This window comes from Taudactylus pleione, unplaced genomic scaffold (genome assembly GCF_031769625.1).
Source record: "Taudactylus pleione unplaced genomic scaffold, aTauple2 ptg000969l, whole genome shotgun sequence".
Taxonomy (NCBI): domain Eukaryota; kingdom Metazoa; phylum Chordata; class Amphibia; order Anura; family Myobatrachidae; genus Taudactylus; species Taudactylus pleione.
Window position 1 is genome coordinate 3,327,804 of NW_028285370.1, and position 144,179 is coordinate 3,471,982.

The 144,179-nt window shown below is 46.2% G+C and overlaps 3 protein-coding genes and 4 pseudogenes across 3 annotated transcripts; 3 read left to right on the forward strand and 4 right to left on the reverse strand.

The window, feature by feature from the left end:
* Positions 1–1,199: 1,199 nt before the first annotated feature.
* LOC148454885 (E3 ubiquitin-protein ligase PHF7-like) lies at positions 1,200–31,475 on the forward strand. The gene is made up of 11 exons (XM_088460640.1): positions 1,200–1,384; positions 19,325–19,386; positions 19,610–19,707; positions 20,881–20,982; positions 21,861–21,985; positions 22,220–22,379; positions 22,649–22,755; positions 23,838–23,954; positions 25,135–25,275; positions 25,541–25,719; positions 31,405–31,475. Exons 1-11 carry the CDS (start codon positions 1,200–1,202, stop codon positions 31,473–31,475), a joined length of 1,347 nt encoding a protein of 448 aa, XP_088316766.1.
* Positions 7,940–8,012, reverse strand: LOC148454886 (U2 spliceosomal RNA; annotated as a pseudogene).
* Positions 31,476–31,481: 6 nt separating the features above from the next.
* LOC148454887 (EF-hand calcium-binding domain-containing protein 12-like) lies at positions 31,482–40,047 on the reverse strand (annotated as a pseudogene).
* Positions 40,048–50,442: 10,395 nt separating this feature from the next.
* LOC148454888 (E3 ubiquitin-protein ligase PHF7-like) lies at positions 50,443–90,285 on the forward strand. Its single transcript, XM_088460641.1, has 11 exons — positions 50,443–50,639; positions 72,661–72,722; positions 72,946–73,043; positions 75,148–75,249; positions 76,129–76,253; positions 76,488–76,647; positions 76,917–77,023; positions 78,106–78,222; positions 79,285–79,421; positions 79,691–79,824; positions 90,106–90,285. Exons 1-11 carry the CDS (start codon positions 50,443–50,445, stop codon positions 90,283–90,285), a joined length of 1,419 nt encoding a protein of 472 aa, XP_088316767.1.
* Positions 90,286–100,643: 10,358 nt separating this feature from the next.
* Positions 100,644–111,415, reverse strand: LOC148454889 (EF-hand calcium-binding domain-containing protein 12-like; annotated as a pseudogene).
* A 6,691-nt stretch (positions 111,416–118,106) lies between these two features.
* On the forward strand, positions 118,107–142,678 carry LOC148454890 (E3 ubiquitin-protein ligase PHF7-like). The gene is made up of 11 exons (XM_088460642.1): positions 118,107–118,291; positions 136,228–136,289; positions 136,513–136,610; positions 137,785–137,886; positions 138,766–138,890; positions 139,125–139,284; positions 139,554–139,660; positions 140,743–140,859; positions 142,040–142,176; positions 142,446–142,520; positions 142,608–142,678. The coding sequence occupies exons 1-11, from the start codon at positions 118,107–118,109 to the stop codon at positions 142,676–142,678; spliced, it is 1,239 nt and encodes a 412-aa protein (XP_088316768.1).
* LOC148454891 (U2 spliceosomal RNA) lies at positions 124,847–124,919 on the reverse strand (annotated as a pseudogene).
* Positions 142,679–144,179: the final 1,501 nt, after the last annotated feature.

Here is a 144,179-nt window from a genome sequence, read left to right on the forward strand (position 1 = left end):
TCCCCCCACTGGCATAATGGTGGCATAATGTCCCCCTCCACAGGCGCTTCCCCCCCGCAGAACCTATCTGGGTTAACACTTTGTCCACTACGGTTCAGAACCTGACGGGTGGGTTACAGGAACCTCCGTTTAGGCCTGCTAAGAGACCGTTGTTACCCCCCCATCACTCAAGTATAATGATGACATGTAGTCTGATGAGGGTGAACTCCTGGATTTATCTGATTCTGAGCCCCCTCCCAAGGGAGTTGAGTCTGAATGGTAATGCTCATCATGGACAATGGCCTTCCCATGGCTATGCCTACGTACGCTTATTTTAAGGAAATGATTTAACCGCTAAGGTACCTGGCTTATGCATACCCCTTTGCAGACAACTATTTCACTAAATGGGAGTCTCCCTCTTAGGTGGATTCTCATGTGACACGCTTGAATTCAGCTGTGTACATTAATGAGGCAACTTTGGATTCTTACTTCAAGGATTTCTGCAGCGGCGGTGTCCGCTCGCCGCTCCTTGTGGTATGTTCTTGGAGAGCAAATGCGGAATCCAAGAAGGGATTTAAATGCTTACCTTATAATGCTCAGGTTCTGTTTGGCCCTGATTTAGTCAAAATTGTGGATACACTGGCAACAGCTAATTTTGCATGCCTGCCTTGAGCTCCTACTCCATCCAGATCTGGGAGCTCGTCTTTTTGATTCTATCGTCCCCAGGGCAAGCCTAAGGTGCAGTGCTTTCCGAGACCCTCTGGGGCCAAGAAACAGACTTGGAGCGGTAGATGTCCGGCCGCCATACCGGACAACAAACCCTCAGCCTGGCGGGTCAGGCCTCCCCTTGGGGAGCCCCAAGGTGGGGACTGACTTCTACTATTTGCCCAGGGCTGGTGTCAAACCACCGCAGACGGACTGGGTCCTTCTCACTTAGGTAAAGGAAGTGGTCTCCCACGGATATGCCCTATCCTCCCGAGAAGACCTCCCCATCAATTTTTCACCGCAGGCCTTCCTTCAGTTTAAGAAAGTGCCCTGGAAATCCAGTAGGTGGTGCGTTCTATGCTCCTGGCAGGGGTCATAGTGCCTGTCCCGTCACCCCACAGAGGGATGGGTTATTATTCCCACCTCTTTCTGGTACAGAAAAACGTGCGGTGCATACCATCCTAGCCTCAACCTCAAGCTCCTAAACAGATTACAAAAGGGTACCTCTGTTCAGGATGGAACCTCTGCATTCCATTGTATTAGCTATGGAACTTGGAGACATTGCGGTGTCTCTGGGCAACCAGGTTGCCTACCTGCATGTCCCTATTGCAACATCTCATCAATGTTTCCTCAGATTTGCTGCACTGGATCACCATTATCAGTTTCAGGTCTACCCTTTGGTCTCTCTACGGCACCACGGGTATTTACTAAGGAAAGGGTGGTCATGGCGGCCCTCCTGAAGTTTCAGGGGGTTCGCCTGCTTCCCTATCTGGATGACCTCCTACTGTTAGCTGGATCTCCAGAATTACTATGCAGCCATCTGCAACTGACTATATCGGTGTTGTAGACCCTCGGCTGGCGGATGGATTGGAAGGAGTCTTCACTTATTTCATCCCAGAGGAAGTTCCATCTGGGTGCACTGTTGGACTCAGCAGAGAATCTTCTTAACAGAGGTGAAGCTCTCGGCATTGCACACAAGGGTACGCATTTGTCTTCAAGGTCGCCGAGTATCCATTACTGGGGTCCATGGTGTCAACATTTGACATGGTGATTTATGCCCAGTTTCACTCCAGACCTCTGCAGAGGTTGACTCTCTCCAGGTGGGATGGATTGTCCCGTCGGATAAAGTCACAAACGATGGTGCTTTCTCTGGTGGGGCGCCTGTCTCTAACTTGGTGATTACAGACGTCTCATCTCATCAAGGTATCCTGGGCTGGGTCCTTCTCACGACGGGTGCCAGTCTTCGGGGCTGGGGGACTGTGACGGGTCCACATGTTTTTTTAGGGACGGTGGGCGTCAGCGGAATTGGCCCTTCTGATGAATATCTTGGAACTTCGGGCAGTGTTCAAAGCACTACAAGATGTAAGACTTATTCTGCACAGACAACCAGTGCAAATTCAGTCATATAACGCCACTATAGTGGCTTACTTAAACTGTCAAGGGAGGAACAGGAAGTCAGACGGCCCTTAAAGAGGTATCCTACATTCTAACTTGGATGGACGGCAATCTCCCGGCCATCTCGGCTGTGTTCAGGAGTCCTCAACTGGGAATGGTCTCCTCACCGGGAGGTATTTCAGCTCCTAGGGGACAAATGGGGCCTTTCAGATATAGACCACATGGCCTCCAGACACAGCCGCCAGCTGCTTGTGTATGGGTCCAGAAAAAGAGACGCAGAGTTTCTCCTGGTAGACACACTGTCGGTTCTGTGGATCTTCCAGTTTGTTTCCAGTTTGTGTACCAGTTTCCTCCATTATCCCTTCTTCCTTGTGTGCTTCGAAAGTTCAAGCAAGAAGGGGGTACGATCCTGCTGGTGGCTCCAGCATGGCCCAGCCATCACTGGTACTCTGCAGAGTCTCTCCATCGACACTTCGTGGCTGTTGCCTCAACGTTCGGACCTGTTGTCTAAGGGTACTTGCTTTTACTCGGATCTGGGTCGTCTGTCTTCGATGGCGTGGCTTTTGAGACATCCCTCCTATGGGCTAAGGGATTCTCCAACTATGTGGTTAACACCATGCGCAGAACTCGGATACTCGCTTCTGCCAGGATTTACAACAGGGTGTAGTTTACCTAGTTGATGGGTGTCGCCCAGGGTGTACAATCCCCAGGTATTTCGGATATCCAGGGCTCTGGCTTTCCTACAGGCGGGTTTACAAGTCGCCTTGCATCCTTGAAGGTGCATGTTTCCGCACTGTCAGTGTGGTTTCAGCATAGGATTGCTCCACTTCCTGATATCTGCACTTTTATGCAGGGTGTCCTTCGCATTCAGGGCCTGATTCAGAGCCGCTCGTAAGCGGCCGCTCGTTCGCTCTGAGCAATGTTCACAGAACTGTGCATGCGTATGGGTCGTAATGCGCATGCGCCAACCAGTCAGTGCGATCGGAAATCAAGTGCTCGCCAAATAGCGAGTGCCTGCTAATTTGAGTGACAGGATGAGGCGTTTGTGGGTGGTAACAGGGGAAGGTGCTTGAAAACGGGGAGTGGAGATCCGAACGCAGGCGTGCCAAACGGTCAAAACGGGCATTTTAAGGGTGTGCATAATTAACAAAGCAATGTCATCGGCCATGTCACTTGGTTGTCTCTTAACCTGAACTGTTCGCATGATTGCGGTAGGATAAACCTACCACAAGCACTGCGAGCAGTTCAGATGCCTTTCGATGTACTTGATTAATCTAATAAATAGCGGAGATGACGTAGGATGTGAGCAGCCAGGGGGCGTCTTTACAAAATAGCGAGCGCATGTTTCGTTTGCTTGCTCAGACATTGAGGCGCCAACAGACCGCAAAGAGCGAGCGCTCAATTTAAATAGCCGGCCCCTTTTTCTGACCGAGCGAGCGCAAATAGCGTCCGACTCTGAATCAGGCCCTCAGCCTCCCTTTGTCCCTCCAGTGGCTTCTTGGGATTTGGCTGTGGTCCTTAGGGCTCTCCAAGGACCTCCATTGTACTCCTGGGCTCAGTAGACTTCAAATGGCTTACAGCTAAGACTGTATTTCTTCTAGCTATTACTTCAGCTAGAAGGGTGTCAGATTTGAAGGCTCTTTCTTGTTGCCCTGCCTTTATAATTGTTCACAGGAACAGGGCTGTTCTTAGGACTCGCCCTGGTTTTCTTCCTAAGGTGGTGTCTGGTTTCCACATTAATGAGGAAATTATAGTATCGGCCTTTAACTCACCAGACCTTTCAGCAGGTGAGGCCTCATTGGATGTGGTACGTGCTCTCCGTATTTACGTGGCTCATACCAGTTCCATTCAGAAGTTGGATTCCTTGTTTGTCCTCTACGGTTTCCATAAGAAGGGATGGCCTGCCAACAAACAGTCATTGGCAGGGTGGATTCACGTGGCGATCTTTGAGGCTTACACTTATGAGGGCATTCCAATGCCACCCTCTTACTGCTCATTCTACTCAGTCTGTGGGTCTCTCATGGGCAGTTCGCCTTGGCACCTTGGCTGTTCAGCTTTGTAAGGTGGCCAGGTGGTTTTCTGTCCATACCTTTGTATGGTATTATGCTTTTGATACCTTTTGCCTCTCAGGATGCTTCCATTGGGCGACAGATTCTCCTTTCTGCAAGAGCGTCCCCACCCTTGAAGGTACTGCTTTGGGACATCCCAAAGGTATCCTGTGGATACCCTATGGACCCTGCAGTAGAAAATTAGAGCTATGGTAAGAACATTCCTTTGTTATCTCTATTTCTACGAAGTCCATAGGGTTCCACAGGACTACCACCCTTTCGCATCTGTGCTTCAGATGGACTTGGATCTGGTCACTAGTTTTCTGTCTCCTTCTCTGTGAGAGTGTGAATCTTGCATGTTCCAGTCTTCCTTCTCTCTGTTTTCTCCTCCTCCGGCCTATGGCTTGGTACGTAACTGAAGGTGCCTTGGCCTGGGGGCGGGGTATAGGAGAGGAGGCCCCAGTGCATCCTGGGACCAGTGGCGTAACTAGGGCAGTGCGAGCGGGGTGCATGCCCTAGGTGCCGTTGGACCGGCGGCGCGGGGGGGTGCCACCGGCCACGGAACCGGCCCGCCCTAGTTAGCCAGTGTAGCGCCAAACGCAATGAGTGCGGTCAGCGCTACACATTTACACAGGACCGGCACTAGGCTTCCAGCGCTGGTCCCGTGCTTCACACCTGAGCCCGTTCCCTCCCCCTGAGCACTTGCCCAATAGCGCTAGGAGGTGGGCTCAGGCTGTGCATAACACACGCATCGCCGTCAGCGCTGGCAGCGATGCGTGTGTTAAACAGCAGCCAATGAGAGTCAGATAGACTCTCGTTGACTGCTGCAGCACCCACTGCAAGAGCTGAACTTCCGTCCCGCTCCTGCAGTGAGTAATGGGACTGACGTCATGACATCATGACGTCTGTCCCAAAATGCTGAGCGCGCCAGCCCGGGTGGGAGCGGCATCGCGAGCAGGACCAGCAGCAGGAGCAGAGATTCAGGTAAGTATATTTTTATATATATATATATTTATTTTTAACCTATCTGCACAACGGGGAAGGGGGGTGGCTACTACTGGGGGGACCTCTACTGGGGGAGGGGTGGCTACTACTGGGGGCGCCATTGGAAGGACCTCTACTGGGGGGGCTACTCTACTGGGAACTACTACTTGGGGGGGAACTACCACTGGGGACATTATAAAAGGGGCCTACTACTAGAGGCACTGCACTCGGGGGACCACTACTGGGGGCAATAATAGGAAGGGCCACTACAAGGGGCACTGGATAGGGGGGATCACTACAGGGTGCCAACATAAGGGGACCACTACTGGGAAAACTGCATGGGGGGACTACTGCTGGGGGCACTATATAAAGGGCACTGCATAGGGGGGGACTACTACTGGGGGCACCTTATAAAGGGCACTGCATAAGGGAATACCGCTACTGGGCGCACTGCATTGTGGGGACTGCTACTGGGGGCACTGCATAAGGGGGAACACTACGTGGGGCACTACATTTGGGGGGCCACTACTGGGGGTACTGAGTAAAGGGAACTAATTGGGGGCTGTATAAGGGGGACCACTACTGGGGATACTATATAAGGGGCACTACTATGGGCCTGCATAAGAGGGACCACAACTGCATACTGGGGATACTGTATAAGGGGTACTACTGGGGTTAAGGTGCATATGGATAGGAATGTTCAGTTTGAAAATAAAGGGGTGTGTCATGTTGACACGCCCCATTTTTAAGTGGCCACGCCCATTTTTTTTGCCATGCGCGCATTTGGCGTGCGCACATCAGGGGGGGGCTTCCTTTTCAAATTTGCCCTGGGCTCCAAATACCCTAGTTACACCACTGCCTGGGACTAAAAGATTAACTGTGTGGTGCCCGACAGAAGAGCCATCGCCTATACCTAGTGGCGTATCTACAATGGGTGCAGTGTGTGCGGGGCACACGGACCCCCGGGGGGCCCCACACCGCACTCCCTGCACCCATTTTTTTATTAAACTTACCTGTGTGTGTCCCGCATCGGGTGTCAGCGCTGCTCAGAACACCTTGAAAATGGCCACTGCGACCATTTTCCAGCGCTCTGCACATGCGCAGTAAACTCCGGGCACACTCTAGTGCCCGGAGTGTATTAAGGCTCTGGTGGCTGACCAGCCATGTCAGTCGGCTGCCAGCCACCAGAAAGAGAAGAGGGGGCCCCGCATGGTGAGTGCACACGGGCCCCTCCTCTCTTAAGAAGCCCCTGCCTATACCCCAAGGTATCCTGTGGAACCCTATGGACTTGGTAGAAATAGAGATAACAAAGGTAAGTTCTTACCATAACTCTTATTTTCCAGTTGCACCAGACACCATGTATGCCCTAATATTTAGTTAGAATAAACCCCACAGATATAATTCTCTCTCAACTCGGGAAAATGGGGGTGCTACCACGGACATATTGTTAAATCAAGTAGGGGAATAAGAAAAGGGGGGAAATATCCATAGTGGTGCACTAAACAATACATAAAACATAAGTTTGAATAATTTGTATACATAATAGCAAGGCACTAAAAAGTGAAAATACAGTATATTTAAAAAGAATTTGGTGTGTGTAATGTAAATGAGTGTATTTAAAAAGGGGGCGTACACTCCTGATCCACTAAATGTTCTACTATAGATGTTGAGTATAGATCAGCATATGTGTGTGTCTATCAGTATAGACAATTCTATTTCCATATTGATCTCACATACAGGTGATGCACTAAGTGCTTCGGTTAATATATGTATAGTATGTTATATACCATAGCATATCAGGGATGTTATTCAATAGAGAAGAGGAAATAACAATTCTCCAAAATATGGTCCTATAATTATTGGTTATCGCCTCACATTTTTTTTTTTTCCAAACACCCAGTGGAAAACAGTGCAAAACTGTGCTGGGGGCATAGGACCTTGGACCCTCTCCAAAAGGAGAAGGGCCCCGCTACTCCCCAACTCCTCAGAGCCAAAAGGTCAACTGAGGAGAAAAGGGTCTTCGGATCTCACCTCGCCGAAGCTTGAGGAGACCCCTTGAGTCCCCGACCCCCGGAGCCAAAAGGCCCCTTAGGGGGCAAGGGTCTTCAGACTTCCCTCCGCCTCACGGCTCGGGGTCGTCCCTTTCTCCCCAGGGTTGGCCGAAGCTTCCCCCTGGGGAACGAACAAAAACCTTCAGCCCTCCCCAGAAGGAGAGGGCCATGGCTACAAGGGGAGAGGGTGGCCCATAAGGGTCTCACCTAAACCCCATCAAAACACGTGACACAACACACAAATAATATAAAAATGTGTGGTGAAGGTGCAAAAAAAGTGCAAACACTCGTGTAAAATAAATAAATAAATAAGACCCCAGCCTTACAGGCTGCGGGAAAAATAAAAATTATCCTTGCCCTAGCCAGAAGGCCGGGGCAAAGGAAAGGTGCAGACAGAAGTAGGTGAAGTACAAGTGCAAAGTGCCGTACTAGTGCAGTGGGTGTGACCAATACCCGTGCATTTTCAGGCACCCCTGGCTCTGCCATAACAGGGGCACAGGGACCTCGGGCTTCAGGCTGCTCCCGGCCCTGGCAAGACCAAGTGTTTCTCCATTCCCTGCCAGGGTACTGGACCAACCCCCTTAAGAGAGCAGGTACTACGCCCCGGCCGTTCTCCACTCCAACGCAGGGGCCTCCTTCACCCCCATTTAGGACAGCAGATACTAGCGCCGAGTGTTTCCCCACTCTCTACCAGGAGTCAGTCCTCCCCCAGCACAGTACTCCACAGGGTTTTTCCCCATTCTCCCCCAGAAGCGACATCCAAACCTCTGGAGGCAGAACAGGTACTCCACCCCATGTTTCCCAAGAACAGATACTACACTTGATCTTAGCCAAAAGGCCGAGAAGCGATGTAAATGTAAATAAAAATAAAATCTGTTGCTATGAGTGTAGCAGCAATAGAGAAGAATTACACTGCACATATGCTGTAACATTTTTTGGTCAAAAATAGAAGTAATAAATCTATTTATACCAAGAGGTACAAGATGTGAGGTAATAACAAATAATTATAGGACCATATTTTGGAGAATTGTTATCCCCTCTTTTCTATTGAATAATATCCCTGATATGCTGTGGTATATGACATACTATACATATATTAACCGAAGCACTTAGTGCATCACCTGTATGTGAGATCAATATGGAAATAGAATTGTCTATACTGATAGACACACACATATGCTGACCTATACTCAACATCTATAATAGGGCATTTAGTGGATCAGGAGCGTACGCCCCCTTTTTAAATACACTCATTTACATTACACACACCAAATTCTTTTTAAACATACTGTATTTTCACTTTTTAGTGCCGCGCTATTATGTATACAAATTATTCAAACTTATGTTTTATGTATTGTTTAGTGCACCACTATGGATATTTCCCCCCTTTTTTTCTTCCCCTACTTGATGTGATAGACATGCTAGCGGGCAGCGGCTGGCATGTGAGAACCTCTGGTTTGCAGGTAGGGGTGAGCGGGTTCGGATTTCTGAAATCCGAACCCCCCCCGAGCCCCCCCGATCCGAGTCCGATCCGAGTCAGGCTCGACTTTTCCCGCCTGACTCGGATCTGAAATCGAGGCAAAACGTCATCATCCCGCCTTCCGAGTCTCGCGGGTTGTGGATCCTATATAAGGTACCCGCGTCGGCGCCATTTTCTCACTCGGCTGTGGACAGTGAAGAGGGAGGGTGGGAGTTAGGGCTGTGTAGTGTAGTGTAGTGTAGTGCTGCTGTTGTCCACTACTTCAAAGTCCATAGGGGCTGGCTGTGTTGTGCTGTGCTGCTGTTGTTAATAGGGGCTGTGTCCACTACTTCAAAGTCCATAGGGGCTGGCTGGACTGTGTTGTGCAGTCAGTTCTCCATAGGGGCTGTGTCCACTCCAAAGTCCTGTGCAGTGTCCCAGTCCTAAAGGAGTGCTGTAGTGTTGTCCAGGGGGTGCTCTGTCCATCAGGGGTGCTCCCCCCAAGTGCTAAAAAAATAATATATTTTCTGTGTTTGTGAATTGTGTGCGCAGTAGCCGCACGTGCATCAACAAAGTAGTGCCAAGCGTGCGCCTGTGTCATAAGTAAAGGGCCGGCTGGCTTGACCGTTAAAGGGTGCTGTAACCCCCGAAAGTACACTCCAGTCCAAACCAAAAAAAAATTATTTTCTGTGTTTGTGAATTGTGTGCGCAGTAGCCGCACGTGCATCAACAAAGTAGTGCCAAGCGTGCGCCTGTGTCATAAGTAAAGGGCCGGCTGGCTTGACCGTTAAGGGTGCTGTAACCCCCGAAAGTACACTCCAGTCCAAACCAAAAAAAAAATTATTTTCTGTGTTTGTGAATTGTGTGCGCAGTAGCCGCACGTGCATCAACAAAGTAGTGCCAAGCGTGCGCCTGTGTCATAAGTAAAGGGCCGACTGGCTTGACCGTTAAGGGTGCTGTAACCCCCGAAAGTACACTCCAGTCCAAACCAAAAAAAAAATTATTTTCTGTGTTTGTGAATTGTGTGCGCAGTAGCCGCACGTGCATCAACAAAGTAGTGCCAAGCGTGCACCTGTGTCATAAGTAAAGGGCCGGCTGGCTTGACCGTTAAGGGTGCTGTAACCCCCGAAAGTACACTCCAGTCCAAACCAAAAAAAAAATTATTTTCTGTGTTTGTGAATTGTGTGCGCAGTAGCCGCACGTGCATCAACAAAGTAGTGCCAAGCGTGCGCCTGTGTCATAAGTAAAGGGCCGGCTGGCTTGACCGTTAAGGGTGCTGTAACCCCCGAAAGTACACTCCAGTCCAAACCAAAAAAAAATTATTTTCTGTGTTTGTGAATTGTGTGCGCAGTAGCCGCACGTGCATCAACAAAGTAGTGCCAAGCGTGCGCCTGTGTCATAAGTAAAGGGCCGGCTGGCTTGACCGTTAAGGGTGCTGTAACCCCCGAAAGTACACTCCAGTCCAAACCAAAAAAAAAAATATTTTCTGTGTTTGTGAATTGTGTGCGCAGTAGCCGCACGTGCATCAACAAAGTAGTGCCAAGCGTGCACCTGTGTCATAAGTAAAGGGCCGGCTGGCTTGACCGTTAAGGGTGCTGTAACCCCCGAAAGTACACTCCAGTCCAAACCAAAAAAAAAATTATTTTCTGTGTTTGTGAATTGTGTGCGCAGTAGCCGCACGTGCATCAACAAAGTAGTGCCAAGCGTGCGCCTGTGTCATAAGTAAAGGGCCGGCTGGCTTGACCGTTAAAGGGTGCTGTAACCCCCAAAGTACACTCCAGTCCAAACCAAAAAAAAAATTATTTTCTGTGTTTGTGAATTGTGTGCGCAGTAGCCGCACGTGCATCAACAAAGTAGTGCCAAGCGTGCGCCTGTGTCATAAGTAAAGGGCCGGCTGGCTTGACCGTTAAAGGGTGCTGTAACCCCCGAAAGTACACTCCAGTCCAAACCAAAAAAAAATTATTTTCTGTGTTTGTGAATTGTGTGCGCAGTAGCCGCACGTGCATCAACAAAGTAGTGCCAAGCGTGCGCCTGTGTCATAAGTAAAGGGCCGGCTGGCTTGACCGTTAAGGGTGCTATAACCCCCGAAAGTACACTCCAGTCCAAACCAAAAAAAAAATTATTTTCTGTGTTTGTGAATTGTGTGCGCAGTAGCCGCACGTGCATCAACAAAGTAGTGCCAAGCGTGCGCCTGTGTCATAAGTAAAGGGCCGGCTGGCTTGACCGTTAAAGGGTGCTGTAACCCCCGAAAGTACACTCCAGTCCAAACCAAAAAAAAATTATTTTCTGTGTTTGTGAATTGTGTGCGCAGTAGCCGCACGTGCATCAACAAAGTAGTGCCAAGCGTGCGCCTGTGTCATAAGTAAAGGGCCGGCTGGCTTGACCGTTAAAGGGTGCTGTAACCCCCAAAGTACACTCCAGTCCAAACCAAAAAAAAAAGTATTTTCTGTGTTTGTGAATTGTGTGCGCAGTAGCCGCACGTGCATCAACAAAGTAGTGCCAAGCGTGCGCCTGTGTCATAAGTAAAGGGCCGGCTGGCTTGACCGTTAAAGGGTGCTGTAACCCCCGAAAGTACACTCCAGTCCAAACCAAAAAAAAATTATTTTCTGTGTTTGTGAATTGTGTGCGCAGTAGCCGCACGTGCATCAACAAAGTAGTGCCAAGCGTGCGCCTGTGTCATAAGTAAAGGGCCGGCTGGCTTGACCGTTAAGGGTGCTGTAACCCCCGAAAGTACACTCCAGTCCAAACCAAAAAAAAAATTATTTTCTGTGTTTGTGAATTGTGTGCGCAGTAGCCGCACGTGCATCAACAAAGTAGTGCCAAGCGTGCGCCTGTGTCATAAGTAAAGGGCCGGCTGGCTTGACCGTTAAAGGGTGCTGTAACCCCCGAAAGTACACTCCAGTCCAAACCAAAAAAAAATTATTTTCTGTGTTTGTGAATTGTGTGCGCAGTAGCCGCACGTGCATCAACAAAGTAGTGCCAAGCGTGCGCCTGTGTCATAAGTAAAGGGCCGGCTGGCTTGACCGTTAAAGGGTGCTGTAACCCACAAAGTACACTCCAGTCCAAACCCAAAAAAAAATTATTTTCTGTGTTTAGCCGCACGTATATATCAAATCGATATAACATAAATGGAGGACCAAACTTTCTCCGATAAAAATAAAATAGAGAAAGATCAAGAACCACTTCCTCCTAGTGCTGAAGCTGCTGCCACTAGTCATGACATAGACGATAACATGCCATCAACGTCGTCTGCCAAGGCCGATGCCCAATGTCATAGTAGAGGGCACATACAATCCCAAATGGCAAAGTTCAGGAAAATGACCTTGAAAAAGACATTTAAATCAGCTGAAGAGAAATGTAAACTTGCCAATATGCCATTTACGACACGGAGTGGCAAGGAACGGCTAAGGTCGATCCCTAGTATGTTCATGACTAGTGGTTCAGCTTCACATGACGATGGAAGCCCTCCTCCCACTAAAAAAATCAAAAGAGTTAAGCTGGCAAAAGCACAGCGAAGAACTGTGCTTTCTAAGAAGATATCACAAATCCCCAAGGAGAGTCCAAGTGTGGTGGTGGTTGCGATGCCTGACCTTCCCAGCACTGGACGGGAAGAGGTGGCTCTTTCCACCATTTGCACGCCCCCTGCAAGTGCTGAAAGGAGCACCCACAGTCCACTTGCTGATATGCAAATTGAAGATGTCACTGTTGAAGTACAACAGGATGAGGATACTGGTGTAGCTGGCGCTGAGGAGGAAGTTGGCGAGGAGGATTCTGATGGTGATGTGGTTTGTTTAAATCAGGCTCCGGGGGAGACAGTTGTTGTCCGTGGGATGAAAAAGCCCATCACGGTCATGCCTGGGCAGAAGACCAAACATTCCACCTCTTTGGTCTGGCAATATTTCTATCCAAATCCGGACAACAACTGTCTTGCCATATGTACCATATGTAAAGGTGAAATAAGTAGGGGTAGGGACGTCAACCACCTAGGAACATCCTCCCTTATACGGCACCTGCAGCGCGTTCATAAAAAGTTACTGTCAAGTTCAGAAACTTTGGCTAAGACCGTAAGCAGTCCAGGGACACCTAAATCCCGTTGTCCTGTTGTATCCAAGCGCCTGCAAACCACACCGTCAACTCCCTCCTCGTCAATTTCCTCCTTAGTTAGGATCGGAAGTAGTCCTGCAGGCCATGTCACTGGCATGACTGACTCTCCTATCCGGGATTCCTCCGGAGGATCCTGCATTGCTACGCCTACTGCTGCCGCTGCTGCTGTTGCTGCTGCTGGGAGTCGTTCATCATCCCAGAGAGGAAGTAGGAACACCACTACTTTTACTAAACAATTGACCCTCCAACAGTCCTTAGCGAGGAGGATGAAGTACGACAGCAGTCATCCTGAAGCAAAACGTATAACTGAGGCCTTGACTGCTATGTTGGTGTTAGACGTGCGTCCGGTATCCGCCATAAGTGCAGTGGGATTTAGACAATTGATGGAGGTAGTGTGTCCCCGGTTCCAAATCCCGTCTAGATTCCACTTCACTAGGCAGGCGATACCGAGACTGTACAGAAACGTCAGAAAAAGTGTCCTCAGTGTCCTGAAAAATGCCGTTGTACACAATGTCCACTTAACCACGGACATGTGGACAAGTGGAACAGGGCAGACTAAGGACTATATGACTGTGACAGCCCACTGGGTAGATGTATCACCTTACGCAGCAACAGCAGCAGCGTCACCAGTAGCAGCATCTCAGAAATGCCAGCTCGTTACAAGGCAGGCTACGCTGTGTATCACCGGTTTCAGTAAGAGGCACACCGCCGACAACCTCTTAGAGAAACTGAGGGAAATCATCGCCCAGTGGCTTACCCCACTTAGACTCTCCTGGGGATTTGTGATATCTGACAACGCCACCAATATTGTGCGGGCATTACATCTGGGCAAATTCCAGCACGTCCCATGTTTTGCTCACACAATAAACTTGGTGGTGCAGAATTTTCTGAAAAGCGACAGGGGCGTGCAGGAGACGCTTTGGGTGGCCCGAAAAATTTCTGGCCACTTTCGCCATTCAGCGACTGCGTGCCGAAGACTGGAGCGCCAGCAAACACTCTTGAACCTGCCCCGCCATCACCTGAAGCAAGAGGTTGTGACGCGGTGGAACTCAACCCTCTATATGCTTCAGAGGATGGAGGAGCAGCAAAAGGCCATACAAGCCTATACATCCACCTATGACATAGGCAAAGGAGGGGGTATGCACCTGACTCAAGCGCAGTGGAGAATGATTTCCGTGTTGTGCAAGGTTCTCCAGCCCTTCGAACTTGCCACACGTGAAGTCAGTTCAGACACTGCCAGCTTGAGTCAGGTCATTCCCCTCATCAGGCTTTTGCAGAAGCAGCTGGAGAAAGTGAAGGAGGAGCTAAGACGGAGCGATTCCGCTCAGCATGTGGGACTTGTGGATGAAGCCCTTCATTCGCTTTGCCAGGATTCCAGGGTGGTCAATCTGTTGAAATCAGACCACTACGTTTTGGCCACCGTGCTCGATCCTAGGTTTAAAGCCTATGTGGTGTCTCTCTTTCCGGCCGACACAAGCCTGCAGAGGTGCAAAGACCTGCTGGTGAACACACTGTCAGCTGAAGCGGAACGTGACACGTCAACGGCTCCTTCTTCATTTTCTCCTGCAACTGGGGCTGCCAGGAAAAAACTTAGGTATCCTAAGCAACCCGCTGGCGGTGATGCAGGGCAGGCAGGACCAAGTTTGGACATCTGGTCCGGACTGAAGGACCTGGCAACAATTTCTGACATGTCTACTGTCACTGCATATGATACTGTCACCATTGACAGAATGGTGGAGGATTACATCGGTGACAGCATCCAAGTAGGCATGGCAGACAGTCCATACCTGTACTGGCAGGAAAAAGAGGCAATTTGGAGGCCCCTGTACAAACTGGCTCTATTTTACCTGAGTTGCCCCCCCTCCAGTGTGTACTCCGAAAGAGTGTTTAGTGCAGCCGGGAACCTTGTCAGCGAAAGGCGTAGGAGGTTGCTTCCACAGAATGTGGAGAAGATGATGTTCATCAAAATGAATTATCAGCTCTTCCAGGGAGACCAGCCTCCAGAAGGTACAGAGGGACCTGTGGTGGTGGATTCAAGTGGGGACGAGTTAATACTTTGTGAGGATGAGGATGTACACACTGAAGAGGGTGAGGAATCGGTGGATGAGGAGGATGAGGATGACATCTTGCCTCCATAGAGCCAGTTTGTGCAGGGACACATTAATTGCCAGCTTGTTTTGTGGGGGCCCAAACGAACCAATCATTTCAGCCACAGTTGTGTGGCAGACCCTGGCGCTGAAATGATTGGTTTGTTAAAGTGTGCATGTCCTGTTTATACAACATAAGGGTGGGTGGGAGGGCCCAAGGACAATTCCATCTTGCACCTCTTTTTTTTCTTTGCATTATGTACAGTTTGGGGCCTAGTTTTTCAAACTGCCATCCTGTCTGCCACTGCAGTTTCACGCCTAGATGGGTCACGTGTTTGTGCCGCCCACTCGTGTCGCTTAGCATAGTCATCCAGCTACCTCGGTGCAACGTTTTGGACATAAAAACACTATTGTGAGGTGTGAGGTGTTCAGAATAGACCTGGAAATGAGTGGAAATTAAGGTTATTGAGGTTAATAATAGCATAGGAGCAGAAAAACCTACAAATTCTGTGATTTTAGCTGTTTTTATGCTTTTTTAAAAAAAAATACAGATCCAAAACACAAAACCCAGAACCCAAAACACGGAAGGGTGGTTTTGGCAAAACCAATCCAGATCCAAAACACGAAGAAAGATCCAGATCCAAAACCAAAACACAAAACATGAAAAGTGGCCGGTGCACACCCCTATTTGCAGGTGGTGACATGTGAAGGCCATGTGTAGGGCATGGGGCTCGCTGGAAGGGCAATGGCTACATTGGAGTGTTGTGTGTAGGGCACAGGGCACACTGGAAAGCTGTGGGTGTGGTGTGGGGCACTCTGAAGACCATGGGGCACACTGGCGTTCTGTTCATGGAGCAGATAGAAACAAACTTCAGCTTCCCATCAGAAGCACATTTCCCTTCTAGCCCTAATGGAGCAGCAGCAGCAGCACTGAGGAGAGGTCAGGGGGCGCGGCGTATATCAGCATAGCTAACCTGTGTCACCTAACTCTACGGTGCGGATTCTGTACTACTACAGAGCAAACAAGCATCTGCTCCAGGCCCAGGGTGCAGCCTTTTAGGGCGTACAAGAGATGCAGCCACGTCATTGCTGCACCTTGCCAATTTAATAAAAAAAAGATTGGACCACTGATCTGGCTCCAGTTTTCCCGTGGGACCCTCCCCCCTCTTACTAATTTCCTGCGACACCCCTCTCCCTGCTGAGCCAACCTGTCTGCCACCTCGGAAGTCAGCAAATTTGGTACACAGGCTTATTGCAGAGTATGATGTGAATGTGCATTAATAGAGTACATGGGGCTACACTAACAGGGGTATTCAATATGGGTGCGATAACATCGTTTTTGCATTAATATCGCAATTATGACATCATTATCGCAGATTTTACTTTTACACTGTATTCAATATCAAAGCCTTATCGCAGTTTTGAGAAGTCTTTGATAAAAAACGGTGATAACGTTTCACCATTGAATAGGTGTCGAAAAAAAGTGCAAAATTGGGGTTTAGGGGTGCAGGCTTAAAAAAAATAGCCTGCACCCCTGAGATTGACATTTAAATAAGAACTGTGTCAAAAAAAGTAAAAAAAAAAAAAAAAAAAATAGGGACACCCCAAAAATTTAATTTCAAAATTGGGGTGCAAAAAAAAAAAAAAGAGAAAAAATAGTTAAACAATAGGGAAATAGGTTCAGGGCTATTCTGCAAGTATGCGGCAGGTGTTTTGAAGAATAGATTTATAGCGGCAGGTGCACAAATGCAGAATTTTAAAAAACTTACTTTAGGGACATCAAAATATGCTAGTACCCATTTTCATGTACCCCAAATTTGAAATAACCTAAGTGCTCTTCTGCATCACTTCTTCAATGTCGGGAAAAAAACACCTGCTGCGGCTATTTAAATCCCTGACTTTCAATTAAAGGCTAAAACGGGGGTACCCATAGTGTTCCCCCATGTTTTTACAACTTTAGGGAGGTCTTACAATTATTTTAAGGAAAAATTTGTAACTTTACGCAAATTCAACTTCGGAGTTTCCCGTTTTCGTTAATTTTATATTGAATACGGGGATAAGCGGGAGCGCGCACCAGACTTAACGCAGAAAAAAACTCCGATATGAAACGTTAACTGCGGCAGTGAAGTTAACATTTCATATTGAATACCCCTCTAGGTGGTAATAACTTCAGAAAACTAAGTTCATGGACTTGCCCTGATTTATCTTTGCTTATTATTACAAGGAGCTCACTATTGCCCCAGAATGACTCTCTTTGGTGTGAGAGAACTAGTGATCCGGGCAGCAGGTACAGTACATGTGCGCAGAGAAATATGGGGCCCAGTACAGAGGAATTAGGCTGTGTTTCTGGCCACAGCAGGCTCCCAGGCAGTCTGGCCCCCTTAGTGTTGTACCCCCCATAACTCTCTGATGGAGCCCCTGCATGTGCATGATGGAGACCCTGTGTCAGATATCTGACCTGCCATGGTTATGCAAATCAGTGATGTCACAGTGGCCAGTGATGTCATAACACAGGACAGCCAGTGAGGCTCACCCTCAGCAGAGACTTGCATTATAGTTACAGAATCCTAGCAAGGTGTATTGTTTTTATTATAAAGCACATTTTCTCTAATTCTACTACTGGAGAAGCATCTGAGAGGCTGTAACTCTAAATGTGAGGCTTCATGGCCTCGTCTAGGTAAGTGACTGTCTGTGTTGTGTTTTTAAAAATAGGGATTTCCTTGTTACAAATGTAATATTTATGATCAGATTTACAATTATGTGGAACACCAATTATAGCTAATTTATATCACTAAGTACATCAATACTGTCACTAATTACACAAACATTGATAGCATCCAAAATTGATTAACTTATAATCGTGCTTCAAATTCTTTGAAACAGAAGCTGAGATACTTTAATGTTTCACTGTTTGTTTTTGTGGGGATTGTTATTATTATTATTATTATTATTATTATTATTATTATTATTTTAATATCACATCAATCCATTACATAATAGCATATAATAGTATTGTTTTTATTTTCATATGAAACCACTTGAATTCTTTTAATAGTACTAAACAAGCGTTCTCATCCTCTACACCAGGCCTGGACAACCTGTGGCTCCCCAGCTGTTGTGAAACTACAAGTCCCAGCATGCCCTGCCACAGTTTCGCTATTAGGGAATGCTAAAACTGTAGCAGGGCATGCTGGGACTTGTAGTTTCACAACAGCTGGAGAGCTGCAGGTTGGCTCTACACAAACTTCTTTAATGTAGTTGTCTCTAAGATAAGTCTGGAAACACAACCAGCCCTCATCCTCCTCATTACAAACCGTCCAATCCGCTTATAAAGCTAAATTCAAAATGATCCAAGGAAACAATTGTTATGTTTTGTTATTGTCATGTTGGAATATTAGGAACAGTTTTATGCTGTATCAAAATTCTGTTCTCAGGGGCCAATGTAATAGTCTTCATTCTAGCACCCTGCACCTGTCACAGCCCGTGCCATTCCTCTTTTCTGCCTGGGGTGTCGCTCTCTGCTCTGATGCTTCTAGCACACTCAGCTGATGTAACACACTGCGGAGATACAGACCAGAGTGTGCTAGAATGAAGACTAATGTAATCTGAGCTGCAGAACTATATATGCCTTATTACTACAAACCCATTACCAATATCACTGTAATAATGTAAATAGATAATAACAGTAACATTACTGTATATATTAGCATAAACATGCTCAAGACGCATTCAGCTGATCGGACTCTGCTGCCGCCCATTATGGGGCATATTTTTAAAGTGAAGGCGCTCATGCTGTACTTTGGTCGCATGACACCGCCCCCCTTACCATAAGGGGAAGTAATCCTAAAATGTGTCTCTGACGACATGGCTGTGCGCTGACTGCAGACGGAATGGGGTGACGCTGTGCGCTGACTGCAGGCGGCATGGGGTGACGCTGTGCGCTGGCTGCAGGCGGCATGGGGTGATGCTGTGCACTGACTGCAGGCAGCATGGGGTGACGCTGTGCGCTGACTGCAGGTGGCATGGGGTGATGCCGTGCCCTTACTGCAGGCGGCATGGGGTGATGCTGTGCGCTGACTGCAGGTGGCATGGGGTGATGTTGTGCCCTGACTGCAAGTGACATGGGGTGACACTGTGCGCTGACTGCAGGCGGCATGGGGTGATGCTGTGCACTGACTGCAGGTGGCATGGGGTGATGCTTGTCACTTAGTGACTCCTCTCAGAGGCAGAGTCACTCGGTTGGCATTGGGCTCAGCTGCAGGGCTGCGGGCAGGGGAGGGACTTGTTTCCCCTTCATATATAACTGACTGAACTCAGTACCGCCGCATTCCAGCTCACTTTAACCCCTGCTTATCTGGTCCCATAAAAATAGCTACACTATCCACAAAGGTAAGTTTATACAGCAGCAGCACCTTGAGATCCACAGAACTTATTATATATGACATATACATAAAGGAGGATTATTATTTGCACTTATAATTTACAATTTTGTTTTTGCATCTCTATCTTTAGTAAGAGAAAGCGGAAGACTAATAGAGATTTGGCATCAAGCTCATCGCTAGAAGCCGATCCAGGTAAGTCAGGAGCCAGAAGTCTTTATTAACCTTCAGTAATATACCTGTAATTATGACATAGAGTAAAGCTGGGTACACACCTGGTTGAGCATCGCTCTCTCTACCCTCTGTCTCACAACTACATTCCCTCACCTATCTTGCATGTACTTGTTCTGGTTTAATGTGTGATTTGTGTTTTGTATGAAGAACACACCATACATAACGTCTTGCCTTGCTTCCACAGCATGCATTTTCTGTGGTCGTGCAGAAAATGACGTGCCCAAGTATGGAGAGCTGCTGCATAACGCCAAGGAGAAGCTGACTGTCCACCACTACTGCCTGGTAAGTATGGAAAGTAATGATGGATGAGCATCAGTTATAGCAGCTGAAAGCAGCCTGTTACACAGTAAGGTGCACATTTATCACAATCTGCTATATTTATGCAAATGTGATAATCATTTTGTCCTATGGGCCTGATTCAGCTTGGAACGCAAGTCTGCGGATGCACACGCACCCTGCCGATGTTTGCGTTCTGCGCATGCGTATGCATCACAGTGTGCGAAGCGGCCGCTGCGATTGCGAGGGGCAGTGGTCAAAGGAACGCAGATATGCCAGTGCGTTTGAATGCCATTACAGCGGCGTGCATAATTAAGCCCCTGCGACGGCACACGCAGCCTGAGCTCTAGGTACTGACAGGAAGTTTAGCAATTTCTGAGTCAGGTCAGCTCTACCACAACTGTGCGTCTGGGTCCGATGTTACTCTGTGTTACCGGTGCTTTCGCAGACTACCAAGGTATTGCGGAAGTGGGCAGCTTACTGAAGTGGTGGGTGTGTGAGTATACTGCTGCGATCGCAATGCATTCATAGCATATTTTCGCAGCGGCCGGGTGCGTGCGATTACAGACTTGCAATCCGTCCTGAATCAGGCCCTATATTCACAAGGTGATAATGTAAATGTTTACTCAAATGTCTCAATCTCCTCTACCCGGGAGGCCAATGCTGATAAGAGCCAAGTCACGGTAAGCCTTTGAAGCAGAGAGATGGCTTGTGGGTGTTTTGGGCAGGGATGTAAAGAGATGGGCCCCGGAGAGGGGTGTGTCCTAATTGTGGGAGGCATGGCTAAGCACCCTTAGGTTAAAAATACCCCTTTTTGTGAGCCCCTCAGCCTAGCATAAAGCCATGGGGTTGGGGGGGCGCGATAAGTGTGATAGCTCCCCCCACATAAAGGCAACAAATTATTCTACCAAATGAAACCATACATTTTCTGTTAATTAAAATGGTGGAAAAATTTAAAAAAACATATTTTGTTTCATTTTTAACTTTAGGCATTAAATATTATTGGAGCCCTCCCCTAAGGATATGTAGTTATCTGCACAGTTTCATTAACATGCTAAGTGCATAAAACATGATAAAACTATATTGGAGCATATGTTAGAGATATAAGTCTTCCTAATTGTTATAGATAATGCAGCAGTGGTGACAGCCATAAGTACATCTCCCCTCTCTCCTATCCAGTTACTATCCAGCGGTGTGCTGCAGAGGGGCAGTGACAGGCAAGGCTTCTATGGCTTCCTGTACCCAGATGTGCGGAAGGCAGCCAGCCGGGCAGCAGAGCAGGTGAGGAGCCGATCGTGCTGATACTTTCTCATGTCATGTGAAGTCACCGGAGAACTGAATGACACATATTGGGCCTAATTGGGAGTTTATTCTATTCCCTGATAATCCACAAAGAATAAAATAAATAGCTTTGTGATGCCGCAGTGAGAACGGCTCCGCCTGGAGCTGCGGTGCAGAATGACTGTGGTACTGACGTGACCAGAAAGGTCAAAAGCCACTCAGCCAATCAGAAGTGTTTTCCCAAGGTGGCCGACAGATTCTGGGGAGTCGTATTTATATAAAATGTTTTGGTGTATGGACCTAATTCAGAGGTGAATGCATTGCAGGTGTTGGCGCAGTTGGCCACTGTGCTTTTTTTACTGTTCATGTGTCCTGATGGTTTACCGACTGTGGTTGTAGTGAGTATTTGGATGCAGAGCAGACAATGGGTGCTTGTGGAAAGAAACAGAGTGATGCCGCCTGTCAGCGGTAATGCAGATCTCTTTGCTTCCTCGAGCCAGTGTGCTGCTAAATGCACATGTGTGATCCAGCTTGCCAGTTCCTGCATGCACAGAGGACTGGAAGCTCAGACATATGCACTTGCACTTCACCAAAATAAAAAAAAGAAAGAAAAAAGATTAACGTGCCATAGGTCTCTCTATAGGACGGCCGATCAGCCGCAGCAGCTATGATTGGAAGCCTTAGAGGAGCTATTTTCTATCTCTCCCACTAAGGTGGTTAGCAGAGGACCTGGCTATACTTGAGTGTTATATACAGTGACTGTTCTATTATTAGGAAGTAAAGGAGTCTAGAACAAAGGTTATTTATAGTGGGGGACCTATTTACACTCATTGTTCGTGTTTTTCTCAGTATTGTCATTTGTTAATCATGTTTTGCAGCCCTGCACAGTGTGCAAGAGGACGGGCGCCTCCATACGCTGCAGCAGGAAGGGCTGCACTGAGACAGTGCACTTCCCCTGTGGCCAGGAAAAGGAATTTATATTCCAGTACTTCAAGGAGTTTCCGTGAGTAATCCATTTGCTTCTAGGTATATAGAACCCGATTCAGACCCGCTTGCTAGATGCGTTCGCACGCAGCTGGCATATGCAAATCCGGGAAGGCAGGCGATCGTACGGCAAGGCATTAGCACACCCACTATGTCTTGGCGTGCGATCGCGCTGTGTATGTATGTTCCGTTACAGTGGGGGTTTTTGTTTGAACTTCTCACTATTTATTCTGTAATATTTGTTTCCCTGTAGATCATTTTGCCCAAGGCATCGGCCAGTTCAGAAGGCTGCGGCACAGGACGGAGTAAGTGCATGTACCATCTGCCTGGAGGAGCTGACCCCTGCCCCTGCATATGATGTGATTAAGAGCCCCTGCTGCAAAAACACTTGGTTCCACAGGACTTGTCTGCAGGTGAGCTATGGCTTTACTATTTACTCCTCACTATCGGAGTCACCGGGAGGAGGCCAACCAGGAGAGAGCCGAGGAATGACGGCCAATGGAGTGGAGGGTTTGAAGCTGATTCCGGTGTCCGCTCTCTGTATATGAAGGATTATGGCGAATGCGGCCTGACGTTAGGCTGGTCGGCTTGTCCTTGCTCGTCAGCTCTTGTGCAGGATGTTTGCTTCATGACTGTACATATATATATATTTGGTATTTCATCTGAACTTCTTACATTACAGATGCAGGCATTAAATGCAGGGAAGTATTTCTTGAAGTGCCCCATATGCCAGAACATGGCGAGTTTCCAGCAGGAGATGCTGCAAATGGGAATTTACATTCCCCACAGGTATATGTAACAATTGTCTTTATCTAGAACATAGAATCCAGCTCCATCACAGAGGCATTTTAAGACTGGAGGGGGCCCATGTGAGGATTTCTGTGAGCCCCCTCCCCCTAAAAAAAAAATGGCACTGGCGCATGCACAGAACATCACCAACAATCTGGAATTTACCCAGAATCCCCTGTGCATACGCAGTAATCTGGCGTTATATCGTACATATGATGCAGCTGCCATGTTTCTGGGGATCACTTCTGGAACATGGTGCTGGCTGCATTTTTTGAAAGCTATCAACGGAATAATGATGTGAATGGCATCAGTGGCGGTGTGCACCCCCCCACACCAATTACAGAGACGAAACTGGAGCCGACATTAACTGTGCATTTGTGTAGCTTAAACAAGGAAACAAAAGCTTGCATCCCGTTATTTTACCTTGTGTTTCGTACTTATGAAATGCTATAAGCAAAATGTGTCCTATTATAATTTACAGAGATTTATCAGTTCTTTAGTAAGCAAATTGCCAAATCCAGCCATAAGACTATGGGCACTTGACTATGGGTCTATGGCCCTGATTCAGAGCCGGACGCTCTGACAAAGCGCTCGCTCTGAATCAGGGCCATCCTTCTGAATTTTTAGAGAGGCCTCCCGGACGCTCGTATAGCTGTGGTTGACCACCCACAGCTATAGCGAGCGGCCAGGAAGATGGTCACGATGGTCAAGACCATCACGACCATCGGCCTTGCGACGAGACCCTTCTGGTAGGGTCTCATTGCCGCAAGCCCTGGTGTGCTTTTGGCTCTATCAGAGCCGAAAGCTCTCCCACTGACATCACTTGTGATGTCAGTGGGGCCGGCCCCAGATGGTAGGCGTTCCGATGGGAATGCCTCGGTCTGGCCAGTCACGCCCCCGGCACACCCACCAAAGGGGGCGTGCTGTCACTCACCATCGACAGCACGCCCCCTTTGTAGCGAGACCCATAGCGACGGCTTGCCAGACTGGACTACTGGACTAGATGAAACAGACAGAAGAAAGCGTTGTAATGTCACATTGATTAATTACATCAGCGATATTACCTCAAATTAACCTTTCAGAGATGCATCCTGGGAACTGGAGAACAACGCCTTCGGAGAACTACTGCAGGTCTACCAACAGTGCGACGCGGATCCCTGCTGCTGCGACCATGGAAGAACTCACAGCGAGAGCGGCAGGTAAAACTTTTCGCATTTTATTTATTAAAGGCTGCCAGTGTGCTATGGCCCAGCAGCAGCTCCTGGGAAGGTTCTCCTGCTCATTCCACATGATTAATGCGGCCTAGACTCTTGATAAATAGGACCCTACGTTTATTAGCTAAGGATCTACTGGGTGTATGCGTAATATATGTGACGGTGTATTTACTAAGAGGTTGATATCTTTCACATTTACTGTGTGCTTACTAAGAGGCCGACACCAAGAACCTGGCTACTATAATCGTTTTCTGTTATTATATATGTTATGGGATGGGTACAGGATGCGCCGGGATACTGAATGTATCCCATATTTTATATGTGTTGTGAATCTAATATGTATTCAATAAATTGTATTATTGGAATCTTTATCAGAGTTCCAGTACCTTAGGTTTTCTTGACAGCGCTGCCCACTTTGTTATTGGTTTCACCTGCTCCTCCGTCTCTATCTTCTTCCTCTGCCCTATAATTCAGTTCTTCTCTTTATCGTGCTTCACTGTGCTGGTTGGGCGGCTCAGAGGCTTCTCTTCCCGGCTGCTCTTCTATTCGGCACCAGAGATACATTATGATATTCCATGCCCACAAAATAAAAGAATGAGGGGAGCAGGGTGGCGTTTTATCCATTGTGCCAGGTGGCATATGAACCATTGTGCCGGGTGGCGTATCAACCATTGTGTGGGTGGCGTATCAGCTGTTACAGTGTAGTAGCCACTGGCACTGTAACGTAGCATTTTGCATACAGATACACCCGCTGTCACACACAGAATATAGGCATGCCACATATGATTTTAATCAGCAGAATTTGCTTGTGCGTCCTACTTTCATCACTGTTTGATTAAATTGCATTTGAAGGTAAAAAAATTTATAAAAATACTCTCAGCACTACAGAGTCATGCCATGGCATGGCGCGACTAGAGGGGCACGCAAAGAGGCTAGATGTATTTGGACACAACTGTATAATATAACTCCCCTACAAATTGGGAAATGTTTGCTGTAGAATTGCTAAAATGTATACATTCTTATAAGCTGCCAAATTGTTTAATCCTCTCTAGAATACAATAAAACATTTAGTATCTTAGGGGCTATTTCTTCCTGTAGCGAAATGCTCCATCACTGAGATTTATAGCTCCAGCTGTAGATTTATCCTCTGTGTCTCCTCTTTCAGTGAATGGTGTATAATTCGGTGTCACTGCTGTGGGTCAGTGGGAACCCACCTCGCCTGCTCAGCCCTGAGATCTGCTGAGAGCACATGGACCTGTGCAGAGTGTACCTCCATTCTGGAGAAGCCGGAGGATGTTGCTGGCAAGTACTTTCCCCTGTCATTTGTCACCTATTACTAGGTAGTACAGTATCTAACATCATAACTTATATTTCACTTACGTGGTAGAATGAGACATTAGTGAAAACTATCATTAAGTTACCAGTCTTGGGTTAATGCCACTGTAGTATAATCGATGTGTGGCCCTTTTCATGTTACAGTAGCCTTAGCCAACTTGCGACTTGTAGGACACAGAGTACGTCCATCCACATAAACATATCGATAACAATGTTGGATCTCTTTCTGATTGCAGAGCCATTGGCAGAGGCATCTGTGGTAATACCATCAATGAGCAGAGAAAATCCTTCGCCTGCAGTAACACCAGGAGAGACCTGCACCCGGACAAGGGGGCATCCTTCATTAACACCAGGAGAGACCTGCGCCCGGACGAGGGGGCATCTTTCAGTAACACCAAGAGAGACTTGCGCCCGGGTGAGGGGTTATAAAATAATAACATCCAGGAGGACCAGAAAATCACCATTGTAGGGTGCTAAACCCAGAACCTGGGGGCCCAGGTGGAGACAAGATGCCTCATGATCTGCTCCCTACCTGTCGTACACATTCTGCAGGAACAGAGAACTGTGTGGATCCATGCAGTGTCTCTAACTCTTGTCCCCATATTCACATCAGTGGAATTAGAGCAATTAAATATCTTTTGCTTTCCAAACCAAGTAAAGAGAAAATTCTTCTTTTATATCATATTATAGCAGGGGATTACAAATCAGTAATATTGATATTAGGCATGCCTAAGGCTTCAATCCAAAGGCTCCATTCTCATGGCTTCAGTGCATAACGGCGTGTTTCGTTCTGATCGAAGAGAATGGTTATACCACATAACCAACTGAGTGAGTATAAATTAACACACTATTTATAAGTAACAAACATACAAAGTATACAGTATACTTTTGTCTATGTGTTCAGATAACACCGGTGATTCATTATCTTCAACATAAGATGTAGTTCATGTTAATCTGGGGAGCCCTTGTTTCACAATGCCCAGGTCTTTCAATTTACATTGCAGACACTCTACTGCAGTCTCAGGTCCATGCACGAGCCAAAGAGCCTTTGTCTAGGTCTTGATTTATATACCATAGTCTGGGTGTTTGGCTTTCCAGATATTAAGCCCATATTAGTTACATACTGGCTATCAAGCACTGATTGGTACAACATAGCATGGACCATTCTTATCTCTTGCACATGCTCAGTAAGCACTAAGATATATTTAGGACAAAGAAATACAGTTATGGCGTGTCCTAGAATGTCTGGAGTTACACTATCTCAAAGCCCCTCTTTGTCTAAAGAATATGGACATCACTTTCAGTAACCCATAATGCTTAGCATCTCTGCACATCTTACAATGGTTATTCTATTGCAATGTGGCTAACTTTCTACAACTAACACCATATAAGGTCTTAAGGGCTTATTATACATTTCTGATAATGACAGGTACAAGTATAGGCCCCCCAATATATGTCTTGTCTGACCCCAAAGGTGAATCTGACCAGTCTAGGCATAGACTAGAACTACATGAATACAAACTCTTTTCAAACCTCAATGGGGCCTAGCACAGTTGTGTATTACAACTTATATACCTATGTAGAAATGAATTATTTAACCCACTGGTTACACTTCAGTGCTGCTATTTATCCTGTACTTTTGTGCCTATCAATTACATATTCAAATGAGTTCTAATTAAAGACTGTTGCTTTTAATCAGACATTATAAATATAAGTGGTTGGCACGGTTCCTGGCATCCTCCCATCAGTTATGGGTTGGTTGATGGATCCCTGCAGTGTTCTGGAAATCAATTCATCAGTGAACGTTATTAAAGGGGGATGGTGTTAATCTGTGCTGCTGCCACCTTTATGTGGACTTTCTCCAAGTTATCTGAGAGCGCAATCACTGGTGACAGATGAACCTTAATATCTCTAGCCCGCGATCTTCATATAGCAAGGTGGACAGTATATTTTAGCATAGTCCTCTATGATCCGCCATCTCAGGAAGCATCTGTGAGCCTATAGATTACACTCGGCACAAAATAAGAAACAACATGTTATATAATGCAACCTCTTGGCATTCTGACATCTTCGATAAGTTAGACACATATATATTCCTATAATCGTGCATTTTCTATATGCAAGCTTTTATTTATTTTACACTTGTTACTTATTATTTCTAGTTCAGATATATTTATAATATATATAATTATTGCTGATCAATATGTTATCACTTATAAACATTGCAAGGTTAATAGCTCAATTAACTTCACACTAATATCTTTATTCTTAATATAAGGGAAGATTATAGTCCTTCTGTAACAGTGGAAAACTCTGCTATTTTCATTGGAGTATGACAGGGAGAGACATGCGGTGAGGTATTGATAGGTTATCCTCCCCTCTGACAATCAGAAACTGCCTGAAGCATGGGGGGGGCTGTGCCGCAGACAATAATACTGCACTGAAAAAAAACAGGGTCACGCCCTTCTCAGTGAGAGATGTGATAGCTCTGATGACAACTCTGATGATCAGGCGACCTATCCAGATGGTTCTGACAGCGCACTACCACTGCCATAATGCTCCTGTGTCATTTATACCCAGCATCTTCTTCACCTACCACTTGCTAATGAGAGTTGAGCTGCTATTTTCATTGGAGTATGACAGGGAGAGGTGAGAGGTGAGGCAGCAACAAGGTCAGCCTCCCCTCTGACTATCAGAAACTGCCTGGAGCACAGGGCAGGCCGTACCACAGGCAAAAATACTGCACTGAAAAAGGTGGGTGGCAGCTCAGTTCTGCAGTAAACCGTTGGTGAGTCAGCAGAATTTGTAGAATCAAATGGAGACAGAACAAGTGCCTGATAGTGTAGCAGAAAAGCTAATTTCATATCAGAATGGGCATAATTCCAAATTAATTTGTATTGGTAATAACATGTATATTTCCCTCTTGTACAGTTGTATGTAACAATCCTTTGTATAGTGTTATTCTAGAGTCTGTGTACTCTAATCAGCATGAGGTCTGGTGTGTGGAAAGGTGACAAAACCCCTCTTGACTAGTCCCCTTTGAAGCTGGACAAGCGAGGATGTAAGAAGGTCTGTCTTCCTAAAACAGTCATTAAGAGCCCTGTGTTCTGTTTGGGGACAGTGATCAAAAGAATGGATGGACCAGGGAGACATTCGGTCTCCAGGGGTGTGAATCTCCTCACCTAGTCACTGGGCATGTTTATTGACTGAGGCCTGTTCCTCAAACTTCAAATATAGCTGAGTGTGTAATTAAGGAACCCCTGCTCAGGTGGCCAGGAAACCCTGAGCTTCAGCCAGCTAAACAATCCACTCTGAGCTGAAAAGGGTAAAATCATCCCCACGGAGGGGGTGAGGGGGGTGCCTGGAAAAAGCAGGCCTAAATATGACAGTCAACCCTGACCCATTGGTTCATCCTGCATGAGGCTATCGAAGGATACAGATGATCCCGAGTTCGTCACTGGGAAGGCCTCGTCCCAGAACCATTTAATCCGCCGTGTCCCGAATGGTTTGTTTCCCCATTTATTATTTTATTTTCTGGAGAGTGTGAGTAACTGTGATTTTTTTTAACATTATTATATTCTTTGTAAACTTTTGTACATAAGCTTTGAAGACATTCTTCAATTAAACATTAATTCTAGTTCTGGATCTTTGTTTTTATGACCCAAGTCTTCATATGACTCATGTTACCTACTTTTCTAAGTATTGATAAATGTGTGTGCAGGTAAGAGCATAAGCTTACTTTATGCTTTAACATTATATTCTTCTGCTGGTGGCATTTACCAGGTTTAGTTAACCACACATGCTGAGGGTAACCTGTAAAAGTCATGGGCGGCGATTCTCAGATTGGTGTATCTGGAGGGTCGGCCTTCAGGATCGTGACAGATAGTGTAATATTATGGTTGAAAATAATTTGATAATATGCATACCAAATGTACACTTGTTCAAAAGCGTAACTGCAGGAGTTTAAATTTGCAGGTTTGGTACTCCTCCCAGAAGAGAATACTTCACTTATGAGATGCCTCATATATCAATAAAAGATGTCTCCATAGCATATATGTACATTTCAAAAGTGAGAGCAATACATACAGCACACAAGCTATATCATACAGAATAAAATAGCTTATCTGTGAATGAAGATGTGAGGGCATGGATGCCATCCAATAGGATATCTCTTTTTGAGAAGCAAAAGTTCATAAGATGAGGCAAACAAGGGGGTAGATCCTAAAAACAAAGATATATTCAGCTTGTCATCCCACTACTTATCACAATCTGAAGTATCAATACTCAGTAAAGGATTGATGTTTGCCCTCACACAGAAACACAATACATTTAAAATGTTTATCGATTTGAACACACTTGCCGGGAAATGAACACTTACAAGGCATTTTGCAAAGACGGAAATGGCCATAATAACTAATTATAACAACTTCTCTAAATTAGGATACTCAGGCACTGGCCTCGTCACTCCGAGAAAACGGGGCTGATGCCCTAACGTGCGAACCATGGCAATCGTGCAGCAGCTTAGGGGGCACTTGCTCTGCACATGCATAGTTTGTAGCATGGACGTGTGAAGATCTCGCTCTATAGGAGTTGTACATAAACCCAATTAATTGGGTCCATATTACAAGTCTGACAGAAATCTTTAATTTTTCTAGCAGTTTCTTTTGTTTACATAAAAAAAGACATTTATAGGATGTTTGTCTCCAGCTGTTCAGTTCTACATCACATTGTTCAGTATGGTAACAAATATAAATCATTAAAGTAAGATAATCTTGCTCTATTCAGTTCTTCCAAAAAAAAACCATACATCCTTGCTCTACTTATTTCTTAAAAAAGAGCACTGTAATATGTTCTGTCCTGGCCTTGCTATCGATCTCCCAGATAACAAGGTCAGTGACAGATGTATTAGCATGCTTCCTGTTGGATATTTGCACAGTGGTCTGTGTTTACCTACTAAAGCATGGCAGTAATATAAAAATGTATAGAATACATGGTATGATTAGTATGATTCCATGCTCACCTCCAGTGAGATCTGATTAGTATGGTTTCACACTCACCTCCAGTGAGGTTTGATTAGAATGGTTCCACACTCACCTCCAGTGAGGTCTGATTAGTATGGTTCCACGCTCACCTCCTGTGAGGTCTGATTAGTATGGTTCCACGCTCACCTCCAGTGAGGTCTGATTAGTATGGTTTCACGCTCACCTCCAGTGAGGTCTGATTAGTATGGATCCTCGCTCACCTCCAGTGAGGTCTGATTAGTATGATTCCACGCTCAACTCCAGTGAGGTCTGATTAGAATGGTTCCACGCTCACCACCAGTGAGGTCTGATTAGTAGATACAGAACAGTTTCTACTTCTGAACTTTGAAATCTGATCTAGAAACATTCCTATGTCCACTAAGTGGTTCGTACTTGTGTTCCAGTGACTGCAATGAGGGGGTAATTAAATAACCAGCCCAGAGCCTGCGCAGCATACAGGGGTTTCTAGAGCTGCTGGGATTGCAGTTTGTAAAAGTAATTTATTTGCTCATGATAACACACACTGTTATATAATGGGTGGTGACTGGATTACCGTGTTACCCTATAACACAGGGGTTCCCAACCACGGTCCTCAAGGCACACTAACCATCCAGGTTTTAAGGATAGCCATACTTGAGCACAAGCTACTTAATTAGTACCTTATTTTGATTAAACCATCTGTGCTTTAGCATGGATATCACCAAAATGAGGACTGTTAGTGTTCCTTGAGGACCGAGGTTGGGAATCACTGCTATATCATACAGATGACCATGTATACTGGTGCACTTTCAAATTAATTTGCAAATATGAAAAGTCTGTCTTTAATTCATAGTTAAATGGACTGTTAAAGTTATTTTTGTCTCAATTTAATTATTTCTGTACATTGAGTGCTAGATATGTTTGCATGGATACTATAATATTTTAGTATTTGATTGACAAAAATAAAAAAAGTGATTCCCCTATTTACGTAGTACATTATATAGCTTTCCCAGTTATGTTACAGAATATAGTGTCCCTACTATATACATTACATCCTCCCCTCAGCTACAATCAGATGCTGCATCCCATCCCCTATTTAGGCACCTCTCAGCCTTCCATGTCTAAAGCTGAATTGGACCCTGGCACCAGGAATATCCCCAATTCAAGATGAATGTCTCTAGAGCACAGATAATAAAATTGGTTTCTCACCTCGTTCCAGCAGCTTCTCAGTGAGAGGAACCTCATAGGCCTGGCACAGTCTCAGGATCTTGTAATACTGCTGCAGCCCCTGTCTCTGGAACTGTTCCACCAGCTCTGCTGTCTCCCCTCCCATTGTAGAAGGCAGGGAATGGGCATCCACGGCAGCATTGCCAGTGCACACCAAACGGCACTGCTCTAACCAGTCCAGAAGCCGAGTGTTACTCTGGGGGGGATGGAAGCCAGTGTGAATACCGAATGCTTATACCGTGCTGTCACCAGGTTCCCTAAGCCTGACGCTAAGGGCCTGATCCTGAATCACGCACAGGTTCGTAGGCGGCCGCATCTAGTGATTTTTTGCAGACCGCACATGCGTTGTGGGTTGCACATGCATCTATGTGAATATACGCACTATTCATAGTGGTATGCCATTTTGAGTATGGATACTAAATGGACGGCAACAATATGGATGCACATTTTGTGGGCGTGTCATGGGTTTGCTGCGTTGCATTCTATTATGAGTTGTGTGAATGCACAGTAGATGCCAATTTCAGACGCATCTCCTGCACCCAGTAGAGGGTAAGGGCAAGTGCCGCTGACAGTGATGACTGCTACTCCTGTACGAAGTATAACTCTCTGGCAAAGGATACTGAGACTTCTAGTTCAGTAACAGCGGGAGTGGTGGCCATGCCTTCGTCTCTCCATCTTTGGTGTCCTCACCTTTACTCTGCGCTTCCTCTCTCTGTAGTTCTTCCCAATGTCCTCATAGCTGAGGGGTCTTCTTTCCTCCAAACTGACCGGGGGCACCTGCAGAATCTGTGACCCGCTCTCCCCGCTTTGCACACTGTGAACTGGCCAAGATTCTGTTCTTATGCTTCCTAGGCCATCCAGCATCCCAGAGAGGGTCACCACAGGCTGAGAATCGCCTCCCTCAGTGTTGTGGTCGCTGGGAGGCTGGAAATACCTCACTGCGGCTGCAAGGACAGAGGAAACTTATGTTTAACATGATCATGGCCAACGGAGACACAAAACACGCAGCATCGCAACTCACGTTATACCCAAACAAAAACAGTACTTATGCTTTTCTGTAGTGAAGGAGCAATCTGTTCTCTGTACCCACAAAGGATGATGTTACCACCAGGCATAATGGTCCATGCCATGGACAGTGTAAGTATGGTCACCCCGTGTCTTCTGCCATGTTATCACTATCCACTCATTTCATTGAAAATTTCCCATTAACACCACCTAAAAACTAACAGCCGTGATGTATAGATGTATGACGTAGCTACCACACTTATCATGCTCTCAGCTTTGTCTCTCATTCATTAGATAGAAAACCAATATTTGGTCAGTAATAAGACCATGGGCAACTATTCTGCAAAGGAAGGATCCCCGAGGTGAGGGTGTGTAGGAGATGACCATGTTAGTCTACCTGGGCTGACGGTTACACCATTCTTACAGTCTTCCATGTTCTTCCTCCAGGAATAACGTCCCACTGACAGCTCCTAGTAGTTGATTTGATTTGGCTGCTTATTGCTGAGTGAGATCACCAGGTCATCAAACTGCAAGTCACTGATGGGACTATTAGCCTAGGAAAGAGCAGGACTTGCGTTACAGTCCAGCAGTTAGTTCAATAAACATCTCAACTATCCAAGGTTGAATGCAGGAACTGAGGAGCCTATTACATGAGGGCCAGCACCACTGGATACACTTTTTCTATAAGATAGCTATATTAGAAAGATTTTTTAAGTATAGTATGTATTTATCTACAAGTAATAAATAAGAGAAAATAAGAACTTAGGAGAGAGTTATCCTTTGACCAAACAACCCAACCACCATTCTTAAATCTTCACCTCTTTTCTCACAGTCTTCTGGTCATGGCTGGAGATTTGCTTCCTCTTGCTCTTGTCTGTCTGGTTATAGAGGTCCACCAGGCACAGCCGGCGCTGATTCAGGTAACCTTCCAGGATAGCCAGGGCTTCTGGTTTAGACTGCTGGATGGTGGGTGTGATCACATGGGACTGCGAGCTCCTCATCATGCGGAAACCACCTGCCTGTTTTATATGGCTGGAAGCACAATACTATAGTTATCTGGTAACAGGGATCATCTGGTTGAGGTATATCAGATATCACAAGTATCTGGGAAAAGTGAAAAGATGTTTCAAACCAGAGCAGATGCATTCTTAGTCCAGCCAATGCAAGTTCCCTGAAAACCCTTCATTATTTAAGCAGAGATTTAATCAGTAAACTGAAATGCTGCCTCTACTAGGGGTGTGTATCAGTATGAGGGGGGTGCCAAATATAATTTCTGGAGGGAATGCTGATCCTTGTATTGTCATACTGGAGGATCCTGGGGTGCCACCAGGTGAGTTAGCATTTAATATATGACCCAAAGTCAATGGCGGAACTACTGGTGGTGCAGCCGGTGCCTTGCACCGGGGCCCGCAGTGGTGCAGGGTCCCATAGCCACCATTACCCGCCTCCAGTGTCTCCCGGCAGGGTCGCCATCAGACACTAGTCCCGGGCCCTGATAGAGGGGAGCCCAGCAGCAGATCAAGGACCGGCAACCAGACAGAGACAGCAGGCTGATTTTCAGATTTAATGCCGGCCGTGGGCCAAACACAGCTCGAGGACCGGCGGCCACTCCTGATTGGCTGCCGGTCTGCAAACTATGATTGGCTCACGGTGCAAGCTGTCAGAGGGAGGCGAAGCCTAGTGACTGGGAGGCCTGGATCAAAAAAGTTTACTTTGATGCTGGTGCGCAACGTCACGCTGCTGGTTGCAGGGAGGACTGGAGCCAGGACCAAGCTGCCGAGGAAGAGGAACAGCACAGGAGACAGCAGATAAGTGTTGGCTGGGGGGGAGCCACGGTATGGGAGGGGGCAAAGCTGGAGACGAAGATGATGGGGGAGGGACTGGAAATTAAGACGCTGTTGCTGTGAGGCCCAAGGGCTGGGAGATATGAGCTGTAAGGCCCAGGGGCTGAGAGCTGGGAGGCCCAGGAGTTGGGGCCTGTGAGGCACAGAGGCTGGGGTTTGTGAGACACAGGGGCTGAGGGATGTGAAAAACCGGGGCAGGGTTTGGAGATGAGAGTCGCAGGGGCTGGGTCTGGAGCTGAGAGATGCAGTAGATGGGTTTGGGGCTGAGAGACCCAGGGACTGAGGTTGTAGCTGAGAGATGCAGGGGCTGGGTTTGGGATTGAGAGATACAGGGGCTGGGTTTGGGGCTGAGAGATGCAGGGGCTGGGTTTGGGGCTGAGAGATGCAGGGGTTGGGTTTGGGATTTAGAGACGCAGTGGGTGGGTTTGGGGCTGAGAGACGCAGGTGAAGTCTTACCCATCTGAACTACACAATGGGTAATGGTGGAACTTTGGGCCTGATTCAGAGCTGAACACTCTGACCAGAGCGCTCGCTCTGAATCAGGGCCGTCCTATTTAAATGTGGAGCGGCCTTTTGGACGCTCGCATAGCTGTGGGTTACCACCCACAGCTTATGCGAGCGTCCATGATGATGGTCGCGATGGTCTTTGACCATCGCGACCATCGGGTTTGCGACGAGACCCTGTGGTAGGGTCTCGCTGCCGCAAGCCCAGGAGTGATTTTGGCTCTATCAGAGCCAAAGTCACTCTCACTGACATCATTACTGATGTCAGTGGGGCCGGACTCAGACGGTAGGCGTTCCCATGGGAACGCCTCCGTCTGGCAGCCATGCCCCCGACACACCCACCAAATGGGCGTGCTGTCAGTCACCATCGACAGCAGGCCCCCTTTGGTGCAAGACCCCAAATGACGTATATCTCTTCGCTCGCCGGGTCTCGCACATGCGCATGACGGAGCTCCCTCCGTAGTGCACATGCGCATTCGCACAACATCGACCCGCTTGCGAGCGACCTTTGCTCGTGAGCGGGTCTGAATGACCCCCTTTATGCGGAAGTGGCTATATCAATGTATTTTATGTAAATGATACTTTTTTTAATGTATTTAATTTACATCCGGTTTTTCCAACGTATTTAATGTGGACATAAAATAATTATGTACATATAGGTGTCATTCCAGAGATGTCTCACTCTGCTGGGCTGTCTATGCTCGGCGAGTGTACGCTTCCAAATCAATCAGACTAGTTTGCGCACATTGCGAACCATCACCAGCAACGAGCGAATGCTTCTTAGCGAGCGGGTCTGAATCAGCTCCTTAGACCCCAATTTAACTGCAATGATGCCAGGAGAAGATGAAGCAGTGTAGGTAGAACTCCAATGCACAGAAATGGATATAGTGCTAAAGCGTGTGTGGTTGAATTGTAGCGTATGCTATTCAGAAGTTGCTTACTGCCCTTTACCATATTGAAAGTATGCCCCACATTTTTAATGACTGATTTGGGTCAATAAATAAATTAACATATGTTTTACCATCCTCTACCTGTTTACACCTCCTATTAATAAATAAGAATATTGTCCTTCTGTAACAATAACATGGTCTTAGCTCTCAGTATGTAAAACGCACTTAGCAAAACCAACATGGCAGCTCCCACTGAGTGGTGGAGAAGATTCATATAAGTCAGTATAAAATACCCATGTAACACTATAAAGATTTGAATGGGCAGTTGCTGAGAGTTTAAGGATAAGTGTTTCACATTTCTGGTAAAGTCCCACCTTAAGCTGCACCGGTGCTGAAGGATAAGTTTGCCCTTTGGCTGTCGATAGGACTAAAGTTGCTGAAAATTGTGATTTCTAAGTGCTGAACCCACCGTTTCTTCAGTGGTTTCTAGGGACATTCGGCTTTTGAGACTTCTCTCATCCATCCTGTCCTGTACCCGGGTTTCTAGGTCTGTCAGGTCCAGTTTTCCACGCAGCCATTTGTCTATGTCCCCCATACTGTCCAATTGGGTCCTGAACTTCTGTCTTTCCAGTAACCAGTCAGAAATGCTCTTACCGATGTTACTAGTCTCTCTGATCTCAGCCATCCTTTCAGATTCTGACTTAATGATGCTGCCAGAAGCCACAAGCGACAAGTAACCTCTACTGACCCAGATTGCAGTTTTTCCATGGGGGGAGCAATGATGCGTCGTGTCCTTGACTTTGGAGGTCCAAACGTCCTGCAGGCCACCTTGAAGAAACGAGTCTGAGACAGATCTCTCTGCTTGTACCCCGTCAAGCAGGGCCGGACTGGGACTAAAAATAGGCCCTGGCATTTTAAAGCACACAGGCCCACCTCAGTGTCAGCAATCTGGCTCCTGGCATAGACTCCTCCCCTTACTAATCCTGACTCCTCCCACATCTTAGTCTATGCGCTTACGCATATAATTAATATTAGAACATAAAAGTGTACATCATTCTCTGTAAAAAAAAATACACACAAAAGAGCACATCCTGCAGGGGATTCATACATGTGCAGTGGCGTAACTAGGGTATTTGGAGCCCAGGGCAAATTTGAAAAAGGAGCCCCCCCTCCCATGTGCGCCGCCAAAGGCGCATGCGTCAAAAAAATGGGCGTGGTCACTTAAAAATGGGGCGTGGCAACATGACACACCCCTTTATTTTCAAACTGAACATTCCTATCCATATGCACCTTAACCCCAGTAGTACCCCCAGTATGCAGTTGTGGTCCCTCTCATGCAGGCCCATAGTAGTGCCCCTTATACAGTATCCCCAGTAGTGGTCCCTCTTATACAGCCCCCAATTAGTTCCCCTTACTCAGTACCCCCAGTAGTGGCCCCCCCAAATGCAGTGCCCCACGTAGTGTTCCCCCTTTTGCAGTGCCCCCAGTAGCAGTCCCCACAATGCAGTGCGCCCAGTAGCAGTATCCCCTTATGCAGTGCCCTTTTATATAGTGCCCCCAGCAGTAGTCCCCCCCATGCAGTTTTCCCAGTAGTGGTCCCCTTATGCAGGCACCCTGTAGTGATCCCCCTATCTAGTGCCCCCTGTAGTGGTCCCCGCAGTGCTCCTAGCAGTAAGCCCCTTATATAGTGCCCCCCCTCCCATGCAGTGCCCCCAGTAGTGGTCCCCCTGATGCAGGCTCCCAGTAGTGACCCCCCCCCCCTATCCAGTGGTCCCTGTAGTGGCCCTTCCTATTATTGCCCCCATGAGTGGTCCCCCGAGTGCAGTGCCTCTAGTAATACTAGGCCCCTTTTAGAATGCCCCCAGTGGTAGTCATCCCCCCAAGTAGTAGTCCCCAGTAGAGTAGCCCCCCCCAGTTGAGGTCCTCCCAATGGCACCCCCAGTAGATGTCCCCCCCAGAAGATGTCCCCCCCTGTAGTAGCCAACCCCTCCCCCGTTGTGCATATAGGTTTAAAAATAAATAAATATATATAAAAATATACTTACCTGATTCCACGCTGCTCCTGTCCGCGATGCTGCTCCCGCCCTCCAGTCCGCCCGGGCTGGCGCGCTCAGCACTATGGGACTGACGTCATGACGTCATGACGTCAGTCCCATTACCCACTGCAGGAGCCGGACGGAAGTCCGGCTCTTGCAGTGGGTGCTGCAGCAGTCAATGAGAGTCTATCTGACTCTCATTGGCTGCTGTTTAACACACGCATCGCCGCCAGTGCTGGCGGCGATGCGTGTGTTATGCACAGCCTGAGCCCGCCTCCTGGTGCTATTGGGCAAGCGCTCAGGGGGAGGGAACGGGCTCAGGCGTGCAGCACAGGACCGGCGCTGGAAGCCTAGCGCCGGTCCTGTGCAAATGTGTAGCGCTGACCGCACTCATTGCGGTCGGCGCTACACTGGCTAACTAGGGCGGGCGGGCCGGTACCGTGGCCGGCGGTGCCCCCCCGCGCCGCCGGACCCAACGGCGCCCAGGGCACGAACCCCGTTCGCCCTGCCCTAGTTACGCCACTGTACATGTGCCATATTTAAACATTTGGTATTTGGTTTGTTCTGTTAGGTAAAGCTGGTGCTACATTGGTATATGTCACACACAAAGTAAAGGGAAGGCATTTTCCCAACTGACCAAGGCCTAGCCTAGTAGTTGTAGAGGATTAGATAGTGTTCACTGTAGGAATTTTTTAGGGCAGGGGTACTGAGCAGAGGAGGACACATCTGTGTTCACCAAGCAGAGCTGTTACTACACATTTTGATGCCCTGTAGACATAAAGAGCATTGGTGTCCCCCATCACAAAAGAATCTGGTAGTATGCGCGCCGTAGGCGCTCGTCAAAAAAAACAGTGTGTTCGCTGGGAAGGGGCGTGAGCACACAATAGTACCCCCAATTCAAATTATTCCATACCATAGTACCCCTTTGTCACATTACACTGCAGAGTAGTGCCCCTCATTCAAGTTACACACAGTAATGCCACTTACACCCAGTGATCGCGCTAAATGAAAAAAGTGTGGGTCCCAGGGACACCTCACTTTAAAAAAATTGTGGGCCTACTCCATAGTGTCTGGGTCCTATGACAATTTATGCCTCACTACGTGTAGCGTATAAAAAAGCACAGAACAGCAGAAGGGGTACAGACATGAGGAGAACAGGGAGCACAGGTGGGAGGGGAAGTACACAGGAGAGCAGAATGGGTACAGACATGAGGAGAGAGGACTAGGGGGCACATGTGGAAGGGCAGAGTACACAGGAGAGCAGAAGGGGTACAGACATGAGGAGAGAGGACTAGGGGGCACAGGTGGAAGGGCAGAGTACACGGGAGAGCAGAAGGGGTACAGACATGGGGAGAGGGGAACAGGAGACACAGAGGTGGGAGGGCAAAGTACACAGGAGAGCAGAACATGCACAGACATGGGGAGAGGGGAACAGGGGGCACAGGTGGGGGGGAAGTACACAGGAGAGCAGAAGGGGTCCAGACATGGGGAGAGAGGACTAGGGGGCACAGGTGGAAGGGCAGAGTACACGGGAGAGCAGAAGGGGTGCAGACATGGGGATAGGGGGACAGGAGACACAGAGGTGGGAGGGCAAAGTACATGGAGAGCAGAACATGCACAGACATGGGGAGAGGGGAACAGGGGGCACAGGTGGGAGGGGAGAGGGGAACAGGGGGCATAATGGAGCTGGAGAGCAAGCATATTATTGCGCATGCCCAAACAAATTAAGGGGCCATGGTCTCATGGAAAAAGCCATAATCATTACGCATACCCCTTTCTTGTCACTCTGGGAACAGTTCTTTCCATTCCATATGCACCTTAATGCAGTCCCCCCAGTAGTGCCCATTATACAGTACCCCCAGTATGCAATGCCCCCAGTAGTTGTCACTCTTATGCAGGCCCCCAGTAGTGATCCCCCTTATACTGTGCCCCCAGTAGATGCCCCCCCCTGTGCAGTGCAGTGCCCCAGGAGTGGTCCCCATTATACAGTCTCCCAGTAGTGCCCCTTATATAGTGCCCCCAGTATAGTGTTCACTCTAGCTCCGGCGGCAGGCAGGGCGCCGCAGCTAGAAAGGACACTGCCGTGCACGCGCCCGATAAGAGGGTGTGGCTATTGAAAAGGGGGCATGTCTATAAGACACATCCCATTTTCGTCACTCTTGGGGGCGTGCCCGGCACTTACGGACATGTCCAGCAGCTCGAAAGCGCTGCCGACGGGGAGAATAGATGCCGGGCATATTTTCCCACCCGCAGGACACTGTGACCCGTGGGTGAAGACGGCACCCACAGGCTGAGAGGGCAGGGCACTCTTTGCCCTCCTTCTGGAGGGCAGGGCACCGCGTCCCGCTAAAACAGCCTAGCGGGAAAGCTACAGTAGTAGTCCCTCCCTATGCAGTGCCCCCCAGTAGTTGTCCCCCTGTCGAAACCGGATAATTGGGTAAGACAGAATCTGTTTGGAATCTGGAAAACCTGCACGACGCCATCTTGTGAATGGCAGCAAGACTACACAAGCGCCATTTTGTCAAAAATACATAGTACACAAACCACAGTGCAAAGTTGCTAAAAGTAGCACGAACAACTTTTTAACAATCTTCCCCAAACACATACCGACAGTGTTCAGAATACATAAAATAACTTTCCAACACATTAAAATCACCACAGACTTATATTTGAGCAACAGCAAAGCAGTGGTGTTTTCCCCGCATACATACATTTAAAAGCAATGGTCCCGTAACGCAAAAAGGATAATTATTACTTGGTTTAAATGCAATGTCAGTATATAAAGAAATGAATGTTTTCTGTAACTATGGCTTAGTAAATGACAATTGGACTGTGTTTGGAAAAGTACTGATCTACTCTGTTTCCACAGCGTTCCGGTGACATCAATATGAAGATCAGAACATGCGGCTATGAAAGATGAATGTTAGAGAGAATAACTATTTGAAATGTTGTAAGCCATAAGTAGCTTAGATTTGCATGTGGGGGATGCAAAGGGAGGTTGGAGACCTTTTGTATCCATTTGAAATTGTCCAATAAATGCCCTGTAACAGATTTCTAACCCTTACCAAAAGACAATGACATTGTGTAGGCTTGTTTACATTTTTGTCCAAAGGACTGGTTATTCCAGTCTAATCAATAGAGATAGCTAACTGGGACTAGAACCTAATTAGCAGTAGTTTCCGGAAACCAAAAGGATACTCCCTTTCTGATGACCTCACAGGTGAAAGGGGGCGGGAACATAGCATGCACATTCTGAGAACACACAAGCCAGCACACACACTTGCAGATTTTGGAAGAGAGAGAGGTTCCCTCTCTCACAAGACAACGGAAAATGGGTCTCAGTTCCCCTGGGTTATAGCTAAGTATAAATTGTGCAATATTTAGCCTATTTGGGTGTCTGTAGCTATTTTTGGTGTTAACCTGTTATTAGCTTAGCATGGTTTGTGGTTTATAGTTTTCTAAGGATATTCATGAGTCTGTGTTAGCATACAGTGGATGATATGTTATCTAATCTGTACTTTTCATCTACACTGTAGGGTACAATAGTCTGTTATCAGCATGCAGGAAAGGGATTGATTATGGAGTTTTTGTAATATTTGTAAATGATTGATGCTGGTTGATTGAGATCCTCTGGTGAGCTGTGTTAGGGCCTTCCCATGTGCTCTGTGTTAGGGCCTTCCCATGTGCTCTGTGTTAGGACCTTCCCATGTGCTTGAACAATATCTCTGCTTGGGAGAGATAGGCTTGGTATGTGTTGCATACTCATGAATGTAATCATAGGGTGGTATCAGTGATATATATTATGGAAGTTGAATTAATAACAGCTTTGAATGGTCATAAGTAATTGCCGTATGGGTCAGATAGGTATATTGTCTGCAGTTTATTAGAGATGGCTACTTCCATGTGGGATGATCAAATGAAATTATAATTCTACCCAGTTATGGTGTTGTATGGGTCAGATAGGTATATTGTCTTTAATATAATTATGATCATTAATGGATATATGATTTACAGAAGTTACAACATTATGCAAGTTTTCTTACTTTCAAAATGGAGTGTATTATGGGAGTTTTCAATGTGAGTTTTCAAATTGGAGTTTGCCTATAGATCATGAGGCTTGCAAACAAAGGAAGAGCATGTGCTTCAGCCCTTCCCCCTCCCCACAGTCTAGTGGGTACTGGATGATGTCTGTTGTAGGATGGTATTGTTGTATATTGGAATCAGCTTGTGTTGTAGATGTTGGAATATTAAATGGTGCAGTGTTTGCCTGATGTGTTGGCATATGATATTCAACTTGCATATTTAATTAACTATGGCATTATGGGAGATTTCAATGAGGTAGCTTCATAATGGAGTTTGTTTGTAGACCATGCGGTTTGGACAATAGGGCAGGTAGCTTCATAATGGAGTTTGTCTGTAGACCATGCGGTTTGGACAATAGGGCAGGAAGCATTCCCAACCCCCCCCCCCACACACACACACACACACCATCACCAGCCATCTTGAACATGTGCTCTCAGCAGACATTGATATCTCTCTCATTATATTTTAATGTGTCTCTCTTTCTCTCTCTCTCTCTGTTCTCTGTTCTCTGTCTCCCTGTCTCATATTGCTCCTTGTATTTTGATCTTTATTAACCATTTCATGTATATTAACTGTACCTTATGACCTATTGTTTGTACAATTTATTTGCGCTCATTATTAGATCATAGCGTTGTAACATCTGTACTTTTACCTGAATAATAATCTTTAGCCCGTTGGACCACTATTCAACTGTCTCAGTATTTCATTAATGGTATAACCAAACACAGCGCTAATTAGCGACATCTTGTGGTCTTAGAGGTTCTAGGCAGGTGAATCTTAGAGGTTTATAGGCAGGAATGTATTAAAAGGTTTATTTACAAATTCAACACCCCCTATGCAGTACCCCTTATACAGCACCCCCTGTAGTGGTCCTCCCAATTCAGTGCCCCCAGTAGTGGTCCCCCCTATGCAGTGCCCCTTGTGCCCCAGGAGAGGTCCCCCTTATGCAGCCCTCCAGTAGTGATCCCCCCTATGCAGTGCCCCTTATACAGTGCCCCCAGTAGTGGTCTCCCCTGTGCAGTGCCCCTTGTGCCCCCAGTTGCAAGCCCCTTATATAGTACCCCCCATGCAGTGGCCCCAGTAGTGGTACCCCTTATGCAGTGCCCTTTAAATAGTGGCCCCAGTTGTAGTCCCCCCCTACACAGTACCCCCAGTATTGCCCTTTATATAGAGCCCCCAGTAGTGGTCCCCCAATGCAGTCCCCCCCAGTATTGCCCTTTATATAGAGCCCCCAGTAGTGGTGCAGTGATCCCAATGGTAGTGACCCCAGTGGTAGTCTCCCCCCTATGCAGTGCCCCTAGTAGTAGTCTCCTTCCCTTAAAGTGCCCCAAGTAGTAGTCCCCCCCCTTGTAGTGCCCCTAGTAGTTTCCCCCCCCTTTGTAATAGTAGTAGTAGTCCCCCTAGTAGTAATCCCCCCACAGTAGTGCCTCCCTCAGTAGACACACACGTAATGAAAAAATAACAAAACACTTACCTGAATGGTAGGGGAGGCAGCATGCAGGTCTTCCCCAGGCTTTTGCCGAACTAGCTGCTCCCTGTTACTAGAGGTACAGCCGGTCCTCTAGCGTCCGGCAGCAGAACATGGCAAATGAAGACATCTTAAATTTCAATGTGCTACGATTGTCTCCTATGAGGCGGCGGCCATTTTGGGAGAGACAATTTCAATAGTACTGTATCCAAGTAGACGGACAGACCGGCCCACGCAGCCATCGGCCCTTCTGGCATTTGCCAGAAGTGCCCAATGGTCAGTCCGGCCCTGCCGTCAAGTGATTATCCATTGGTGGATGAAAGTCCTGGAACGAGACTTCTGTAGCCAATGTCACATTCAGCATAGTTTCATCCCGGATAATGTAATTGGAGCAGATTCCATGCGTTACATGCACTGCAGCTGTGCCACAAGTTTTCCTACTTATTCTGCTATTTCCATGGGCGACAGATCTCTGGAGCTTACACTAGGGCTGGTCCTGGAATGGAAAAATATGAACATGTCCAGGATCATTGTTTTAGCGGTTCTGCTTCACAAAACAACATTAGACTATAATTTGATTGCAAACGCAAATTAGGTTCACTAAAAAAAATCACAAATTGCAACACACATACAAAGCAACGCCGATGACTATTTTAAGTGTGGGTCTTGGACAGGAGCCTATGCGCCTGATTTACGCCAGGCACACATCACAGACACTTACGGCTCACTTGTACCCATGTTGTAAACCAATTTTTTAAAATGTAACAACCAAATTAGCTATTACGCATCAATTAAATTTTAAATCCTGTCGGTGACGGTCGCTACGGCATAGCCGCACATGCAAAATCGCCTACTGCGTCCAACATCGACATTGCGTGTAATTTTGGATTAAGCCCAAGGAACAGAGAAATTGTGTAGCTGGAAGGTTATGCTGGAACTTGCAGTGCCACTATTGGCTGAGCGTGGACTAGATGGCAGACATAGACCACTCCTGAAAATGACCAAATAATAATAGATAATGAGAATAGCCAGGGCCGGCCCGAGCCTAATTTTTTTGGTAAGCGGATATAGATTTCGGCGCCCCCTGTTGAAATAATCCCAATTTTCTGATACGAGAAAAAGGATATGTAATTGAACAGCCTTTCCCCGCGCATCGGGGATTTTTGACGATAATATGTCACGGGGGAAATCCTGTGGCTAATTGAATACCCATAAAGAAAAAAAAAAAAACACATTAGCCCCCACGTGAAAATAATTATGCTTTTATGCTCGCAAAAAAAAACAGGCCCCACATGAAAATAATTAAACACACACATAGGCTCCCACATGAATATGTATGAAGTCCTTATACAGCAGGACCACCCTGGGTGCTAAGATACATTTATACCCAAAGATACATATTCAGGGAGAAGGTAACAGCACTGGGTGACGGGGAGAGGATGACAGCACTGGGTGACGACAGGGAAGGGTGACAGCAATAGATGACAGGGAGAGGGTGACAGCAGGGAGAGAGTGACATCAGTGGGTGACGGGGAGGGAGTGACATCAGTGGGTGACAGGGAGAGGGTAACAGCAGTGGATGACGGCAGTCGGCGTCAGGGAGAGGGTGACGGCAGTCGGCGTCAGGGAGACGGCAGTCGGCGTCAGGGAGAGGGTGACGGCAGTCGGCATCAGGGAGAGGGTGACGGCAGTCGGCGTCAGGGAGAGGGTGGGCACAGCGCTCACATGACACATGTATGTCATTACACATGCAACACAGTACCAGGCAGCAGCACAAGGCGGGCTCTCAGCGTGGCTCTGGCTCTGACACTGGCATCTAATGCCCGACATACAAAAAATAGGTTCCCTGTTCTTCCACAGACAGCCCTGCACTTAGTCAGGTGGTGCATGGGCTGTCTGTGGGGGGCGGGGCTGGGACAACATGATAAAAATTTTTTTAAAAGAGTTACCGGCCAACAGACGTGACGGTCCCAAGAGCATATCGGCCCACAGGGAATCTTCCCGATAGCTTAAACAGTCAATCACCCCCTGCCTGGGGGTAATGATGGGAGGGGACTGCCTCCTCCTCCCCCTTTGTTATTGCCTGTGACTCCACAGGGCCCCATGAAAATACCGCAAAGGGGCTCCATAAATAATATATATTTAAATACATACAGCATAAAAATTCTCACATAGCGCTCCCCCCTCACACACACAATGCTCCCCTCTCACTCGGTACTCCCTCCCCCCAGCTTTCCCCCTCAGCTAGGCCCGGCGACAGGGGGGGACAAAGGGGACACATGTACCAGGCTCCGAGATTGCGAAGGGCCCCGGCTCCACAGGATTCTCAGGAGCCCAGTTCATGTGTCCCCCTAGCTCTGCTGTATTCAGCAGGGCACAGAGACAAAGGAGAGGGAGGCCATCTGCCGGCTGACTGGAAAAATAAAGTTTTGTTTTGACCCGGAGCAGCGCGCATGACGTTACGCTGCTGGGTCACTCAGAGAAGAACCGGGTCCAAGCCGACAGGTAACAGGAGCAGGTTGCAGGTGAGTGGTGCTCGGACGGTGGTTGTAGGGGCTAGGGAGACACGGTTCAGGTGGTGGTTGGGGAAGCGGGAGATGAATTGGCAAACGGGATGGAGATGAAAGCATAGGGCTGGAGAGGCGCTGGGGCTGTGAGACACGGACTGGACTTGTGAGACACTGACACTGGGGCTGTGAGACAGGTGCTGGGGATGGATCTGTGAGACACAGGGCCAGGGTGGCCAACCTGCATGTACTGTACGTACTGGAAGGTGATGAGGGGGGCCTAAAAACATGAGTGTGCCGGGCCCTGAGATTTCTGTTGCTGGCCCTGCCCTCAGCTCATCTGCCCTTAAAACTGCTCTCCCCTCTTACACATACACAGATCTCACTCTGACCCACCCACAGCTCTCCCCTTCCCCACTCAGCCACCCACTCACACCTGACCCTGCCTCTGCCAAACATTTAATTTGACAGGTCAGGTGGTGCAACACAGTGGGGAGGGGGGAGGAAGCGGGGACCCGGCCAGGGGGAACGGAACGGTCGGCAAGACACAGTAGCACTGTGTGATGAAGAGCTTCCCTGCAGTATGCGGCTGCCTGTCATACAGCCGACAGCAGCAACAATTGTCTCAGCAGTAACAGCGGGGAGAGCGCCTCTCCAGCCTGCGCCTCCCTGCAGTGCTGACGGCGCCCTTACAGCTTGGCGCCGTACGCAGCTGCGTACTTCGCGTAATGGGCCGGCCGGCCCTGAGAATAGCCTCCGGCTGGACAGCATGGTACCTTGCAGTAAAAAAACGGACAAATCCATAAAATTGTACCCACTGTAAAAAATCTGATATCAGGGCTGTCACACCCCATGCATTAGTGATGATATCAATCAGGCTTCCAGGCTATAATAAGTTAACACAGGGCTAGGCAATGTCACGCACTCAAACTCATGTGGTACTACAAGTTCCAGCGTGGCTGTGTCAGTAAGCAGTGTGTATTGCAGTGTCCGTGTCAGTAAGCAGTATGAGTCATTGTCCATGTCAGTAAGTGGTGTGTGGCTGTGTCCATGTCAATAAGAAGTGACAGCATCAGTAAGGAGGGACGCAGGAGGGGTGTGGGCATTTAATAGGTTAGACAAGAATATATATGAAGTCACTGCTTTTGCTTTAGATAACTTGTTTTGTTTTCTTACATTACAGCCTCCAGCCTCAGAGAGTCCGTCTGGACCACAGCCGTATAGCGGTGAGGTTACACAGCAGATGTAGCAGCAGCATCCTGACCACCTGAAATCCATCTTCTTTGGACGAGTAAGTCAGAACCAGAAACTGCTCTGGTCACACAGGTGGCATGTGATAGAAATGCAATAGAATTTCAAAGCAAGTTTCTACTGCAGGGTCCATAGGGTATCCACAGGATACCTTGGGGTATAGGCGATGGCTCTGCCGTCGGGCACCACACAGTTAATCTTTTAGTCCCAGGATGCACTGGGGCCTCCTCTCCTATACCTCACCCTCAGGCACCACACAGTCGGGTACCACACAGTTAATCTTTTAGTCCCAGGATGCACTGGGGCCTCCTCTCCTATACCCCACCTTCAGTTTCGTAGGTGCCCGGCCGGAGTCGGGTCACTGCACAGAGGAGCTGCTGATACAGCCCCTGAAGATCTTCAAGAGTGGTCAGCACGGACAGTCCAGTGGACGTCCATGCTGCCACTCCGACACCCCGCCGGCGCTGACCGCCCCAGCTAGCGGGAACCCCTGGGGGTCTTGGACTGTGGCCGAATCTTCACGGGGGACATTGAGGTAAGCAGCGGGCATCTGTGGTAGGCGCCCCCTGAAGCACAGTCCACCTTTTGTCCCCAGGGCTGGGGGCTCCCTGGGGACAGCTGCTTGTGGAGCCAGGCAAGAGCCTGCGCTACCACTGAACCACCGGGATATGGGGCTGGAGCACCGCAGAGTTGCGCTCCAGCATCCTGGGGGTTAAAGGCATGCCAGGGGAGCGCTCTTCCCTGTATAGCGCAGGCGGCGCCTCCTCCACTGCACACAGCGCCACTTTTTCTTCAGTGATTCAGCAGGCTGTTCCAGCGTTCCTCACCCGGGCCCGCCCACTCTGTGCTCTCCGGTAGCCATCTTTTTTGAGCTACAACGCTGGTCTCACACTGCGGTGCCTGGTTCCCCCCTGCATATCTCTCCTCCAGTAGTAAGGTCAGAGTATGCAGCACTATTCCTACTAGACATTAGGTCTTGTAGTCGATTATAGTGCTATTGTGCAGGTTGTTTTTTCTGCTAGCGCTGTGTCTGATTTCTTCTGTCAGCCTTTTTTTGCTATCACTTTATCTTTCCTCCCCTCAGCCCTCTCGTTACTGTACTGTCAGGGTGGGAATTGCCTCACAATCAGAAGTTCTCACTGTGTGGTGGGTCACATTATTTATCCTGTCTGGGAGCAAAGATTCAATGCTAAATAGTGCTCCTCGCCAACTTGCCTGCTCCAGATGTAAAATAGGTAGAGGAGAAGGGGATGTATGTCAGGAGGGCTTATGTACAGCTGTTATGCCTTTTCCTATACCCCTACTGTGCCTGAAATGTCACAGGAGCCTCCATGGGCTTGCCAACACATGCTCTAAATGCCTTAGTGGATCAGTTGTCTGCCCCTGCTGCGTTCCCCCCACTGGGGTTCCCGCAGCAGGCAGTAGTCCTGTCCCCTGTACTAGGGGTCCAGGGAAAGATGATGGTGGCATACTGTCCCCCTCCACAGGCGCTTCCCCCCCGTGGAACCTGTCTGGGTTAACACTTTGTCCACTACGGTTCAAAACCTGACGGATGGGTTACAGGAACCTCCGTTTAGGCCGGCTAAGAGACTGTTGTTACCCCCCATCACTCAAGTATAATGATGACATGTAGTCTGATGAGGGTGATCTCCTAGATTTATTTGATTCTGAGCCCCCTCCCAAAGGAGTTGAGTGTAAAATATTTATGCCTCATACGGGCCGTCTGAATGGGCATGCTCATCACTGACAATGGCCTTCCCACGGCTATGCCCACATTCGCTTATTTTAAGGAAATGATTTAACCACTAAGGCGCCTTGCTTATGCATACCCCTTTGCAGACAGCTATTTCACTAAATGGGAGTCTCCCTCTTAGGTGGATTCTCATGTGACACGCTTGAATTCAGCTGTGTACATTAAAGAGGCAGCTTTGGATTCTTACTTCAAGGATTTCTGCGCCGGCGGTGTCCGCTCGCGCTCCTTGTGGTACGCTCTTGGCAGTGGCAAACGCAGGATTTCTAGAGGGGGGTTTCCAAATGCTTGATTTTAGAGTGAGTGTGGCCAGTCCATGAAGAGGGCATAATTAGCACTTATCCAGCTTTATTATGTTACATAAAAAGTATATTGTGTGTCATAATTCCAGCATATACAGGACCAGCAATCACAGTGAGCCATTAGATGCGGCAGTAGGTCCATCCTGTCTGAGCTGAATGTTTTATTTCAGATGTGAGCACCATTCCAGAGTATTGGAGCAAATCTGGGACTCTGGGGGGCAGCAGAAGAACCTAGCACTGTCCTGGACATATATATGTACATATTGGTCTCCTTATGTACTGGATAGTGTATTATTATACAGTATGAATAATTAACCCTATTGATGGTCTATACAGCAGTGCACCCCTAACAGTGCATGTTTTCCACATCTCCTAGTTGGTGCACAGGTGTATTTATTACTAGCTGACGCATTTTAAAAGATCCACAGGTGGTGCTAATCATTTCATTTGTGATACTGAGCAGAATATGCAGCGCTAGTAACATTCTATTATATTACTATTTCTATTGTGGTCATGGTGTGTGCTGGGGAGGGGGGTTTCCAGGCAGATGGAAACCCCCCCTGCGTTTGCCTATGCTTGGAGAGCAGATGTGGAATCCAAGAAGGGATTGGAATGCTTACCTTATAATGCTCAGGTTCTGTTTGGCCCTGATTTAAAAAAATTGTGGATACGCTGGCGACAGCTAATTTTGCATGCCTGTCTTCAGCTCCGATTCCATCCTGATCTGGGACCTCGTATTTTTGATTCTATCATCCCCAGGGTAAGCCTAAGGTGCAGTCATTTCCGAGACCCTCCGGGGCCAAGAATGCTGCGTAGTCCAAGAAACAGACTTGGAGCGGTAGATATCCGGTCACCATACCAGACGACAAACCCTCAGCCTGGCGGGTCAGGACTCCCCTTGGGGAGGCCCACGGTGGGGGCCGACTTCTACTATTTGCCCAGGGCTACTGTCAATTCACCGCAGACGGACTGGGTCCTTCTCACTTGTGTAAAGGAAGTGGTCTCCCACGGATATGCCCTGTCCTACCGAGAAGGCCTCCCCATCAATTTTTCACCGCAGGCCTTCCTTCAGTTTAAGAAAAGGCCATGGAAATCCAGTAGGTGGTGCGTTCTATGCTCCTGGCAGGGGTCATAGTGCCTGTCCAATCACCCCAAAGAGGGATGGGTTATTATTCCCACTTCTTTCTGGTACAGAAAAACGTGCGGTGCATACCGTCCTAGCCTCAACCTCAAGTCCCTAATCAGATTACAAAAGGGTACCTCGGTTCAGGATGGAAACTCTGTGTTCCATTGTATTAGCTATGGAACTTGGAGACATTGTGGTGACTCTGGGCATCCAGGATGCCTACCTGCATGTCCCTATTGCAACATCTCATCAATGTTTCCTCAGATTTGCTGAACTGGATCAACATTACCGGTTTCAGGTCTACCCTTTGGTCTCTCTATGGCACCACGGGTATTTACTAAGGTAAGGGTGGTCATGGCGGCCCTCCTAAAGTTTCAGGGGGTTCGCCTGCTTCCCTATATGGATGACCTCTTACTGTTAGCAGGATCTCCAGAATTACTTTGCAGCCATCTGCAACTGACAATATCGGTGTTGCAGACCCTCGGCTAGTGGATAGATTGGAAGGAGTCTTCACTTATTCCATCCCAGAGGAAGTTCCATCTGGGTGCACTGTTGGACTCTCAACAGCAGAGCATCTTCTTAATAGAGGCAAAGCTCTCAGTGTTGCAGACAAGGGTACACATTTGTCTTCAAGGTCGCCGAGTGTCCATTCACTCAGCGATGCGATTACTGGGATCCATTGTGTCAACATTTGACATGGTGGATTATGCCCAGTTTCACTCCGGACCTCTGCAGAGGTTGACTCTCTCCAGGTGGGATGGATTGCCCCGTCGGATAAAGTCAGAAACGATGGTGCTTTCTCTGGAGGGGTGCCTGTCTCTAACAACATTAAGGGATCCCGGACTGGGTCCTTCTCACGACGGGTGCCAGTCTTCGGGGCTGGGGTGCTGTGACGGGTCCACCCATTTTTTTAGGGACGGTGGGCGTCAGCGGAATCGGCCCTTCCGATCAATATCTTGGAACTTCGGGCAGTGTTCAAAGCACTACAACATGCAAGACTTACTCTGCACAGACAACCAGTGCAAATTCAGTCAGATAACTCCACTATAGTGGCTTACTTAAACTGTCAAAGGAGGAACAGGAAGTCAGACAGCCCTTAAAGAGGTATCCTACATTCTGATTAGGACGGATGGCAATCTCCCGGCCATCTCGGCTGTGTTCATCCCAGAAGTCCTCAACTGGGAAGCGGACTTCCTCAGCCGGTATGATGTGCATCCAGGGGAATGGTCTCTTCACCGGGAAGTATTTCAGCTCCTAGGGGACAAATGGGGCCTTTCAGATATAAACCTCAAGGCCTCCAGACACAGCCGCCAGCTGCTTGTGAACGGGTCCAGAACAAGAGAAGCAGAGTTTCTCCTGGTAGACACATTATCGGTTCTGTGGACCTTCCAGTTTGTGTACCAGTTTCCTCCGTTATCCCTTCTTCATTGTGTGCTTCGAAAGTTCAAGCAAGAAGGGGGTACGATCCTGCTGGTGGCTCCAGCATGGCCCAGCCATCACTGGTACTCTGCGGAGTCTCTCCATCGACACTTTGTTGCTGTTACCTCAACATTCGGACCTGTTGTCTCAGGGTCCTTGCTTTTACCCGGATCTGGGTCATCTGTCTTCGATGGCGTGGCTTTTGAGACATTCCTCCTATGGGCTAAGGGGTTCTCCAACTATGTGGTTAACACCATGCGCAGAGCTCGGATACTCGCTTCTGCCAGGATTTACCACAGGTTGTGGTTTACCTAGTTGATGGGTGTCACCCAAGGGGTACAATCCCCAGGTATTTCAGATATCCAGGGCTCTGGCTTTCCTACAGGTGGGCTTACAAGTTGCCTTGCATCCTTGAAGGTGCATGTTTCTGCACTGTCAGTGTGGTTTCAGCATAGGATTGCTCCGCTTCCTGATATCCGCACTTTTATGCAGGGTGTCCTTCGCATTCAGCCTCCCTTTGTCCCTCAAGTGGCTTCTTGGGATTTGGCTGTGGTCCTTAGGGCTCTCCAAGGACCTCCATTTGTACTCCTGGGCTCAGTAGACTTCAAATGGCTTACAGCTAAGACTGTATTTCTTCTAGGTATTACTTCAGCTAGAAGGGTGTCAGATTTGGGGGCTCTTTCTTGTCGCCCTCCCTTTATGATTTTTCACAGGAACAGGGCAGTTCTTAGGACTCGCCCTGGTTTTCTTCCTAAGGCGGTGTCTGGTTTCCACATTAGTGAGGAAATTATAGTACCGGCCTTTAACTCACCAGACCTTTCAGCAGGTGAGGTCTCATTGGATGTGGTATGTGCTCTACGTATTTACGTGGCTCATACCAGTTCCCTTCGGAAGTCGGATTCCTTGGTTGTCCTCTACGGTTTCCAAAAGAAGGGATGGCCTGCCAACAAACAGTCGTTGGCAGGGTGGATTCGTGTGGCTATCTTTGAGGCTTACACTTATGAGGGCATTCCAATGCCGCCCTCTTACTGCTCATTCTACTCGGTCTGTGGGTCCCTCATGGGCAGCTTGCCTTGGCGCCTTGGCTGTTCAGCTTTGTAAGGCGGCCAGGTGGTTTTCTGTCCATACCTTTGTATGATAGTATGCTTTTGATACCTTTTGCCTCTCAGGATGCTTCCTTCGGGTGGCGGATTCTCCTTTCTGCACAGGAGCATCCCCACCCTTGAAGGTACTGCTTTGGGACATCCCCAAGGTATCCTGTGGTTACCCTATGGACCCTGCCGTAGAAAATAAGAGATATGGTAAGAACTTACCTTTGTTATCTATATTTCTACGAAGTCCATAAGGTTCCACAGGACTCCCACCCTGTTGCACCTGTGCTTCAGATGGGCTTGGTTATGGTCACTAGTTTTCCGTCTCCTTCTCTGTGAGAGTGTGAATCTTAAGGAAATGAAAAAAGAAATACTGCGCTGGTGTGTCTCTGTCAGAAACACCAATCAATTGTGTCAGTTTGAAAATCACACTTAAATTTATTAAAAATGGATACAAATACATACATGAAACACTAGACAATAACAATAAATGGACTTCAAAGTGCCTAACCTGTATATGGCTGATGCATTAACATTGATAAAATGTATACCATAAGGATATCCAATTAAGGTATTGAAATAGCAATGTCACATGTGTATACAATTGCTAAACACGGATTAATAACCGTGATATTGAAGGAAATCCAGCACTTGATGAAATAGGTAAATCATAAATTGAAATAGTCCTGGCCCGCAAATGTATGGGGAAAAAAAAAGGAGAATCGGAATAACACCTGTTCAGATGGTGGTGTCCCACTTAGAATTTAATGAATGGAGCCCCAGACAGGGGATTTACTCACGGAGCATCTCTGGCTCAATACTCCACATGTAGCAGGTGAAGTGGCAGGCTAAGCCTCCTTCGAGTGCCTGCAGCGGTCTCACTCTCTCACTCTCTCCGCCGGCGGAGGGGAAACAAGCGGCCTCCATTCTATGCCAGACTATGCAAGTCGGAAGTCTCCACGTGATCCGCCACGCCAGCAGCTGTGATGGTAATCAAGTTAATGTGGAAGACAGCGTCCGGTCTCAGTAGTAGCTGGGAGGAATTATATTGTAAAAAATCCAAATGATCTCCAATAATTTTGCAATAGCAGGTATCAAGGTGCTGGATACAGTAGATCAATGAGGTAAGCAGCAACGCGTTTCGGCAATGGCCTTTATCAAGCTGGATAATTCCTCATCATATGGATCCGATTTAAATAGAAGAGTCATCTCTTTCATTGGTTAATCAGAATTAACTCTTTCAGCCTATAACCATTTAATGCATCCCACTAATTTCATTTGTTCTTTTATAACCACATTAGTTTATTGCAACCTATAATTGATTCTAATCACAATTGGTATATTTATAAATGAAATAAACATTCTAAATCACAAAATTAATTAATATAAAAATACAAATAGTTGATATTCTGACAAAAAATATGACGGAGAATAAAAATGTTAATAATAATGATAAAAATAAAAATAATCTAAAAGCTAAAAAATATTAATTCATAAGTATAAATTTATATCAATAAAACATTACTCCATGAATATTCATTGAACAATCATCCCTATGTCCCAAAAACATATATATATATGCACACATCTGCATACATATATATACATTTACTACCAATATGTATAGCTATGGAGGAAATTGAATTAGCATATAATTTTGTTGAAATCAATTAACATTAAATCATTATAATCAATATCATAAATATATATCCATCGACACCATAAATGACAACCGACAAGATCAAAATAGATTAGCACTAATTAATGTACCTTGATATAAGAAAGTACATGAGCTACAAATTGGGGCAAAATCCCACAAAAACCAAAAGTATCAGAGGAGAATCAATAGAGTGGGGACTACAGAGTGCAAGGTATAGTATGTACCCCATTGACCACTCAGTACATAGGGGCACAAATGACCTGCACCCATGTCATCACTCTATGAATTCCAAAGCTTCATTAAGTCCATCTGGTGCTAGTGTCTGTAGCCTAAAGATCCACCTCGATTCAGCGTGGCATAAATTTCTAAATCTATCGCCCCCCCTAGGGGTTTTACATATAATTTCCACTCCCAAAAGTTTAAGACCACTAGGGTCTTTTGAGTGAACCTCAAAACAATGTTGAGAACCTCTATGTGTATATAATCCTTTCAAAATATTTAGTCTATATTCCCTAAATCTTTCTTTAAGGGATCTCGTGGTCCATCCTACATATTGTTTTTGACATGGACAACACAAAACATAGACCACATATGTTGATTCACAATTAATAAATTGTTTGATTTCATATTGGGTCCCCAAGTTTGTGGATATAATAGTTTTCTTTCTGTTCTCAATAAACCCACATGTCAAGCATCTTGTATGGTTACATCTAAAACAACCAACTAGGCATTCTGGCAACCAAGTACTTCTAGTTGTATCTATTTGTTTGGTACTTCTTAACATGCTGGGTGCAAGGAAACTTTTTAGGTTCCTATCCTTTTTAAAAAACCACCTGGGGTTTTTGATCAGTTATTTGAGAGAGGATGGGATCATTATGTAATAACTTATAATTCCTATTAATAATAGACTTAACTTTATTAGCACCATTATTGAACTGAGTTACAAATAATAAAGCATGATCTTTTTTGTGAATTCCAACCCTCTCTCTCTTTATTTCTAAATCCGATATTGCCAAGTTCCTATGACTGATGGCAACATCTGATTTAGTATCCTCTGCATGCTTCTTGGCCTTCTCTACCAATTCCTCAGGATACCCCCTTTCTAAAAAGCTGGCCTTTAACCTATCTGCATGAAAACAAAAATCTTTATCTTCAGTGCAGTTTCGACGGACCCTGCCCATCTGACTCTTGGGTATATTATTCACCCATGGGCGATAATGTCCGCTTCTATAATCCAGATATGTATTTCAGTCTACTGTTTTTGAAAAAAGTGTTGATTTAATCTTATTGTCTGACACAAATAAAGTGACATCCAAATAATCAACTGAAACTAAACTATATTGTGATGTAAAGTGTAAATTTATAGTGTTCTGATTAAGAAATTTTGTGAAATCTGCGGCTGAACTCTGATCCCCATCCCAAATCATAATCAAATCATCAATATAGCGGCCATAGAACACCAGATGCGCTCCAGCCGGACCATTCCATATATATTGATCTTCAAATTGGCCCATATAGATATTCGCATAGCTCGGAGCGAATCTGGTGCCCATGGCTGTGCCGTGAATTTATAAATAATGGGTGGAGTCAAATATAAAAGTATTATGTGTCAAAATAAATCAAATAGACTCAGTGATAAAAGCACGCTGTTTCTCAGAAGTATACAGAAAATCCTTCACAAGAGTATTTTGTATGGCTAAAATGCCAGTTTCATGAGGAATATTCGTATATAATGCCTGCACATCCAGGGTAAAAAAACTATACCCCGGACGCCAGGTGATATGTTTTAAGTTCTCCAATAAATGTATGGTGTCCCGGATGTGGACGTGCTTCTGCAAAAAGTGATCTACATAAAATGATAAATTACAAGTGAGTGACCCTATTCCCGAAATAATAGGTATCCCTGGTGGAGAAATCAAAGATTTGTGAATCTTTGGTAAATAATAAAAAGCCGGAATAACTGGGTGATTCGTGAATAAAAAACCAAATTCTTCTTCAGTAATAACCCCATCACCAAGTGCTTTCTCCAACAGTAGCCTCAATTCATTCTGAAAATTTTAAGTGGGGTCCTGATTGATCACACAATAAAAGGCCTGATCCTGAAGCTGTCTTAGGGATTCACTGATATAATCCGCCCTATCCAGAATGACCACCCCACCACCCTTGTCTGCTGATTTAATTATGATGGAGTCATCATCCTGGAGCAACCTCAACGCAGCTCTTTCACCATGGGATAGGTTCAATTTACCCAGATCTGCATTGGGATGTTTACAACCTAAATTTTGAAATTCTCTCAAGGTATTTTTATAGAATAATTGTATAGATGCACTTTTTTTAGATAAAGGGTAAAAATTGGATTTCTTTTTAAACTTAGTCCTATCTAATGATGACAGCTGTGGCCTAATGTCAAAAATCAAATCTTTCTGCACATTTCCTCCACTTTCTTCTTGTAATAATTCTAAAGTGGCCAAACAAGCTTGATCATCAACGTCCAGTATGATGGGACTTATATCTTCACCTATTTTAGCTAGTTGTTTATTAAAGAAATATCTCTGTCTACACAATGATCGAACATACCTATTGAGTTCTGAAAAAAGATTATACATATTTTTCTCTTCTACTAGTCCTATCATGGACCCAATTAAACTCCGTCATATTCAATTTTCCAGAAACACACTATTCCAGAAGCGGCAATAGAAAAACACAATAAAATTATACAAAATACTGGACCTTTGAAGTCCATTTATTGTTATTGTCTAGTGTTTCATGTATGTATTTGTATCAATTTTTAATAAATTTATGTGTGATTTTCAAACTGACACAATTGATTGGTGTTTCTGACAGAGACACACCAGCGCAGTATTTCTTTTTTCATTTCCTTGTGTTCAGAGGTTTGGCATACCTCTTTTACTGCTGCAGGGTGTCTCCAATTTAACAGATCCACACAGGTCCAGTATTTTGTATAATTTTAGAATGTGAATCTTGCATGTTCCAGTCTTCCTTCTCTCTGTTTTCTCCTTCTCCGGCCTATGGCTTGGCACGTAACTGAAGGTGCCTTGGCATGGGGGCGGGGTATAGGGGAGGAGGCCCCAGTGCCTTCTGGGACTAAAAGATTAACTGTGTGGTGCCCAACGTCAGAGCCATCGCCTATACCCAGTGGCGTATCTACAATGGGTGCAGTGTGTGCGGGGCACACGGGCCCCCGAGGGGCCCTGCACCGCATACCCTGCACCCATTTTCTTTTAAAACTTACCTGTCTGTGGTCCCGCATCGGGAGTCAGCGCTGCTCAGAACACCGGAAAATAGCTGCCGCTGCCATTTTCCCGGTGTTCTGCACATGCGCATTAGACTCCGGGCACTAGAGTGTGCCCGGAGTCTACTGCGCATGCACAGAACACCAGAAAATGGACGACGCGGCCATTTTCCGTCATTCTGCGCATGCACAGTAGACTCCGTGCACACTCTAGTGCCTGGAGTCTACGAAGGCTCTGGTGGCTGGCCAGCCATGTCAGTCGGCTGCCAGCCACCAGAAAGAGAGGAGGGGGCCCCACACGGTGAGTGCACACGGGCCCCCTCCTCTCTTAAGATGCCCCTGCCTATACCCCAAGGTATCCTGTGGAACCCTATGGACTTGGTAGAAATAGAGATAACAAAGGTAAGTTCTTACCATAACTCTTATTTTCCAGTTGCACCAGACCCCATGTATGCCCTAATATTTAGTTAGAATAAACCCCACAGATATCATTCTCTCTCAACTCTGGAAAATGGGGGTGCTACCACGGACATATTGTTACATCAAGTAGGGGAAGAAAAAAAGGGGGGAAATATCCATAGTGGTGCACTAAACAATACTTAAAACATAGGTTTGAATAATTTGTATACATAATAGCAAGGCACTAAAAAGCGAAAATATGTTTAAAAAGAATTAGGGGACGTACGCTCCTGATTCACTGCATGTCCTATTATAGATGTTGAGTATAGGTCGGCGTATGTGTGTGTTTATCAGTATAGACAATTCCATTTCCATATTGATTTCACATACAGGTGATGCACTAAATGCTTCAGTTAATATATGTATAGTATGTAATATACCATGGCGTATCAGAGGTATTAGTCAATGGAAAAACAATTCTCCAAAAGATGGTCCTATAATTATTGGTTATTACATCACATATTGTACCTGTTGGTATAAATATTGAGGTTTATTACTACTATTTTTGACTAAGCAATGTTACAGCATATGTGCAGTGTAATTCTTCTCTATTGCTACTGCACTCACAGCAACAGATTTTATTTTTATTTACATTTATTTATATTCTTTTCCCCTATTCCATTGAGGTGATTTTATACAATTTCCAATCTCTTTATAAGGCTGTAACCTATATGTGTGTGTTATAGTTCATGTGACTTCTCATAGTTGTCACTACAGGTATTGCTGGGAAATGAATTATGCAAATGACACATATCTCTATTCCCACTTGTTTGGCTTCATTCACAGGTTTTTATATGCTCAAGTGCATGTCTGAGGGAATTTCCTTCATAAAACAGCACTGCACCTCGTGATTTCATTAGCAACAGTCAGTGTGATTAGTAATGTCACCACACATTGTATATAATCATTAGGGATGTGCGCCGGACCATTTTTGCCGGATTTAGATTTGGATTTGGTTCTAATTCGTCGTCCGGCTTTGGAGTTGGATTTGGATTTGCCAAACTGCGGTGACTGGCTTTGGATTTGGATTTGGATTTGGATTTTTTGTCAAAATTGGCAAAAAAAGCTAAAATTACATAAATTGGGATTTTTTTTCTTCCTAGAGTGTTATTTACCTCAATAACATTAATTTCCAGTCATTTACAGTCAATTTAGACCACCTCACAGCTTAAATTATTGTTTTCACCATTATTGGCCAAAGGTTGCAGTGAGCTGACTGGTGACCAAGCGTCAGAGCAGCGGCGCAGTGGCACAGACACCACAGTTTAAAGCACATCTATGAAACTATGCCACACAGCAGTGGCAGAAATGAAAAGTAGTGCTAGATGGAATTGTCCTTGGGCCCTCCCACCCACCCTTTATGTTGGATCTTAAAAAGGACATGCACACTTTAACAAACGAAGCATTTCAGCAACAGGTACTGCCACTTTGTGGCTGAAGTGCTTGGTTTGTTTGGGCCCCCACAAAAAAATCTTCCAATCTACTAAAGGCAACAGGTCTACAGTGGCATGATGTCACCATCATTGCCATCCTCACCCTCATCAGTGTGTACATCATCCGACTCCTCACACAATATCAGTTCATCCCCGCTGGAATCTACCATTACAGAAGTATCTGTACTGTGACGTGATTGGTGGGAAAGGTTTTCCTCGTGAAATTTCCAGTTCATTTTAATGAACATCATTTTTTCTACATTTTGTGGAAGTAGCCTCCTTCGTCGTTCACTCACAAGGTTCCCGGCTGTACTGAAAACTCTCTCCGAGTACACACTGGAGGGTGGGCAGCTTAAATAATGCAAAGCCAGTTTATACAAGGGTCTCCAAATTGCCTTTTTTTTCTTCCAATATTCGAAGGGACTCTGTGACATGTCTATGTGTATGGTGTCCTGAAAATAATCCTCCACCATTCTTTGGATGGTAATCGTATTAGATGGAGTTGCGGTAGAGGTGTCACTGGTGTTGGGCAAATCTTTTAGACCCGACCAGATGTCAAAATGTTGACTTGACTTATCTGCATCACCACTGGGTCTTTTGGAAAAGGTGCATTTTTTTCTGGCTGCTGCTGGAGAAACAGAAGGAGGAGACGTCATCGTAGTGCCATGTGTCACTTCAGCTGCCAACTTGCTCACCAGGAGCGCTTTGGTTCTTTTAAGATCTGGGTTAGTTGTAAAGAAAGACACAGCATATGACTTGAACCTAGGATCAAGAATGGTTGCTAAAATATAATGATCAGATTTCAAGATCTTGGCCACCCGTGGATCCTGGCGAAGCGAACAAAGGACTTGATCTATCAGTCCAGCATACTTTGCGGAATCACTTTGTTTAATATCATCCTTCAATTTCTCCAGCTGCTTTTCCAAAAGCGAAATCAGGGGAATCACCTTACTCAAGCTAGCAGTGTCAGCACTCACTTCACAAGTGGCAACTTCAAATGGTTTGAGCACCTTGCACAAGACAGAAAGTACTCTCCACTGTGCTGGGGTAAGGTACATTCCCCCTCCTCTCCCAATGTCATGGCTTGTCGTATAGCTATGGATGGCTTTTTGCTGCTCCTCCATCCGCTGAAGCATATACAGGGTTGAGTTCCACCTCGTTACCACTTCTTGCTTCAGTTGATGGCAGGGCAAATTAAACTGCTCTTGCAGGTGCTGCAATCTCCTGCACGCTGTTGCTGAATGCCGAAAATGTCCCGAAATTTTTCGGGCCACAGACAGCATCTCCTGCACGCCCCTGTCGTTTTTAAAAAACCCTGCACCACTAAGTTTATTGTGTGAGCAAAACAGGGAATGTGTTGGAATTCACCCAGCTGTAATGCTTTCACTATATTTGTAGCATTGTCAGAAATCACAAATCCTGAGGAGAGTCCAAGTGGGGTAAGCCATGTTTCTATGACATCTCTTAGTTTTTCTAAGAGGTTGTCAGCGGTATGCCTCTTATTGAATCTGGTGATGCACAGAGTTGCCTGCCTCTGAATGAGCTGGTGTTGTTTGTTAGATACTGCTGCTGCTGAAGGCGATTCACCCACCCAGTGGGCCGTCACAGTCATGTAATCTTTAGTTTGTCCACTACCGCTTGTCCACATATCTGTGGTTAAGTGGACAGTGGGTACAATAGCATTTTGCAGACCAATAATTAGGTTCTGTTTAACGTCCTGGTACAGCCGAGGAATGGCTTTTCGGGTAAAATGAAACCGAGATGGAATTTGGTACCGGGGACACATGACCTCAATTAGCTGTGTAAATCCCACTGCATTAATTGAGGATATTGGACGCAGATCTAATATTAGCATAGCTGTCATGGCGTCAGTGATCCGCTGTGCGACAGGGTGAGAGCTGTCATACTTGCTTCCCCTTGCAAGAGATTCTTTAACAGTCAATTGTTTTTTTGGTATACTACTAGTAGTCTTCTTGGTACACTTCTGGGATGAAGATCCACCAGCAGCAGCAGCAGCAGCAGGCCTAGCGCTCAAAAATTCAGTGTCTTCTGAGGTGTCCTGGAAATTGGAGGAGTCACCGTGACTTAGCACTAACAAATTGGATGTTGTACTGCCACTGATCATTCCTGAGGATATTGAGGAGGAAGGTGTTGTTGGCGGAGATTGCAGGTGCTGGGATTTAGTAGAGAGAAGGCATCTAGCTAATGCTGGACTGCTTGTTGTTATTTTTTTTGCAGTAGATTCTGTTATCAAACACCTGTCATGAGCTCGCTGCAGATGACGTAATAGCGTAGAGGTTCCTAGATGTTTAACGTCCCTACTTCTACTAACTGTGGTCTCACAGAGGCTACAAATGGCTTGACAAACGTTGTCAGGGTTTGGGTAAAAGTAATTCCACAAAAAAGATGTGGATTTGTTGGTTCTATGCCCAGGCATGGCAATGGCCTTCTTATCTTGGCCAAGAGCTGCTTCCACTGGTGCCTGACTTATACAAATAATATCCTCATCCTCAACATCCTCATTAGTGCCAGCGTCAGCTGCACATATATTCCTCTCATCCTCTTGCAATTCCACGGTGGCATCCTCAATTTCTATGTCCTCGGCAATACTGCTCATCCCCACAACTACAGATGGAAAAGAAACTGTGGAGGGCGGCTTCTCTGAAAGGTCAGGCTTACACATAGAAATGCCACTCGTGGACCCACTTAGACTCTCCTCAGGGATTTCTGACATTTGTGTTTCAAAAAACACAGTTTGTTCGATTGCCTTATTGGTTTTAAATTTTTTCACACTTCTATAGTATGATTGAAAAGGTCTTTTATCATCACGAGAGGCACAAGATGCCTGACTGACAGCTGCAGAACCACCACTCAGAAATAAAGGGCAAAGCCTGAGTCTTTCCTTGCCACTACGTGTGGTGAATGGTATGTTGCCAATTTTCTGTTTCTCTGCAATAGTAGTAGTCTTTAGAGGTTTTTTTTTTGTCTTTACCCCTGTAAAATCTACATTTTTTGATTTCAGGTTCCTTAAGGTTTTAAAGCCTCTACGCCCTTGAGCATCAGCTTTAGATAAAAGTGATGGACTTCCAGCCGCTGCAATGCTAGCATTTACATGTTGTTTCTGCTCTCCTCTCAGTTCATTCTCGTGATCCATATTACTTTATCACTATGAACTGGAGTCACAGAGCTTGTATACACACAGTGGGCTATGCCCTTTCACGGAGCTTGTATAATAGACACAGTGGGCTATGCCCTGTCACGGAGCTTGAATAATACACTCAGTGGGCTATTCCCTGTCACGGAGCTTGTATAATAGACACAGTGGGCTATGCCCTGTCACGGAGCTTGTATAATACTCAGTGGGCTTATGCCCTGTCACGGAGCTTGTATAATAGACACAGTGGGCTATGCCCTGTCATGGAGCTTGTATAATACACTCAGTGGGCTATGCCCTGTCACGGAGCTTGTATAATAGACACAGTGGGCTTATGCCCTGTCACGGAGCTTGTATAATACTCAGTGGGCTTATGCCCTGTCACGGAGCTTGTATAATACACTCAGTGGGCTATGCCCTGTCACGGAGCTTGAATAATAGACACAGTAGGCTATGCCCTGTCACGGAGCTTGTATAATACTCAGTGGGCTTATGCCCTGTCACAGAGCTTGTATAATACTCAGTGGGCTTATGCCCTGTCACGGAGCTTGTATAATACTCAGTGGGCTTATGCCCTGTCACGGAGCTTGTATAATAGACACAGTGGGCTATGCCCTGTCACGGAGCTTGTATAATACACTCAGTGGGCTATGCCCTGTCACGGAGCTTGTATAATAGACACAGTGGGCTATGCCCTGTCACGGAGCTTGTATAATACACTCAGTGGGCTATGCCCTGTCACGGAGCTTGTATAATAGACACAGTGGGCTATGCCCTGTCACGGAGCTTGTATAATACTCGGTGGGCTTCTGCCCTGTCACGGAGCTTGTATAATAGACACAGTGGGCTATGCCCTGTCACGGAGCTTGTATAATAGACACAGTGGGCTATGCCCTGTCACGGAGCTTGTATAATACACTCAGTGGGCTATGCCCTGTCACGAAGCTTGTATAATACTCAGTGGGCTTATGCCCTGTCACGGAGCTTGTATAATAGACACAGTGGGCTATGCCCTGTCACGGAGCTTGTATAATACACTCAGTGGGCTATGCCCTGTCACGGAGCTTGTATAATAGACACAGTGGGCTATGCCCTGTCACGGAGCTTGTATAATACACTCAGTGGGCTATGCCCTGTCACGGAGCTTGTATAATAGACACAGTGGGCTATGCCCTGTCACAGAGCTTGTATAATACTCAGTGGGCTTATGCCCTGTCACGGAGCTTGTATAATAGACACAGTGGGCTATGCCCTGTCACGGAGCTTGTATAATACTCAGTGGGCTTATGCCCTGTCACGGAGCTTGTATAATAGACACAGTGGGCTATGCCCTGTCACGGAGCTTGTATAATACACTCAGTGGGCTATGCCCTGTCACGGAGCTTGTATAATAGACACAGTGGGCTTATGCCCTGTCACGGAGCTTGTATAATACTCAGTGGGCTTATGCCCTGTCACGGAGCTTGTATAATACACTCAGTGGGCTATGCCCTGTCATGGAGCTTGTATAATAGACACAGTAGGCTATGCCCTGTCACGGAGCTTGTATAATACTCAGTGGGCTTATGCCCTGTCACAGAGCTTGAATTATACACTCAGTGGGCTATGCCCTGTCACGGAGCTTGTATAATAGACACAGTAGGCTATGCCCTGTCACGGAGCTTGTATAATACTCAGTGGGCTTATGCCCTGTCACGGAGTTTGTATAATAGACACAGTGGGCTATGCCCTGTCACGGAGCTTGTATAATACACTCAGTGGGCTATGCCCTGTCACGGAGCTTGTATAATAGACACAGTGGGCTATGCCCTGTCACGGAGCTTGTATAATACACTCAGTGGGCTATGCCCTGTCACGGAGCTTGTATAATAGACACAGTGGGCTATGCCCTGTCACGGAGCTTGTATAATACTCAGTGGGCTTATGCCATGTCACGGAGCTTGTATTATAGACACAGTGGGCTATGCCCTGTCACGGAGCTTGTATAATACACTCAGTGGGCTATGCCCTGTCACGGAGCTTGTATAATAGACACAGTGGGCTATGCCCTGTCACGGAGCTTGTATAATACTCAGTGGGCTTATGCCCTGTCACAGAGCTTGTGTAATAGACACAGTGGGCTATTACCTGTCACGGAGCTTGTATAATACTCAGTGGGCTTATGCCCTGTCACGGAGCTTGTATAATAGACTCAGTGGGCTATGCCCTGTCACGGAGCTTGTATAATAGACTCAGTGGGCTATGCCCTGTCACGGAGCTTGTATAATACACTCAGTGGGCTATGCCCTGTCACGGAGCTTGTATAATAGACACAGTGGGCTATGCCCTGTCACGGAGCTTGTATAATACTCGGTGGGCTTCTGCCCTGTCACGGAGCTTGTATAATAGACACAGTGGGCTATGCCCTGTCACGGAGCTTGTATAATAGACACAGTGGGCTATGCCCTGTCACGGAGCTTGTATAATACACTCAGTGGGCTATGCCCTGTCACGAAGCTTGTATAATACTCAGTGGGCTTATGCCCTGTCACGGAGCTTGTATAATAGACACAGTGGGCTATGCCCTGTCACGGAGCTTGTATAATACACTCAGTGGGCTATGCCCTGTCACGGAGCTTGTATAATAGACACAGTGGGCTATGCCCTGTCACGGAGCTTGTATAATACACTCAGTGGGCTATGCCCTGTCACGGAGCTTGTATAATAGACACAGTGGGCTATGCCCTGTCACAGAGCTTGTATAATACTCAGTGGGCTTATGCCCTGTCACGGAGCTTGTATAATAGACACAGTGGGCTATGCCCTGTCACGGAGCTTGTATAATACTCAGTGGGCTTATGCCCTGTCACGGAGCTTGTATAATAGACACAGTGGGCTATGCCCTGTCACGGAGCTTGTATAATACACTCAGTGGGCTATGCCCTGTCACGGAGCTTGTATAATAGACACAGTGGTCTTATGCCCTGTCACGGAGCTTGTATAATACTCAGTGGGCTTATGCCCTGTCATGGAGCCTGTATAATACACTCAGTGGGCTATGCCCTGTCATGGAGCTTGTATAATAGACACAGTAGGCTATGCCCTGTCACGGAGCATGTATAATACTCAGTGGGCTTATGCCCTGTCACGGAGCTTGAATTATACACTCAGTGGGCTATGCCCTGTCACGGAGCTTGTATAATAGACACAGTAGGCTATGCCCTGTCACGGAGCTTGTATAATACTCAGTGGGCTTATGCCCTGTCACGGAGCTTGTATAATAGACACAGTGGGCTATGCCCTGTCACGGAGCTTGTATAATACACTCAGTGGGCTATGCCCTGTCACGGAGCTTGTATAATAGACACAGTGGGCTATGCCCTGTCACGGAGCTTGTATAATACACTCAGTGGGCTATGCCCTGTCACGGAGCTTGTATAATAGACACAGTGGGCTATGCCCTGTCACGGAGCTTGTATAATACTCAGTGGGCTTATGCCATGTCACGGAGCTTGTATTATAGACACAGTGGGCTATGCCCTGTCACGGAGCTTGTATAATAGACACAGTGGGCTATGCCCTGTCACGGAGCTTGTATAATACTCAGTGGGCTTATGCCCTGTCACGGAGCTTGTGTAATAGACACAGTGGGCTATTCCCTGTCACGGAGCTTGTATAATACTCAGTGGGCTTATGCCCTGTCACGGAGCTTGTATAATAGACTCAGTGGGCTATGCCCTGTCACGGAGCTTGTATAATAGACTCAGTGGGCTATGCCCTGTCACGGAGCTTGTATAATAGACACAGTGGGCTTATGCCCTGTCACAGAGCTTGTATAATAGACACAGTGGGCTTATGCCCTGTCAAGGAGCTTGTATAATACTCAGTGGGCTTATGCCCTGTCACGGAGCTTGTATAATACACTCAGTGGGCTATGCCCTGTCACGGAGCTTGTATAATAGACACAGTAGGCTATGCCCTGTCACGGAGCTTGTATAATACTCAGTGGGCTTATGCCCTGTCACGGAGCTTGTATAATACTCAGTGGGCTTATGCCCTGTCACGGAGCTTGTATAATAGACACAGTGGGCTATGCCCTGTCACGGAGCTTGTATAATACACTCAGTGGGCTATGCCCTGTCACGGAGGTTGTATAATAGACACAGTTGGCTATGCCCTGTCACGGAGCTTGTATAATACTCAGTGGGCTTATGCCCTGTCACGGAGCTTGTATAATACACTCAGTGGGCTTATGCCCTGTCACGGAGCTTGTATAATAGACACAGTGGGCTATGCCCTGTCACGGAGCTTGTATAATAGACACAGTGGGCTATGCCCTGTCACGGAGCTTGTATAATACTCAGTGGGCTTATGCCCTGTCACGGAGCTTGTACAAAACACTCAGTGGGCTATGCCCTGTCACGGAGCTTGTATACACTCAGTGGGCTAAGCCCAGTCACGGAGCTTGTATAATACACTCAGTGGGCTATGCCCTGTCAGTTGTCACGGAGCTTGTATAATACAGTGAGTAGTAGAGTACACATACACACAGTGGGCTTATTATGCCCAGTCACGGAGCACACACAAAGGGCTTATGCCCAGTAAAGTCACAGAGCAGCAAGAACACTGCCTACTCTAATCTATCTAACACTAGAACAGACAGCGCACTAGCTAACTACCTAACTACGCGTCACGCGAGAAATGGCGCCAACTGCCGGGCGCCGCGCCTTTTTATAGAGGGCGAACTTCACTCGGCTCTCGCGAGAATCCGGCGCCGGACGGGTGACGTTCGGCCTCGAGGTGGAATCCGAGTCAGGCGGGAACACCCGAACTTGCGTTCGGGTGGACTCGGATTCCACCTGTTCGGAGCGGTTCGGATTCCTCAGAATCCGTCACAGAGTCACAGAGCAGCAAGAACACTGCCTACTCTAATCTATCTAACACTAGAACAGACAGCGCACTAGCGCTGTCTGAACCGCTCATCACTAATAATCATCTCAATGGAATAGGGGAAAAGAATATAAATAAATGTAAATAAAAATAAAATCTGTTGCAGTGAGTGTAGCAGCAATAGAGAAGAAGTACACTGCACATATGCTGTAACATTTATTGGGACAAAAATAGAAGTAATAAACCTCCTATTTATACCAACAGGTACAATATGTGAGGCGATAACTAATAATTATAGAACCATATTCTGGAGAATTGTTATTCCCTCTTTTCTTGAATAATATCCCTGATACGCCATGGTATATGACATTCTATACATATATTAACCGAAGTACTTAGTGCATCACCTGTATGTGAGATCAATATGGAAATGGAATTGTCTATACTGATAGACAGACACACACATATGCTGACCTATACTCAACATCTATAATAGGGCATTTAGTGGATCAGGAGCGTACGCCGCCTTTTTAAATACACTCATTTACATTACACACACCGAATTCTTTTTAAACATACTGTATTTTCACTTTTTAGTGCCCCTACTTGATGTGATAGAAATGCTAGCGGGCAGCGGCTGGCATGTGAGAACCTCTGGTTTGCAGGTGGTAACATGTGAAGGCCATGTGTAGGGCATGGGGCTCGCTGGAAGGGCGAGGGTTACATTGGAGTGTTGTGTGTAGGGCACAGGGCACACTGGAAAGCTGTGGGTGTGGTGTGGGGCACTCTGAAGACCATGGGGCACACTGGCGTTCTGTTCATGGAGCAGATAGAAACAAACTTCAGCTTCCCATCAGAAGCACATTTCCCTTCTAGCCCTAATGGAGCAGCAGCAGCAGCACTGAGGAGAGGTCAGGGGGCGCGGCGTATATCAGCATAGCTAACCTGCGTCACCTAACTCTACAGTGCGGATTCTGTACTACTACAGAGCAAACAAGCGTCTGCTCCAGGCCCAGGGTGCAGCCTTTTAAGGCGCACAAGAGATGCAGCCACGTCATTGCTGCACCTTGCCAATTTAATAAAAAAAGATTGGACCACTGATCTGGCTCCAGTTTTCCCGTGGGACCCTCCCTCCTCTTACTAATTTCCTGCGACACCCCTCTCCCTGCTGAGCCAACCTGTCTGCCACCTCGGAAGTCAGCAAATTTGGTACACAGGCTTATTGCAGAGTATGATGTGAATGTGTATTAATAGAGTACATGGGGCTACACTAACAGGGGTATTCAATATGGGTGCGATAACATTGTTTTTGCGTTAATATCGCAATTATGACGTCATTATCGCAGGTTTTACTTTTACACTGTATTCAATATCAAAGCCTTATCGCAGTTTTGAGAAGTCTTTGATAAAAAACGGTGATAACGTTTCACCATTGAACAGGTGTCGAAAAAAAGTGCAGAATTGGGGTTTAGGGGTGCAGGCTTAAAAAAAATAGCCTGCACCCCTGAGATTGACATTTAAATAAGAACTGTGTCAAAAAAAGTAAAAAAAAAAAAAAATAGGGACACCCCAAAAAATTAATTTCCAAATTGGGGTGCAAAAAAAAAAAAAGGGAAAAAATAGTTAAACAATAGGGAAATAGGTTCAGGGCTTTTCTGCAAGTATGCGGCAGGTGTTTTGAAGAATAGATTTATAGCGGCAGGTGCACAAATGCAGAATTTTTAAAAACTTATTTTAGGGACATCAAAATATGCTAGTACCCATTTTCATGTACCCCAAATTTGATGGGACCACATAAAAAAATGAAAAAAATAACCTAAGTGCTCTTCTGCATCACTTCTTCAATGTCGGGAAAAAAACACCTGCTGCGGCTATTTAAATCCCTGACTTTCAATTAAAGGCTAAAACGGGGGTACCCATAGTGTTCCCCCATGTTTTTACAACTTTAGGGGGGGTCTTACAATTATTTTAAGGAAAAATTTGTAACTTTACGCAAATTCAACTTCGGAGTTTCCCGTTTTCGTTAATTTTATATTGAATACGGGGATAAGCGGGAGCGCGCACCAGACTTAACGCAGAAAAAAACTCATATATGAAACGTTAACTGCGGCAGTGAAGTTAACATTTCATATTGAATACCCCTCTAAGTGGTAATAACTTCAGAAAGAAAACTAAGTTCATGAACTTGCCCTGATTTATCTTTGCTTATTATTACAAGGAGCTCACTATTGCCCCAGAATGACTCTCTTTGGTGTGAGAGAACTAGTGATCCGGGCAGCAGGTACAGTACATGTGCGCAGAGAAATATGGGGCCCAGTACAGAGGAATTAGGCTGTGTTTCTGGCCACAGTGGGCCCCCAGGCAGTCTGGCCCCCTTAGTGTTGTACCCCCCATAACTCTCTGATGGAGCCCCTGCATGTGCATGATGGAGACCCTGTGTCAGATATCTGACCTGCCATGGTTATGCAAATCAGTGATGTCACAGTGGCCAGTGATGTCATAACACAGGACAGCCAGTGAGGCTCACCCTCAGCAGAGACTTGCATTATAGTTACAGAATCCTAGCAAGGTGTATTGTTTTTATTATAAAGCACATTTTCTCTAATTCTACTACTGGAGAAGCATCTGAGAGGCTGTAACTCTAAATGTGAGGCTTCATGGCCTCGTCTAGGTAAGTGACTGTCTGTGTTGTGTTTTTAAAAATAGGGATTTCCTTGTTACAAATGTAATATTTATGATCAGATTTACAATTATGTGGAACACCAATTATAGCTAATTTATATCACTAAGTACATCAATACTGTCACTAATTACACAAACATTGATAGCATCCAAAATTGATTAACGTATAATTGTGCTTCAAATTCTTTGAAACAGAAGCTGAGATACTTTAATGTTTCACTGTTTGTTTTTGTGGGGATTGTTATTATTATTATTATTATTATTATTATTATTTTTATTTTATTTTTTATTTTATTTTTTTATTGAACCACCATAGAAAATGACAATTACAAAATTTGTTTAAAAAAAATAGAATATCACATCAATCCATTACATAATAGCATATAATAGTATTGTTTTTATTTTTATTTTCATATGAAACCACTTGAATTCTTTTAATAGTATTAAACAAGCGTTCTCATCCTCTACACCCGGTCTAGACAACCTGTGGCTCCCCAGCTGTTGTGAAACTACAAGTCCCAGCATGCCCTGCCACAGTTTTGCTATTAGGGAATTCTAAAACTGTAGCAGGGCATGCTGGGACTTGTAGTTTCACAACAGCTGGAGAGCCGCAGGTTGGCTCTACACAAACTTCTTTAATGTAGTTGTCTCTAAGATAAGTCTGGAAACACAACCAGCCCTCATCCTCCTCATTATAAACCGTCCAATCCGCTTATAAAGCTAAATTTAAAATGATCCAAGGAAACAATTGTTATGTTTTGTTATTGTCATGTTGGAATATTAGGAACAATTTTATGCTGTATCAAAATTCTGTTCTCAGGGGCCAATGTAATAGTCTTCATTCTAGCACCCTGCAACTGTCACAGCCCGTGCCGTTCCTCTTTTCTGCCTGGGGTGTCATTCTCTGCTCTGATGCTTCTAGCACACTCAGCTGATGTAACACACTGCCGAGATACAGACCAGAATGTGCTAGAATGAAGACTAATGTAATCTGAGCTGCAGAAGTATATATGCCTTATTACTGCAAACCCATTACCAATATCACTGTAATAATGTAAATAGATAATAACAGTAACATTACTGTATATATTAGCATAAACATGCTCAAGGCACATTCAGCTGATTGGACTCTGCTGCCGCCCGTTATGGGGTGTATTTTTAAAGTGAAGGCGCTCATACTGTGCTTTGGTCACATTACACCGCCCCCTTACCATAAGGGGAAGTAATCCTAAAATGTGTCTCTGCCAACACGGCTGTAGATACATAAGATATTTGGTGTGCATGCACAGCTTACAATAGTGCCTGGATTGGGGGGAAAAGGCGAGACCATCTCTACATGAGCAGACTGCAGACGGCATGGGGTGACGGTGTGCACTGACTGCAAGCAGCATTGGGGTGACGCTGTGCACTGACTGCAGATGGCATGGGGTGACGCTGTGCACTGACTGCAGGCGGCATTGGGGTGACTATGTGCACTGACTGCAGACGGCATGGGGTGACGCTGTGCACTGACTGCAGATGGCATGGGGTGATGCTGTGCGCTGACTGCAGACAGCATGGGGTGATGCTGTGCGCTGACTGCAGATGGCATGGGGTGATGCTGTGCACTGACTGCTAATGGCATGGGGTGATGCTGTGCCCTGTCTGCAGATGGCATCGGGTGATGCTGTGCGCTGACTGCAGATGGCATGGGGTGATGCTGTGTGCTGACTGCAGGTGGCTTGGGGTGACGCTGTGCTCCAACTGCAGGCAGCATGGGGTGATGCTGTGCGCTGACTGCAGGCGGCATGGGGTGATGCTGTGCACCATCTGCAGGCGGCATGGGGTGATGCTGTGCGCTGACTGCAGATGGCATGGGGTGACGCTGTGCACTGACTGCAGGCGGCATGGGGTGATGCTGTGCACTGACTGCTAATGGCATGCGGTGACGCTGTGCACTGACTGCAGACGGCATGGGGTAATGCTGTGCGCTGACTGCAGACGGCATGGGGTGACACTGTGCGCTGACTGCTAACGGCATGGTGTGATGCTTGTCACTTAGTGACTCCTCTCAGAGGCAGAGTCACTCAGTTGGCATTGGGCTCAGCTGCAGGGCCACGGGCAGGGGAGGGACTTGTTTCCCCTTCATATATAACTGACTGAACTCAATACCACCGCGTTCCAGCTCACTTTAACCCCTGCTTATCTGGTCCCATAAAACTTGCTACACTGTCCACAAAGGTAAGTTTATACAGCAGCAGCACCTTGAGATCCACAGAACATATTATATATGACATATACATAAAGGAGGATTATTATTTGCACTTATAATTTACAATTTTGTTTTTGCATCTCTATCTTTAGTAAGAGAAAGCGGAAGACTAATAGAGATTCGGCATCAAGCTCATCGCTAGAAGCCGATCCAGGTAAGACAGGAGCCAGAAGTCTTTATTGACCCTCAGTAATATATCTGTAATTTTGACATAGAGTAAAGCTGGGTACACACCTGGTCGAGCATCGCTCTCTCTACCCTCTGTCTCACAACTACATTCCCTCACCTATCTTGCATGTACTTGTTCTGGTTTAATGTGTGATTTGTTTTTTGTATGAAGAACACACCATACATAACGTCTTGCCTTGCTTCCACAGCATGCATTTTCTGTGGTCGTGCAGAAAATGACGTGCCCAAGTATGGAGAGCTGCTGCATAACGCCAAGGAGAAGCTGACTGTCCACCACTACTGCCTGGTAAGTATGGAAAGTAATGATGGATGAGCATCAGTTATAGCAGCTGAAAGCAGCCTGTTACACAGTAAGGTGCACATTTATCACAATCTGCTATATTTATGCAAATGTGATAATCATTTTGTCCTATGGGCCTGATTCAGCTTGGAACGCAAGTCTACGGATGCACACGCACCCTGCCGATGTTTGTGTTCTGCGCATGCGTATGCATCACAGTGTGCCAACCGGCCGCTGCGATCGCGAGTGGCAGTGGTCGAAGGAACGCAGGTATGCCAGTGCGTTTGAATGCCATTACAGCGGCGTGCATAATTAAGCCCCTGTGACGGCACACGCAGCCTGAGCTCTAGGTACTGACAGGAAGTTTAGCAATTTCTGAGTCAGGTCATCTCTACCACAACTGTGCATCTGGGTCCGATGTTACTCTATGTTACCGATGCTTTCACTGACTACCAAAGGCAGGGCTGCCATCAGAAATGGTGGGGCCCGGTACTGACAAATTAAGCAGGGCCCCCCTCACCCCGAGGTATGGGGCAGAAGTGGGTGGAGCTGTGGATGTGGGTGGAGCTACTTTGGGGGGTGAGAGACAGGGAGGGCTGGACCTATTGGGGGCACAGATTAATCGTTCGTATGTGATGTTATATTACTTGCTGTGCTGACATTTTCATTTGCATGTTTTTAATTTAATATATCTAAGCATAAGATGTTTTGTGTGTATATAATTATATATATATATATATATATATATAAAACATACATACACAAACAAAAGCCTCTGGTGCTTAACTATATTAAATTAAAAGCATGCAAATGTAAGTGTCAGCTCAGCAAGTAATATAACATCACTTACCCACATGTATGTGTATGATTATCTATATATATCTATATCTATATCTATATATATATACACTGTATATATTCTATGTATATATATATATATCCACACACTGTATATATACTGTATATATACTAAATATATATATATATATATTCACACTGTATATATACTAAATACTATATATATATATATATATATATATATATATATATATGCACACTGTATATATATATATACTGTATATAATACATAAATTAGGCACTCCCACCCTACAACAGAGCCCAAACTTACCTGGACACTCTGCCATCTCCGTGACTCTGGGAGCTCCTACAGCGCAGAGTGATGCGAGGTACCGCGTGTCACTGGTGGAATGCACTGGCAGCTGCCAGAGAAGAGTCTCGGTGGCATTTAATACATGGAGCCGGTTGCAAGCCAATCGCAGCTCATGGAACGGCAGCCAGCCAATCAGCAGCGGCCGTTACCCGGGCCCCCTCTCTCTCTGGGCCCGGGATTGGAGTCCCCGCAGTCCCCCCCTGATGGCAGCCCTGACCACTTGTGGAAGTGGGCAGCTTATTGAAGTGGTGGGTGTGTGAGTATACTGCTGCGATCGCAATGCATTCATAGCATATTTTCCCAGCAGCCGGGTGCGTGCGATTACAGACTTGCGATCCGTCCTGAATCAGGCCCTATATTCACAAGGTGATAATGTAAATGTTTACTCAAATGTCTCAATCTCCTCTACACGGAAGGCCAATGCCGATAAGAGCCCAGTCACGGTAAGCCTTTGAAGCAGAGAGATGGCTTGTGAGTGTTTTGGGCAGGGATGTAAAGAGATGGGCCCCGGGAGAGGGGTGTGTCCTAATTGTGGGAGGCATGGCTATGCCCCCTTAGGTTAAAAATACCCCTTTTTGTGAGCCCCTCAGCCTAGCATAAAGCCACGGGGTTGGGGGGCGCGATAAGTGTGATAGCTCCCCCCACATAAAGGCAACAAATTATTCTACCAAATGAAACCATACATTTTCTGTTAATTAAAATGGTGGAAAAATTTAAAAAAACATATTTTGTTTCATTTTTAACTTTAGGCATTAAATATTATTGGAGCCCTCCCCTAAGGATATGTAGTTATCAGCACAGTTTCATTAACATGCTAAGTGCATAAAACATGATAAAACTATATTGGAGCATATGTTAGAGATATAAGTCTTCCTAATTGTTATAGATAATGCAGCAGTGGTGACAGCCATAAGTACATCTCCCCTCTCTCCTATCCAGTTACTATCCAGCGGTGTGCTGCAGAGGGGCAGTGACAGGCAAGGCTTCTATGGCTTCCTGTACCCAGATGTGCGGAAGGCAGCCAGCCGGGCAGCAGAGCAGGTGAGGAGCCGATCGTGCTGATACTTTCTCATGTCATGTGAAGTCACCGGAGAACTGAATGACACATATTGGGCCTAATTGGGAGTTTATTCTATTCCCTGATAATCCACAAATAATAAAATAAACAGCTTTGTGATGCCGCAGTGAGAACGGCTCCACCTGGAGCCGCGGTGCAGAATGACTGTGGAACTGACATGACCAGAAAGGTCAAAAGCCACTCAGCCAATCAGAAGTGTTTTCCCAAGGTGGCCGACAGATTCTGGGGAGTCGAATTTATATAAAATGTTTTGGTGTATGGACCTAACTCAGAGGTGAATGCATTGCAGGTGTTGGCGCAGTTGGCCACTGTGCTTTTTTTACTGTTCATGTGTCCTGATGGTTTACCGACTGTGGTTGTAGTGAGTATTTGGATGCAGAGCATGCAATGGGTGCTTGTGGAAAGAAACAGAGTGATGCCGCCTGTCAGCGGTAATGCAGATCTTTTTGCTTCCTCGAGCCAGTGTGCTGCTAAATGCACATGTGTGATCCAGCTTGCCGGTTCCTGCATGCACAGAGGACTGGAAGCTCAGACATATGCACTTGCACTTCACTAAAATAAAAAAAAGAAAGAAAAAAAGATTAACGTGCCATAGGTCTCTCTGTTGGACGGCCGATCAGCCGCAGCAGCTATGATTGGAAGCCTTAGAGGAGCTATTTTCTATCTCTCCCAGAAAAGTGGTTAGCAGAGGACCTGGCTATACTTGTGTGTTATATACAGTGACTGTTCTATTATTAGGAAGTAAAGGAGTCTAGAACAAAGGTTATTTATAGTGGGGGACCTATTTACACTCATTGTTCGTGTTTTTCTCAGTATTGTCATTTGTTAATCATGTTTTGCAGCCCTGCACAGTGTGCAAGAGGACGGGCGCCTCCATACGCTGCAGCGGGAAGGGCTGCACTGAGACAGTGCACTTCCCCTGTGGCCAGGAAAAGGAATTTATATTCCAGTACTTCAAGGAGTTTCCGTGAGTAATCCATTTGGTTCTAGGTATATAGAACCCGATTCAGACCCGCTTGCTAGATGCGTTTGCACGCAGCTGGCATATGCAAATCCGGGAAGGCAGGCGATCGTACGGCAAGGCATTAGCACACCCACTATGTCTTGGCGTGCGATCGCGCTGTGTATGTATGTTCCGTTACAGTGGGGGTTTTTGTTTGAACTTCTCACTATTTATTCTGTAATATTTATTTCCCTGCAGATCATTTTGCCCAAGGCATCGGCCAGTTCAGAAGGCTGCGGCACAGGACGGAGTAAGTGCATGTACCATCTGCCTGGAGGAGCTGACCCCTGCCCCTGCATATGATGTGATTAAGAGCCCCTGCTGCAAAAACACCTGGTTCCACAGGACTTGTCTACAGGTGAGCTATGGCTTTACTATTTACTCCTCACTATCGGAGTCACCGGGAGGAGGCCAACCAGGAGAGAGCCGAGGAATGACGGCCAATGGAGTGGAGGGTTTGAAGCTGATTCCGGTGTCCGCTCTCTGTATATGAAGGATTATGGTGAATGCGGCCTGACAGTAGGCTGGTCGGCTTGTCCTCGCTCGTCAGCTCTTGTGCAGGACGTTTGCTTTATGACTGTACATATATATATATTTGGTATTTCATCTGAACTTCTTACATTACAGATGCAGGCATTAAATGCAGGGAAGTATTTCTTGAAGTGCCCCATATGCCAGAACATGGAGAGTTTCCAGCAGGAGATGCTGCAAATGGGAATTTACATTCCCCACAGGTATATGTAACAATTGTCTTTATCTAGAACATAGAATCCAGCTCCATCACAGAGGCATTTTAAGACTGGAGGGGGCCCATGTGAGGATTTCTGTGAGCCCCCTCCCCCTGAAAAAAAAATGACACTGGCGCATGCACAGAACATCACCAACAATCTGGAATTTACCCATAATCCCCTGTGCCTACGCAGTAATCTGGTGTTATATCGTACATATGATGCAGCTGCCATGTTTCTGGGGATCACTTCTGGAACATGGTGCTGGCTGCATTTTTTGAAAGCTATCAACGGAATAATGACGTGAACGGCATCAGTGGCGGTGTGCATTCCCCCACACCAATTACAGAGACGAAACTGGTGCCGACATTAACTGTGCATTTGTGTAGCTTAAACAAGGAAACGAAAGCTCGCATCCCGCTATTTTACCTTGTGTTTCGTACTTATGAAAAGCTATAAGCAAAATGTGTCCTATGATAATTTACAGAGATTTATCAGTTCTTTAGTAAGCAAATTGCCAAATCCAGCCATAAGACTATGGGCACTTGGCTATGGGTCTATGGCCCTGATTCAGAGCCGGACACTCTGACAAAGCGCTCGCTCTGAATCAGGGCCGTCCTTCTGAATTTTTAGAGCGGCCTCCCGGCCGCTCGTATAGCTGTGGGTGACCACCCACAGCTATAGCGAGCGGCCAGGAAGATGGTCGCGATGCTCAAGACCATCGCGACCATCGGCCTTGCGACGAGACCCTTGTGGTAGGGTCTCGTTGCCGCAAGCCCTGGAGTGCTTTTAGCTCTATCAGAGCTGAAAGCACTCCCACTGACATCACTTGTGATGTCAGTGGGGCTGGCCCCAGATGGTAGGCGTTCCGATGGGAATGCCTCCGTCTGGCCAGTCACGCCCCCGGCACGCCCACCAAACGGGGCGTGCTGTCACTCACCATCAACAGCATGCCCCCTTTGTAGCGAGACCCATAGTGACGGCTTGCCGGACTGGACTGCTGGACTAGATGAAACAGACAGAAGAAAGCGTTGTAATGTCACATTGATTAATTACATCAGCGATATTACCTCACATTAACCTTTCAGAGATGCATCCTGGGAACTGGAGAACAACGCCTTTGGAGAACTACTGCAGGTCCACCAACAGTGCGACGTGGATCCCTGCTGCTGCGACCATGGAAGAACTCACAGTGAGAGCGGCAGGTAAAACTTTTCGCATTTTATTTCTTAAAGGCTGCCAGTGTGCTATGGCCCAGCAGCAGCACCTGGAAAGGTTCCCCTGCTCATTCCGCATGATTAATGCGGCCTAGACTCTGATAAATAGGACCCTACGTTTATTAGCTAAGGATCTACTGGGTGTATGCGTAATATATGTGACGATGTATTTAATAAGAGGTTGATATCTTTCACATTTACTGTGTGCTTACTAAGAGGCCGACACCAAGAACCTGGCTACTATAATCGTTTTCTGTTATTATATATGTTATGGGATGGGTACAGGATGCGCCGGGATACTGAACGTATCCCATATCTTATATGTGTTGTGAATCTAATATGTATTCAATAAATTGTAATATTGGAATCTTTATCAGAGAGTTCCCAGTACCTTAGGTTTTCTTGACAGCGCTGCCCACTTTGTTATTGGTTTCACCCCACACTTACCTGCTCCTCCGTCTCTTTCTTCTTTCTCTGCCCTATAATTCTGTTCTTCTCTTTATCGTGCTTCACTGTGCTGGTTGGGCGGCTCGGAGGCTTCTCTTCCTGGCTGCTCTTCTATTCGGCACCAAAGACACATTATGATATCCAATGCCCATAATATAAAAGAATGAGGGCATTGGATATCAGGGGGGCGTTATATCCATTGTGCCGGGTGGCGTATGAACCATTGTGCTGGGTGGCATATCAACCATTGTGTGGGTGACGTATCAGCTGTTACAGTGTCGTAGCCACTGGCACTGTAACATAGCATTTCGCATACAGATACACCCGCTGTCACACACAGAATATAGGCATGCCGCATATCATTTTAATCAGCAGAAGTTGCTTGTGCGTCCTACTCCCATCACCGTTTGATTAAGATGCATTTGAAGGTAAAAAAATTGCTGAAATGTATACATTCTTATAAGCTGCCAAATTGTTTAATCCTCTCTAGAATACAATAAAACATTTAGTATCTTAGGGCCTATTTCTTCCTGTAGCGAAATGCTCCATCGCTGAGATTTATAGCTCCAGCTGTAGATATATCCTCTGTGTCTCCTCTTTCAGTGAATGGTGTATAATTCGGTGTCACTGCTGTGGGTCAGCAGGAACCCACCTCGCCTGCTCAGCCCTAAGATCTGCTGAGAGTGCATGGACCTGTGCAGAGTGTGCCTCCATTCTGGAGAAGCCGGAGGATGTTGTTGGTAAGTACTTTCCCCTGTCATTTGTCACCTATTACTAGGTAGTACAGTATCTAACATCATAACTTATATTTCACTTACGTGGTAGAATGAGACATTAGTGAAAACTATCATTAAGTTACCAATCTTGGGTTATTGCCACTGTAGTGTAATCGATGTGTGGCCCTTTTCATGTTACAGTAGCCTTTGCCAACCTGCGACTTGTAGGACACAGAGTATGTCCATCCACATAAACATATCGCTAACAATGTTGGATCTCTTTCTGATTGCAGAGTCATTGGCAGAGGAATCTGTGGTAATACCATCAACGAGCAGAGCAAATCCTCCACCTGCAGTAACACCAGGAGAGACCTGCGCCCGGACGAGGGGGCATCTTTCAGTAACACCAAGAGGGACTTGCGCCCGGGTGAGGGGTTACAAAATAATAACATCCAGGAGGACCAGAAAATCACCATTGTAGGGTGCTAAACCCAGAACCTGAGGGCCCAGGTGGAGACAAGATGCCTCATGATCTGCTCCCTACCTGTTGTACACATCCTGCAGGAACAGAGAACTGTGTGGATCCATGCAGTGTCTCTCACTCTCGTCCCCATATTCACATCAGTGGAATTAGAGCAATTAAATATCTTTGGCTTTCCAAACCAAGTAAAGAGAAAATTCTTCTTTTATATCATATTTTAGCAGGGGATTACAAATCAGTAATATTGATATTAGGCATGCCTAAGGCTTCAATCCAAAGGCACCATTCACATGGCTTCAGTGCATAACGGTGTGTTTCGTTCTGATCGAAGTGAACGGTTATACCACATAACCAACTGAGTGAGTACAAATGAACACACTTTAGTTATAAGCAACAAACATACAAAGTATACAGTATACTTTTGTCTATGTGTTCAGATGACACCGGTGATTCATTATCTTCAACATAAGATGTAGTTCATGTTAATCTGGGGAGCCCTCGTTTCACAATGCTCAGGTCTTTCAATTTACATTGCAGACACTCTACTGCAGTCTCAGGTCCATGCACGAGCCAAAGAGCCTTTGTCTAGGTCTTGATTTAAATACCATAGTCTGGGTGTTTGGCTTTCCAGATATTAAGCCCATATTAGTTACATACTGGGTATCAAGCACTGATTGGTACAACATAGCATGGACCATTCTTATCTCTTGCACATGCTCAGTAAGCACTAAGATATACTCAGGACAAAGAAATACAGTTATGGCGTGTCCTAGAATGTCTGGAGTTACACTATCTCAAAGCCCCTCTTTGTCTAAAGAATATGGACATCACTTTCAGTAACCCATAATGCTTAGCATCTCTACACATCTTAAAATGGTTATTCTATTGCAATGTGGCTAACTTTCTACAACTAACACCATATAAGGTCTTAAGGGCTTATTATACATTTCTGCTAATGACAGGTACAAATATAGGCCCCCCAATATATGTCTTGTCTGACCCCAAAGGTGAATCTGACCAGTCTAGGCATAGACTAGAACTACATGAATACAAACTGTTTTCAAACCTCAATGGGGCCTAGCACAGTTGTGTATTACAACTTATATACCTATGTAGAAATTAATTATTTAACCCACTGGTTACACTTCAATCCTGCTATTTATCCTGTACTTTTGTGCCTATCAATTACATATTCAAATGAGTTCTAATTAAAGACTGTTGCTTTTAATCAGACATTATAAATATAAGTGGTTGGCACGGTTCCTGGCATCCTCCCATCAGCTATGGGTTGGTTGATGGATCCCTGCAGTGTTCTGGAAATCAATACATCAGTGAACGTTATTAAAGGGGGATGGTGTTAATCTGTGCTGCTGCCACCTTTATGTGTACTTTCTCCAAGTTATCTGAGAGCGTAATCACTGGTGACAGATGGACCTTAATATCTCTAGCCTGCGATCTTCATATAGCAAGGTGGACAGTATATTTTAGCACAGTCCTCTATGATCCGCCATCTCAGGAAGCATCTGTGAGCCTATAGATTACACTCGGCACAAAATAAGAAACAACATGTTATATAACGCGACCTCTTGGTATTCTGACATCTTCGATAAGTTAGACACATATATATTCCTATAATCGTGCATTTTCTATATGCAAGCTTTTATTAATTTTACACTTGTTACTTATTATTTCTAGTTCAGATATATTTATAATATATATAATTATTGCTGATCAATATGTTATCACTTATAAACATTGCAAGGTTAATAGCTCAATTAACTTCACACTAATATCTTTATTCTTAATATAAGGGAAGATTATAGTCCTTCTGTAACAGTGGAAAACTGCTATTTTCATTGGAGTTTGACAGGGAGAGACATGCGGTGAGGTATTGATAGGTTATCCTCCCCTCTGACAATCAGAAACTGCCTTAAGCATGGGGGGGCTCTGCCGCAGACAATAATACTGCACTGAAAAAAAACAGGGTCACGCCCTTCTCAGTGAGATATGTGATAGCTCTGATGGACAACTCTGATGATCAGGCGACCTATCCAGAGGGTTCTGACAGCGCACTGCCAGTGCCATAATGCTCCTGTGCCATCTATACCCAGCATCTACTTCACCTACCACTTGCTAATGAGAGTTGAGCTGCTATTTTCATTGGAGTATGACAGGGAGAGGTGAGGCAGCAACAAGGTCAGCCTCCCCTCTGACTATCAGAAACTGCCTGGAGCACTGGGCAGGCCATACCACAGGCTAAAATACTGCACCGAAAAAGGTGGGTGGCAGCTTAGTTCTGCAGTAAATCGTTGGTGAGTCAGCAGAATTTGTAGAATCAAATGGAGACAGAACAAGCACCTGATAGTGTAGCGGAAAAGCTAATTTCACATTAGAATGGGCATAATTCCAAATGATATTGTATTGGTAATAACATGTATATTTCCCTCTTGTACAGTTGTATGTAACAATCCTTTGTATAGTGTTATTCTAGAGTCTGTGTACTCTAATCAGCATGAGGTCTGGTGTGTGGAAAGGTGACAAAACCCCTCTTGACTAGTCCCCTTTGAAGCTGGGCAAGCGAGGATGTAAGAAGGACTGTCTTCCTAATACAGTCATTAAGAGCCCTGTGTTCTGTTTGGGGACAGTGATCAAAAGAATGGATGGACCAGGGAGACATTCGGTCTCCGGAGGTGTGAATCTCCTCACCTAGCCACTGGGTATGTTTGTTCCCCAAACTTCAAATATAGCTGAGTGTGTAATTAAAGAACCCCTACTCAGGTGGCCAGGAAACCCTGAGCTTCAGAGAGCTAAACAATCCACTCTGAGCTGAAAAGGGTAAAATCATCCCCACGGAGGGGGTGAGGGGGTGCCTGGAAAAAGCAGGCCTAAATATGTGTCAACCCTGACCCATTGGCTCATCCTACATGAGGCTATCGAAGGATACAGATGATCCCGAGTTTGTCACTGGGAAGGCCTCGTCCCAGAACCACTTAATCGGCCGTGACCCGAATGGTTTGTTTCCCCATTTATTATTTTATTTTCTGGAAAGTGTGAGTAACTGTGTGATTTTTTTAAACAATATTATATTCTTTGTAAACTTTTGTACATAAGCTTTGAAGACATTCTTCAATTAAACATTAATTCTAGTTCTGGATCTTTGTTTTTATGACCCAAGTCCTCATATGACTCATGTTACCTATTTTTCTAAGTATTGATAAATGTGTGTGCAGGTAAGAGCATAAGCTTACTTTATGCTTTAACATTATATTCTTCTGCTGGTGGCAGTTACCAGGTTTAGTTAACCACACATGCTGAGGGTAACCTGTAAAAGTCACGGGCGTCGATTCTCAGATTGGTGTATCTGGAGGGTCGGCCCGCAGGACCGTGACAGATAATGTAATATTATGGTTGAAAATAATTTGATAATATGCTTACCAAATGTACACTTGTTCAAAAGCGTAACTGCAGGAGTTTAAATTTGCAGGTTTGGTACTCCTCCCAGAAGAGAATACTTCACTTTTGAGAAGCTTCATATATCAATAAAAGATATCTCCACAGCATATATGTACGTTTCAAAAGTGAGAACAATACATACAGCATACAAGCTATATCATACAGAATAAAATAGCTTATCTGTGAATGAAGATGTGAGGGCATGGATGCCATCCAATAGGATATCTCTTTTTGAGAAGCAAAAATTCAGAAGATGAGGCAAACAAGGGGGTAGATCCTAAAAACAAAGATATATTCAGTTTGTCATCCCACTATTTATCACAATCTGAAGTATCAATATTCAGTAAATGATTGATGTTTGCCCTCACACAGAAACACAATACATTTAAAATGTTTATTGATTTGAACACATTTGATGGGAAATTGACACTTACAAGGCATTTTGCAAAGAAGGAAATGGCCATAATAACTAATTATAACAACTTCTCTAAATTAGGATACTCAGGCACTGGCCTCGTCACTCCGAGAAAACGGGGCTGATGCCCTAACGTGTGAACCATGGCAATCGTGCAGCAGCTTAGGGGGCACTTGATCTGAACATTCATAGTTTGTAACATGGACGTGTGAAGATCTCGCTTCATAGGAGTTGTATATAAACCCAATGAATTGGGTCCATAGTATCCTATACAAGTTTGACAAAAATATTAAATTTTTCTAGCAGTTTCTTTTGTTTACATAAAAAATAACATGTATAGGATGTTTGTCTCCAGCTGTTCAGTTCTACATCACATTGTTCAGTATGGTAATAAATGTAATTCATTAAAGTAAGATAATCTTGCTCTACTCAGTTCTTCCAAAAAAAACCCATACATCCTTGCTCTACTTATTTCTTAAAAAAGAGCACTGTAATATGTTCTGTCCTGGCCTTGCTATTGATCTCCCAGATAACAAGGTCAGTGATAGATGTATTAACATGCTTCCTGCTGGACATTTGCACAGTGGTCTGTGTTTACCTACTAAAGTATGGCAGTAATATAAAAATGTATAGAATACATGTGTATTTGTTTTTAAATATAAGGTGTGGCTTTGTGGAATTGCATTATCCACAAAAAGGAGATTTATGTTCTTACCTGTTAAATCCTTTTCTTTGACTCCATAGGGGGTACAGGGATCACTCTAGCTATAGCCTAGATAGAGGAGAACCTGGTCACCAAATAGTTAACATTTATTTCCCAGCAGCCCAGGCTCCCTTTCCTTTGTACCCCGACCCCAGCCACCAGCAGCCAGTTAAGTTAGCAAGCCATGGCAAGGAGCGAGGAGAAGGAAGACAGGCAGACACTCTGATTCACACACATAGGCAAGGTAAACAGAACCGATACTCAGGCAAGAAGATCCACATATCACTCCTGCTGTGGCCACACTGGAGCCATAAGGATCACTGTGTCTCCCTCCAGCGTTAACCTGCGAAAGACCTGCGGGATCTTTGAGATTGGAGGAAAGATGTATATTTGCAGAAACATCCATGGTACCTATAGAGTGTAGTCCACCAGGAGAGCTGCGGGCTTCCTGGTGTGGGAACTGCATCACTGCAACTGATGATTGTGTTGTGATGCCATCATATCTATGTCTGGTAGGTCCCAACGGTGGACTAGTAGAGTCTTGATGTAGAGCCTACTCACCCAAGTGATAATCCTGGAGGTTTAGGGAGTCCGCATCCCAATTCTGGACTCCGGGGAGGAAGGCTGCTGACAGTGCAGATGGATACCGCTCTGCTCAGTGGAGAATGCAGTTGACTCCATCATGGCTTTGCAACTGTGAGTGCCACCCTGGTAGTTTATATAGGTGACATCGGTTGACCGGATAACCCAGGAGGAGTGACTGTGCCTGGCAAAATGCGCTGTGTACTGCGTGGAGCTCCAGGACATTGATGGACAGTCTGCTTTCCTGAGTCGTCCATAGACCCTGGAAGGTCTGAAAACACATCATCATCCCCCACCCCCCCGAAGACCTGCGTCGGAGTTGAGTAGGACCCAGTCTGGGATCTGAAGAAGATGGTCCCTGTCCATGTGTGGGGCTGGTGGAGCCACCATAACTGTCCCAAGGGAGAATGAGCGTCTGCACCCTGAGGTGCAAAAGGGACTTGTTCCACCATGCTAGAATTTCCAACTGAGGAGGACAGGAGAGGAACTAGACTTACACCACTATGTTGAAGATGGAGACCAAAGAACCCAAGATCTGCATGCAGCTGTGGAGCCAAACCTGATGGTTGCTCAGGAATTCACAAATCCTGGACTGCAGAGCTAAAATGTTATCTGCAGGATGGAAGACCTGTCGAACCCTGGAATTGAGTAAAGAGCCTAAGTGTAGCATCTACTGAGAAGGTGTCAGAATGGATTTCCTCCAATTGACTATCCACCTGAGTGACTGCAGTTCTTCCACTATTTACAAAGTCTCACTGTCCCAAAAATGACAGAGAAATTACACTCCTCAATTTTGAGTGGCAGCTCCAAAAGTCTCCAGAAAAGGACTATTGGTCCATAGGTCCAAATAGGTCCAAATAGAAAGACTGTTCAGCAATTGTGACACATCAGCGCTATCTAGTGTATAGAGTCCAAAAGACCTCCTGTGTTTTCTTCCAATTTTAAGTTTCTTTCATTTAAGGCTCCAGAATTGTTTTTTTCACATCCATAAAGGAAACAAAGAATTAAAGTGCATTAGTTATGTACCAAAAAAATCTCTCTTTTTACATACATTAACTGCCACCTCTGTAGGGGTAAATTTAATATTCTTTTGTATTAGAATTTTTTCTGCCCCTCATGCACAATATAGATTATACCAATGCAAAAAAACACAGCAAAGTAAACAAAGTGCCAGTGTTATGTCACACCCCCTACAAATATCTGAAAAACCACTATGCATGGTACGGTCAGATCCAGGGGAGTGGGAGCGATCAGTACGATTCCTTCCCCACACACCTTGCAGGCAGAGAGAGCCTCCAAAGCCCAGCACACAGCAGCTGGGCTGGGGAGAGAGGCTACTGCCAAAAACAGTTAAGCAGTGTTATGGGGGAACCAGACCTCCAATAAGCCCAGGCCTGGGTAATTAATAACCCCCTCTCTCTGCGCCCCTGGAAACATTCTCTTCTGACTAAACAGCTGCTGTAATGTCTATACACCGATTGCAGGTCTACATAGTGTAGCAGAATATTTTAGTCGGAAAGGGAAAACAGGAAAATGTGTCTCCCTTTCTACGTCTGAGCTATTTCTGCACATTTGCTCCAATTTATTTGGTTTAAAGTAGGGGTGTGCACCGGCACACAGCACTACACAGCACTACAGCCAGCCAGCCAGCCAGCCCCTATGGACAGGACAACAGCCAGCCCCTATATAGACAACAGTAGCCAGCCAGCCCCTATGTATATGGACAACAGTAGCCAGCCAGCCAGCATCAGCAACAGCTCCCAGCTTCCTCCTCTTCACAGTAGCCAGCCAGCCCTGTATTGTAATGTATATATAAGTACTACTAAGTTTATTTTTTATTATCACAACAGTACAGTAGCCAACAGCTCCCAGCTCCCTCCCTCTGCCAGCCCCTATGGACAGGACAACAGCCAGCCCCTATATGGACAAAAGTAGCCACCCAGCCCCTATGTATGGACAACAGTAGCCAGCCAGTGTCAGCAACAGCTCCCAGCTCCCCCCCTCCACACTAGCCAACAGTTCCCAACTCCCTTCCTCTGCACGCACGCTCCACAGCCGGAATGAAACATGGCAACGATCGTGGGACCTTCATAGAATCAAAACCTGCGAGAATTCGACAGCGGGATAATGACGTTTTGCCTTGATTTCAGTTCCGAGCCAGGCAGGAAAACCAGAGCCTGACTCGGTTCCCAGCTCAGATCAGGGGGGGGCTAGAGGTGGTTCGGATTTCAGAAATCCGAACCCAGTCATCCCTTGTATACACTAGTAGCAACCCACCCAGGTTTCGTACCAGAGCAATTTTGAATTTACATTTTTTAACCGAGGTCTTATAAGATTGCCTTGTAAGATGACATTAGTAATTTTTCCTTTATGACGTCAACACAAAAAGATTTCGTTTTGATGTGATACGCAAAAGAGCCACGTAAAGTTGTCCCTTAGAAAAACAGTCTCCACTAAGGTCAGCTCCAGCCACGTTACGTGTCTGTCCCTGAGCTTTATTTATTGTCATACCAAAGCAGACTCTTAACGGGAATTGGACTCGTTTGACATTAAAGAATCGTTTTTTACATAAATTAAACAGGAACGGTAAAAAAAAAAAAGGGAGAACTTAATTTTTGTATCAGTAAATATACATTTTTCTGGAGAAACCGGATAATATGTATCAGTCTCCACATGGTATAAAATAAAGTCCATCGTTGTGCTATACTGTATCTTTAATGATTTAGGCAGTGTAAGCCAAGAAAACGCACGGACGTAAGTATTTTCATTGACTTTCTTCACTAAAATCGTCACTGCCCGGCTCCCTTCTGTCACACATTAATATTTCCTACACCTAAACCTTCCTCTGCAAATGCTCCATAGAATGGTGCAAATTGCATCAAATTCCATTAAGTGGTTCTCGAGATTAGCCTGAACTAACAGAAAGACTTTATTTTATATATATATATGATAATAAATCAGACTTATGATGCTTGTTCAATAAATTAGAGTATATCGTAGATATTAAGTGACTAGAACTAGCAGACTGCAATAAGGTTTTAATGGGAAACTCCTGTAACGACAGAGGAACTTTAGAGAACTGAGCATTAACAGCATGTCTAAGCTGAAGATACCTATAGAAGAAGTGGTTGGGGACGTCAAACTCTAGCCGCAGTTGATGGAAGGTCTTTAGAGTGTCTGCCTGAATTATCTGACCAATAGACACTACACCCCACTGACCCCAGGCTTCTCTGACCTGAAGAGCTTAGAGCTCCCTAAAGCAATTAGCATGAGCAAAAGGTGGATCTGGATCAATGCCCTCCGCTTGTAATAGAAGTGAGACAAGTCTCCAAATCGTGAGGGCCTGCCTAATTACGGGCATCCTAAATATAGGTATATTATCACTCAATATTAGTCGTAATGGTGACAAGCCTGTCTTAGAATAAGCCATGACCTGGGCATGCAAGGAATTATCAGTTTGATCATTAATCCATTCCCATATATGTGTTAATTGTGCAGCAAAATAATAAAATTAAAACAGGGGTAATGCCAAGCCTCCAACATCACGAGGTCTAGTTAAAGTATACAATTTGATCCTGACCCTTTTGCTGGCCCAGATCAGTGAAGATAAGAGGCCATCAATCTGTTTAACAAATTTCTGTGGGATATAGACCGGAGAATGATAGAAAGTATACAGGAGTTTAGGTTGGAGAACCATTTTAACAAGATTTACTCTTCCCGTTACCGTTAGTGGCAGTTTACTCCAAATTGGGACACGGGACTTAAGATATTCAATTTGTGGCAACATATTCAGTGGCAGATAATGTTGAGGGATATTGGAGATTCATATTCCTAAATATTTAAATGAGTTCACCCATTTTAGAGGAAGATTAATAATAGGAATAGTGGGACAAGTCCCCCTGAAGGGTAAAATACATGATTTATCCCAGTTAATCAATAAACCGGAGTATTTCCCAAATAAATCAATAACCTCAAGAGCCTTAGGCATAGAAGTAACATATTGCATGATAAATAATAGTATGTTATCCACATACAGCACAATCTTATCTACCCTTGATCCTAGCTGAAACCAATGAATGTTAGAATGAGCTCTAATCATGCAAGCTACGGGCTCGATGGCCATAGCAAAGAGAATGGGTGACAGGGGACATCTCTGCCTCGTTTCCCTATGGTGTGAAAATTATGTGGAAATAAATCCATTCACTGACACTCTCGCCACAGGGTCCGTATATAACAGCTTTACCCACTTAATATATCCCGGGCCACTACCAAATCGTTCCATGGTCTCCCAAAGAAATATCCACTCGATTGAATTGAACGCCTTAGCGGCATCTAATGACACAATAATAAAGATTTGTGGATCCCCACGTTGTATCTGTAAGTGTGTGAATAACCGCCGTAGATTTACTGCCATGGATTTGCCGGGCATAAAGCCTGTCTAATCAGGATGAATCAGTTGGGTTATGACCCGGTTAATCCTGGAGGCCAATATTTTAGCCAGGACTTTTACATCTGTAGGGGGAAGTGATATAGGTCTATATGAGTCAGTCATAGTGGTATCTTTGCCTGATTTAGGTAAGACAATTATCAGTGCCTCAGACATAGAATTTGGCAGCGTATTGTTTATGTAAATTTGATTAAAGAGCTCTAGTAATTGAGGAGCAAATATGTTTTTGTAAACCTCAAGGGGGATCCCATCTAAGCCAGGGGCTTTACCATTTGGAAATGAGTTTAGGGCCACCTCTATTTCCTCCAGTGACAGTGGAGAGTCAAGTGAGTCCCTTGCCTCCGAGGAGAGTGTCGGGAGTGATACAGTAGACAAAAATTCACACACCTCCGGTTGGGTATAAACCAACCTAGATTAGTATAGGTCATGGTAATATTTAACGAATTGGCCCACAATATCTGGGTTATGCACATATACAACGCTGCCTGACCCAACTAATTTTACCACTGTATTGGATGACTTTTGCTCGATGCGAGCCAAGTTAGCAAGATAAGAACCAGGTCTATCACCTGATGCATATTGCAAATATGAGTTAAACAGAATCTTGTATTATGCCTTGTCCATCAGAAATCATTCCATAATTTTTGGGCACCCCACCATGCTTTCTTATTTAAATCTGACTCGTTAGCGAAATATAGGCTAACTCAAAAGACTTACAAGAAGCCTCCAGATCCATTTCAGCTTTTCTATATGAAGATTTCAACCCAGCCACCCTACGAATTAAAGAACCTCTTAAAAATGACTTAAAGGCATCTCATATAAGTGCAACAGAAGCAGTACCACTGTTCAATCCAAAAAATTCTTTCCACTCCACTTCCAACTCTGCTCCTGAACCCATGCGTGATAACCAGAACTGGTTGAATTTCCAAAAGTATTGACCCCTCTCCCTCTAAATCTACACTAATTGATATTGGGGAGTGGTCAGAGATTCCCCTAGTCCCATATGTTATCTTGTGTATCCTAGGTATTAAATCCGGTATAGCTAAGGCCATATCTATCCTGGAAAAAGAGGAATGTGTGTAAGAGAAAAAGGAATATTGTCTCACAGAGGGATACCTCAACCTCCAGGCATCAACCAGGCCCATTACCCTAATCATACTCGAAAATCCAGTTTCCCTACCCTGTGTTACTGATGCAGTCATTCTATGTCTATCTAGTATAGGGTCTAATATGTTATTAAAATCCCCCATGCATAGAGTGGGTATACCCGGAAAAAGGGCCAAAAATTCAGCGACCTTCTTAAGAACATTGTGGGAGTACGGTGGTGGAATATAGACTGCCAATAGTAATAAGGACATAGAATTAATTTAACATTTTAAGAATACATATCTACCCCAAGCATCACACGGCACCCTTTCCAATGAGAACTGGACAGATTTACGCACTAAAATAGATACACCCCTTGATGCTGAGATATGTGAAGAGTGATATGTCCATCCTATCCATGGCTTCCTCAGCGACAATAATTTCCCACCAGTCAAGTGAGCCTCCATTAGACAAATTATATCTGAAGTAGGGATGTGCAGGCTCGGATAGGTTCGAGTTTGCACGTTGAGTTCAAATTTTTCCCTCCAAAAAAAGGAACTCAGAAAGAGGCAAAACGTCATCTTACATGGACGAACATCATCATTCCTGGACTTTTTTCTTTAGATATGTAACATTAGCAACAACACGCCCCTATTTGTATATACTGATGCATCTACACAAGAACAATACCGATCTAGCAGAGAACGAAACGCCGTAACGGAAATACATTATACAGTATTCTTGCAACTACATATGATTGATATATCTCAAGCAAAAAGAAGAAAAAAAAAAAACAGGATATCAATCATTAACCAGTGGTTCCCTTGCTGGTCTGCGGCAGTCCAGCCACAGTGCCGCTTCCATCGGAGTCGTGAAGAATTCGGTCTCCCCATCAGCAATAACACGAAGCTTGGATGGGTGTAACATGGCGTATGAAATATTTAGATCACGCAGACGTCTTTTAATCGGGAGAAATTGAGCCCTATCTTTTTGTTTTTCCATTGCGAAATACGGAAATACGGAGACAATAGTCCCGTTCCATTGTAATGGACCGTTCGTACAGGCCAGTCTGAGGATAGAGGGCCTGATTCACAACCGGGTCGATGCTGGTTCCGTCGTGCACATGATCGAAACCCCAGATAGCGATGGGCGCTCCATCGCTCTGGGTTTCGTACCGAAGGGGGCATGCTGTCGATGATGAGTGACAGCACGCCCCATTTGGTGGGCGAGCCGGGGGCATGGCTGCCCAGATGGAGGTGTTCCCATGGGAACGCTTACCATCTGGGGCCAGCCCCACTGACATCACAAGGGTCTCGTCGCAAGCCCGATGGTCGCGATGGTCTTGACCAACGCGACCATCTTCCTGGCCGCACTAAAAAACAAGAAGGCCGGCCCTGATTCAGAGCGAGCGCTCTGTCAGAGCGTCCGGCTCTGGATCAGGCCCAGAGTCCCGATCACGGAAATGTAAGAACTTCACTATGAGAGTACGTGGTGGTGCCCCAGGTGGTAGGGGTCTAGAAGGCACCCGACGAGCTCTCTCAATTGTAAAATAAGATGAGAAAGAGGTAGAATCGAACGTGTCGCACAACCATTTTTCCAGGAATTTTTCAGGATTGGTTCCCTCCTCCTTCTCTGGGAACCCCACGAATTGAACATTATTGCACCTTAGGCGTCCCTCCATGTCAGACATTTTCCTCGTATGGAGATAATCTGGGAATCCATAGAGTTAACACGGACACTTAAAGGAGTAATCTTATCCTCCAAAGTGGAAGTCCGCATCTTCACCTCACCAACTATCTCACGCACACACTGTAGGTCATGGTGTATAATTGAAAGATCGGACTGTACTTTCCCAATCTTCTCTGACAACCTAGCCTCACAAGTTGTCACTGCCTCAAGGACACATTGAAGCGCAGTGTCAGAGGACTGAGCCAAGGTTAGTGACTCCACAGGGGATGTAGGAGGGGAATCGCCCCCTGTGCCGCAGAAGTGGACTGGGCCAGAGGTATTCTGCAGAACTTCTCCAGTTTAGCTGTTGCAGCTGAATTCTTCCCCATCATGAGGGTGAAATGGGAGGTTCTGTCTGGTTATCGCTGACTATAGCAGAATATATAATTATATAGGAATAAATATAAGTGAAAGTGACACCTCTTTCTTCATGGTAGTATTGCACAAATGAGACATAGAGAGGCACTTTAATAGTAAAAGCTGCTGCAGGTGATTACATGCAGAGGAGGCTGTAGCTGCAAATATAGCACCATGAGAGTCACAGCCCTGTAGTGCAGAATGGAGAATGGAGCCCACTCACATGCCCAGGGTGTACACTCTCGCCGTCAGCCACTCTGGAAGGCCACAGGGTATGCCTCAGCTCCGCTTCAGCCACCAGGGAGTATCACCTCCTGTCTCTCAGGAGCCGCTGCAGGACTCTGCCCAGTTAGGAAGATGGCACCAATGGCACACGTGATCCGGTCGCGTCTCTCTCAAACAGCCTGCTGCTGGGTGAGTCAGCCCTCGTTTTCACACCAACGCCGCACAGTGCAGTCACCGCACATTCCGCCAGACATACACCGGTTTTGGGTCCCGGGGGAGAGGTCAGGATGGGCAAGCAGGATAGTAGGGTCCGGAGAGCGCACCAATACGTGAGCTACAGCATGCTCTCCGTGGCCACGCCCCCTTATTGTTTGCTTTTTTATTTGAGCATGGGACTGCGGGTCTCGATTTCCCTTCCCTACCAAGCAGCGGCAGCCTGTGTCTCGTGCGGAGCTGACTGCAGCGCACAGCTGAGTGTCGTCTGTTTTTTATTTTACCCCTTTGCCTGTGTTTGCTGAGGTTTCAGTTTTACAGGTTGTAAAGAAATCCACTGTCGTGTTCCAACTCACAAACCCAGGTAGTGCAGTGGAGAACCCCCCCATCACCTGTCAAGACCGCCCCAGGGGACCCTGTGGATGGATGCGTCTGGCTTGCAGCGGGGCTATGGCATACATGCCTACCCTCCCGGTTTTCGCGGGAGGCTCCCGATTTTTCGGGTAACCCCCCGCACCCCCGGAAGGGTAGGCATTTTCCCCGCATTCTGCCCACTTCCTAGTGAAGTGGGCAGAATTAGGAGAATACCCGCGGCAATCGCGGGTCTCCGTGAAGGGGGCGGGGCTTAAGCTGTGATTCTGCATGAATCACAGCATTTGGCCCCGCCCCCTATGTAAATTGTGCCCAATCACAGCAATTTTACCGTGAGGGGGTGGGGCTTAATGACGCGAATCATCAAGCCCTGCCCCCGTCGGCCCCCTGCTGCTTCTCTTACCCGGGCTTCTCCCGGGAAGAGAATATTAAAGGTAGGCAACCCTGGGCTATGGGCCTGAGGAAACCAAGAATCCAGGTAAGAACTGGCTGTCTGCGAACCCCAATTCCCATGCCTGTCCTTTCCCAAAGTCCAGTTCCATTGTCCAGCAACGTTTCTTTGCCGCAGCTGAGCGCATTGTTAGTCAAGGCCCCATCAGAGGGAAAGGAAAGAGGGACAGTAGTGCTTACCTTTCATCTATTTCTTGTTTGCTTTTTTTTTTCTGAATCCAATAATTTTTTATTGAGTTTTTAAAATATGCAATAAATTTACATTATACAATAATATAAACATTACAATAATAAAAACAAAAAATAGTACATAAAGCAAAAAATAAATAAAAAAATCTTGTGTGTGGTTTCACTTTTTATTATCCAAATAGCATGTGTACGGTATATCATTCATCACATGCATGTCAAACAACAAATAAGGTATTTGGGTACATATATACATGGTAAAGACAGTTTGCACAGCATTATACAAATATTATTATTATTGTTATTTAAATATAGAAGCTTGGGACAAGATAGTAAACAGGCTGGGTGCCATCAACCTTGAACGACTATATGGAGAATCGAGCCATCTTTCCCAAGTATCATAATACTTCCACACCGAGCCTCTAGCGGTATGAACATACTTTTCATGTGCAGCAACCACACGATCCAAAGATAACCAGGTTTCCATATTTGGCACAGTGATTGCCATCCAATCCCTTGCTATGCAGACTTTGGCCAGCGTACAGGGCTGGCCCTAGCCAAAATTTTTTGGTAAGCAAGTATATTTTTTGACGCCCCCTTATGCAGTGCCCCTTTTACAGTGCCCCCAGTAGTAAACCCCTTATATAGTGCCCCCAGTAGTAGCCCCCCCATGCAGTACCCCAAATAGTGGTACCCCCTATGCAGTGCCCCTTATATAGTGCCCCCAGTTGTAATCCCCCCATGCAGTGCCCCCAAAAGTGGTACCCCTTATGCAGTGCCCTTTAAACAGTGGCCCCAGTTGTATTTCCCCCCTATGCAGTACCCCAAGTATTACCCTTTAAATAGTGCCCCTAGTAGTAGTCCCCCATCTTGTAGTGCCCCTAGTAGTAATCCCCCCTTGTAGTAGTCACCCCATTGTTGTGCCCCCAGTGGAGGTTCTCCCCTTGTGCAGTGGCCACAGTAGTAGCCCCCCCTTGTAGTGCCCCCAGTAGTAATCCCCCCTTGTAGTAGTCCCCCCTTGTAGTGCCTCTAGTAGTAGTCCCCCCTTGTAGTGCCCCCAGTAGTAGTCCCCCCAGTAGTAGCCCCCCCTTTTAGTGCCCCCAGTAGTAGTCCCCCTTGCAGTGCCCCAGGAGTAGCCCCCCTTGTAGTGCCCCTAGTAGTAGCCCCCCCTTGTAGTTCCCCCAGTAGTAGACCCCCTTTGAAGTGCCCCCAGTAGTAGCCCCCCTTGTAGTGCTCCCAGTAGTAGCCCCCCCTTGTAGTGCCCCCAGTAGTAGTCCCCCCTTGTAGCCCCCTTGTAGTGCCCCCAGTAGTAGTCCTGCCTTTTAGTGCCCCCAGTAGTAGCCCCCCTTTTAGTGCCCCCAGCTCCTCCATCCATCCTCCCGGGCTGGGCCGCTTTGCATCATGGGAGAGACGTCATGACGTCTCTTCCATTACCCACTGCAGAAGATAGCTCTGGCAGTGGGTGCACTGGATGCTAATCACAACAAACACACAGCTGCCGGTGCCGGCTGTGTGTTTGACACTGTGTAGAGCTCCGTCGGGTCAGCGCTCCGTCCGATCAGCGCTACACACGAAGTGCAGCTGTGTCACAAAGACACAGTCGGCCTGCATGGTACGCAGCTGAGGCTCCCTCCACTATGTGGCACCCTACTCAGCTGCGTACCATGCATAATGGTAGAACTGGCCCTGCCTCTCACACCAATGCCAATGTGTGTCCTGTGCACAGACTGATATGTAGCCTATCCTATTCACCCACCACTCACACCAATGTCACTGTGTGCCCTGTGCACAGACTGCTATGTAACCTATCCTATTCACCCACCTCTCACACCTATGTCACTGTGTGTCCTGTGCACAGACTGCTATGTAGCCTATCCTATTCACCCACCACTCACACCAATGTCACTATGTGCCCTGTGCACAGACTGCTATGTAACCTATCCTATTCACCCACCACTCACACCAATGTCACTGTGTGCCCTGTGCACAGACTGCTATGTAGCCTATCCTATTCAAGTGACCGCAGGCATAAAGCAGCTCTCCCCCCACCCCTTACCAGCCGCACGCTTGGTAACACACTTCTTTCTTACATTGAATATGTCAAATAATTTTGTTTATGTTATTGCTCAACTTTAACTTGACGGATGAAGATGAAACAAAGTGCAGGTTATTTCTAGGAATTTCCTCTAACAATTCATGCAGTTCATGAAAATCAGTTCAGTAGTTTTTGCGCCAACTTGGAACATATAGACAGACACAACATTCTTATATTAGTAAAGATACAATTTCTCCAAGTGACAGTAATCACCCAAAATGAATTGCCATCAGCTTGTGGCTGTAGATGGACCCAATCGAGAAAGTACAATTAAGTCACAGAAAAGTATCAACATAATCAATACCAGGCTGAACAGCTGTAAAGGAAACCTGACTGCTGGGAAACATATTTGCAAAGAAGATTATTAGAGCCAATTGAACTATTTTGGCCTATAAAGGGTTACTCCTTTTATCTACCTATTAATGTCAATGGGTGCCCTGTTTTGGTGGGGAGACAGATGTTTTGGTGGGAAAATGGTGTCGGGTGTCGCCATGGGTCTGAGGCATCTAAAGGTTGGAAATCACCTCCCTGGAGCATAGGGTGCAGGGCAAAAATGTATTAAGAATCCTAGTACTCTGCCCACCAAACAGGCCAGCACTAGTGCAGAGCCCTAGTGGGTAAATACTCATGGGTGCTTCACAGCCCTTCACGGGCATGTACAACATTTTGGCTTGGGACTTTTGCCCAATATGTGGATGCATTGAAGGGGGAGTTAGGCCTAGAGCAAGAGCCGTCCACTGGCCAGGACTTCAGGACTTCTTCAGCTTCACCCACAGTCTCCTGGCCTCTTCCAGCCAATGGTGTTGTCTTTGATTGTTGCTTTGGATGGCTCCTCTTTGCTTGATCTTGACAGCTCTTCTCTCTTCTTCCTGACATCTTCTCCCTTGCCGTCTGCCTCTACTCCTTTTCAGAACTTCTTCTTTTCTTCAAGAACACTCTCCAGGAGGTAGTTGTATATGTGTCAAAGTCAACAATCAAGAGAAGACTTCACAAGAGTGAATATAGAGGGTTCACCACAAGATGTAAACCATTGGTGAGCCTCAAAAACAGGAAGACCAGATTAGAGTTTGCCAAACAACATCTAAAAAAGCCATTACAGTTCTGGAACAACATCCTATGGACAGATGAGACAAAGATCAACTTGTACCAGAGTGATGGGAAGAGAAGAGTATGGAGATGGAAAGGAATTGCTCATGATCCAAAACATACCACCTCATCAGTGAAGCATGGTGGTGGTAGTGTCATGGCGTGGGCATGTATGGCTGCCAATGGAACTGGTTCCCTTGTATTTATTGATGATGTGACTGCTGACAAAGGCAGCAGAATGAATTCTGAAGTGTTTTGGGCAATATTATATGCTCATATTCAGTCAAATGCTTCAGAACTCATTGGACGGCGCTTCACAGTGCAGATGGACAGTGACCCGAAGCATACTGCAAAAGCAACCAAAGAGTTTTTTAAGGCTAAAAAGTGGAATGTTATGCAATGGCCAAGTCAATCCCCTGACCTGAATCCGATTGAGCATGCATTTCACTTGATGAAGACAAAACTGAAGGAAAAATGTCCCAAGAACAAGCAGGAACTGAAGACATTTGCAGTAGAGGCCTGGCAGAGCATCACCAGGGATGAAACCCAGCATCTGGTGATGTCTATGCATTCCAGACTTCAGGCTGTAATTGCCTGCAAAGAATTTGCAACAATGTATTAAAAAGTGAAAGTTAGATTTAGGATTGTTTAGTTTGTCCCATTACTTTTGGCCCCTTAAAAAGTGGGAGGCACATATAGAAACCGTTGTAATTCCTACACCGTTCACCTGATTTGGATGTAATTACTCTCAAATTAAATCTGAAGTCTGCAGTTAAAGCACATCTTGTTTGTTTAATTTCAAAGCCATTGTGGTGGTGAATAGAGGACAAAATATGAAAACTCTGTCAATGTCCCAATATTTATGCACCTGACTCTATATTATAAATTGGGCAAATGACTGCATACTTGGTGTGAAAAATGCACACATGCAAACAAAAAAAATAAGTGAATGCTAATGTCCTTATGTAGATTTGATATTTGCACCTCCTTACGCTTGGAGAGATGGATTGTTGAAGGGAATGAAAGTGCAAAAAGTCCAATTAACACAATCATCCGATGTATTCAAAAATATTAAATTAGAATCTGCTCCCTGAAATTGCAAATATCTAATAGATAATACAAATAGATAGCAACAGCCACAACATTAAATTAAGAGTATCAGTGTAAGGGATCATGGAAGACACACTTAGCCAATCGGAAGTGTCTGCTGATTGTCATCATTATCATCAAGGCAATATATATATATATATATATATATATATTTTATATACAGTATATTAGAGATGTGTGCATGCTCCCGCATTTTGGTTTTCGATCCGGATTCATCTTTGTGTTTTGGTTTTGATTTTGGATGTGTATTTTAAGGAAAAAATAATTAAAAACACAGCTAAAATGACGTAATTTTCCCCTATTAGCATGCACTCCAAAACCCAAGTTTGGTTTTAAAATCCGAGCTACAAAATGTGGGAAGATCCAAACCGGGACTCAGTACCCCTAAATTCGGTTGTTGTCGGTTCTCTGGGAACTGGACCTGCACATCTCTAATACATATATATATATTGCACGCCTCCTCCCTCCTCCTTTGCACCTCTGAAAGCATATGTTGGGGAATGGGGGAGAGAGCCCGGCGCTGAATGATATTGTTAAAGATATCGTTCAGCGGGTGTGCTCAATGTCATGAACGACATAGAGCACACCCTGCTGGGGATACACTAGACATCACTCAGGGAGCATATCGTCTAGTGTGTACGCTCCATAAAAGTGTTGATCCAGAAAAAAGAAGGGATTTCCAGTGTGGCAGCTACTTATTTCCCATCAAAGCAGAAAGACTCTCCTCCCTGACCGCACACAGCAATACGATGCTTTCCCTGGGTCACACTGTGCCATGTTCTCATTAGCACTATAGATACCTTTTCCCGAATGAGCCAAGTCACTTGTGAGAACCTATTCCCATCTGTCCTGTATGTTTTCCATTTATAATAACTGGGACTGCATTTAATTCAGGCCAGGTTAGTGCATTTGTAAAAATATTGTCTAATGCTGAGATGGTCAATGTTGTCTTCCAATTTTTATACAGTTCATAGTTACCCAGGAAACCTAATTACAAATGTTTTATGGGCATTTATAAGCTAGAGACTGAGGTCCTCATTCAGAGGCGGTCGGAGGATGCAAGCGGTCGCTCAGAAAATGGGCGGCCGCTTGCATCCTGACCGCCCACCTCTGTTTCGGTCGTTAGCCTGTGGGTTTACACCCACAGCTCTAATGACCACTAGGGTGATGGTCACGATGGTCATAGACCATCGCGACCATCAGGGCTTACAACGAGACCCTAGGGTAGGGTCTCACTTGTCGTAAGCCCCGGAGAGCTTCTGGCTCTGTCAGAGCCGGAAGCTCTGGGGCCTCCCCCAAATGGTAGGCGTTCCCATGGGAATGCCTCCATTTGGGCTGCCACCCCCCCGGCCCGCCTTCCAAACGTGGTGAGCTGTCAATCAACATCGACAGCTCACCCTCTTTGGAAAGAGACCCGCTACGACCGGCGCTGTCGGTCGTAGCGGGTCTCACGCATGCGCACGAAGGAGCCGGCTCCCTCGTGTGAATGCGCACTAGACAAACATCGAGGCAGCCGTGCGGTCGTAGACCGTACGGCCGCCTCTGAATGAAACCCTGAAACCCTGCATAAAAAGCTCCCCTAGTTCTAAGGAGATAACTCGCAAAATGCGTAGCTCACAGGCTCAGCGTATTAGAGTTCATCTTTACCATGTGCAAGGACGCGTTGGGGAATAATAAGCCCTGTCTTTTCATTTTCTTTGTCACGTCACTAGAGAGGTGGAATCGGATGTGTATGAAGATGATGGGCTTCTATAAATCACACCATAACTGTATAACTGTAATCGCCTCAAACTACACATAAAGCTGAGGTAGTGCCACATATAATAGCTTCATAATCATAACCGGTACATGTGATTGGATATTCCTTGCGGCAGTTGCTATTACACATACTGAGGGGCGTTTATGAAATCTGACGCATAGATAATTGGGTAGAAAATGTGCTATAACCTATAGCAACCATTCAAAGCCAGAGGGCGCCCTGGGTTATGTGCCGTCTCCGTCATTCAATTAACTCATTACATTCCTTATTTAATAACTAATACCCAACATCGCCTTAGATTTCGTAGGCCCTCCACCTCCCGCACCATAAACAGTGACGAAAATAACAAATGTAACTTCTGATTTTATTACATTTAGACAACACAGACGTTTCAGAGAGGTCTTATAGGGGGGATCCACTAAGCGATTTAAGCAAGCGATTGCACGATAATGATGTCGTTATCGCGCAATCGCTTGTAAATCGCGCATGCATCGGGGATGTTTTGGACGGAAGTGACCCGCGATGCGCGTGCCCGCGGGTCGCTTCCAACATCCGACATCGCCCGTACATGCAGGTCAACCTGACGATCACGTCAGGTTCTGCATGTGTGGGGATGAGGGATGTGCCAGGACTGAACGAGTGAACGTTCAGTCTAGGCACATCACTAGCTATACAAACGACAGCACGATTGCAATGTCGCAATCGTGCTGTCATTTGTATGTTGCTAAGTGGATACCCCCATTAGCCTCTGTGATTGATTTGGTTCCTAGTCAGTGATGGGTTTGAGCCTCTCTCAGCAGCTTTCAGCAGATAGATGTCCTGTCAAGGTGTCCTGGCCAAAACGCATTGTCATCCGATGTAAGAACCGCCGCTTCAGGTTTCTAAACATAATAAAGAATAAAGGGGGATAATAGTATTATATATTCCACATATTGAGATGTTTTGAGAACGTTTGTTAGTAAAGATACCGCCAAGGTCATGTTGGAGATGGGCGGGGCCTCTTCCGCACATACATAGCTCGGGGTTATAGGGAAGGATTGCATTTAGTAGAACATAACTAGAAGCTGTCGGTGATGTAACCAATAGGCTCACTTCATGCTATTTATAGTCGATAAATTATTTTCAAATTTGTATTCAGTTTCTTATTCTAATCCAATCAAAACTGAACAATCTGAAAAAAATATATATATTTTTTTAATATGTTATAGAAGATGGTGAACTGCACCATCACCCCCATGCATGGGGTCTATATGAAAAGTAAAAAAGTACTGTCACGATTTGAGGGGAAAGTCCCTATGTCAGACTTGCCTACCCTCCCGATTCGGCCAGAAGCTTCCTGAAAATCCAGTGCCGCGTCCGGCCCCCCAGAAAGGCAGGAAAGTCTCCCGGCGGTCGCCTACCCCTCCCCCCGTGGGCCCTGATGACGTGATTTGAGCTGAATCGAGTCATTGTGGCCCCACCACCGTCAATTTCAGCACTGTGAAGAGGGGGCGGGCGCCATGTTGATGCAATTGCGGTCACGTCCCTATGCTCCACCCCCAATAGAGTATCATCCACGCATCACGCCCTCTTTCAGATGTGATACCCCTCCCCGCTGTGGAAGCCTGACAACTCCCTCCCGGAAGGAGGGAGCTGAAAGTAGGCAAGTACGCCCTCTGCAGGCAGTTGGGAGGTATAACACCACCATGGTACCTCTGTTACCAGCAGCAACTGAAGGGACGCCGAGGGGTGTTTGGTTCCCTTTTTGAATGTGCTTGGGAATCGTGCGCTAGATTTGTCTTGGTAAAAGTGTCGCTATATATGGAGGGCAGGTGTATTCTGGCCAGTGGCCGTGCTGAATGACATGTACGGATCAGTCTTTGTACCAGGACTCTGAACCCCTTTGTCCTCCCACAACTCACCCAATCATTTCCTGAAACTGCTCATACGTCATCCAACATCTCAGAGTTTCTAACCTCACTCTTTTCTTGCCCCTCACTTTAGTCCTGACCCATTTGACATAGGTTTCCCGAGGATACGGGCCATCACTAGGATATACAAAACAGAATGGAGGAAGTATTGAATAAGAAGAATACAAGTAACATAAAACCCTGAAACAAAACTTCCATTCAAGAAATGACAAACAATCTCCCCCAATCTTATTTGGGTCAAGTCAATTTGATAAAGATGATTGTGTTCTCTAACTTATAACAGCCACTCCAGGTCTCGGCAATTTTATTACATCTGGGGCTATGGGTTTGCTCACCCGGGAATTCCCATGTTTTATTTGGCAGAACTAACAGTAACGCATAGCCCTGTTGAAGCTTAAGCAAAGTATGTCTGAGAGTGGTATAACTTTCTTAAACGTAAAGCTACAACTAATATCCCTCTCACACCGAGGCAAGGACCCGGGGAAAAAAAACAGGTCATGTGTCAGTGTGAATAGTTCAACCTGGGTTATGTGACCCAGGTCCGTGGCCATGGTCATGACCAGGGATTTTCCCGGGTCTAAGCCAGGTACGCTGTGGTCAGAAAGGGTTTTCCTGGGTTACCCTACTAAGCTCATTGGCGGATCGGAAGAGGTCAGTGATGATATTGTCTACAAGCTGCAGAAGAACAGCAATGGTGACTTGGCAGGTGAAAGAGGGAAGAAGAGATAAAAAGTTTGTTATACCCATTTCAGACATAAGCCCGGGCTCCAACATGGCTCCAACCCGTGATTTTGAACACGGCTTCAACCTGTGCCCCAGCTAGGGTTCCCTTTCCACAATAATGACTTGGATCAAGTATTGGTTCATCCCTTATGGGACAACAGAGCTATCTCCACTAACTGTAGACTTCTTAGGTGGTTTTCTGATTTCTGGAAAGTCAGGGTGGGACTCTCGCATTGGCTGGACATGTTCCCCAAATGTCATACTGTTGTTGAAACTTTAATTGAAACATTGCCATACTCCTGTGCTATGTTTAAGGCATGTACATATACAGAATGTTTCTGAATATATTTCACCGAGGGTATTTGTCTCCATATAATAGCAGGGGGTGAAGGTGCTTTGTGGCCAACATATGGATGGGGGTCACCTGGTCATGTTAAATTTTAGCATGACGTATATTTGTGGGGGGCATTTCACCCTTCCCTAGTGGGAAGAGGTATAGATTGTTTGCGCCATTTATACATTATGTCTATGTGTCCCCTTTGCCAAAGAGCATAGTGCCAGCATCCTGAGTATCACATGACCTGACACAGTACGGCAACTCACCTGCTCCCAGGAGATCTAACCGTGTGCACCTTCTCTGTCCCCTGGGGATCATTCGCTGATGCACTGCTCTTTCTCATGGACCTATCCTTGGGCCTCATTGCTGTTCCTGGCTGTCAATGTGGCACTGTCCCGCTCTCCTGGGCATCACTCCCTGATGCTCCGCTCTTTCCCTTGAATTTATCCTTGGACATGGTTACTGTTCCGGGCTGGCGAAGCGGCAGCTGGTGCCCTGGTCCGCAGGTGATCAGTTTGTCCCCGGGATATAATAATGCTGTTTATAGAGGCACAGACAATATGGAGAGATTTATAGGCTGTGTTACAGTATTACCTACATCTTACCATGCAGACACAATTGTATGGTCCCACGCTAACCTCCAGTAAGGTCTGATTAGTATGATTCCACACTCACCTCCAGTGAGGTCTGATTAGTATGGTTCCACGCTCACCTCCAGTGAGGTCTGGTTAGTATGGTTCCACGCTCACCTCCAGTGAGGTCTGATTAGTATGGTTCCACTCTCACCATTAATGAGGTCTGATTAGTATGGTTCCACGCTCACCACCAGTGAGGTCTGATTAGAATGGTTCCACGCTCACCTCCAGTGAGGTCTGATTAGTTTGGTTCCATGGTCACCTCCAGTGAGGTCTGATTAGTATGATTCCACACTCACCTCCAATGAGGTCTGATTAGTTTGGTTCCATGGTCACCTCCAGTAAGGACTGATTAATATGGTTCCATGCTCACCTCCAGTGAGGTCTGATTAGTATGGTTCCACATTCACCTCCAGTGAGGTCTGATTAGAATGGTTCCACGCTCACCACCAGTGAGATCTGATTAGTAGAAACAGAAGAGTTTCTAATTTTGAATTTTGAAAATTTGATCTAGAAACATTCCTATGTCCACTGAGTGGTTTGTACTTGTGTTCCAGTGACTGCAATGATGGGGTAATGAAATAACCAGCCCAGAGCCTGCGCAGCATACAGGGGCCCCTAGGGCTGCTGGGACCTATTGCAGTTTGTAAAAGTAATTTATTTGCTCATGATAGCACACGCTGTTATGTAATGGGTGGTGCCTGGATTACCGTGTTACCCTATAACACAGGGGTTCCCTACCACGGTCCTCAAGGCACACTAACAGTCCAGGTTTTAAGGATAACCATACTTGAGCACAAAGAACTTAGGGCTTGATTCAGAGCCGGATGCTATTTGCGAACGGTCATTCAGAAAAAGGGGTGGGCTATTTAAATTGAGCGCTCGCTCTTTGCGGTCTGTTGACGCCTCAATGTCTGAGCGGGTGAATGAAACATGTGCTCGTTATTTTGTAAAGACGCCCCCTGGCCGTTTGCATCATACGTCATCTCCGCTATTTATTAGATTAATCGAGTACATCGAAAGGCATCTGAACTGCTCGCAGTGCTTGTGGTAGGTTTTACTTCCCGCAATCACTGCAAGCAGTTCAGGCTAAAAGACAACCAAGTGACGTGGTCGATGACGCTGCTTTGTTAATTATGCACACCCATTAAACGCCCATTTTGACATTTTGGCACGCCTGCGTTCGGATCTCCACTCCCCGTTTTCAAGCACCTTCCCCTGTTACCACCCACAAACGCCTCATTCTGTCACTCAAATTAGCAGGCCTTCGCTGTTTTGAGAGCGCATGATTTCCAACCGCAATGACTGGGTGGCGCATGCGCATTACGACCCATACGCATGCGCAGATGTGCGAACATTGCTCGGAGCGAACGTGCGGCCGCTTACGAGCGGCTCTGAATCAGGCCCTTAATTAGTACCTTATTTTGATTAAACCATTTGTGCTTTAGCATAGATATCACCAAAACCAGGACTGTTAGTGTGCCTTGAGGACCAAGGTTGGGAATCACTGCTATATCATACAGATGACCATGTATACTGGTGCACTTTCAAATTAATTTGCAAATATGAAAAGTCTGTCTTTAATTCATAGTTAAATGGACTGTTAAAGTTATATTTGTCTCAATTTAATTATTTCAGTACATTGAGTGATAGATATGTTTGCATGGATACTATAATATTTTAGTATTTGATTGACTAAAATAAAAAAAGTGATTCCCCTATTTACGTAGTACATTATATAGCTTTCCCAGTTATGTTACAGAATATAGTGTCCCTACTATATACATTTCATCCTCCCCTCAGCTACAATCAGATGCTGCTTCCCCTATTTAGGCACCTCTCAGCCTTCTCTGTCTAAAGCTGAATCGGACCCTGGCACCAGGAATATCCCCAATTCAAGATGAAAGTCTCTAGAGCACACATTATAAAACTGGTTCCTCACCTCGTTCCAGCAGCTTCTCAGTGAGAGGAACCTCATAGGCCTGGCACAGTCTCAGGATCTTGTAATACTGCTGCAGCCCCTGTCTCCGGTACTGTTCCACCAGCTCTACTGTTTCCCCTTCCCGTGTAGAAGGCAGGGAATGAGCATCCACGGCAGCATTGCCAGTGCGCACCAAATGGCACTGCTCTAACTGTGCTGTCGCCAGGTTCCCTAAGCCTGACACTAAGGGCCTGATCCTGAACCATGCACAGGTTCGTAGGTGGCCGCATCTAGTGATTTTTTGCAGACCGCGCAGGCGTTGCGGGTTGCACATGCATCTATGCGAATATATGCACTATTCATAGTGGTACGCCATTTTGAGTAAGGATACTAATTGGATGGCAACAATATGGATGCGCATTTTGTGGATGTTTCATGGGTTTGCTGTGTTGCGTTCTATTATGAGTTGTGTGAATGCACAGTAGATGCCAATTTCAGACGCATCCCCTGCACCCAATATAGGGTAAGGGTAAGTGCCGCTGACAGTGATGACTGCTATTCCTGTACGAAGTATAACTCTCTGGCAAAGGATGCTGAGACTTGTAGTTCAGTAACAACGGGAGTGGTGGCAATGCCTTCGTCTCTCCATCTTTGGTATCCTCACCTTTACTCTGCACTTCCTCTCTCTGTAGTTCTTCCCAATGTCCTCCATGTCCTCATAGCTGAGGAGTCTTCTTTCCTCCAAACTCACCGGGGGCACCTGCAGAAACTGTGACCCGCTCCCCCCGCTTTGCACACTGTGGACAGGCCAAGATTCTGTTCTTATGCTTCCTAGGCCATCCAGCATCCCAGAGAGGGTCACCACAGGCTGAGAATTGCCTCCCTCAGTGTTGTGGTCGCTGGGAGGCTGGAAATACATCACTGCATCTGCAAGGACAGAGGAAACTTATGTTTAACATGATCGTGGCCAACGGAGACACAAAATACGCAGCATCGCAGCTCACGTCACACCCAAACAAAAACAGTACTTATGCTTTTTTGTAGTGAAGGAGCAATCTGTTCTCTGTACCCACAAAGGATGACGTTACCACAGGCATAATGGTCCATGCCATGGGCAGTGTAAGTATGGTCACACCATGTTTTCTGCCATGTTATCACTATCCACTCATTTCATTGAAAATTTCCCATTAACACCACCTAAAAACTAACAGCCGTGATGTATAGATGTATGACGTAGCCACCACACTTATCATGCTCTCAGCTTTGTCTCTCATTCATTAGATAGAAAACCAAGCTTACAATCTATAGGGAAATAGGCATTGATACACAAGAATAGGTGCTATATATTGCATTTTGGTCCAGCCAGAAGGCACAGTTGCATGACCCATTTACACCGGAATGTTGGCCAAATGTCATGAGGATGTGAGAGAAAGACGATGTGTGAGGTTGTGTGTGGACTGTGAATGGGGATGTAATTACATATGGAGGCTATGAAGGTTATGTGGGTGGTTCTGGGTTCTGATAAGCTTGCCTGAAGAGGTGAGTTTTAAGGGATCGCTTGCAGGATTGGAGACTAGAGGAAAGTCGTATTGTGTGAGTTAAGGCATTCCATAGAGTGGGTGCAGCCCGAAGAAAGTCCTGTAACCGTGAATGGGAGCAAGTAATGCATGGGGATGAGAGATGCAGATCTTGTACTGAGCGGAGAGGTCGGGTAGGGAGATATTTAGAAATGAGTGAAGAGATGTATGTTGGTGTGGTTTGGTTAATAGCCTTATGTGTAAGTAAGAGTATTTTGTATTGAATACGGTAGAAAACCGGCAACCAGTGGAGGGACTGACAGAGCGGGGTAGCAGACAATGAACGTTTGGCAAGGAAGATAAGCCTTGCAGTTGCATTCATAATTGATTGTAATGGAGATAGCCTGTTTTTGGGAAGACCAGTAAGGAGGCTATTGCAATAGTCAATACGGGAAATAATAAGTGCATGGATTAGAGTTTTTGCAGTGTCTTGTGTGAGATATGGTCGAATTTTGGATATGTTTTTTAGATGTATGTAACATGATTTTGAGACAGATTGAATGTGGGGAACAAAGGACAGTTCAGAGTCAAGGATGACACCCAAGGCAGTGAGCTTGTGGGGCAGGGTGGATTGTCGAGTTGTCAACAGTGATAGAGAGATCAGTTTGGTAACCATTATTGGCTGGTGGAAATATAATTAATTCTGTTTTAGAAATATTAAGTTTCAGGTGGCGAAATGACATCCAAGATGAAATTGCAGAAAGACATTCAGTGACACGGACCAGTACAGATGGTGATAAATCTGGGGAAGATACATAGATTTGAGTATCATATGCATACAGATGGTGCTGAAATCCAAAAGAGCTGATTAGTTTGCCAAGAGAGGAGGTATAGATTGAGAATAACAGAGGCCCTAATACAGAGCCTTGCGGTACTCCAACTGATAGAGGTAGTGAAGAGGAGGCAGAGTCAGAAAAACGAACAGTAAAAGAGCGATCAGATAGGTGGGAAGAGAACCAAGAAGGAGCTGTGTCCTTAAGACCTAGGGATTGTAGTGTGTATATGAGAAGAGAGTGGTCAACAGTGTCAAAAGCAGCAGAGAGATCTAGAAGAATTAGGAGTGAGTAATGGCCTTTAGCCTTGGCAGTGACCAGATCATTTACTACCTTAGTCAGTGCTGTCTCTGTGGAGTGTTGGGAATGGAAGCCGGACTGAAGTGGGTCCAATAAGTTATGTGAGTTAAGAAAGTGTGTGAGGTGGGTGTAGACAAATCTCTCAATTAGCTTGGAGGGGCATGGGAACTGGGAGATAGGACGGTAATTTGAGAGAGTGTTGGGGTCAGAGTTTTGTTTTTTCAGAATAGGAGTAATCACTGCATGCTTGAACAGTGAAGGAAAGTTGCCAGTAGAGAGAGAGATTACAGATTTTAGTTAGGGTTGGGATAAGCACAGGAGACAGAGCTTTACTGATTTGTGAGGGTAAAGGATCTAGAGTAGAGGTAATACAGTAGGAGGAAGAGAAGAGGGAAGATACTTCATCTTCATTTGTGAGATCAAATGAAGAGAATGTGCCAGAGGATTCAGGTAGGCAATCTAACTTCCATGTTCTTCTTCCTCTAGGAATAATGTCCCACTGACAGCTCCTTGTAGTTGATTTGATTTTTGCTGCTTATTGCTGAGTGAGATCACCAGGTCATCAAACTGCAAGTCACTGATGGGAAAATTAGCCTAGGAAAGAGCAGGGCTTGCGTTACAGTCCAGCGATCAGTTCAATAAACCTCTCAACTATCCAAGGTTGAATGCAGGAACTGAGGAGCCTATTACATGAGGGCCAGCACCACTGGATACACTTTTTCTATATGATAGCTATATTAGAAAGGTTTTTTAAATATAGTATGTATTTATATATACAAGTAATAAATAAGAGAAAATAAGAACTTAGGAGAGAGTTATCCTTTGACCAAACAACCCAACCACCATTCTTAAATCTTCACCTCTTTTCTCACAGTCTTCAGGTCATGGCTGGAGATTTGCTTCCTCTTGCTCTTGTCTGTCTGGTTATAGAGGTCCACCAAGCGCAGCCGGCACTGATTCAGGTAACCTTCCAGGATAGCCAGGGCTTCTGGGTTAGCCTGCTGGATGGTGGGTGTGATCACACGGGACTGCGAGCTCCTCATCATGCGGCGACCGCCTGCCTCAGTTTTATATGGCTGGAAGCAAAATACTATAGTTATCTGGTAACAGGGATCATCTAGTTGAGGTATATCAGATATCACAAGTATCTGGGAAAAGTGAAAAGATGTTTCAAACCAGAGCAGATGCATTCTCAGTGCAGCCAATGCAAGTTCCCTGAAAACCCATAATTATTTAATCAGAGATTTAATCAGTAAACTGAAATGCTGCCTCTACTTGGGGTGTATGTCAGTATGAGGGGGTGCCAAAATAATTTCTGGAGGGAATGCTGATCCTTGTATTGTCATACTGGAGGATCCTGGGGTGCCACCAGGTGAGTTAGCGTTCAATATATGACCCAAAGTGGTGCTAATATTATGTAGTGAAGGAGCTGATTGGTCGGTACTTTATCTCCATCCATTTTCTCTCCCTCCAAGGCTTAGTACTTAGGGCTCAATTCAGACTCGCTCGCTAGATGCGTTCGCACGCACACAGCCTATGTAAATTCGGCACACAACCAGCAAGGCAGACGATTGCACGGCAAGGCATAAGCACGCCCACTATGTCTTGGCGTGCAATCGTTTTGTGTATGCAGACGCCCACCAGCCTGTCTTAAGACACCCAGTAGCGCACAACATCTCCAGGAAGCGTATGCAACCATCGGTACATCGGGTACCATCGGAAGGGAAAGCAACACTTGAGGTTGACTATACCCTACTGCAAGCGCTGCGAGCACTTCAGTGTAAAAAACAACCAGGTGACGAGTACAATGACACTGCCTGTTAATTATGCACGCCTCTGATACGGCGTTAAGACACTCGGGCATGACTGCATTCGCACCTCCACTCCCCCATTTCTAGTGGCCAGCCCCTGTTACCACCCACAAACAGCTGCTCCTGTCACTCACTCTGCTGGGCTGTCTGCGAGTGTATGCTTCCCGATCGATCGGACTAGTTTGCGCACTGTGATGCATACGCATGCGCACATTGCGAACCATCGCCATCAACGAGCGAATGCTTCTTAGAGAGCGGGTCTGAATCAGCTCCTTAGACCCCAATTTAACTGCAATGATGCCAGGAGAAGATGAAGCAGTGTAGGTGGAACTCCAGTGCACAGAAATGGATATAGTGCTAAAGCGTGTGTGGTTAAATTATAGTGTAATGCTTACTGCCCTTTACCATATTTAAAGTATACCCCACATTTTTAATGACTGATTTGGGTCAATAAATAAACATTATGTTTTACCATCCTCTACCTGTTTACACCTCCTATTAATAAATAAGAATATTGTCCTTCTGTAATAATAACATGGTCTTAGCTATCAGTATGTAAAACACGCTTAGCAAAACCAACATGGCAGCTCCCACTGAGTGGTGGAGAAGATTCATGTCAGTTTAAAATACCCATGTAACACTATAAAGATTTGAATGGGCAGTTACATAGAGTATAAGGATAAGTGTTTCACATTTCTGGTTAAGTCCCACCTTAAGCTGCACCGGTGATGAAGGATAAGTTTGCCTTTTGGCTGTCGATTGGACTAAAGTTGCTGAAAACTGTGATTTCTAAGTGCTGAACCCACCGTTTCTTCAGTGGTTTCTAGGGACATTTGGCTTTTGAGACTTCTCTCATCCATCCTATCCTGTACCCTGGTTTCTAGGTCTGTCAGGTCCAGTTTTCCAGGCAGCCATTTGTCTATGCCCCCCATACTGTCCAACTGGGTCCTGAACTTCTGTCTTTCCAGTAACCAGTCAGAAATGTTCTGACCGATGTTACTAGTCTCTCCAATCTCAGCCATCCTTTCAGATTCTGACTTAATGATGCTGCCAGAAGCCACAAGCGATGGTTCCGTAACCTTTACTGACCCAGATTGCAGTTTTTCCATGGGGGGAGCAATGATGCGTCATGTCCTTGACTTTGGAGGTCCAAACGTCCTGCAGGCCACCTTGAAGAAACGAGTCTGGGACAGATCTCTCTGCTTATACCCCGTCAAGTGATTATCCATTGGTGGATGAAAGTCCTGGAATGAGACTTCTGTAGCCATTGTCACATTCAGCATAGTTTCATCCCGGATAATGTCATTGGAGCAGCTAACATGCGTTACGTGCGCTGCAGCATAAAGGCAGCGGTGCCACAAATTCTCCTACTTATTCTGCTATTTCCATGGGCGACTGATCTCTGGAGCTTACACTAGGGCTGGTCCTGGAATGGAGAAATATGTAAGCGGCTGAACATGTCCAGGATCATTGTTTTAGCGGTTCTGCTTCACAAAACAACATTAGACTCTAATTTGTTCACAAACGCAAATTAGGTTCACTAAAAAAAATCACAAATTGCAACACACATACAAAGCAACACCGATGACTATTTTAAGTGTGGGTATTGGACAAGAGCCTATGCGCCTGATTTATGCCAGACACATATCACAGACACGTCTCACCTGCACCCATGTTGGAAACCATTTTTATAAATGTAACAACCACATTCACTATTACGCATCAATTACATTTTGAATCCTGGCGGTGACCATCGCTACGGCATAGCCGCACGTGCAAAATCGCCTACTGCGTCCAACATCAACATTGCGTGCAATTTTGGATTAAGCCCAAGGAACAGAGGAATTGTGTAGCTGGAAGGTTATGCTGGAACTTGCAGTGCCACTACCGGCTGAACCTGGACTTGATGGCATACATAAACCACTCCTGAAAATGACCAAATAATAATAGATAATGAGAATAGCCTCCGGCTGGACAGCATGGTACCTTGCAGTAAAAAAACAGGGACAAATATATAACATTGTACCCACTGTAGAAAAATCTGATATCAGGGTTGTCACACGCATTAGTGATTATATCAATCAGGCTTCTAGGCTATAATAAGTTAACACAGGGCTAGGCAACGTCACGCACTCCAGCTCATCTGGTACTACAAGTCCCAGCGTGCCCTGCCACAGGGTTATAATGCTCTAACAGCAAAGCTGTGGCAGGGCATGCTGGGAGGTATAGTTCCACAGCAGCTGGAGTGTCACACTTTGCCTAACCCTGCTAAAAAAAAAAACTAGTGTATAAAATAAAGTACCCCTGACATGAAGGAGCAGCTCCCCAGCTATGCTCTGTAGGTGCAGGAGCCTTCCAGTCCCTCTCACATCCAAGGCTTGTTGCTTTCAAGGTACCATGGTGATGGCCCGACCCACTCTCTGATTGACCTGGTTAAAACATGTCCCCAAATGTCTGACAGTGGGTCTGGCGTCGTCTCCATTTTCTTGAAGACCGAAGCTGGTTGATGATAAGGATGTGGGCTCAAGGAAAATGTCTCCTGTACTGGAGACAAGTTGTTTAATAAAAAATAAAATAATAATAAAACAAATGTCAGAAATCAGAATTCTGTTTTGCTGCCAGTGAGTGTTTGGCTCTCTGCTGCCGGTAATATGCCTCACAAGCTAACATCTGATTTCCTGTGGAAGCAGCAGAGCAAGTTTGTGTCAGAACCGTGGTGTGTACCCCAAATGGACGAGTAAGTTGTGTTTTGTTCACTTTCTGAGGCAAAAGATCTTCTAATTGACATGATGTTAGTCCTGGTGGGATGATACTACGTGAGTTTGCATGGAATGATTTTTTTGTTATTATTGTACTGTAGGTGTAGAGAGGTGTGTATAAAAAAAAGTAGGATATAAGGAGATTTTGGGGTGCTTTGAGGGTACTTAAAAAAAATTACAAATGTATTATTTTTCAATGAGAAAACTACTGTAATTACATTTGGGGTGATTAAACTAACAAGTTGATTTTGGGGTAATTTGAGGCACATGGGGTTCTGCAGGTTGTTCCAACATTGTATCCTTAAAACAAAGATTTTCCCTACCATGGTCGGTATTCAATTAGTTTAACGTCCGAGATAAAGTTCGCCTGCCCGACTTTCCGTCTACATCACGTGTTTTGGACACGGAAACTTATTGTGTGCGCCCCCGATATTCACCCTATTCAATTCCAAACCACCAAAAACGGCAAGCTGCGAATTTGGAACAGGCGGAAAGTGCTGTCAGAAATGGGAAAGATCAGCCTGAACCCCCCAAAAAGATGCACTAACATTGGGGATCAGTGTAGATGTGCCTGAATAGCCCTTATAAATCTATTTGGGGTACTTAAGTTGTGTTAATTGCTTCTTATTAGCGTCTTTGCACAAGTGGTGAAGAATGGCATAAAGCAGTATTTTGGGGGAATATAAATAGTCCTGTATAAATTTGGGGTACATGAAAATGGGTGCTAGCAGGGTTTAAAGTCTCTAAAGTGAAGTTTTAAAAATCATGAAAAGCGCACCTGCTGCATGCACCTGCAATCTTAAAAATACCTGACCCATCTTTACAGACCCCCAAAAAGTCTATTTCACTAGTTTTTATGCTTGTCCCCCTACTTTTTACTTCGCCCCCCAAAATGAAAGTACTTTTTTGGGGTGTTCTTTTTTTCTGAATTTTTTGACACAGTTGTCCTTTGGGGGGCTCTCCCAAGGGTTCTGAGTGGTTTCCCCACCTTTGCACCCCAAAATAAAAAAATTGCACTTCTTTTCTCCTGCTATACAGAGGCGCATCTTTTTTGCCTATTACATTGCATTGACTTTCCATGTACGCAAAAAGCGGCTGGAATTGAATATGGAGATAAGTTTCCGCCACGCAATAAGCCAAGATCGGCGATACTTTTCCGCGGATCTCGGCTTTTTGCGTCTAATTGAATATGGCCCCATGTCTCACCCCCAGGGAGGTGCGGATGGAAACATTTTGTGTTTACTCTGGAGGGTTCAGTGCATACTTGCCTACTTTTGAAAAAGCATTTCAGGGAGATTGTGAAAGCAGCACCTATGAGCGCGGCAGTAAAGTGGGCGTGTACTGCTACATCTGAGAGGCGTGTCATAAAATTGATTTATAGCCACTTGTAAATGAGCCCCAAAGCAGCTAGTAACATCTACTTGTTGATGAAAACACACTGATACTTCTCAGAAAATACATGTAACCATAGGGATCATTGTGCTTTATAACCAATGCAGGTAAATTATACTAACGATCCCATTATAATGTATATATCTCTTTTTTTTCTTTTATATAACAGTGTCATAATGGGGGTAAGATGAAATGAGGGAGATTGGTAGACTCTTCAGGGAGACAGGGAGATCGCTGCTATTTCAGGGAGTCTCCTGCACAATGAGGGAGGGTTGGCAAGTATGGTTCAGTGCGATTTCCTATTGGATTGCAACATGAATTTGCTATGTGAATTTGCAGAGAAAACATCAACTCGCACCTCACAATTCGCACCGAATTGGATTCGTTCCTGTCAGTAAGCAGTGTGTATTGCAGTGTCTGTGTCAGTAAGCAGTGTGTATTGCAATGTCTGTGTCAGTAAGCAGTGTGAGGCATTGTCCTTGTCAGTAAGAGGTGTGTGGCTGTGTCAGTAAGCAATGTATTGCAGTGTCTGTGTCAGTAAGCAGTGTGAGGCATTGTCCATGCCAGTAAGAGGTGTGTGGCTGTGTCAGTAAGCAGTGTGTATTGCAGTGTGAATCATTGTCCGTGTCAGTAAGCTGTGTGTGGCTGTGTCAGTAAGCAGTGTGTATTGCAGTATCTGTGTCAGTAAGCAGTGTGAGTCATTGTCCTTGTCAATAAGTGGTGTGTGGCTGTGTCAGTAAGCAGTGTGTATTGCAGTGTCTGTGTCAGTAAGCTGTGTGTGGCTGTGTCAGTAAGCAGTGTGTATTGCAGTATCTGTGTCAGTAAGCAGTGTGAGTCATTGTCCTTGTCAATAAGTGGTGTGTGGCTGTGTCAGTAAGCAGTGTGTATTGCAGTGTCTGTGTCAGTAAGCAGTGAGTCATTGTCCTTGTCAGTAAGCAGTGTGTGGCTGTGTCAGTAAGCAGTGTGTATTGCAGTGTCCGTGTCAGTAAGCAGTATGAGTCATTGTCCATGTCAGTAAGTGGTGTGTGGCTGTGTCCATGTCAATAAGAAGTGACAGCATCAGTAAGGAGGGACGCAGGAGGGGTGTGGGCATTTAATAGGTTAGACAAGAATATATATGAAGTCACTGCTTTTGCTTTAGATAACTTGTTTTGTTTTCTTACATTACAGCCTCCAGCCTCAGAGAGTCCGTCTGGACCACAGCCGTATAGCGGTGAGGTTACACAGCAGATGTAGCAGCAGCATCCTGACCACCTGAAATCCATCTTCTTTGGACGAGTAAGTCAGAACCAGAAACTGCTCTGGTCACACAGGTGGCATGTGATAGAAATGCAATAGAATTTCAAAGCAAGTTTCTACTGCAGGGTCCATAGGGTATCCACAGGATACCTTGGGGTATAGGCGATGGCTCTGCCGTCGGGCACCACACAGTTAATCTTTTAGTCCCTGGATGCACTGGGTCCTCCTCTCCTATACCCTGCCCCCAGGCCAAGGCACCTTCAGTTTCGTAGGTGCCCGGCCGGAGTCGGGTCACTGCACAGAAGGGATGCTGATACAGCCCCTGAAGATCTTGAAGAATGGTCAGCATGGACAGTCCAGTGGACATCCATGCTGCCACTCCGACACCCCGCCGTCGCCGACCACCGGTACTGATCCGGGGAACTCGGCGGGCTCCTAGGGGTTCCAGCTAGTGGGAACCCCTGGGGGTCTTGGACTGTGGCCAGATCTTCACGGGGGACATTGAGGTAAGCAGCGGACGTCTGCAGTAGGCCCCCGCTGAAGCACAGTCCACCTTTTTGTCCCCAGGGCTAGGGGCTCCCTGGGGACGGCTGCATGTGGAGCCAGGTAAGAGCCTGCGCTACCACTGAACCGCTGAGATATGGGGCTGGAGCACCACAGAGTTGCGCTCCAGCATCCTGGGAGTTAAAGGCATGCCAGGGGAGCGCGCTTCCCTGTATAGAACAGGCGGCGCCTCCCCCGATGCACACAGCGACGCTTTTTCCTCAGTGATTCAGCGGGCTGTTCCAGCGTTCCTCACCCGGGCCCGCCCACACTGTGCTCTCCGGCGGCCATCTTTTTTGAGCTACAACGCTGGTCTCACACAGCGGTGCCTGGTTCCCCCCTGCATACCTCTCCTCCAGTAGTAAGGTCAGAGTATGCAGCACTATTCCTACTAGACATTAGGTCTTGTAGTCAATTATAGTGCTATTGTGCAGGTTATTTTTTTCTGCATAGTTGGTGACTTATGCTAGCGCTGTGTCTGATTTCTTCTGTCAGCCTTATTTTGCTATCCCTTTATCTTTCCTCCCTTCAGCCCTCTCGTTACAGTACTGTCAGGGTGGGAATTGACTCACAGTCAGAAGTTCTCACTGTGTGGTGGGTCACATTATTTATCCTGTCTGGGAGCGAAGATTCAATGCTAAATAGTGCTCCTCGCCAACTTGCCTGCTCCAGATGTAAAGTAGGTAGAGGAGAAGGGGATGTATGTCAGGAGGGTTTATGTACAGCTATATTATGCCCTTTCCTGTACCCCTACTGTGCCTAAAATGTCACAGGAGCCTCCATGGTCTTGCCTACACATGCTCTAAATGCCTTAGTGGATCAGTTGTCTGCCCCTCCTGCATTCCCCCCACTGGCATAATGGTGGCATAATGTCCCCCTCCACAGGCGCTTCCCCCCCGCAGAACCTATCTGGGTTAACACTTTGTCCACTACGGTTCAGAACCTGACGGGTGGGTTACAGGAACCTCCGTTTAGGCCTGCTAAGAGACCGTTGTTACCCCCCCATCACTCAAGTATAATGATGACATGTAGTCTGATGAGGGTGAACTCCTGGATTTATCTGATTCTGAGCCCCCTCCCAAGGGAGTTGAGTCTGAATGGTAATGCTCATCATGGACAATGGCCTTCCCATGGCTATGCCTACGTACGCTTATTTTAAGGAAATGATTTAACCGCTAAGGTACCTGGCTTATGCATACCCCTTTGCAGACAACTATTTCACTAAATGGGAGTCTCCCTCTTAGGTGGATTCTCATGTGACACGCTTGAATTCAGCTGTGTACATTAATGAGGCAACTTTGGATTCTTACTTCAAGGATTTCTGCAGCGGCGGTGTCCGCTCGCCGCTCCTTGTGGTATGTTCTTGGAGAGCAAATGCGGAATCCAAGAAGGGATTTAAATGCTTACCTTATAATGCTCAGGTTCTGTTTGGCCCTGATTTAGTCAAAATTGTGGATACACTGGCAACAGCTAATTTTGCATGCCTGCCTTGAGCTCCTACTCCATCCAGATCTGGGAGCTCGTCTTTTTGATTCTATCGTCCCCAGGGCAAGCCTAAGGTGCAGTGCTTTCCGAGACCCTCTGGGGCCAAGAAACAGACTTGGAGCGGTAGATGTCCGGCCGCCATACCGGACAACAAACCCTCAGCCTGGCGGGTCAGGCCTCCCCTTGGGGAGCCCCAAGGTGGGGACTGACTTCTACTATTTGCCCAGGGCTGGTGTCAAACCACCGCAGACGGACTGGGTCCTTCTCACTTAGGTAAAGGAAGTGGTCTCCCACGGATATGCCCTATCCTCCCGAGAAGACCTCCCCATCAATTTTTCACCGCAGGCCTTCCTTCAGTTTAAGAAAGTGCCCTGGAAATCCAGTAGGTGGTGCGTTCTATGCTCCTGGCAGGGGTCATAGTGCCTGTCCCGTCACCCCACAGAGGGATGGGTTATTATTCCCACCTCTTTCTGGTACAGAAAAACGTGCGGTGCATACCATCCTAGCCTCAACCTCAAGCTCCTAAACAGATTACAAAAGGGTACCTCTGTTCAGGATGGAACCTCTGCATTCCATTGTATTAGCTATGGAACTTGGAGACATTGCGGTGTCTCTGGGCAACCAGGTTGCCTACCTGCATGTCCCTATTGCAACATCTCATCAATGTTTCCTCAGATTTGCTGCACTGGATCACCATTATCAGTTTCAGGTCTACCCTTTGGTCTCTCTACGGCACCACGGGTATTTACTAAGGAAAGGGTGGTCATGGCGGCCCTCCTGAAGTTTCAGGGGGTTCGCCTGCTTCCCTATCTGGATGACCTCCTACTGTTAGCTGGATCTCCAGAATTACTATGCAGCCATCTGCAACTGACTATATCGGTGTTGTAGACCCTCGGCTGGCGGATGGATTGGAAGGAGTCTTCACTTATTTCATCCCAGAGGAAGTTCCATCTGGGTGCACTGTTGGACTCAGCAGAGAATCTTCTTAACAGAGGTGAAGCTCTCGGCATTGCACACAAGGGTACGCATTTGTCTTCAAGGTCGCCGAGTATCCATTACTGGGGTCCATGGTGTCAACATTTGACATGGTGATTTATGCCCAGTTTCACTCCAGACCTCTGCAGAGGTTGACTCTCTCCAGGTGGGATGGATTGTCCCGTCGGATAAAGTCACAAACGATGGTGCTTTCTCTGGTGGGGCGCCTGTCTCTAACTTGGTGATTACAGACGTCTCATCTCATCAAGGTATCCTGGGCTGGGTCCTTCTCACGACGGGTGCCAGTCTTCGGGGCTGGGGGACTGTGACGGGTCCACATGTTTTTTTAGGGACGGTGGGCGTCAGCGGAATTGGCCCTTCTGATGAATATCTTGGAACTTCGGGCAGTGTTCAAAGCACTACAAGATGTAAGACTTATTCTGCACAGACAACCAGTGCAAATTCAGTCATATAACGCCACTATAGTGGCTTACTTAAACTGTCAAGGGAGGAACAGGAAGTCAGACGGCCCTTAAAGAGGTATCCTACATTCTAACTTGGATGGACGGCAATCTCCCGGCCATCTCGGCTGTGTTCAGGAGTCCTCAACTGGGAATGGTCTCCTCACCGGGAGGTATTTCAGCTCCTAGGGGACAAATGGGGCCTTTCAGATATAGACCACATGGCCTCCAGACACAGCCGCCAGCTGCTTGTGTATGGGTCCAGAAAAAGAGACGCAGAGTTTCTCCTGGTAGACACACTGTCGGTTCTGTGGATCTTCCAGTTTGTTTCCAGTTTGTGTACCAGTTTCCTCCATTATCCCTTCTTCCTTGTGTGCTTCGAAAGTTCAAGCAAGAAGGGGGTACGATCCTGCTGGTGGCTCCAGCATGGCCCAGCCATCACTGGTACTCTGCAGAGTCTCTCCATCGACACTTCGTGGCTGTTGCCTCAACGTTCGGACCTGTTGTCTAAGGGTACTTGCTTTTACTCGGATCTGGGTCGTCTGTCTTCGATGGCGTGGCTTTTGAGACATCCCTCCTATGGGCTAAGGGATTCTCCAACTATGTGGTTAACACCATGCGCAGAACTCGGATACTCGCTTCTGCCAGGATTTACAACAGGGTGTAGTTTACCTAGTTGATGGGTGTCGCCCAGGGTGTACAATCCCCAGGTATTTCGGATATCCAGGGCTCTGGCTTTCCTACAGGCGGGTTTACAAGTCGCCTTGCATCCTTGAAGGTGCATGTTTCCACACTGTCAGTGTGGTTTCAGCATAGGATTGCTCCACTTCCTGATATCTGCACTTTTATGCAGGGTGTCCTTCGCATTCAGGGCCTGATTCAGAGCCGCTCGTAAGCGGCCGCTCGTTCGCTCTGAGCAATGTTCACAGAACTGTGCATGCGTATGGGTCGTAATGCGCATGCGCCAACCAGTCAGTGCGATCGGAAATCAAGTGCTCGCCAAATAGCGAGTGCCTGCTAATTTGAGTGACAGGATGAGGCGTTTGTGGGTGGTAACAGGGGAAGGTGCTTGAAAACGGGGAGTGGAGATCCGAACGCAGGCGTGCCAAACGGTCAAAACGGGCATTTTAAGGGTGTGCATAATTAACAAAGCAATGTCATCGGCCATGTCACTTGGTTGTCTCTTAACTTGAACTGTTCGCATGATTGCGGTAGGATAAACCTACCACAAGCACTGCGAGCAGTTCAGATGCCTTTCGATGTACTTGATTAATCTAATAAATAGCGGAGATGACGTAGGATGTGAGCAGCCAGGGGGCGTCTTTACAAAATAGCAAGCGCATGTTTCGTTTGCTTGCTCAGACATTGAGGCGCCAACAGACCGCAAAGAGCGAGCGCTCAATTTAAATAGCCGGCCCCTTTTTCTGACCGAGCGAGCGCAAATAGCGTCCGACTCTGAATCAGGCCCTCAGCCTCCCTTTGTCCCTCCAGTGGCTTCTTGGCATTTGGCTGTGGTCCTTAGGGCTCTCCAAGGACCTCCATTGTACTCCTGGGCTCAGTAGACTTCAAATGGCTTACAGCTAAGACTGTATTTCTTCTAGCTATTACTTCAGCTAGAAGGGTGTCAGATTTGAAGGCTCTTTCTTGTTGCCCTGCCTTTATAATTGTTCACAGGAACAGGGCGGTTCTTAGGACTCGCCCTGGTTTTCTTCCTAAGGTGGTGTCTGGTTTCCACATTAATGAGGAAATTATAGTATCGGCCTTTAACTCACCAGACCTTTCAGCAGGTGAGGCCTCATTGGATGTGGTACGTGCTCTCCGTATTTACGTGGCTCATACCAGTTCCATTCAGAAGTTGGATTCCTTGTTTGTCCTCTACGGTTTCCATAAGAAGGGATGGCCTGCCAACAAACAGTCATTGGCAGGGTGGATTCATGTGGCGATCTTTGAGGCTTACACTTATGAGGGCATTCCAATGCCACCCTCTTACTGCTCATTCTACTCAGTCTGTGGGTCTCTCATGGGCAGTTCGCCTTGGCACCTTGGCTGTTCAGCTTTGTAAGGTGGCCAGGTGGTTTTCTGTCCATACCTTTGTATGGTATTATGCTTTTGATACCTTTTGCCTCTCAGGATGCTTCCATTGGGCGACAGATTCTCCTTTCTGCAAGAGCGTCCCCACCCTTGAAGGTACTGCTTTGGGACATCCCAAAGGTATCCTGTGGATACCCTATGGACCCTGCAGTAGAAAATTAGAGCTATGGTAAGAACATTCCTTTGTTATCTCTATTTCTACGAAGTCCATAGGGTTCCACAGGACTACCACCCTTTCGCATCTGTGCTTCAGATGGACTTGGATCTGGTCACTAGTTTTCTGTCTCCTTCTCTGTGAGAGTGTGAATCTTGCATGTTCCAGTCTTCCTTCTCTCTGTTTTCTCCTCCTCCGGCCTATGGCTTGGTACGTAACTGAAGGTGCCTTGGCCTGGGGGCGGGGTATAGGAGAGGAGGCCCCAGTGCATCCTGGGACCAGTGGCGTAACTAGGGCAGTGCGAGCGGGGTGCATGCCCTAGGTGCCGTTGGACCGGCGGCGCGGGGGGGTGCCACCGGCCACGGAACCGGCCCGCCCTAGTTAGCCAGTGTAGCGCCAAACGCAATGAGTGCGGTCAGCACTACACATTTACACAGGACCGGCACTAGGCTTCCAGCGCTGGTCCCGTGCTTCACACCTGAGCCCGTTCCCTCCCCCTGAGCACTTGCCCAATAGCGCTAGGAGGTGGGCTCAGGCTGTGCATAACACACGCATCGCCGTCAGCGCTGGCAGCGATGCGTGTGTTAAACAGCAGCCAATGAGAGTCAGATAGACTCTCGTTGACTGCTGCAGCACCCACTGCAAGAGCTGAACTTCCGTCCCGCTCCTGCAGTGAGTAATGGGACTGACGTCATGACATCATGACGTCTGTCCCAAAATGCTGAGCGCGCCAGCCCGGGTGGGAGCGGCATCGCGAGCAGGACCAGCAGCAGGAGCAGAGATTCAGGTAAGTATATTTTTATATATATATATATTTATTTTTAACCTATCTGCACAACGGGGAAGGGGGGTGGCTACTACTGGGGGGACCTCTACTGGGGGAGGGGTGGCTACTACTGGGGGCGCCATTGGAAGGACCTCTACTGGGGGGGCTACTCTACTGGGAACTACTACTTGGGGGGGAACTACCACTGGGGACATTATAAAAGGGGCCTACTACTAGAGGCACTGCACTCGGGGGACCACTACTGGGGGCAATAATAGGAAGGGCCACTACAAGGGGCACTGGATAGGGGGGATCACTACAGGGTGCCAACATAAGGGGACCACTACTGGGAAAACTGCATGGGGGGACTACTGCTGGGGGCACTATATAAAGGGCACTGCATAGGGGGGGACTACTACTGGGGGCACCTTATAAAGGGCACTGCATAAGGGAATACCGCTACTGGGCGCACTGCATTGTGGGGACTGCTACTGGGGGCACTGCATAAGGGGGAACACTACGTGGGGCACTACATTTGGGGGGCCACTACTGGGGGTACTGAGTAAAGGGAACTAATTGGGGGCTGTATAAGGGGGACCACTACTGGGGATACTATATAAGGGGCACTACTATGGGCCTGCATAAGAGGGACCACAACTGCATACTGGGGATACTGTATAAGGGGTACTACTGGGGTTAAGGTGCATATGGATAGGAATGTTCAGTTTGAAAATAAAGGGGTGTGTCATGTTGACACGCCCCATTTTTAAGTGGCCACGCCCATTTTTTTTGCCATGCGCGCATTTGGCGTGCGCACATCAGGGGGGGGCTTCCTTTTCAAATTTGCCCTGGGCTCCAAATACCCTAGTTACACCACTGCCTGGGACTAAAAGATTAACTGTGTGGTGCCCGACAGAAGAGCCATCGCCTATACCTAGTGGCGTATCTACAATGGGTGCAGTGTGTGCGGGGCACACGGACCCCCGGGGGGCCCCACACCGCACTCCCTGCACCCATTTTTTTATTAAACTTACCTGTGTGTGTCCCGCATCGGGTGTCAGCGCTGCTCAGAACACCTTGAAAATGGCCACTGCGACCATTTTCCAGCGCTCTGCACATGCGCAGTAAACTCCGGGCACACTCTAGTGCCCGGAGTGTATTAAGGCTCTGGTGGCTGACCAGCCATGTCAGTCGGCTGCCAGCCACCAGAAAGAGAAGAGGGGGCCCTGCATGGTGAGTGCACATGGGCCCCTCCTCTCTTAAGAAGCCCCTGCCTATACCCCAAGGTATCCTGTGGAACCCTATGGACTTGGTAGAAATAGAGATAACAAAGGTAAGTTCTTACCATAACTCTTATTTTCCAGTTGCACCAGACACCATGTATGCCCTAATATTTAGTTAGAATAAACCCCACAGATATAATTCTCTCTCAACTCGGGAAAATGGGGGTGCTACCACGGACATATTGTTAAATCAAGTAGGGGAATAAGAAAAGGGGGGAAATATCCATAGTGGTGCACTAAACAATACATAAAACATAAGTTTGAATAATTTGTATACATAATAGCAAGGCACTAAAAAGTGAAAATACAGTATATTTAAAAAGAATTTGGTGTGTGTAATGTAAATGAGTGTATTTAAAAAGGGGGCGTACACTCCTGATCCACTAAATGTTCTACTATAGATGTTGAGTATAGATCAGCATATGTGTGTGTCTATCAGTATAGACAATTCTATTTCCATATTGATCTCACATACAGGTGATGCACTAAGTGCTTCGGTTAATATATGTATAGTATGTTATATACCATAGCATATCAGGGATGTTATTCAATAGAGAAGAGGAAATAACAATTCTCCAAAATATGGTCCTATAATTATTGGTTATCGCCTCACATTTTTTTTTTTTCCAAACACCCAGTGGAAAACAGTGCAAAACTGTGCTGGGGGCATAGGACCTTGGACCCTCTCCAAAAGGAGAAGGGCCCCGCTACTCCCCAACTCCTCAGAGCCAAAAGGTCAACTGAGGAGAAAAGGGTCTTCGGATCTCACCTCGCCGAAGCTTGAGGAGACCCCTTGAGTCCCCGACCCCCGGAGCCAAAAGGCCCCTTAGGGGGCAAGGGTCTTCAGACTTCCCTCCGCCTCACGGCTCGGGGTCATCCCTTTCTCCCCAGGGTTGGCCGAAGCTTCCCCCTGGGGAACGAACAAAAACCTTCAGCCCTCCCCAGAAGGAGAGGGCCATGGCTACAAGGGGAGAGGGTGGCCCATAAGGGTCTCACCTAAACCCCATCAAAACACGTGACACAACACACAAATAATATAAAAATGTGTGGTGAAGGTGCAAAAAAAGTGCAAACACTCGTGTAAAATAAATAAATAAATAAGACCCCAGCCTTACAGGCTGCGGGAAAAATAAAAATTATCCTTGCCCTAGCCAGAAGGCCGGGGCAAAGGAAAGGTGCAGACAGAAGTAGGTGAAGTACAAGTGCAAAGTGCCGTACTAGTGCAGTGGGTGTGACCAATACCCGTGCATTTTCAGGCACCCCTGGCTCTGCCATAACAGGGGCACAGGGACCTCGGGCTTCAGGCTGCTCCCGGCCCTGGCAAGACCAAGTGTTTCTCCATTCCCTGCCAGGGTACTGGACCAACCCCCTTAAGAGAGCAGGTACTACGCCCCGGCCGTTCTCCACTCCAACGCAGGGGCCTCCTTCACCCCCATTTAGGACAGCAGATACTAGCGCCGAGTGTTTCCCCACTCTCTACCAGGAGTCAGTCCTCCCCCAGCACAGTACTCCACAGGGTTTTTCCCCATTCTCCCCCAGAAGCGACATCCAAACCTCTGGAGGCAGAACAGGTACTCCACCCCATGTTTCCCAAGAACAGATACTACACTTGATCTTAGCCAAAAGGCCGAGAAGCGATGTAAATGTAAATAAAAATAAAATCTGTTGCTATGAGTGTAGCAGCAATAGAGAAGAATTACACTGCACATATGCTGTAACATTTTTTGGTCAAAAATAGAAGTAATAAATCTATTTATACCAAGAGGTACAAGATGTGAGGTAATAACAAATAATTATAGGACCATATTTTGGAGAATTGTTATCCCCTCTTTTCTATTGAATAATATCCCTGATATGCTGTGGTATATGACATACTATACATATATTAACCGAAGCACTTAGTGCATCACCTGTATGTGAGATCAATATGGAAATAGAATTGTCTATACTGATAGACACACACATATGCTGACCTATACTCAACATCTATAATAGGGCATTTAGTGGATCAGGAGCGTACGCCCCCTTTTTAAATACACTCATTTACATTACACACACCAAATTCTTTTTAAACATACTGTATTTTCACTTTTTAGTGCCGCGCTATTATGTATACAAATTATTCAAACTTATGTTTTATGTATTGTTTAGTGCACCACTATGGATATTTCCCCCCTTTTTTTCTTCCCCTACTTGATGTGATAGACATGCTAGCGGGCAGCGGCTGGCATGTGAGAACCTCTGGTTTGCAGGTAGGGGTGAGCGGGTTCGGATTTCTGAAATCCGAACCCCCCCCGAGCCCCCCCGATCCGAGTCCGATCCGAGTCAGGCTCGACTTTTCCCGCCTGACTCGGATCTGAAATCGAGGCAAAACGTCATCATCCCGCCTTCCGAGTCTCGCGGGTTGTGGATCCTATATAAGGTACCCGCGTCGGCGCCATTTTCTCACTCGGCTGTGGACAGTGAAGAGGGAGGGTGGGAGTTAGGGCTGTGTAGTGTAGTGTAGTGTAGTGCTGCTGTTGTCCACTACTTCAAAGTCCATAGGGGCTGGCTGTGTTGTGCTGTGCTGCTGTTGTTAATAGGGGCTGTGTCCACTACTTCAAAGTCCATAGGGGCTGGCTGGACTGTGTTGTGCAGTCAGTTCTCCATAGGGGCTGTGTCCACTCCAAAGTCCTGTGCAGTGTCCCAGTCCTAAAGGAGTGCTGTAGTGTTGTCCAGGGGGTGCTCTGTCCATCAGGGGTGCTCCCCCCAAGTGCTAAAAAAATAATATATTTTCTGTGTTTGTGAATTGTGTGCGCAGTAGCCGCACGTGCATCAACAAAGTAGTGCCAAGCGTGCGCCTGTGTCATAAGTAAAGGGCCGGCTGGCTTGACCGTTAAAGGGTGCTGTAACCCCCGAAAGTACACTCCAGTCCAAACCAAAAAAAAATTATTTTCTGTGTTTGTGAATTGTGTGCGCAGTAGCCGCACGTGCATCAACAAAGTAGTGCCAAGCGTGCGCCTGTGTCATAAGTAAAGGGCCGGCTGGCTTGACCGTTAAGGGTGCTGTAACCCCCGAAAGTACACTCCAGTCCAAACCAAAAAAAAAATTATTTTCTGTGTTTGTGAATTGTGTGCGCAGTAGCCGCACGTGCATCAACAAAGTAGTGCCAAGTGTGCGCCTGTGTCATAAGTAAAGGGCCGACTGGCTTGACCGTTAAGGGTGCTGTAACCCCCGAAAGTACACTCCAGTCCAAACCAAAAAAAAAAATTATTTTCTGTGTTTGTGAATTGTGTGCGCAGTAGCCGCACGTGCATCAACAAAGTAGTGCCAAGCGTGCACCTGTGTCATAAGTAAAGGGCCGGCTGGCTTGACCGTTAAGGGTGCTGTAACCCCCGAAAGTACACTCCAGTCCAAACCAAAAAAAAAATTATTTTCTGTGTTTGTGAATTGTGTGCGCAGTAGCCGCACGTGCATCAACAAAGTAGTGCCAAGCGTGCGCCTGTGTCATAAGTAAAGGGCCGGCTGGCTTGACCGTTAAGGGTGCTGTAACCCCCGAAAGTACACTCCAGTCCAAACCAAAAAAAAATTATTTTCTGTGTTTGTGAATTGTGTGCGCAGTAGCCGCACGTGCATCAACAAAGTAGTGCCAAGCGTGCGCCTGTGTCATAAGTAAAGGGCCGGCTGGCTTGACCGTTAAGGGTGCTGTAACCCCCGAAAGTACACTCCAGTCCAAACCAAAAAAAAAAATATTTTCTGTGTTTGTGAATTGTGTGCGCAGTAGCCGCACATGCATCAACAAAGTAGTGCCAAGCGTGCACCTGTGTCATAAGTAAAGGGCCGGCTGGCTTGACCGTTAAGGGTGCTGTAACCCCCGAAAGTACACTCCAGTCCAAACCAAAAAAAAAATTATTTTCTGTGTTTGTGAATTGTGTGCGCAGTAGCCACACGTGCATCAACAAAGTAGTGCCAAGCGTGCGCCTGTGTCATAAGTAAAGGGCCGGCTGGCTTGACCGTTAAAGGGTGCTGTAACCCCCAAAGTACACTCCAGTCCAAACAAAAAAAAAAATTATTTTCTGTGTTTGTGAATTGTGTGCGCAGTAGCCGCACGTGCATCAACAAAGTAGTGCCAAGCGTGCGCCTGTGTCATAAGTAAAGGGCCGGCTGGCTTGACCGTTAAAGGGTGCTGTAACCCCCGAAAGTACACTCCAGTCCAAACCAAAAAAAAATTATTTTCTGTGTTTGTGAATTGTGTGCGCAGTAGCCGCACGTGCATCAACAAAGTAGTGCCAAGCGTGCGCCTGTGTCATAAGTAAAGGGCCGGCTGGCTTGACCGTTAAGGGTGCTATAACCCCCGAAAGTACACTCCAGTCCAAACCAAAAAAAAAATTATTTTCTGTGTTTGTGAATTGTGTGCGCAGTAGCCGCACGTGCATCAACAAAGTAGTGCCAAGCGTGCGCCTGTGTCATAAGTAAAGGGCCGGCTGGCTTGACCGTTAAAGGGTGCTGTAACCCCCGAAAGTACACTCCAGTCCAAACCAAAAAAAAATTATTTTCTGTGTTTGTGAATTGTGTGCGCAGTAGCCACACGTGCATCAACAAAGTAGTGCCAAGCGTGCGCCTGTGTCATAAGTAAAGGGCCGGCTGGCTTGACCGTTAAAGGGTGCTGTAACCCCCAAAGTACACTCCAGTCCAAACCAAAAAAAAAAGTATTTTCTGTGTTTGTGAATTGTGTGCGCAGTAGCCGCACGTGCATCAACAAAGTAGTGCCAAGCGTGCGCCTGTGTCATAAGTAAAGGGCCGGCTGGCTTGACCGTTAAAGGGTGCTGTAACCCCCGAAAGTACACTCCAGTCCAAACCAAAAAAAAATTATTTTCTGTGTTTGTGAATTGTGTGCGCAGTAGCCGCACGTGCATCAACAAAGTAGTGCCAAGCGTGCGCCTGTGTCATAAGTAAAGGGCCGGCTGGCTTGACCGTTAAGGGTGCTGTAACCCCCGAAAGTACACTCCAGTCCAAACCAAAAAAAAAATTATTTTCTGTGTTTGTGAATTGTGTGCGCAGTAGCCGCACGTGCATCAACAAAGTAGTGCCAAGCGTGCGCCTGTGTCATAAGTAAAGGGCCGGCTGGCTTGACCGTTAAAGGGTGCTGTAACCCCCGAAAGTACACTCCAGTCCAAACCAAAAAAAAATTATTTTCTGTGTTTGTGAATTGTGTGCGCAGTAGCCGCACGTGCATCAACAAAGTAGTGCCAAGCGTGCGCCTGTGTCATAAGTAAAGGGCCGGCTGGCTTGACCGTTAAAGGGTGCTGTAACCCACAAAGTACACTCCAGTCCAAACCCAAAAAAAAATAATTTTCTGTGTTTAGCCGCACGTATATATCAAATCGATATAACATAAATGGAGGACCAAACTTTCTCCGATAAAAATAAAATAGAGAAAGATCAAGAACCACTTCCTCCTAGTGCTGAAGCTGCTGCCACTAGTCATGACATAGACGATAACATGCCATCAACGTCGTCTGCCAAGGCCGATGCCCAATGTCATAGTAGAGGGCACATACAATCCCAAATGGCAAAGTTCAGGAAAATGACCTTGAAAAAGACATTTAAATCAGCTGAAGAGAAATGTAAACTTGCCAATATGCCATTTACGACACGGAGTGGCAAGGAACGGCTAAGGTCGATCCCTAGTATGTTCATGACTAGTGGTTCAGCTTCACATGACGATGGAAGCCCTCCTCCCACTAAAAAAATCAAAAGAGTTAAGCTGGCAAAAGCACAGCGAAGAACTGTGCTTTCTAAGAAGATATCACAAATCCCCAAGGAGAGTCCAAGTGTGGTGGTGGTTGCGATGCCTGACCTTCCCAGCACTGGACGGGAAGAGGTGGCTCTTTCCACCATTTGCACGCCCCCTGCAAGTGCTGAAAGGAGCACCCACAGTCCACTTGCTGATATGCAAATTGAAGATGTCACTGTTGAAGTACAACAGGATGAGGATACTGGTGTAGCTGGTGCTGAGGAGGAAGTTGGCGAGGAGGATTCTGATGGTGATGTGGTTTGTTTAAATCAGGCTCCGGGGGAGACAGTTGTTGTCCGTGGGATGAAAAAGCCCATCACGGTCATGCCTGGGCAGAAGACCAAACATTCCACCTCTTTGGTCTGGCAATATTTCTATCCAAATCCGGACAACAACTGTCTTGCCATATGTACCATATGTAAAGGTGAAATAAGTAGGGGTAGGGACGTCAACCACCTAGGAACATCCTCCCTTATACGGCACCTGCAGCGCGTTCATAAAAAGTTACTGTCAAGTTCAGAAACTTTGGCTAAGACCGTAAGCAGTCCAGGGACACCTAAATCCCGTTGTCCTGTTGTATCCAAGCGCCTGCAAACCACACCGTCAACTCCCTCCTCGTCAATTTCCTCCTTAGTTAGGATCGGAAGTAGTCCTGCAGGCCATGTCACTGGCATGACTGACTCTCCTATCCGGGATTCCTCCGGAGGATCCTGCATTGCTACGCCTACTGCTGCCGCTGCTGCTGTTGCTGCTGCTGGGAGTCGTTCATCATCCCAGAGAGGAAGTAGGAACACCACTACTTTTACTAAACAATTGACCCTCCAACAGTCCTTAGCGAGGAGGATGAAGTACGACAGCAGTCATCCTGAAGCAAAACGTATAACTGAGGCCTTGACTGCTATGTTGGTGTTAGACGTGCGTCCGGTATCCGCCATAAGTGCAGTGGGATTTAGACAATTGATGGAGGTAGTGTGTCCCCGGTTCCAAATCCCGTCTAGATTCCACTTCACTAGGCAGGCGATACCGAGACTGTACAGAAACGTCAGAAAAAGTGTCCTCAGTGTCCTGAAAAATGCCGTTGTACACAATGTCCACTTAACCACGGACATGTGGACAAGTGGAACAGGGCAGACTAAGGACTATATGACTGTGACAGCCCACTGGGTAGATGTATCACCTTACGCAGCAACAGCAGCAGCGTCACCAGTAGCAGCATCTCAGAAATGCCAGCTCGTTACAAGGCAGGCTACGCTGTGTATCACCGGTTTCAGTAAGAGGCACACCGCCGACAACCTCTTAGAGAAACTGAGGGAAATCATCGCCCAGTGGCTTACCCCACTTAGACTCTCCTGGGGATTTGTGATATCTGACAACGCCACCAATATTGTGCGGGCATTACATCTGGGCAAATTCCAGCACGTCCCATGTTTTGCTCACACAATAAACTTGGTGGTGCAGAATTTTCTGAAAAGCGACAGGGGCGTGCAGGAGACGCTTTGGGTGGCCCGAAAAATTTCTGGCCACTTTCGCCATTCAGCGACTGCGTGCCGAAGACTGGAGCGCCAGCAAACACTCTTGAACCTGCCCCGCCATCACCTGAAGCAAGAGGTTGTGACGCGGTGGAACTCAACCCTCTATATGCTTCAGAGGATGGAGGAGCAGCAAAAGGCCATACAAGCCTATACATCCACCTATGACATAGGCAAAGGAGGGGGTATGCACCTGACTCAAGCGCAGTGGAGAATGATTTCCATGTTGTGCAAGGTTCTCCAGCCCTTCGAACTTGCCACACGTGAAGTCAGTTCAGACACTGCCAGCTTGAGTCAGGTCATTCCCCTCATCAGGCTTTTGCAGAAGCAGCTGGAGAAAGTGAAGGAGGAGCTAAGACGGAGCGATTCCGCTCAGCATGTGGGACTTGTGGATGAAGCCCTTCATTCGCTTTGCCAGGATTCCAGGGTGGTCAATCTGTTGAAATCAGACCACTACGTTTTGGCCACCGTGCTCGATCCTAGGTTTAAAGCCTATGTGGTGTCTCTCTTTCCGGCCGACACAAGCCTGCAGAGGTGCAAAGACCTGCTGGTGAACACACTGTCAGCTGAAGCGGAACGTGACACGTCAACGGCTCCTTCTTCATTTTCTCCTGCAACTGGGGCTGCCAGGAAAAAACTTAGGTATCCTAAGCAACCCGCTGGCGGTGATGCAGGGCAGGCAGGACCAAGTTTGGACATCTGGTCCGGACTGAAGGACCTGGCAACAATTTCTGACATGTCTACTGTCACTGCATATGATACTGTCACCATTGACAGAATGGTGGAGGATTACATCGGTGACAGCATCCAAGTAGGCATGGCAGACAGTCCATACCTGTACTGGCAGGAAAAAGAGGCAATTTGGAGGCCCCTGTACAAACTGGCTCTATTTTACCTGAGTTGCCCCCCCTCCAGTGTGTACTCCGAAAGAGTGTTTAGTGCAGCCGGGAACCTTGTCAGTGAAAGGCGTAGGAGGTTGCTTCCACAGAATGTGGAGAAGATGATGTTCATCAAAATGAATTATCAGCTCTTCCAGGGAGACCAGCCTCCAGAAGGTACAGAGGGACCTGTGGTGGTGGATTCAAGTGGGGACGAGTTAATACTTTGTGAGGATGAGGATGTACACACTGAAGAGGGTGAGGAATCGGTGGATGAGGAGGATGAGGATGACATCTTGCCTCCATAGAGCCAGTTTGTGCAGGGACACATTAATTGCCAGCTTGTTTTGTGGGGGCCCAAACGAACCAATCATTTCAGCCACAGTTGTGTGGCAGACCCTGGCGCTGAAATGATTGGTTTGTTAAAGTGTGCATGTCCTGTTTATACAACATAACCCAAGGACAATTCCATCTTGCACCTCTTTTTTTTCTTTGCATTATGTACAGTTTGGGGCCTAGTTTTTCAAACTGCCATCCTGTCTGCCACTGCAGTTTCACGCCTAGATGGGTCACGTGTTTGTGCCGCCCACTCGTGTCGCTTAGCATAGTCATCCAGCTACCTCGGTGCAACGTTTTGGACATAAAAACACTATTGTGAGGTGTGAGGTGTTCAGAATAGACTGGAAATGAGTGGAAATTAAGGTTATTGAGGTTAATAATAGCATAGGAGCAGAAAAACCTACAAATTCTGTGATTTTAGCTGTTTTTATGCTTTTTAAAAAAAAAATACAGATCCAAAACACAAAACCCAGAACCCAAAACACGGAAGGGTGGTTTTGGCAAAACCAATCCAGATCCAAAACACGAAGAAAGATCCAGATCCAAAACCAAAACACAAAACATGAAAAGTGGCCGGTGCACACCCCTATTTGCAGGTGGTGACATGTGAAGGCCATGTGTAGGGCATGGGGCTCGCTGGAAGGGCAATGGCTACATTGGAGTGTTGTGTGTAGGGCACAGGGCACACTGGAAAGCTGTGGGTGTGGTGTGGGGCACTCTGAAGACCATGGGGCACACTGGCGTTCTGTTCATGGAGCAGATAGAAACAAACTTCAGCTTCCCATCAGAAGCACATTTCCCTTCTAGCCCTAATGGAGCAGCAGCAGCAGCACTGAGGAGAGGTCAGGGGGCACGGCGTATATCAGCATAGCTAACCTGTGTCACCTAACTCTACGGTGCGGATTCTGTACTACTACAGAGCAAACAAGCATCTGCTCCAGGCCCAGGGTGCAGCCTTTTAGGGCGCAGAAGAGATGCAGCCACGTCATTGCTGCACCTTGCCAATTTAATAAAAAAAAGATTGGACCACTGATCTGGCTCCAGTTTTCCCGTGGGACCCTCCCCCCTCTTACTAATTTCCTGCGACACCCCTCTCCCTGCTGAGCCAACCTGTCTGCCACCTCGGAAGTCAGCAAATTTGGTACACAGGCTTATTGCAGAGTATGATGTGAATGTGCATTAATAGAGTACATGGGGCTACACTAACAGGGGTATTCAATATGGGTGCGATAACATCGTTTTTGCATTAATATCGCAATTATGACGTCATTATCGCAGATTTTACTTTTACACTGTATTCAATATCAAAGCCTTATCGCAGTTTTGAGAAGTCTTTGATAAAAAACGGTGATAACGTTTCACCATTGAATAGGTGTCGAAAAAAAGTGCAAAATTGGGGTTTAGGGGTGCAGGCTTAAAAAAAATAGCCTGCACCCCTGAGATTGACATTTAAATAAGAACTGTGTCAAAAAAAGTAAAAAAAAAAAAAAAAAAAATAGGGACACCCCAAAAAATTAATTTCAAAATTGGGGTGCAAAAAAAAAAAAAGAGAAAAAATAGTTAAACAATAGGGAAATAGGTTCAGGGCTATTCTGCAAGTATGCGGCAGGTGTTTTGAAGAATAGATTTATAGCGGCAGGTGCACAAATGCAGAATTTTTAAAAACTTACTTTAGGGACATCAAAATATGCTAGTACCCATTTTCATGTACCCCAAATTTGAAATAACCTAAGTGCTCTTCTGCATCACTTCTTCAATGTCGGGAAAAAAACACCTGCTGCGGCTATTTAAATCCCTGACTTTCAATTAAAGGCTAAAACGGGGGTACCCATAGTGTTCCCCCATGTTTTTACAACTTTAGGGAGGTCTTACAATTATTTTAAGGAAAAATTTGTAACTTTACGCAAATTCAACTTCGGAGTTTCCCGTTTTCGTTAATTTTATATTGAATACGGGGATAAGCGGGAGCGCGCACCAGACTTAACGCAGAAAAAAACTCCGATATGAAACGTTAACTGCGGCAGTGAAGTTAACATTTCATATTGAATACCCCTCTAGGTGGTAATAACTTCAGAAAACTAAGTTCATGGACTTGCCCTGATTTATCTTTGCTTATTATTACAAGGAGCTCACTATTGCCCCAGAATGACTCTCTTTGGTGTGAGAGAACTAGTGATCCGGGCAGCAGGTACAGTACATGTGCGCAGAGAAATATGGGGCCCAGTACAGAGGAATTAGGCTGTGTTTCTGGCCACAGCAGGCTCCCAGGCAGTCTGGCCCCCTTAGTGTTGTACCCCCCATAACTCTCTGATGGAGCCCCTGCATGTGCATGATGGAGACCCTGTGTCAGATATCTGACCTGCCATGGTTATGCAAATCAGTGATGTCACAGTGGCCAGTGATGTCATAACACAGGACAGCCAGTGAGGCTCACCCTCAGCAGAGACTTGCATTATAGTTACAGAATCCTAGCAAGGTGTATTGTTTTTATTATAAAGCACATTTTCTCTAATTCTACTACTGGAGAAGCATCTGAGAGGCTGTAACTCTAAATGTGAGGCTTCATGGCCTCGTCTAGGTAAGTGACTGTCTGTGTTGTGTTTTTAAAAATAGGGATTTCCTTGTTACAAATGTAATATTTATGATCAGATTTACAATTATGTGGAACACCAATTATAGCTAATTTATATCACTAAGTACATCAATACTGTCACTAATTACACAAACATTGATAGCATCCAAAATTGATTAACTTATAATCGTGCTTCAAATTCTTTGAAACAGAAGCTGAGATACTTTAATGTTTCACTGTTTGTTTTTGTGGGGATTGTTATTATTATTATTATTATTATTATTATTATTATTATTATTATTATTATTATTTTAATATCACATCAATCCATTACATAATAGCATATAATAGTATTGTTTTTATTTTCATATGAAACCACTTGAATTCTTTTAATAGTACTAAACAAGCGTTCTCATCCTCTACACCAGGCCTGGACAACCTGTGGCTCCCCAGCTGTTGTGAAACTACAAGTCCCAGCATGCCCTGCCACAGTTTCGCTATTAGGGAATGCTAAAACTGTAGCAGGGCATGCTGGGACTTGTAGTTTCACAACAGCTGGAGAGCTGCAGGTTGGCTCTACACAAACTTCTTTAATGTAGTTGTCTCTAAGATAAGTCTGGAAACACAACCAGCCCTCATCCTCCTCATTACAAACCGTCCAATCCGCTTATAAAGCTAAATTCAAAATGATCCAAGGAAACAATTGTTATGTTTTGTTATTGTCATGTTGGAATATTAGGAACAGTTTTATGCTGTATCAAAATTCTGTTCTCAGGGGCCAATGTAATAGTCTTCATTCTAGCACCCTGCACCTGTCACAGCCCGTGCCATTCCTCTTTTCTGCCTGGGGTGTCGCTCTCTGCTCTGATGCTTCTAGCACACTCAGCTGATGTAACACACTGCGGAGATACAGACCAGAGTGTGCTAGAATGAAGACTAATGTAATCTGAGCTGCAGAACTATATATGCCTTATTACTACAAACCCATTACCAATATCACTGTAATAATGTAAATAGATAATAACAGTAACATTACTGTATATATTAGCATAAACATGCTCAAGACGCATTCAGCTGATCGGACTCTGCTGCCGCCCATTATGGGGCATATTTTTAAAGTGAAGGCGCTCATGCTGTACTTTGGTCGCATGACACCGCCCCCCTTACCATAAGGGGAAGTAATCCTAAAATGTGTCTCTGACGACACGGCTGTGCGCTGACTGCAGACGGAATGGGGTGACGCTGTGCGCTGACTGCAGGCGGCATGGGGTGACGCTGTGCGCTGGCTGCAGGCGGCATGGGGTGATGCTGTGCACTGACTGCAGGCAGCATGGGGTGACGCTGTGCGCTGACTGCAGGTGGCATGGGGTGATGCCGTGCCCTTACTGCAGGCGGCATGGGGTGATGCTGTGCGCTGACTGCAGGTGGCATGGGGTGATGTTGTGCCCTGACTGCAAGTGACATGGGGTGACACTGTGCGCTGACTGCAGGCGGCATGGGGTGATGCTGTGCACTGACTGCAGGTGGCATGGGGTGATGCTTGTCACTTAGTGACTCCTCTCAGAGGCAGAGTCACTCGGTTGGCATTGGGCTCAGCTGCAGGGCTGCGGGCAGGGGAGGGACTTGTTTCCCCTTCATATATAACTGACTGAACTCAGTACCGCCGCATTCCAGCTCACTTTAACCCCTGCTTATCTGGTCCCATAAAAATAGCTACACTATCCACAAAGGTAAGTTTATACAGCAGCAGCACCTTGAGATCCACAGAACTTATTATATATGACATATACATAAAGGAGGATTATTATTTGCACTTATAATTTACAATTTTGTTTTTGCATCTCTATCTTTAGTAAGAGAAAGCGGAAGACTAATAGAGATTTGGCATCAAGCTCATCGCTAGAAGCCGATCCAGGTAAGTCAGGAGCCAGAAGTCTTTATTAACCTTCAGTAATATACCTGTAATTATGACATAGAGTAAAGCTGGGTACACACCTGGTTGAGCATCGCTCTCTCTACCCTCTGTCTCACAACTACATTCCCTCACCTATCTTGCATGTACTTGTTCTGGTTTAATGTGTGATTTGTGTTTTGTATGAAGAACACACCATACATAACGTCTTGCCTTGCTTCCACAGCATGCATTTTCTGTGGTCGTGCAGAAAATGACGTGCCCAAGTATGGAGAGCTGCTGCATAACGCCAAGGAGAAGCTGACTGTCCACCACTACTGCCTGGTAAGTATGGAAAGTAATGATGGATGAGCATCAGTTATAGCAGCTGAAAGCAGCCTGTTACACAGTAAGGTGCACATTTATCACAATCTGCTATATTTATGCAAATGTGATAATCATTTTGTCCTATGGGCCTGATTCAGCTTGGAACGCAAGTCTGCGGATGCACACGCACCCTGCCGATGTTTGCGTTCTGCGCATGCGTATGCATCACAGTGTGCGAAGCGGCCGCTGCGATCGCGAGGGGCAGTGGTCAAAGGAACGCAGATATGCCAGTGCGTTTGAATGCCATTACAGCGGCGTGCATAATTAAGCCCCTGCGACGGCACACGCAGCCTGAGCTCTAGGTACTGACAGGAAGTTTAGCAATTTCTGAGTCAGGTCAGCTCTACCACAACTGTGCGTCTGGGTCCGATGTTACTCTGTGTTACCGGTGCTTTCGCAGACTACCAAGGTATTGCGGAAGTGGGCAGCTTACTGAAGTGGTGGGTGTGTGAGTATACTGCTGCGATCGCAATGCATTCATAGCATATTTTCGCAGCGGCCGGGTGCGTGCGATTACAGACTTGCAATCCGTCCTGAATCAGGCCCTATATTCACAAGGTGATAATGTAAATGTTTACTCAAATGTCTCAATCTCCTCTACCCGGGAGGCCAATGCTGATAAGAGCCAAGTCACGGTAAGCCTTTGAAGCAGAGAGATGGCTTGTGGGTGTTTTGGGCAGGGATGTAAAGAGATGGGCCCCGGGAGAGGGGTGTGTCCTAATTGTGGGAGGCATGGCTAAGCACCCTTAGGTTAAAAATACCCCTTTTTGTGAGCCCCTCAGCCTAGCATAAAGCCATGGGGTTGGGGGGGCGCGATAAGTGTGATAGCTCCCCCCACATAAAGGCAACAAATTATTCTACCAAATGAAACCATACATTTTCTGTTAATTAAAATGGTGGAAAAATTTAAAAAAACATATTTTGTTTCATTTTTAACTTTAGGCATTAAATCTTATTGGAGCCCTCCCCTAAGGATATGTAGTTATCTGCACAGTTTCATTAACATGCTAAGTGCATAAAACATGATAAAACTATATTGGAGCATATGTTAGAGATATAAGTCTTCCTAATTGTTATAGATAATGCAGCAGTGGTGACAGCCATAAGTACATCTCCCCTCTCTCCTATCCAGTTACTATCCAGCGGTGTGCTGCAGAGGGGCAGTGACAGGCAAGGCTTCTATGGCTTCCTGTACCCAGATGTGCGGAAGGCAGCCAGCCGGGCAGCAGAGCAGGTGAGGAGCCGATCATGCTGATACTTTCTCATGTCATGTGAAGTCACCGGAGAACTGAATGACACATATTGGGCCTAATTGGGAGTTTATTCTATTCCCTGATAATCCACAAAGAATAAAATAAATAGCTTTGTGATGCCGCAGTGAGAACGGCTCCGCCTGGAGCTGCGGTGCAGAATGACTGTGGTACTGACGTGACCAGAAAGGTCAAAAGCCACTCAGCCAATCAGAAGTGTTTTCCCAAGGTGGCCGACAGATTCTGGGGAGTCGTATTTATATAAAATGTTTTGGTGTATGGACCTAATTCAGAGGTGAATGCATTGCAGGTGTTGGCGCAGTTGGCCACTGTGCTTTTTTTTACTGTTCATGTGTCCTGATGGTTTACCGACTGTGGTTGTAGTGAGTATTTGGATGCAGAGCAGACAATGGGTGCTTGTGGAAAGAAACAGAGTGATGCCGCCTGTCAGCGGTAATGCAGATCTCTTTGCTTCCTCGAGCCAGTGTGCTGCTAAATGCACATGTGTGATCCAGCTTGCCAGTTCCTGCATGCACAGAGGACTGGAAGCTCAGACATATGCACTTGCACTTCACCAAAATAAAAAAAAGAAAGAAAAAAGATTAACGTGCCATAGGTCTCTCTATAGGACGGCCGATCAGCCGCAGCAGCTATGATTGGAAGCCTTAGAGGAGCTATTTTTTATCTCTCCCACTAAGGTGGTTAGCAGAGGACCTGGCTATACTTGAGTGTTATATACAGTGACTGTTCTATTATTAGGAAGTAAAGGAGTCTAGAACAAAGGTTATTTATAGTGGGGGACCTATTTACACTCATTGTTCGTGTTTTTCTCAGTATTGTCATTTGTTAATCATGTTTTGCAGCCCTGCACAGTGTGCAAGAGGACGGGCGCCTCCATACGCTGCAGCAGGAAGGGCTGCACTGAGACAGTGCACTTCCCCTGTGGCCAGGAAAAGGAATTTATATTCCAGTACTTCAAGGAGTTTCCGTGAGTAATCCATTTGCTTCTAGGTATATAGAACCCGATTCAGACCCGCTTGCTAGATGCGTTCGCACGCAGCTGGCATATGCAAATCCGGGAAGGCAGGCGATCGTACGGCAAGGCATTAGCACACCCACTATGTCTTGGCGTGCGATCGCGCTGTGTATGTATGTTCCGTTACAGTGGGGGTTTTTGTTTGAACTTCTCACTATTTATTCTGTAATATTTGTTTCCCTGTAGATCATTTTGCCCAAGGCATCGGCCAGTTCAGAAGGCTGCGGCACAGGACGGAGTAAGTGCATGTACCATCTGCCTGGAGGAGCTGACCCCTGCCCCTGCATATGATGTGATTAAGAGCCCCTGCTGCAAAAACACTTGGTTCCACAGGACTTGTCTGCAGGTGAGCTATGGCTTTACTATTTACTCCTCACTATCGGAGTCACCGGGAGGAGGCCAACCAGGAGAGAGCCGAGGAATGACGGCCAATGGAGTGGAGGGTTTGAAGCTGATTCCGGTGTCCGCTCTCTGTATATGAAGGATTATGGCGAATGCGGCCTGACGTTAGGCTGGTCGGCTTGTCCTTGCTCGTCAGCTCTTGTGCAGGATGTTTGCTTCATGACTGTACATATATATATATTTGGTATTTCATCTGAACTTCTTACATTACAGATGCAGGCATTAAATGCAGGGAAGTATTTCTTGAAGTGCCCCATATGCCAGAACATGGCGAGTTTCCAGCAGGAGATGCTGCAAATGGGAATTTACATTCCCCACAGGTATATGTAACAATTGTCTTTATCTAGAACATAGAATCCAGCTCCATCACAGAGGCATTTTAAGACTGGAGGGGGCCCATGTGAGGATTTCTGTGAGCCCCCTCCCCCTAAAAAAAAAATGGCACTGGCGCATGCACAGAACATCACCAACAATCTGGAATTTACCCAGAATCCCCTGTGCATACGCAGTAATCTGGCGTTATATCGTACATATGATGCAGCTGCCATGTTTCTGGGGATCACTTCTGGAACATGGTGCTGGCTGCATTTTTTGAAAGCTATCAACGGAATAATGATGTGAATGGCATCAGTGGCGGTGTGCACCCCCCCACACCAATTACAGAGACGAAACTGGAGCCGACATTAACTGTGCATTTGTGTAGCTTAAACAAGGAAACGAAAGCTTGCATCCCGTTATTTTACCTTGTGTTTCGTACTTATGAAATGCTATAAGCAAAATGTGTCCTATTATAATTTACAGAGATTTATCAGTTCTTTAGTAAGCAAATTGCCAAATCCAGCCATAAGACTATGGGCACTTGACTATGGGTCTATGGCCCTGATTCAGAGCCGGACGCTCTGACAAAGCGCTCGCTCTGAATCAGGGCCATCCTTCTGAATTTTTAGAGAGGCCTCCCGGACGCTCGTATAGCTGTGGTTGACCACCCACAGCTATAGCGAGCGGCCAGGAAGATGGTCACGATGGTCAAGACCATCGCGACCATCGGCCTTGCGACGAGACCCTTCTGGTAGGGTCTCATTGCCGCAAGCCCTGGTGTGCTTTTGGCTCTATCAGAGCCGAAAGCTCTCCCACTGACATCACTTGTGATGTCAGTGGGGCCGGCCCCAGATGGTAGGCGTTCCGATGGGAATGCCTCGGTCTGGCCAGTCACGCCCCCGGCACACCCACCAAAGGGGGCGTGCTGTCACTCACCATCGACAGCACGCCCCCTTTGTAGCGAGACCCATAGCGACGGCTTGCCAGACTGGACTACTGGACTAGATGAAACAGACAGAAGAAAGCGTTGTAATGTCACATTGATTAATTACATCAGCGATATTACCTCAAATTAACCTTTCAGAGATGCATCCTGGGAACTGGAGAACAACGCCTTCGGAGAACTACTGCAGGTCTACCAACAGTGCGACGCGGATCCCTGCCGCTGCGACCATGGAAGAACTCACAGCGAGAGCGGCAGGTAAAACTTTTCGCATTTTATTTATTAAAGGCTGCCAGTGTGCTATGGCCCAGCAGCAGCTCCTGGGAAGGTTCCCCTGCTCATTCCACATGATTAATGCGGCCTAGACTCTTGATAAATAGGACCCTACGTTTATTAGCTAAGGATCTACTGGGTGTATGCGTAATATATGTGACGGTGTATTTACTAAGAGGTTGATATCTTTCACATTTACTGTGTGCTTACTAAGAGGCCGACACCAAGAACCTGGCTACTATAATCGTTTTCTGTTATTATATATGTTATGGGATGGGTACAGGATGCGCCGGGATACTGAATGTATCCCATATTTTATATGTGTTGTGAATCTAATATGTATTCAATAAATTGTATTATTGGAATCTTTATCAGAGTTCCAGTACCTTAGGTTTTCTTGACAGCGCTGCCCACTTTGTTATTGGTTTCACCTGCTCCTCCGTCTCTATCTTCTTCCTCTGCCCTATAATTCAGTTCTTCTCTTTATCGTGCTTCACTGTGCTGGTTGGGCGGCTCAGAGGCTTCTCTTCCTGGCTGCTCTTCTATTCGGCACCAGAGATACATTATGATATTCCATGCCCACAAAATAAAAGAATGAGGGGAGCAGGGTGGCGTTTTATCCATTGTGCCAGGTGGCATATGAACCATTGTGCCGGGTGGCGTATCAACCATTGTGTGGGTGGCGTATCAGCTGTTACAGTGTAGTAGCCACTGGCACTGTAACGTAGCATTTTGCATACAGATACACCCGCTGTCACACACAGAATATAGGCATGCCACATATGATTTTAATCAGCAGAATTTGCTTGTGCGTCCTACTTTCATCACTGTTTGATTAAATTGCATTTGAAGGTAAAAAAATTTATAAAAATACTCTCAGCACTACAGAGTCATGCCATGGCATGGCGCGACTAGAGGGGCACGCAAAGAGGCTAGATGTATTTGGACACAACTGTATAATATAACTCCCCTACAAATTTCGAAATGTTTGCTGTAGAATTGCTAAAATGTATACATTCTTATAAGCTGCCAAATTGTTTAATCCTCTCTAGAATACAATAAAACATTTAGTATCTTAGGGGCTATTTCTTCCTGTAGCGAAATGCTCCATCACTGAGATTTATAGCTCCAGCTGTAGATTTATCCTCTGTGTCTCCTCTTTCAGTGAATGGTGTATAATTCGGTGTCACTGCTGTGGGTCAGTGGGAACCCACCTCGCCTGCTCAGCCCTGAGATCTGCTGAGAGCACATGGACCTGTGCAGAGTGTACCTCCATTCTGGAGAAGCCGGAGGATGTTGCTGGCAAGTACTTTCCCCTGTCATTTGTCACCTATTACTAGGTAGTACAGTATCTAACATCATAACTTATATTTCACTTACGTGGTAGAATGAGACATTAGTGAAAACTATCATTAAGTTACCAGTCTTGGGTTAATGCCACTGTAGTATAATCGATGTGTGGCCCTTTTCATGTTACAGTAGCCTTAGCCAACTTGCGACTTGTAGGACACAGAGTACGTCCATCCACATAAACATATCGATAACAATGTTGGATCTCTTTCTGATTGCAGAGCCATTGGCAGAGGCATCTGTGGTAATACCATCAACGAGCAGAGAAAATCCTTCGCCTGCAGTAACACCAGGAGAGACCTGCACCCGGACAAGGGGGCATCCTTCATTAACACCAGGAGAGACCTGCGCCCGGACGAGGGGGCATCTTTCAGTAACACCAAGAGAGACTTGCGCCCGGGTGAGGGGTTATAAAATAATAACATCCAGGAGGACCAGAAAATCACCATTGTAGGGTGCTAAACCCAGAACCTGGGGGCCCAGGTGGAGACAAGATGCCTCATGATCTGCTCCCTACCTGTCGTACACATTCTGCAGGAACAGAGAACTGTGTGGATCCATGCAGTGTCTCTAACTCTTGTCCCCATATTCACATCAGTGGAATTAGAGCAATTAAATATCTTTTGCTTTCCAAACCAAGTAAAGAGAAAATTCTTCTTTTATATCATATTATAGCAGGGGATTACAAATCAGTAATATTGATATTAGGCATGCCTAAGGCTTCAATCCAAAGGCTCCATTCTCATGGCTTCAGTGCATAACGGCGTGTTTCGTTCTGATCGAAGTGAATGGTTATACCACATAACCAACTGAGTGAGTATAAATTAACACACTATTTATAAGTAACAAACATACAAAGTATACAGTATACTTTTGTCTATGTGTTCAGATAACACCGGTGATTCATTATCTTCAACATAAGATGTAGTTCATGTTAATCTGGGGAGCCCTTGTTTCACAATGCCCAGGTCTTTCAATTTACATTGCAGACACTCTACTGCAGTCTCAGGTCCATGCACGAGCCAAAGAGCCTTTGTCTAGGTCTTGATTTATATACCATAGTCTGGGTGTTTGGCTTTCCAGATATTAAGCCCATATTAGTTACATACTGGCTATCAAGCACTGATTGGTACAACATAGCATGGACCATTCTTATCTCTTGCACATGCTCAGTAAGCACTAAGATATATTTAGGACAAAGAAATACAGTTATGGCGTGTCCTAGAATGTCTGGAGTTACACTATCTCAAAGCCCCTCTTTGTCTAAAGAATATGGACATCACTTTCAGTAACCCATAATGCTTAGCATCTCTGCACATCTTACAATGGTTATTCTATTGCAATGTGGCTAACTTTCTACAACTAACACCATATAAGGTCTTAAGGGCTTATTATACATTTCTGATAATGACAGGTACAAGTATAGGCCCCCCAATATATGTCTTGTCTGACCCCAAAGGTGAATCTGACCAGTCTAGGCATAGACTAGAACTACATGAATACAAACTCTTTTCAAACCTCAATGGGGCCTAGCACAGTTGTGTATTACAACTTATATACCTATGTAGAAATGAATTATTTAACCCACTGGTTACACTTCAGTGCTGCTATTTATCCTGTACTTTTGTGCCTATCAATTACATATTCAAATGAGTTCTAATTAAAGACTGTTGCTTTTAATCAGACATTATAAATATAAGTGGTTGGCACGGTTCCTGGCATCCTCCCATCAGTTATGGGTTGGTTGATGGATCCCTGCAGTGTTCTGGAAATCAATTCATCAGTGAACGTTATTAAAGGGGGATGGTGTTAATCTGTGCTGCTGCCACCTTTATGTGGACTTTCTCCAAGTTATCTGAGAGCGCAATCACTGGTGACAGATGGACCTTAATATCTCTAGCCCGCGATCTTCATATAGCAAGGTGGACAGTATATTTTAGCATAGTCCTCTATGA

Excerpts from the sequence above, each read along its gene's own strand:
- LOC148454885 (XM_088460640.1), top strand. The coding sequence starts at position 1,200 with ATGGAACCTCTGCATTCCATTGTATTAGCTATGGAACTTGGAGACATT. Across the intron at positions 19,708-20,880 it reads CTGTCCACCACTACTGCCTG|TTACTATCCAGCGGTGTGCT; the intron begins GTAAGTATGGAA and ends TCTCCTATCCAG. Across the intron at positions 23,955-25,134 it reads ACTCACAGCGAGAGCGGCAG|TGAATGGTGTATAATTCGGT; the intron begins GTAAAACTTTTC and ends CTCCTCTTTCAG.
- LOC148454888 (XM_088460641.1), top strand. The coding sequence starts at position 50,443 with ATGGAAACTCTGTGTTCCATTGTATTAGCTATGGAACTTGGAGACATT. Across the intron at positions 77,024-78,105 it reads GGAATTTACATTCCCCACAG|AGATGCATCCTGGGAACTGG; the intron begins GTATATGTAACA and ends TTAACCTTTCAG. Across the intron at positions 78,223-79,284 it reads ACTCACAGTGAGAGCGGCAG|TGAATGGTGTATAATTCGGT; the intron begins GTAAAACTTTTC and ends CTCCTCTTTCAG.
- LOC148454890 (XM_088460642.1), top strand. The coding sequence starts at position 118,107 with ATGGAACCTCTGCATTCCATTGTATTAGCTATGGAACTTGGAGACATT. Across the intron at positions 139,285-139,553 it reads TCCACAGGACTTGTCTGCAG|ATGCAGGCATTAAATGCAGG; the intron begins GTGAGCTATGGC and ends CTTACATTACAG. Across the intron at positions 142,521-142,607 it reads GCCTGCAGTAACACCAGGAG|GAGAGACTTGCGCCCGGGTG; the intron begins AGACCTGCACCC and ends CAGTAACACCAA.